This window comes from Ranitomeya variabilis, chromosome 7 (assembly GCF_051348905.1).
Source record: "Ranitomeya variabilis isolate aRanVar5 chromosome 7, aRanVar5.hap1, whole genome shotgun sequence".
NCBI classification, from domain to species: Eukaryota; Metazoa; Chordata; class Amphibia; order Anura; family Dendrobatidae; genus Ranitomeya; species Ranitomeya variabilis.
The window spans coordinates 37,321,881-37,466,059 of NC_135238.1; the positions used below are offsets into that span (position 1 = coordinate 37,321,881).

Consider the following 144,179-nt stretch of genomic DNA (forward strand, 5'->3'; position numbering starts at 1 on the left):
ACAACTCGAGACTTAGGTGCTGTACTGCTTTTACCACGACCACCTGATGCTCCACCACCACTACCATCATTACCAGCTGACAATGACTGCCCACGGCCACGACCTCTTCCACTAGACTTCCTCGTTGTTTGCAAAACGTAACCAAAGTAACGCTATTTGTTACTGTATAACAACTTATAAGTTGAACGCAAACTTCTGTAGGATTTATATATACCTTTATAGGTGCCTGACACTGAAAGGAAAATCAGGCCCAATGTTACACACTAGGTTTTCTGTGCCCCAATAATTTGAGACAGATGCTACACACAGGACTGGCACGGAGGCAGACTTGCCAATATTTATCTCCCACTAACTATTTTTTTTTTTAAAGGGAGAATTTACCCAAAAGACAAAAAGGCCCAGTATTACACAATGCTTTTCGGTGGCACACAATGAGAGACAGATGCCACACACGGGACTGGCACGGAGGCAGACTTGCCAATATTTATCTCCCACTATTTTTTTTTTTAAAAAGGGAGAATTTACTGTAAAACAACTTATAAGGTGAACTCTAACTTCTGTAGGATTTATATATACCTTTATAGGTGCCTGACACTGAAAGGAAAATCAGGCCCAATGTTACACACTAGGTTTTCTGTGGCCCAATAATTTGAGACAGATGGCACACACAGGACCAGCACTCAAGCAGAAATGCCAATCTTAATCTCCCACTATTTTATTTTTTTCTGGGAGAATTTACCCTAAAAAAAAAAAAGGCCAAGTATTACACAGTGCTTTTCAGTGGCACACAATGAGAGACAGATGCCACACACAGGACTGGCACAGAGGCAGGCTTGCCAATATTTATCTCCCACTAATTATTTATTTTTGAAAAGGGAGAATTTACCCAAAAGACAAAAAGGCCCAGTATTACACAGTGTTTTTCAGTGGCACACAATGAGAGACAGATGCCACCCACAGCAATGGCACGGAGGCAGACTTGCCAATATTTATCTCCCACTAATTTTTTTTGGGGGGAAAAGGGAGAATTTAGCCAAAAAAAAAAAAAAATGGCAAAGTATCACACAGTGATTTTCGGTGGCACACAATGAGAGAGAGATGCCACCCACAGCAATGGCACGGAGGCAGACTTGCCAATATTTATCTCCCACTAATTTTTTTTGGGGGAAAAGGGAGAATTTAGCCAAAAAAAAAAAAAAAGGCCCGGTATTACACAGTGCTTTTCGGTGGCACACAATGAGAGACAGATGCCACACACAGGACTGGCACGGAGGCAGACTTGCCAATATTTATCTCCCACTAACTTTTTTTTTTTAAAAGGGAGAATTTACCCCCCCCAAAAAAAAGGCCCAGTATTACACAGTGCTTTTCGGTGGCACACAATGAGAGACAGATGCCACACACAGGACTGGCACGGAGGCAGACTTGCCAATATTTATCTCCCACAAATAATTTTTTTTTGAAAAGGGAGAATGTACCCAAAAAAAAACAAAAAGGCCCAGTATTACACAGTGCTTTTCAGTGGCACACAATGAGAGACAGATGCCACACACAGGACTGGCACAGAGGCAGACTTGCCAATATTTATCTCCCACTAATTTTTTTTTGGGGAAAAGGGAGAATTTAGCCAAAAAAAAAAAAAAATGGCCAAGTATCACACAGTGGTTTTCGGTGGCACACAATGAGAGAGAGATGCCACCCACAGCAATGGCACGGAGGCAGACTTGCCAATATTTATCTCCCACTAATTTTTTTGGGGGAAAAGGGAGAATTTAGCCAAAAAAAAAAAAAATGGCCAAGTATCACACAGTGGTTTTTTCGGTGCCACACAATGAGAGAGAGATGCCACCCACAGCAATGGCACTGAGGCAGACTTGCCAATATTTATCTCCCACTAATTTTTTTTTTTGGAAAAGGGAGAATGTAGCCAAAAAAAAAATGGCCAAGTATCACACAGTGGTTTTCGTTTTCGGTGCCACACAATGAGAGAGAGATGCCACCCACAGCAATGGCACAGAGGCAGACTTGCCAATATTTATCTCCCTGCAGTAATCTCAGAAAAGTATGACAGGCAGCTATAAAAAGGACTGCTGCACACAAAAGTGTGGACAAACACACAAGATAGCTGTGCAGAATGGAAGGAAAAACAGGATTTGTGCTTTGAAAAAAGCAGTTGGTTTGCACAGTGGCGTACACACACAGGCACAGCAACGCAGCTATCAGGGTCAGGGAGCCTTCTAGGGCAGCCCAATGAGCGACAGCGCTGAGGAAAAAAAACGTAGCTTCCACTGTCCCTGCAAACAAAAGGTGGTGTTGGACAGTGGAAATCGCTACAGCACAAGCGGTTTGCAGCTTTATGTACCCTGCCTATCACTATCCCTGCTTCTGAAGAAGCGGCAGCAACCTCTCCCTACACTCAGATCAGCAGCAGTAAGATGGCTGTCGGCGGGAACGCCCCTTTATAGCCCCTGTGACGCTGCAGAAAGCAAGCCAATCACTGCAATGCCCTTCTCTAAGATGGTGGGGACTGAGATCTATGTCATCACGCTGCCCACACTCTGCGTCCACCTTCATTGGCTGAGAAATGGCGCTTTTAGCGTCATTGAAACGCGACTTTGGCGCGAAAGTCGCGCACCGCATGGCCGACCCCACACAGGGATCGGCTCGGTTTCATGAGACGCCGACTTTGCCAAAAGTCGGCGACTTATAAAAATGAACGATCTGTTTCGCTCAACCCTAGTCACCACTAGTGTTGAGCATTCCGATACCGCAAGTATCGGGTATCGGCCGATACTTGCGGGTATCGGAATTCCGATACCGAGATCCGATACTTTTGTGATATCGGGAATCGGTATCGGGATTACTATCAATGTGTAAAAGAAAGAATTAAAATAAAAAATAGGGATATACTCACCTCTCCGACGCAGCCTGCACCTCACCGAGGGAACCGGCAGCATTCTTTGCTTAAAATGCGCGCGTTTACTGCCTTCCGTGACGTCACGGCTTCTGATTGGTCGCGTGCCACCCATGTGACCGCGACGTGACCAATCACAACAAGCCGTGACGTAATTTTCAGGTCCTGAATGCCTAATCTAGGCATTCAGGATTTGAAAATTACGTCACGGCTTGTGATTGGTCGCATCGCGGTCACATGGGCGGCACGCGGCCAATCAGAAGCCATGACGTCACGGAAGGCAGTAAACGCGCGCATTTTAAGCAAAGAAGGCTCCCGGTTACGGCGGTAAGGTGCAGGCTTCGTTGGAGAGGTGAGTATATCAATATTTTTTTATTTTAATTCTTTATTTTACACTTTAATATGGATCCCAGGGCCTGAAGGAGAGTTTCCTCTCCTTCAGACCCTGGGAACCATCAGGGATACCGTCCGATACTTGAGTCCCATTGACTTGTATTGGTATCGGGTATCGGTATCGGATTAGATCCGATACTTTGCCGGTATCGGCCGATACTTTCCGATACCGATACTTTCAAGTATCGGACGGTATCGCTCAACACTAGTCACCACCCATCTTGAAAAGTTTTCTCCCTCCCCCTGTGCCACAAACATGAAGTTGATGTCACCGATAGTGTTGAGCGATACCGTCCGATACTTGAAAGTATCGGTATCGGAAAGTATCGGCCGATACCGGCAAAGTATCGGATCCAATCCGATACCGATACCCGATACCAATACAAGTCAATGGGACTCATGTATCGGACGGTATCCCTGATGGTTCCCAGGGTCTGAAGGAGAGGAAACTCTCCTTCAGGCCCTGGGAACCATATTAATGTGTAAAAGAAAGAATTAAAATAAAAAATATTGCTATACTCACCTCTCCGACGCAGCCTGCACCTTACCGAGGGAAGCGGCAGCGTTCTTTGTTTAAAATTCGTGCTTTTCTTTCCTTTACGTGAAGTCCCGGCTTGTGATTGGTCGCGTGCCGCCCATGTGGCCGGGACGCAACCAATCACAGCAAGCCGTGACGTAATTTCAGGTCCTTCAGGATTTTAAAATTACGTTCCGGCGTTGTGATTGGTTGCGTTGCAGTCACATGGGCGACGCAACCAATCACAGCAAGCCGTGACGTAATTTCAGGTCCTTCAGGATTTTAAAATTACGTCCCGGCTTTGTGATTGGTTGCGTCGCGGTCAACCAATCACAACCCGGGAGGCTGGACACGCGCGCATTTTAAAATGCGCGCTTGTCCAACCTCCCGTGACGTCCCGGCTTGTGATTGGTTGCTTCGCGGTCAACCAATCACAAGCCGGGAGGCTGGACACGCGCGCATTTTAAAATGCGCGCTTGTCCAACCTCCCGTGACGTCCCGGCTTGTGATTGGTTGCTTCGCGGTCAACCAATCACAAGCCGGGAGGCTGGACACGCACGCATTTTAAAATGCGCGCTTGTCCAACCTCCCGTGACGTCCCGGCTTGTGATTGGTTGCTTCGCGGTCAACCAATCACAAGCCGGGAGGCTGGACAAGCGCGCATTTTAAAATGCGCGCGTGTCCAGCCTCCCGGCTTGTGATTGGTTGATTGCGACGCAACCAATCACAAGCCGGGACGTCACGGGAGGCTGGACAAGCGCGCATTTTAAAATGCGCGCGTGTCCAGCCTCCCGTGACGTCATGGCTTGTGATTGGTTGCGTCGCCCATGTTACTGCGACGCAACCAATCACAAAGCCGGGACGTAATTTTAAAATCCTTAAGGACCTGAAATTACGTCACGGCTTGCTGTGATTGGTTGCGTCGCCCATGTGACTGCGACGCAACCAATCACAAAGCCGGGACTTCACGTAAGGAAAGAAAAGCGCAAATTTTAAACAAAGAACGCTGCCGCTTCCCTCGGTAAGGTGCAGGCTGCGTCGGAGAGGTGAGTATAGCAATATTTTTTATTTTAATTCTTTCTTTTACACATTAATGTTGTTTCGATACCGATACCCGATACCACAAAAGTATCGGATCTCGGTATCGGAATTCCGATACAGCAAATATCGGCCGATACCCGATACTTGCGGTATCGGAATGCTCAACACTAGTCACCAACCATTCCCATTTTATTTAGGTGTATCCATATAAATGGCCCACCCTGTAGATACCAGTGCATTATTTCCCTGCATGTGTGTGCAATAATAACAGCAGCAATTACAATCATTCACTATAGCTGAGGAGTACTTTCCTCAGTTTTATGTCTTATGCCATTGGATGTAATGATCGTTTTCAGGACTTCCCTCTTCTGAATAATTGCATTGTTGTCAGTCAAGGGGATGGGGAATGGCCGAAAGACCCTGATTAGCGATCTATAAGTGCCGATAAACCTAGAAAAAGGTCAGTCTCAATCGACTAATAACTATCTCTCCTGACATTCCAAAATATGTGCACTCTTAGTTTGTAAATGTTTAATGGCAAAAGTAGAGAAAGGCTTACAGCAATTAACTTGATAATGACTGAGCTTCCTTTCTGACTTCATTAGTTGGAGAAAAGTCAGGGGGCCTCTACACATTAGATGTTTGTTCAACTTTAACGTATATGGTATATGGTTCCCCACCAATCAAAAAAATCCTATCAGCATTTTCTAAAACTATAAAAAATTCCTTTAGCTTAAAGGTCAATTAAGATAATTAGAGGCAATTGCAAGATTTATTCCACAGCTTTCTAGTAAAGAGATTTGAAAATTAGATTTAAAAAATAGAAAAGTAAATATATTAAAATATAATCAAACAAAAAAAAACATCAGTCTCTGTGTTGTCTCTGTTTTTCACCCCAAACTAATAGTTTGGCTTTGCACATGTCATGTATGGTGTGGGCGTTAATGTGAATCCAACACGAGGTTTGAGATTGAGGTCTTCTCTGGAAACTCCTGGAGGCGGATAGAAAGTAAATGCTTGAAGAAGTCCAGTAAAAAACAGGAAAAGTTCCATCTTGGCCAAGGCCTCCCCAGCACAAGCTCTTCTTCCTGCAGAAATAGGATTAGTGAGTTAACAATCTCATGTTGTAAGTAGATTTTGATTCTAAGGCCGGAGTCAAACTAGCATATGGCATCGGATGCGAGATCACCGGATGCAATATGCTAATTAACCTCTGCTCCCGCTCTGCTGCGAGCTGGAGCCGAGTGTATAATAAAATATAGGAGACCTCCAGAAAGTCACAAAACTTACCTAGAACCCCCTGGAAAGCATTGTTAACTGAATTGTTCTTTTTCATGGCTTCAGGATGTTTTGTGTTATGATCCGGTGACCTTGGAGCCGCATGAGACTTTCTCAGGAGTAGGTGGAACCTGTACTGACTGCAAACCCTAAACTGACACAGCAACTAGAAGTTGCCGTGGGGTTTACCTAACACATCCTAGACACCTCGACACAGCCGGAGGACTAAATACCCCTATAGATGGAAATGGGAATTCTATCTTGCCTCAGAGCAGAACCCCAAAGGATAGGCATCCCCCCACAAATATTGACTGTGAGTATTAGAGGAAAGACACACGCAGGCAGAAATCAGGATTTAGCAAAAGAGGCCACGCTAGCTAAATAGGAAAGGATAGGACAGAATACTAAGCGGTCAGTATTAAAACCCTAAAAATATCCACAGCAGATAATACAAAAATTCCACCATCTAACTAAAGACATGGAATGTATATCTGCATCTCCTGAGAATCCAACTTGACTGAAAAAATCCAAACACAGTCTAAGGCCTCTTTCACACTTCAGTTGTTTGGCGTCAGTCTAAAACCGCCATTTTCCTCAAATAACAGATCCGTCATTTTTTGTGACGGATCCGTTATTTTCCCCATAGACTTGCATTAGCGACGGATTGTGACGGATGGCCGTCCGTTCCATCCGTCATGCGACGGATCCGTCAAAATTTGGCGGACGTCATCTAGACATTGATGGTCATTGCAACGTTTTTTTGTCTGCGTTGAAATGGCGGATCGCGACGGATCCGTCGCGTCCGTCATTCCATAGAATGGCCACCTATGGGTGATGGATCCGTCGCGACCGTCATTTTGGCGGATGCGTCACCCCAATCCGTTTTTTCAATTGCGCATGCTCCAAAAAGTATATACAACCCACAAGTAACTGATCCGTCAAAAAAACGGATCCGATAGAACCGTTTTCTCAGCAATTGTGACGGATCCGTCGATCCGTCATTATGGCGGAGCAGACTGACGCCAAACAACTGAACTGTGAAAGAAGCCTAAGCTGGACAAGAAAAAACCATGAATAGCACTGAATTGTAAAGCACACTGCATGTGTGCTGCAGAAACAAAAACCAATAATTGTAATATTAAATACACAGTTATACCACCAATATAGGGAATGCCTTATATATCCTTATCAATCCTCAAAATCAACCTATTCCTGGTATACTGTGCAAGTGAGTGACTGCCGCCACCTAGTGGAAACTAACAACCCAGACACCCCAATATGGATCACCAGAGAGCACCAAGACAAGAAAGTGTATAGAAGTTGATACTTTATTTAATACACAAACAAATAACTCAGTTTATTACATTAAAAACAAATTAAAATTAATTAAAAAATATATATATATAGCACAGGACAAAAAGATGATAATATATAGTATACAATACCGGCCACATTTATATAAAAAATCCCAGAACCTCACAACTTATATATGGACATACTCCAATAACCAAAAGTGCAAACGTGGTGCAAATAAAAATTAGCAGCAATTACAATAAAAAATAAATAATGAAAGACCCTATTTTTGGTCTAAATATTGCAGTGATATAGGGATCAAAAAAGTGCAAAAATGTGCGGAAGGATTATATGAGCAAATAAATTGCAAAGGTGCAAGGTGCTTACGGCTTTAATCAGCCGATTCAAAACCACACACTGTGTGCAAAAATATAAGGAGAGGTTTAATCAGAGATTAAACAGGTAAATACCTATGGGTGGCCGTGTCCTGTGTCTGCGTACCCCTACGCACGTTTCGGACTCTTTCCTTCGTCAGGACCCCCTGACGAAGGAAAGAGTCCGAAACGTGCGTAGGGGTACGCAGACACAGGACACGGCCACCCATAGGTATTTACCTGTTTAATCTCTGATTAAACCTCTCCTTATATTTTTGCACACAGTGTGTGGTTTTGAATCGGCTGATTAAAGCCGTAAGCACCTTGCACCTTTGCAATTTATTTGCTCATATAATCCTTCCGCACATTTTTGCACTTTTTTGATCCCTATATCACTGCAATATTTAGACCAAAAATAGGGTCTTTCATTATTTATTTTTTATTGTAATTGCTGCTAATTTTTATTTGCACCACGTTTGCACTTTTGGTTATTGGAGTATGTCCATATATAAGTTGTGAGGTTCTGGGATTTTTTATATAAATGTGGCCGGTATTGTATACTATATATTATCATCTTTTTGTCCTGTGCTATATATATATATTTTTTAATTAATTTTAATTTGTTTTTAATGTAATAAACTGAGTTATTTGTTTGTGTATTAAATAAAGTATCAACTTCTATACACTTTCTTGTCTTGGTGCACTCTGGTGATCCATATTGGGGTGTCTGGGTTGTTAGTTAGAAACAAAAACCAGAAACTTATCTTTGCTGATTTGGCAGCAGGACAGGAGGAACCAGACAGAGATGCAAAGCCTCCAAGAACAATGGACAACTGGCAAGTGCTAATGAATCCTGCACACCTAAATACCCCAGTCAGAGCTGCAATCAGCAGGGACACCTGCCCGGGATTGCAACCCAGGGACAACTGTATTACCACCAACAACCACCGGAGGGAACCCAAGAGCAGAATTCACAACAGTTTTGTATCAAGACCAACTTATACTATAGGTGCATATACGCCTGCGCATCATCCATGGACACTGACATGTGGAACATCTTTCAAGATGCCTCCACAAGAAAATTTAAATCAATATAATATATTGAATGCGCTAAATCCGCATGAGGATTTACCTGTGTTCAATAAAAGGCAGCGCTTAGAACGCAGTGAACATACGCTGATTCCAAAGTGCTGATAGTTCCAGATTGTGAGCATATAGCCTTTTTGTACAATGCTGTATAATATGTTGCCGTTGAATAAATACAATTATTATTATTGCTCTAGGCTATGTTGCAAAAAAAATATAAAGTGCTCATGCATATACTGAGCATCTTAATAAGCCCATAGCACATTTTTAAACTTTTTGGAAGATAAAATATGAGATTTAGAAAACATACATATTATTCCTTATTAAAATATAGTCATTCTGTTGGGCAGTGTTTTGTCAGTTAAGTGACATGTAAAATGATTTTATTTTTCATCTTAATGCTCCTCATTGCTTACCTACTGAGAATGGCATAAATGCATCAGGTCGGACGAATTTCCCATTTTCATCTAAGAAGTGATTAGGATTGAAATCATAGGGAGTTTTCCATTGAGTTTTGTCATAGAGAACTGATGTCAGAGATGGAATAACCTCTGTACCCTGTGAACAATAAATCAGCAAATATATTTTTTTATTATATAAATTTAAAAATTATGAGATGATTTGGATGGCTGTGAACCCCATAGCAGTCCCTTTTACTAACAGGTAAATGCTTACAGTACTTGAGCATAAGGACATTTTTATACATAAACTCACTTTTGGGATCAGGTAACCCCGCAAATAGACATCAGTTGGAGTTGAGTGTAAACCGTTCAATGGGACAATATTTCCAAACCTTTGTAGTTCATGTATTACTGCATCAGTATAAGGCATTTTCTTCCGATCTTCAACTGTCGGCAGTTGTCCAGGTTTGATATGTGTTTTAATTTCTTCCTGTACCTTCTCTATAAAGCAAAGGAAAACATATTTTATTACCTTTTGTACTTGCACAACAATACCAATGTATTTAATTAATATATTACAGGCTTTTGTTATGATTTGTATGGTCAGTCAGTGCTAGGGCATGGTTACAGCTTATGCTCACTATGTACTGACCTTTGACTGAAGCCGCATCTGCTGCGCCACTATGACTGAAAGCCAGAGGCTGCAGAGAGGAATAAATTAAATTTCCTTGCAGTAGTTGAACTTTCAGTGCAGCAGCCGGGCAGCTTTGGAATGTAATTAACCTGCGGATTAACCCTATATCTGCATGTTAATAGTGTTTGAGAACATGACAGGTTATCTTTAAATAGAGTTGAAATCAAGCATGAGCACTGCGGCTCCATTCATTCTCTATTGGACTGCTGGAGATTACATCAAGAATTCCCGGTATACTCCTTCACATAACAAAGTTCTAAAACTTGAAGAGACTAAAACTTGGATTTTTCTTGGCTATGAAAAAAGATATTTTAGGTGCAATCTAAATGTCACATTCTGCCATAAATCACATGCCCCGGTCTAGGTTGAGTGTCAGCATCATGTTAGAACATTAGAAAATATAAAACATGCAATAAATGAAAAAATATACACTAGAATTACTTCAACATAATTGATAATTTGTTCATACAATTATAGTAAAATTGCAATTAAAAATTGACTTCTACCGGGGCGGTCATCAAAAAGATGGCCATTATACAGTAAATAGAACATGATGCAAAAGTGAATAAATAACAGAAAATCTGGGTAAAGCGGTAGCCTTCAGAAAAAGGTGATTTGGTGGTCTATAGAGATTGTAGCTGTTCATTTACGGTCTTATATAGCTTTTAAAAATATATCAAGAATTACTTTGAATCTCCGGATACTTCATCATCAATAATATTCCCCACCGGATTGTTGTAGATGTAGTTTCAGTTCCAGCAGCGAAGAGATCCAGGACGGAAATAAGTAGATTTTCTTCATTAAAATGTGTCTGAGGTTTCGTTGCTTCCTAAAATTACATAACATGAATATTCCCCATGTTACTATAATCAGCTTGTTCCCAGGTAATTATCATCTGATTCTTTTTCTTATTTGGTACTCACCATCCCCTTTTTCTTAACTTTTTTTTTGCCTGAAATGCTAAGTTTGTCACAGTAATGTTCTCATGACTATAGCTTCCTGAATGGGAAGTTTTAAGGAAATGTTACAGTTACACCCCTCATTGTGTCTGGGATGCAGTTATTGACAGCTCAGCCGTCCAATTTTGTACAGGGACGTGCTGAAGAAGTCAGTACTTTGATTGACAGCTCAGTCGCCCAATCTGGTACAGGGGCGTGCTGAGCTGTCACTGTGTTGTCATCTGACGCTCCCTCCTCCATCATTGCTTTCAACTGTATTGACATCTAAGATGCAGATCTATTTGAAAGTGCAATGTCGGAAGGAGACCCGCCCAGCACTGTGGGCCAAATATACTCATCCTGTCGGTTACATTTGGCCGGCGAGACAGAGTTTGACATATGTGCTTTCGGAACTGTGTCAACAAAGCTATATCTCTTAAATGTTTTCAAATGATGAATGTATGTAAAAACTCAATTTTGATTAAATAATTGGCATGATTCCAGTAATAACTTTTAATAATATAAAAATACCAAAATAAAAATACCAAGTAAACAGATATGCCATGCAGTGGCTATGTGGTCGTTCACATAGAAGGTCCCAGCCCCAGTTAAACCCACCCCATTTGGTATTGGGAGGTTAGTACCTGTGCAAGAAAGCCATCTCTAGAGGAACCGTAATGGGAGACCAATTAGATTTCCTAGTTGTATTATATGCGAAGGCAGTGATGCGAGTACAATTACTGACTACAGGGCTGGCATGAGGAAGGGGGTCCTGGGCAACCCCCTCTCCAAAGCTGCCTAATAGTTACACAGGGTAAGAGACTTTTGGACCTAAGGGCACGGATACAGATCAAGGATGCAAAATGTCAGTGAACATAACTCTGCAGACACAAATTGTGGCTGGAAGATGTCTTCATAGCGGTCTAAGCCAGATGAAAAATATGGGAAAAGTGAACAAGTCCAATAAGAGAAGACATTGGTCTTGGATTGGATTTATAAGACACACTGAGGAGAAACACTAACAATTGCCTCCCTATTCTGCCCTGTAGGTCATTAAATAATTGTGACTTTGACCTCACATGCACTTTTTTATACTGCCAGGACAGTTTTGATTGGTAGAACTTATGTTGCCTAAACCAGTGGTGCATCTTAAAATCCAAAAATTGATCCCTAGCAGTGCCTAAACATCGGTGCCTCTGCTCTCAGCACAAGACCTTCTGTGCTGACTGAATATGATTGTGTTGTTGGTATAAATAGTTGAGCATTTACCATCTCACTTTTACTTTCAGCCACAGGGTCACACGTCACCTAAAACCAACTGTGACTCAGTAGATTGTAAAATCCTCAGATGTTCCCAGAATAATTTATATCACACCCTTTTTGATCTTATAATGGAAAATGAGGGTAACATATGCACTATTAACGCACCTGTTCCTGCTTCAGAATATATGCATCGATGTATCCTGTGATGTGATTTGCATCGAAATCCAATCGGCGATTCATCGAACATTGGGAAATAAAACTCTTCAGATCTTTTATGTTCTGCATTACTTTCTTATGTAGGCCAAGGAGTGATCCGAGGAAAGGATAATAATTATACAGCTGTGGGAATCAACAATTCCTCTTTAGATTTTCTTGCAACAAAAAGTACAGACCAGTTCAATAACGGTGTACATTGGTAGCAGCTCAGCCAGTCAGTAGCGCTCCACCCTACATCACTAGGAGCTTAGGTTAGAATCTGGCCAAGTGTATTCCATGAATTGGGCACTGTTCAGTTTTTTTTCTACATCACTTTTATCAGTATAGTGGATCCAATTGTATACATTTTTAGTCCTTGTGGATGGATTTTTTTTACCATTCATGCGTGTCATCCATTTTTCTTATATGAGAGAAAAACACAAGTTTCCCAAGCCGGAGACCATGGGACATGCAGGGGCAGCGTCAGGAGTGCCAGGAGCAGGTGAGTATGTGACCGTCATCGGTCCCCCTCACCCGCCAACCCCCCGTCGACCATGACTCGAGTATAAGCCTAGAGGGGCACTTTAAGCTCATTTTTTTTGGCTGAAAATCTCGGCTTATACTCGAGTACATACGGTAAGTCTTCTTTGCTATTAAGTGCTAATACTGATTTATATGATACCGCTATGTCTGTTTATTGTGTCATCACCAACTATCCATCATTCTACTGATATTTTATGGCTTTTTGTATTATTTAATAAAGCTATATACACTTTTTCACTATTATGTGTACCTTGAAATATATTTTTTGGGGCGTTATACTCCGGTGGTCTCCATAGGTTTAATTTATAATGGGAGTTGTCCTGCTGTCCAGAGATAACTTTGACATCCTTCTCGTATAGGGAAATAGCTGATGTCTTAATTATGTCGGTTTATGTTCAATTTATAGACTATAATAGTAGCAAATAAGAAAACACAAAACATGCATGCAAAACTTGTGTAAATGGGACTTAAGTTGGTATGTTCTCCTTGTAGGCTTGCATGGGTTTCCTCAAGGTTCTCCACTTTTTTTCCATATTCTAAAAAGCATACGGGTAGGCTCATTGTCATTGGTCCTAGTGTGTAGGTGAGTGAGAGGCAGATTTAGGTTGCGACCCTCATTCGGTCAACAACTGATAAGAGGAAAGGCGATCTCTGTGGAGCATTGTACAATATTATAGTACAAACCTATTTATCACAGAGAGGACACGTCACATCAATCAATTAATTATAGGCATTAATTAATTAATTAATTGCTCATTTTCTCTCAAAATCACACCTCACCACTTGTGCACTTGACCCCATCCCATCCCACCTCCTCCCCAACCTCACCACCACACTAATCCCATCCATAACCCATCTCTTCAACCTATCACTAACTTCTGGTACCTTTCCCACTGCTTTCAAACATGCCACAATCACACCTATCCTCAAAAATCCATCCCTAGACCCAAGCGCTATGTCCAGCTATCGCCCCATATCTTTGCTCCCATTTGCATCCAAACTCCTTGAGCAGCACGTACAGTACATGCTGAACTTTCCTCTCACTTTGCATCTAACTCTCTCTTTGACAACCTACAGTCTGGCTTCCGTCCCCACCATTCAACTGAGACTGCCCTGACCAAAATTACTAACGACTTACTTACAGCCAAAGCTAACAGACAGTTCTCTATACTGCTCCTTCTAGACCTGTCCTCTGCCTTCGACACAGTTGACCACTGCCTTCTACTACAGATCCTCTCTTCATTTGGGGTCAAATACCTTGCCCTATCTTGGATCTCCTCATACCTTACCAACCGCACATTTAGCATTTCCTACTCCCATACCACCTCTTCATCTTGCCCCCTCTCTGTTGGTGTCCCTCAAGGCTCTGTCCTTGGGCCCTTACTCTTCTCAATCTATACACTCGGCTTGGGACAACTCATAAGGTCCTATGGCTTCCAGTACCATCTATATGCTGATGACACTCAGATCTACCTCTCTGGCCCAGTTGTCACCTTTCAGCTCTCCAGAATCCTGGAGTGTCTATCAGCCATATCCTCCTTCTTCTCCTCTCACTTCCTCAAGCTCAATGTGGACAAATCTGAACTAATTATCTTTCCTCCATCTCGCATATCTTCCCTACCTGATCTATCTATCAAAATAAATGAAATCACACTTTCCCCTGTCCCCAAAATCCACTGTCTCGGAGTAACCCTGGACTCTGCCCTGTCCTTCAAACCGCACATCCAAGCTTTTAACTGCAAATCTCCCTTTGAAGACATTATTTTCTCTGGTCGGTGAAGACCTGTGGATCTGCAGCAGCCGCTATCTATATGCTCTAATCTCATCTTAACCAGGTGAGCAAATTTGGTATATATTCTCCTCTGTGTAACGTGGATAAGACCCTATTGCGCTCTTTGTCTCCCCATTGTTTTGCAATTGGTACGACATGTGCATATCAACCCAAGGGCAAAAGCAAAAGACCTTGTGAAGATGATGGCGGAAGCTGGTAAGATTGTGTCAATATCCCCAGTGAAACGAATATTGTATCAACGTGGGCTGAAAGGTCACTCTACCAGGAAGAAGCCATTACTCCAAAAGAAACATAAAAAAGGCAGATTAATGTTTGCAAATGCACACAAGAACAAAGACCTTAATCTTTGGAGACATGTCTTGTGGTCTGATGAAACTAAAATTTAACTTTTTGGAAATAATGAACATCGTTATGTTTGGAGGCAAAAGGGAGAAGCTTGGAAGCCTAAGAACACCATCCAACTCTGTAACACGGGGTGGCAGCATCGTGTTGTGGGGTTGTTTTGCTGCTGGAGGGACTGGTGCACTTCACAAAATAGATGGCATCATGAGAAAAGAAGATTATGTGTCAATACTGAAGCAACGTAAAGTAAGCTGCGGAGACACCATCACGTGTTTCTCAACGCAAGCAATGAATAGCCAGGCCTTTCTCCGGGAAGGAACAACCACGGGAAGGGCAGCATCCAATAAGGAGAATATCCAATAAAGGAAGACCACCTATGCCAAGTATGGTATCCATCCACAAACAGCTGTTTCGGGCTTTTTGCCCCTCATCAGTGTGGAGTAGGAAACTGGCTATTAGGAGCAGTGCCTGGTGAAAGGCTATGAAGGAACAGATGAATGACCTCGGGGAGACCAAAACATCCAACACTGCGACGACACCATCACGTGTTTCTCAACGCAGTGATCCAGAACACTGCCCCCATCCCTTATGGGAAATATGCAAACACATGTAAAGTAAGCTGCGGAGACACCATCACGTGTTTCTCAACGCAAGCAATTAATAGCCAGGCCTTTCTCCAGGAAGGAACAACCACGGGAAGGGCAGCATCCAATAAAGGAGAATATCCAATAAAGGAAGACCACCTATGCCAAGCATGGTATCCATCCACAAACAGCTGTTTCGGGCTTTTTGCCCCTCATCAGTGTGGAGTAGGAAACTGGCTATTAGGAGCAGTACCTGGTGAAAGGCTATGAAGGAACAGATGAATGACCTCGGGGAGACCAAAACATCCAACACTGCGGAGACACCATCACGTGTTTCTCAACGCAGTGATCCAGAACACTGCCCCCATCCCTTATGGGAAATATGCAAACACATGTAAAGTTAGCTGCGGAGACACCATCACGTGTTTCTCAACGCAAGCAATGAATAGCCAGGCCTTTCTCCGGGAAGGAACAACCACGGGAAGGGCAGCATCCAATAAAGGAGAATATCCAATAAAGGAAGACCACCTATGCCAAGCATGGTATCCATCCACAAACAGCTGTTTCGGGGTTTTTGCCCCTCATCAGTGTGGAGTAGGAAACTGGCTATTAGGAGCAGTGCCTGGTGAAAGGCTATGAAGGAACAGATGAATGACCTCGGGGAGACCAAAACATCCAACACTGCGGAGACACCATCACGTGTTTCTCAACGCAGTGATCCAGAACACTGCCCCCATCCCTTATGGGAAATATGCAAACACATGTAAAGTAAGCTGCGGAGACACCATCACGTGTTTCTCAACGCAAGCAATGAATAGCCAGGCCTTTCTCCGGGAAGGAACAACCACGGGAAGTGCAGCATCCAATAAAGGAGAATATCCAATAAAGGAAGACCACCTATGCCAAGCATGGTATCCATCCACAAACAGCTGTTGGGGCAGTGTTCTGGATCACTGCGTTGAGAGACACGTGATGGTGTCTCCGCAGTGTTGGATGTTTTGGTCTCCCCGAGGTCATTCATCTGTTCCTTCATAGCCTTTCACCAGGCACTGCTCCTAATAGCCAGTTTCCTACTCCACACTGATGAGGGGCAAAAACCCCGAAACAGCTGTTTGTGGATGGATACCATGCTTGGCATAGGTGGTCTTCCTTTATTGGATATTCTCCTTTATTGGATGCTGCCCTTCCCGTGGTTGTTCCTTCCCGGAGAAAGGCCTGGCTATTCATTGCTTGCGTTGAGAAACACGTGATGGTGTCTCCGCAGCTTACTTTACATGTGTTTGCATATTTCCCATAAGGGATGGGGGCAGTGTTCTGGATCACTGCGTTGAGAAACACGTGATGGTGTCTCCGCAGTGTTGGATGTTTTGGTCTCCCCGAGGTCATTCATCTGTTCCTTCAATACTGAAGCAACATCTCAAGACATCAGCCAGGAAGTTAAAGCTTGGGCAGAAATGGGTCTTCCAAATGGACAACGGCCTGCAGCATGCTGCCAAAATGGTAACAAAGTGGCTTAATGACAACAAACTGTCATGTCGGATGCTGTTCAGACCAGGTCATCCGACAGACAGCGGTAATTCCGCTTTTGACCACTATTTACTCATTGGCGTCTGCTAGATTTTGTCTAGCTGTTCCGGGGTTAATTTACCTGATCCTCGGATTGGAAGCTGGGTCATTTCCATGGCCCTTAAATAGTTCTCCTGATCATTGGGCGTCGCCGATTATAGCTTCTGTCTTGCGTTGTTATCTCGGTCTGGAGTGGAGAGCTGGTGGTTTGGGATTCGTGGAGGTGTATATTCCTTCATCTTATTTACTCCTTCCTATATTTGTGTTTATTTTGCCCTGCACATTTAGAGTGTATTCCTGAGTGTCTGCGGCGTGGTGTATATTTTCCTTTATCCTTGTCTGTGCTAACTGTGTGTATTTAAGTATTACCTCTTCACTGGGTGGTGGGTGGAGGTTTCAGCCTAGGGCTGAGCTCAGGAGTAAGGGTGAGGTTCGAGGCCTGAACATGCACACCATCAGTGTAAACTTCAGGTAGAGGGTCAGTCAGGCTTTCCCTAGTCTTAGGGAAATTGCAGGGGCCCGAGTTATTAGCTCTCGCTCACCTAGTCTCTCCCTGACATTATAATCGGCCCAACAACAACAAAGAAAAAATAAAAGGGGTTTCTTTTTTTTTTTTTTTTGTCATGGATCCCATGACTTCCATAACCCGCCAGTTGGAGGCGCTGTCCCTACAGGTCACTGAGTTCAGGGGGACAGTGCAGCAACAGGGATTAGCAGTGTCCAATGTGCAAGCTGGAGCGACAGGAAGAGTTACTGAGCCTAAATTTCCGTTGCCTGAAAAATTTGCTGGGGAACGCAGTGAATTTGTTTCTTTTCGTGATGCTTGCAAACTATATTTCCGTATGCGCCTGATATCTTCGGGTAATAAGGCTCAGCGTGTGGGCCTGGTGTTGTCATTGTTAAGTGGGGATCCCCAAGCATGGGCGTTTTCTTTGCCATCTGATTCTGCTGCATTTGTCTCTGGAGAGTATTTTTCTTCTCTTGGGAAAATCTACGATGAACCTGACAGAATGGCTCTGGCAGAATCTAAGATACGCTCTATTCGCCAGGGGGAGCGAGTTGCAGAGGATTACTGTTCTGAATTTCGTCGCTGGGCGATCGATACCCAATGGAATGATGCAGCATTGCGGAGTCAGTTTATACATGGGATTTCTGGAAGGGTTAAAAAAGCCCTTCTAATGTATGAGACTCCTACTTCTCTAGATTCCGCTATGAGTCTGGTTGTCCGCATTGATCGCCGTTTGCGTCAGGGGGAGCTTGAGACACCGCCTATGGGAGAGGGTTTAGGTTCACGTGAGGTTGCTGCAGGTGAGCCCACAGAGCCTATGCAAATCGCAGGGGTGTCACATGTCAAGCATTGAGCCCCTGAGCTCAGGAAGCAGGGAGCCTGTTTTTACTGTGGTAAAACTGGTCATTTTATTAACATCTGTCCTCTGCTGCCTAAGAAAAACGCAACGGCGGAAAACTTCTGAGCTCAGAGGGTGTGGAGGAGACCAGTCTGAGCTTATGTATATCCTCCATGGTGGTTTCTCAGTGCATGCTCCCTGCTAGGGTTTTTGTTGCTGGCAGTGAGCTGCCAATTACTGTTTTTGTGGATAGTGGTTCAGCCACAAATCTCATTGATGAGGGGTTTGCGCGCACAGCAGGTTTTAGGATTGAAAAACTGTTTCATCCTATCCGCGTGGTCACCAACAATGCTGCTCCTCTCTCTCAGTGGGAGATTACTGAATTTGTGGCTGAGGTGAAACTCCACATTGGAGTTCTACATTCTGAGCGGGTTACATGTAAGGTGTTCAGGAATCTTCCTGCTCAGGTGGTTTTGGGTTTTCCTTGGTTGTCTATGCACAACCCGGTAATTGACTGGAAAACTCAGGACATAATTCGGTGGAGCGAGTTCTGCCAGGAGAATTGCCTGGCCACATGTGTGGTTGCGGTGACTTCAAGCGTTCCGGAGTCACTTCAGGATTTTGTGGATGTGTTCTCTGAGAAGGGTTGTTCAGAGTTGCCGCCACATCGTCCTTATGACTGTTCTATCAGGTTTAAACCAGGGGCCAAATTACCTAAAGCAAGGATGTTTAACATCTCCGGTCCGGAGAGACAAGCGTTAAAAGATTACATTGCTGAAAGCTTGAGCAAAGGGCACATCAGGCCATCATCCTCTCCGGTGGCAGCAGGGTTTTTCTTTGTGAAGAAGAAAGATGGCGGATTACGCCCGTGTTTGGATTTCAGGGAGTTGAACCATATTACGGTTCGTGATCCATACCCTATGCCTCTGATACCAGATTTGTTCAACCAGGTGGCAGGTGCTAAGTGGTTCACCAAGCTTGACCTCAGGGGGGCGTACAACCTCATAAGAGTCCATCAAGTTGATGAGTGGAAGACGGCTTTTAATACCCCTGAGGGTCATTTTGAAAATTTGATGATGCCGTTTGGGTTGACTAACGCACCTGCAGTGTTCCAACATTTCATCAATGATGTGTTCTCGCATGTTTTGGGGAAATTCGTTATCGTGTACCTAGATGACATTCTCATATATTCTTGCGACAGTGAGGCTCATTTAGATCATGTCAGGCAGGTGTTTCAGCTTCTCAGAGAGAATAAGCTGTATGCTAAACTTGAGAAATGTGTATTTTCTGTTCAAGAGTTGCCTTTTTTGGGTTATATTGTGTCTGCTTCTGGTTTTAAAATGGACGCCGCTAAGGTGCAGGCGGTGCTGCATTGGGAACGTCCTGATAACCTGAAAGCACTTCAGTGGCTCCTTGGGTTTTCTAACTACTATAGGAAATTTATCAAGGATTTTTCCATCATTGCTAAACCGCTAACTGACATGACTAAAAAGGGTACCAATTTCTCTGTTTGGCCTGAGGCTGCTGTGCGCGCATTTGAATTTCTTAAGAACAGTTTTGTTTCAGCCCCCATTCTTGTGCAGCCAGATGTATCTAAACCATTTGTTGTGGAAGTCGATGCGTCTGAGGTTGGTGTGGGGGCGGTACTATCTCAAGGCTCATCTTTGAGTGGTTTACGTCCGTGCGCCTATTTCTCCAAGAAACTGTCGTCCGCCGAACGTAACTACGATATCGGCAACAGGGAGTTGTTGTCAATTAAGTTGGCCTTTGAGGAATGGTGACACTTCCTGGAGGGGTCGGTCCATCAGGTAACTGTTATTACCGATCATAAGAATCTGCTGTATTTGGAGTCAGCCAAGCGTCTGTCCCCTAGGCAGGCTCGCTGGGCATTGTTTTTCACGCGGTTCAATTTTGTGGTCACTTACAGACCGGGGTCTAAAAACACTAAGGCGGATGCTCTGTCCAGGTGTTTTCCGGCGGGAGAACCTCGGGAGGATCCAGTACCCATCCTCCAAAAGGGTGTTGTGGTTTCGGCTCTCACTACCGAGGTTGAGGCTGAGATTGCCAAGGCTCAGGAGGAGGTACCATCTGAGCTTCCCGTCAACAAATCTTTTGTTCCGCTTCATCTCCGCCTAAAGGTTTTGGCGGAGCATCATGATTCCGTCCTGGCTGGTCACCCAGGGGTTAGAGGTACCTTGGAGTTGGTGACACGTTGGTTTTGGTGGCCCAAGATCCGACAGGACGTGGTCTCATATGTGTCAGCTTGTACCACGTGCGCTAGGGCTAAGACGCCTCGCTCCCGTCCTGTTGGCACACTACTTCCTCTTGAGGTACCTAGTAAGCCATGGACGGAAATCTCCATGGATTTCATCACTGATTTGTCCTCATCAGCTGGAAACACGGTCATCTTGGTGATTGTTGATCGTTTTTCTAAAATGTCGCACTTTGTGTCTTTGCCTGCGTTGCCTAACGCTAAGACTCTGGCTCAGGTATTTGTGCAGGAGGTGGTCAGACTTCATGGGGTTCCATCTGACATCGTGTCTGATAGGGGGTCTCAGTTTGTGGCAAAATTTTGGAGAGCGTTTTGCTCACGGCTGGGAATCAAGTTATCTCATTCTTCGGCGTTTCATCCTCAGTCAAATGGTCAGACTGAGCGTATGAACCAAAATTTGGAACAGTACTTACGCTGCTTTGTCTCTGATAACCAGGAGGAGTGGTCTACCTTTCTTCCTTTGGCTGAGTTTGCCATCAATAATCACCGCCAGGAGTCGTCTGGGGAGTCTCCGTTTTTTTGTGTTTACGGGCTACATCCTCAATTTTGTACCTTGAGTCAGAGGGGCTCTTCCGGCGTTCCGGAGGAGAACCAGTTAGGAACACAATTGTCATCAGTCTGGAGGAGAGTTAAACAGCGCCTGTTGAGTGTGGGTGCTAGGTACAAACGTGTGGCTGACAGTAGGCGTGTGCCAGGTCCGGACCTGAGTGTGGATGACTGGGTGTGGTTATCCACAAAAAACATAAGACTCAAGATACCGTCCCTTAAATTTGGTCCACGGTTTATTGGTCCATTTGGGGTCACCGCCGTCATTAACCCAGTTGCGTACCAATTGGAGCTCCCTACGTTGTATAAGATACACAACGTGTTCCACAGGTCTCTTCTAAAGAAGGTGGTGGGTTCTGTGTACGCGGCGCCTATGCCACCTCCAGTCTTGGTGGATGGTAATTTGGAGTTTGAAGTCTCCAAGGTGGTTGACTCTCGTGTAGTGCGTCACACTTTACAGTACTTTGTACACTGGCGTGGTTATGTGCCTGAGGAGAGGTCCTGGGTACCAGCCTCAGACGTTCATGCTGACCGGCTTGTCAGGTTGTTTCACCGCCGTCATCCGGACAAGCCGGGTCCTATAAGCCGTGAGGGCCCTGGGGTCCCTCGTAGAAGGCGGATGTTGTGAACTGTGTTTCGGGGCTCCCTCTTGTGGTCACTAATGGTATTGTATGAGTCATGTTTTTCTGCAGGCCTGGACTTCAGCTGTTTCATTAATCTGTGGGTGTTCCCTATTTAGTCCTCCTTAGGACTCAGTCTCTTGCCTGGTATCGATGTATTCAGTCCTATTCTGTCTCCTCCGGATTCCTTGCCATCTGTCTCATGCAAGAAAAGCTAAGTTCTGTTTGCATACTTTGGATCATTTGTATTATCAGTGTTTTTTTGTCCAGCTTGCTCAAAATGTGATTTTCTAGCTCGCTGGAAGCTCTAGGGTGCTGATATTCTCCCCTCACACCGTCAGTCGGTGTGGGGGTTCTTGAATATTCAGCGTGGATGTTTTTGCAGGGTTTTCTGCTGACCGCATAGTTCACTTTCTATTTTCTGCCTATCTAGATTAGTGGGCCTCACATTGCTTAATCTAGTTCATCTCTATGTTTGTGTTTTCCTCTTACCTCACCGTTGTTATTCGTTGGGGGCTTTCTACATCTTTGGGGTTATTTCTCTGGAGGCAAGTGAGGTCTTATTTTCCCTCTAGGGGTAGTCAGTTCTCCGGCTGGCTCGAGACGTCTAGAATCAACGTAGGCACGTTCACCGGCTACTTCTAGTTGTGTGTTAGGATCAGATATGCGGTTAGCCCAGTTTCCACCTCCCTAGAGCAGTTCTATGTTTTTGCACACTGAGCCAGAATACCAGAGATCCTCTACCATTAGGATCATAACAGGCGGAGTACTGTCATGTCGGACGTTGTTCAGACCAGGTCGTCCGACAGACAGCGGTAATTCCGCTTTTGACCACTATTTACTCATTGGCATCTGCTAGATTTTGTCTAGCTGTTCCGGGGTTAATTTACCTGATCCTCGGATTGGAAGCTGGGCCATTTCCATGGCCTTTAAATAGTTCTCCTGATCATTGGGCGTCGCCGATTATAGCTTCTGTCTTGCGTTGTTATCTCGGTCTGGAGTGGAGAGCTGGTGGTTGGAGATTCGTTGCTGGTGGTGTATATTCCTTCATCTTATTTTCTCCTTCCTATATTTGTGTTTATTTTGCCCTGCACATTTAGAGTGTATTCCTGAGTGTCTGCGGCGTGGTGTATATTTTCCTTTATCCTTGTCTGTGCTAACTGTGGGTATTTAAGTATTACCTCTTCACTGGGTGGTGGGTGGAGGTTTCAGCCTAGGTCTGAGCTCAGGAGTTAGGGTGAGGTTCGAGGCCTGAACATGCACACCATCAGTGTAAACTTCAGGTTGAGGGTCAGTCAGGCTTTCCCTAGTCTTAGGGAAATTGCAGGGGCCCGGGTTATTAGCTCTCGCTCACCTAGTCTCTCCCTGACACAAACTCAATGTTTTGGAGTGGCCATCACAAAGCCCTGATCTCAATCCTATTGAAAATTTATGGGCAAAGCTGAAATGGGAGGTGCCAGCAAGGCGACATACAAACCTGGATCAGTTACACCAGTTTTGTCAGTAGGAATGGGCCCAAATTACGACCATCTATTGTGAGAAGCTTGTGGAAGGATATTCCAAATGTTTGACCCAAGTCATTCAGTTTTAGGGTAATGGTACCAAATACTAATGAAATATATAATGTATGTAAACTTTTGACTTTGCAGTAAGTAATAAAAATGCCCCAAAACATTCTCTCTCATTATTCTGGCATTTGGCAAATATTAATAATTATGGTAATCCTAATTGACCTAAAACGGAAAAGGTTTATTCTGATTTCATGTCAGATATTGAGAAAAACATGCATATGTTTCTTTTTATATAGTATATGGACACTTCTGGCTTTAACTCCTTCCCGACCCATGACGCCACGTAGGCGTCATGAAAGTCGGTGCCAATCCGACCCATGATGCCTATGTGGCGTCATGGAATGATCGCATCCCTGCAGATCGGGTGAAAGGGTTAACTCCAATTTCACTCGATCTGCAGGGACAGGGGGAGTGGTACTTCAGCCCAGGGGGGGTGGCTTCACCCCCCCGTGGCTACGATCGCTCTGATTGGCTGTTGAAAGTGAAACAGCCAATCAGAGCGATTTGTAATATTTCACGATGAAAACTGGTGAAATATTACAATCAAGCCATGAGCGATGCTGCAATATCATCAGCCATGGCTGGAAACCCTGATCTGTCCCCCCCCACCACCGCCACCGATCGCCTCCCCAGTCCTCCGATCTGTCCCGTAGTCCCCTCCGTCCGCCTGTCCGCTGCCCCTTCCTCCTGTCCGCTCCCCCGTGCTCCGATCCCACCCCCGTGCTCCGATCACCCCCCCGTGCTCCGTTCCCCCCCCTCATACTTACCGAGCCTCCCGGTGTCCGTCCGTCTTCTCCATGGGCGCCGCCATCTTCCAAAATGGTGGGCGCATGCGCAGTGCGCCCGCCGAATCTGCCGGCCGGCCGATTCGTTCCAGCTACATTTTGATCACTGTGATAAAAAATATCACAGTGATCAAAATAAAAAAATAGTAAATGAACCCCCCCCCTTTATCACCCCCATAGGTAGGGACAATAATAAAATAAAGAAAATATTTTTTTTCCACTAGGGTTAGAACTAGGGTTAGAACTAGGGTTAGGGGTAGGGTTAGGGTTAGGGGTAGGGTTAGGGGTAGGGTTAGGGTAGGGTTAGGGGTAGGGGTAGGGTTAGGGGTTAGGTTAGGGGTAGGGGTAGGGGTAGGGTTAGGGGTAGGGTTAGAACTAGGGTTAGCATTAGAATTAGGCTATGTGCACACGGTGCAGATTTGGCTACGGATCCGCAGAGGATTGGCCGCTGCGGATTCGTAGCAGTGTTCCATCAGGTTTACAGTACCATGTAAACCTATGGAAAACCAAATCCGCTGTGCCCATGGTGCGGAAAATACTGCGCGGAAATGCTGCATTGTATTTTCCGCAGCATGTCAATTCTTTGTGCGGATTTCGCAGCGTTTTACACCTGTTCCTCAATAGGAATCCGCAGGTGAAATCCGCATAAAAAACACTGGAAATCCGCAGTAAATCCGCAGGTAAAACGCAGTGCCTTTTACCTGCGGATTTTTCAAAAATGATGCGGAAAAATCTCACACGAATCCGTGATGTGGGCACATAGCCTTAGGGTTGGAATTAGAGTTAGGGTTGGAATTAGGGCTAGGGTTGGAAATAGGGTTAAGAATAGGCTTGTGGTTAGGGTTATGGTTAGGGTTAGGGGTGTGTTGTGGATGCCCGCAGAGCATTCCATCAAAGTCTGCATTTCAAAACGTCACTACTTCCCTTCCAAACCCCGACATGTGCCCAAACAGTGGTTTACCCCCACATATGGGGTACAACTTTTGGGGTCCAATTTCTCCTGTTACCCTTGGGAAAATAAAAAATTGTGGGCTAAAATATCATTTTTGAGAAAAGAAAAATTATTTTTTATTTTCACGGCTCTGCATTATAAACTTCTGTGAAGCACTTGGGGGTTCAAAGTGCTCAGTCACCACACATCTGGATTAGATCCTTGGGAGGTCTAGTTTCCAAAATGGGGTCACTTGTGGGGGAGCTCCAATGTTTAGGCACACAGGGGCTCTCCAAACGCGACATGGTGTCCGCTAATGATTGGAGCTAATTTTCCATTCAAAAAGCCAAATGGCGTGCCTTCCCTTCCGAGCCCTGCCATACACCCAAACAGTGGTTTACCCCCACATATGGGGTATCATCATACTCAGGACAAACTGGACAACAATATTTGCGGTCCAATTTCTCCTCTTACCCTTGGGAAAATAAAAAATTCCGGGCTAAAAATCATTTTTGAGGAAAAAAAAATATTTTTTATTTTCACGGCTCTGCGTTATAAACTTCTGTGAAGCACCTGGGGGTTTAAAGTGCTCACTATGCATCTAGATAAGTTCCTTGGGGGGTCTAATTTCCAAAATTGTGTCACTTGTAGGGGAGCTCCAATGTTTAGGCACACAGGGGCTCTCCAAACGCGACATGGTGTCCGCTAACGATTGGAGCTAATTTTCCATTCAAAAAGTCAAATGGTGCGCCTTCGCTTCCGAGCCTTGCCGTGCACCCCAACAGTGGTTTACCCCCACATATGAGGTATCGGCGTACTCAGGAGAACTTGCCCAACAAACTTGAAGATCCAATTTATCCTGTTGCCCATGTGAAAATGAAAAAATTGAGGCTAAAATAATTTTTTTGTGAAAAAAAAGTACTTTTTCATTTTTACGGATCAATTTGTGAAGCACCTGGGGGTTTAAAGTGCTCACTATGCTTCTAGATAAGTTCCTTGGGGGGTCTAGTTTCCAAAATGGGGTCACGTGTGGGGGAGCTCCAATGTTTAGGCACACGGGGGCTCTCCAAACGCAACATGGTGTCCGCTAAAGATTGGAGCCAATTTTTCATTCAAAAAGTCAAATGGCGCTCCTTCCTTTCCAAGCCCTGCCATGCGCCCAAACAGTGGTTTACCCCCACATGTGAGGTATCATTGTACTCAGGACAAATTGGACAACAATGTTCGTGGTCCAGTTTCTCCTTTTACTCTTGGAAAAATAAAAAAATTGTTGCTAAAAGATCATTTTTGTGACTAAAAAGTTAAATGTTCATTTTTTCCTTCCATGTTGCCTCTGCTGCTGTGAAACACCTGAAGGGTTAATAAACTACTTGAATGTGGTTTTGAGCACCTTGAGGGGTGCAGTTTTTAGAATCGTGTCACTTTTGGGTATTTTCTCTCATATAAACCCCTCAAAGTGAATTCAACTGTGAGGTGGTCCCTAAAAAAAATAGTTTTGTAAATTTTGTTGTAAAAATGAGAAATTGTTGGTTAAAGTTTAACCCTTATAACTTCCTAGCAAAAAAAAATTTGTTTCCAAAATTGTGCTGATGTAAAGTAGACATGTGGGAAATGTTAATTATTAACTATTTTGTGTCACATAACTCTCTGGTTTAAAGGAATAAAAATTCAAAATTTGAAAATTGCAAAATTTTCTAAATTTTCACCAAATTTCCGATTTTTTTAGAAATAAACGCAAAAATTATCGGCCTAAATTTATCACTGACATAAAGCCCAATATGTCATGAAAAAACAGTCTCAGAATTGCTAGGATCCGTTGAAGCGTTCCTGAGTTATTACCTCATAAATGGACACTGGTCAGAAAGGCAAAAAATGGCCAGGTCAATAAGGTCAAAATAGGCTGGGTCATGAAGGGGTTAACCATACATCTCAAAAACAACTCTAGAATTTGACCTTTTCTTACCTAGTGACTCAGCAAAAACTGTAACCATTACTCCTATTCATTCTTGTCAGGACTATTACAATTCTCTGCTAATCGGTCTCCCTGTTACTAAACGCTGCGCTCTCCAATCTATCCTCAATGCAGCAGCCAGGATCACATTCCCTTCCAACCACTATATCGATGCCTCTACCCTGTGCCAGCCATTGCACTGGTTGTCCATCCACTACAAAGTCCAATATAAACTTATCGCTCTCACTCACAAAATGTGGCACCATCCTAAATCTCCTCCCTCATCTCAGTCTACCACCTTATCTGTGCCCTCAATGCTTAATGACCTAAAACTTACATACTCAATAATCCAAACCTCCCACTCCCGTCTCCAAGACGTCTTACATGCTTCACCATTTGTTTGCGAATGCACTACCCCTGACAATAAGATTAGTTCACAATACCCCCAATTTTAAGTGTGGCCTAAAACACATTTCTTTAGATTGCCCTATCACCCCTCCTCACGTATCTAACTATCCCATTTTTGCCCATAAAAATTTTTCTTTGAAATCAAAATCTTTCTAGCATATATTCACTGTTGTGAATTCCGCTCTTGGGCTCCCTCCGGTGGCTGTAAGTGGCACTTTTGTGAGTTCTGCTCTTGGGCTCCCTCCGGTGGTTTTGAGTGGTATGGCTGCTTCTTGGATTTAGCATCAGCAGCTGCTTCCACTGATCATCTTTCTGGCTCGGCTATTTTAGTCTGGCCTTATCCCTCAATCAATGCCAGTTGTCAATTGTTCCTGCTTGGAGTCACAGCTCTTTTGGATTTCCCTGACACTCTGACCTGTTCAGCAAAGATAAGTCCTTGCTTGTCCTTTGCAGTCCACTTGTTGTGGACTTTATTGTTCAGCATATTCTATGTTTTTCTCATTTGTCCAGCTTATCAGTATGGATCTATTCAGCTAAGCTGGAAGCTCTGGGCAGCAGATTTTGCCCTCCACACCTTTAGTCAGGTTTGGAGATTTTGCATTCTCTGCGGTGGACTTTTTCTAGTTTTTATTACTGACCGCACAGTGTCTGTCCTGTACTATCTATCTAGCTAGAAGTGGCCTCCTTTGCTACATCTTGTTTCATTCTATGTATGTCATTTCCCTCTCCACTCACAGTCATTATTTGTGGGGGGCTGTCCTATCCTTTGGGGGTTTTCTCTGAGGCAAGATAGCTTTCCTGTTTCTACCTTTAGGGGTAGTTAGCTCTTAGGCTGTGACAAGGTGTCTAGGGAGAGACAGGAACATCCCACGGCTACTTCTAGTGTTGTGTTAAGATCAGGAACTGCGGTCAGTATAGTTACCACCTGCTCAGAGCTAGTCGCATGTCGCTCCTAAATCACCAGTCCATAACAGTACAACTGGCCAAAAATGAGTTGAATGCATCTCAAAAGAAGGAAAAGAAAAAGAGTTCTGAGCCATTTTTTTTTCTTTAGTCTGTTTTGTCTTTTTCCTTCCTCTTAATCTCTGGGTGGTTCAGGATTTGGGCGCGGGCATGGATGTCCAGGGTTTGTTTTCTCGTGTGGATCAGCTTGCTGCAAGAGTACAGAGTATCCAAGATTATGTTGTTCAGACTCCAGCTTTAGAGCCTAGAATTCCTACTCCAGATTTGTTTTAGGAGGATAGATCTAAGTTTTTGAACTTTAAAAATAACTGCAAATTGTTTTTTGCTCTGAAACCCCGTTCTTCTGGAGATCCCATTCAGCAAGATAAAATAGTTATTTCTCTGCTGCGTGGTGACCCTCAGGACTGGGCATTCTCCCTTGAGTCAGGGGATCCGGCATTGCTTAATGTAGATGCATTTTTTCAATCGCTCGGATTATTGTATGATGAACCTAACTCTGTGGATCATGCGGAAAAAACCTTGTTGGCCCTGTGTCAGGGTCAGGAAGCGGCAGAATTATACTGCCGGAAATTTAGAAAATGGTCTGTGCTCACTAAATGGAATGAGGACGCTCTGGCAGCAATTTTCAGAAAGGGTCTTTCTGAAGCCCTTAAAGATGTTATGGTGGGGTTCCCCACGCCTGTTGGTTTGAGCGAATCTATGTCTCTAGCCATTCAGATTGATCGGCGCCTGCGCGAGCGCAAAGTGGTGCACCATATGGCAGCGTCCTCTGAACAGAGTCCTGAGCCTATGCAATGTGATAGAATTTTGACTAGAGCAGAACAGCAGGGATACAGACGTCAGAATGGGCTGTGTTTTTACTGTGGTGATTCTGCTCATGCTATTTCTGATTGCCCTAAGCGTATTAAGAGGGTCGCTAGATCTGTTACCATCAGTACCGTACAGCCTAAATTTCTCCTGTCTGTGACCCTGATTTGCTCATTGTCATCCTTTTCTGTCATGGCATTTGTGGATATAGGCGCTGCCCTGAACTTAATGGACTTAGAATTCGCCAGGCGCTGTGGTTTTTCTTTGCAGCCTTTGCAGAGCCCTATTCCTTTGAGGGGTATTGATGCTACACCGTTGGCCAAGAATAAACCTCAGTATTGGACTCAGCTGACTATGTGCATGGCTCCAGCACATCAGGAAGATTGCCGTTTTCTGGTGTTGCATAATTTACATGATGTTGTTGTACTGGGTTTTCCATGGTTACAAGTACACAATCCAGTGCTGGATTGGAAATCTATGTCTGTGACTAGTTGGGGTTGTCAAGGGGTACATAGTGACGTTCCTTTGATGTCAATTTCCTCTTCCCCCTCTTCTGATGTTCCTGAATTTTTGTCAGATTTCCAGGATGTATTTGATGAGCCCAAGTCCAGTTCCCTTCCTCCACATAGGGACTGTGATTGTGCTATTGACTTGATTCCTGGCTGTAAGTTCCCTAAGGGCTGACTTTTCAATCTGTCTGTGCCAGAGCATGACGCCATGCGGAGCTATGTTAAGGAGTCTTTGGAGAAGGGGCATATTCGGCCGTCTTCGTCACCATTGGGAGCGGGATTCTTTTTTGTTGCCAAGAAGGATGGCTCCTTGAGACCCTGTATTGATTATCGCCTTCTTAATAAGATCACAGTCAAATTCCAATACCCTTTACCTTTGCTTTCTGATTTGTTTGCTCGGATTAAGGGGGCTAGTTGGTTTACCAAGATTGACCTTCGAGGGGCATATAATCTTGTTCGTATTAAACAGGGTGACGAATGGAAAATTGCATTTAATATGCCCGAAGGCCATTTTGAATACCTTGTGATGCCTTTCGGGCTTTCTAATGCTCCTTCTGTATTTCAGTCCTTCATGCATGATATTTTCCGCAATTATCTTGATAAATTCTTGATTGTGTATTTGGATGATATTTTGATTTTTTCCGATGATTGGGAGTCTCATGTGAAGCAGGTCAGGATGGTATTCCAGATCCTTCGTGATAATGCCTTATTTGTGAAGGGGTCTAAGTGCCTATTTGGAGTTCAGAAGGTCTCTTTTTGGGGTTTATTTTTTCTCCTTCGTCTATAGAAATGGATCATGTTAAGGTCCAAGCCATTCATGACTGGATTCAACCCACATCTGTGAAGAGCCTTCAGAAATTTTTGGGCTTTGCTAATTTTTATCGCCGTTTCATTGCCAACTTTTCCAGTGTTGTTAAGCCCTTGACCGATTTGACGAAGAAAGGCGCTGATGTGACGAATTGGTCCTCTGCGGCTGTTGAGGCCTTTCAGGAGCTTAAACGCCGATTTACTTCTGCCCCTGTGTTGCATCAGCCGGATGTTTCTCTTCCTTTTCAGGTTGAGGTTGACGCTTCTGAGATTGGGGCAGGGGCCGTTTTGTCACAGAGGAATTCTGATGTTTCCTTGATGAAACCGTGTGCCTTCTTTTCCCGAAAGTTTTCACCTGCGGAAAGCAATTATGATGTCGGCAATCGGGAGTTGTTGGCTATGAAGTGGGCATTTGAGGAGTGGCGACATTGGCTTGAGGGAGCCAAGCACCGCATAGTGGTCTTGACCGATCATAAGAATCTGATTTACCTCGAGTCGGCCAAGCGGCTGAACCCTAGACAGGCTCGATGGTCCCTGTTTTTCTCCCGTTTCGATTTTGTGGTCTCATATCTTCCGGGATCTAAGAATGTTAAGGCGGATGCCCTCTCTAGGAGTTTTTTGCCTGATTCTCCTGGAGTTCTTGAGCCGGTTGGCATTCTTAGGGAAGGGGTGATTCTTTCTGCCATCTCCCCTGATTTACGGCGGGTGCTTCAGGAATTTCAGGCTGATAAACCTGACCGCTGTCCTATGGGGAAGCTGTTTGTTCCTGATAGATGGACAAGTAAGGTAATTTCTGAGGTCCATTGTTCGGTGTTGGCCGGTCATCCTGGGATTTTTGGTACCAGAGATTTGGTTGCTAGGTCCTTTTGGTGGCCTTCCTTGTCGCGGGATGTGCGTTCTTTTGTGCAGTCCTGTGGGACTTGTGCCCGGGCTAAGCCTTGCTGTTCCCACGCTAGTGGGTTGCTTTTGCCTTTGCCGGTCCCTGAGAGGCCCTGGACGCATATTTCCATGGATTTTATTTCGGATCTTCCTGTGTCCCAGAAGATGTCTGTTATCTGGTTGGTTTGTGAACGGTTCTCTAAAATGGTCCATTTGGTACCTTTGCCTAAATTGCCTTCCTCCTCTGATTTGGTTCCATTGTTTTTTCAGCATGTGGTTCGTTTGCATGGCATTCCGGAGAATATTGTGTCTGACAGAGGTTCCCAGTTTGTCTCTAGGTTTTGGCGGGCCTTCTGTGCTAGGATGAGCATTAATTTGTCTTTTTCTTCGGCGTTCCATCCTCAGACAAATGGCCAAACTGAGCGAACTAATCAAACCTTGGAAACCTATTTGAGATGCTTTGTTTCTGCTGATCAGGATGATTGGGTGGCTTTCTTGCCGTTGGCCGAGTTTGCCCTTAATAATCGGGCCAGTTCGGCTACTTTGGTTTCGCCTTTTTTTTGTAATTTTGGTTTCCATCCTCGTTTTTCTTCAGGGCAGGTTGAGCCTTCTCATTGTCCTGGTGTGGATTCTGTGATGGACAGGTTACAGCAGATTTGGACTCATGTGGTAGACAATTTGACGTTGTCTCAGGAAAAGGCTCAACGTTTTGCTAACCGCCGTCGGTGTGTTGGTCCTCGGCTTCGGGTGGGGGATTTAGTCTGGTTATCTTCTCGTCATGTTCCTATGAAGGTTTCTTCCCCTAAGTTCAAGCCTCGGTTTATTGATCCTTATAAGATTTCTGAGATTATCAATCCAGTGTCTTTTCGTTTGGCCCTTCCAGCCTCTTTTGCCATCCACAATGTTTTCCATAGATCTTTGTTGCGGAGATATGTGGTACCCGTTGTTCCCTCTGTTGATCCTCCTGCCCCGGTGTTGGTTGAGGGGGAGTTGGAATATGTGGTTGAGAAAATGTTGGATTCTCGTTTTTAGAGGCGGAGGCTTCAGTATCTTGTCAATTGGAAGGGTTATGGCCAGGAGGATAATTCTTGGGTTGTTGCCTCCGATGTCCATGCTGCCGATTTGGTTCATGCTTTTCACTTGGCTCGTCCTGATCGGCCTGGGGGCTTTGGTGAGGGTTCGGTGACCCCTCCTCAAGGGGGGGGTACTGTTGTGAATTCCGCTCTTGGGCTCCCTCCGGTGGCTGTAAGTGGCACTTTTGTGAGTTCTGCTCTTGGGCTCCCTCCGGTGGTTTTGAGTGGTATGGCTGCTTCTTGGATTTAGCATCAGCAGCTGCTTCCACTGATCGTCTTTCTGGCTCGGCTATTTTAGTCTGGCCTTATCCCTCAATCAATGCCAGTTGTCAATTGTTCCTGCTTGGAGTCACGGCTCTTTTGGATTTCCCTGACACTCTGACCTGTTCAGCAAAGATAAGTCCTTGCTTGTCCTTTGCAGTCCACTTGTTGTGGACTTTATTGTTCAGCATATTCTATGTTTTTCTCATTTGTCCAGCTTATCAGTATGGATCTATTCAGCTAAGCTGGAAGCTCTGGGCAGCAGATTTTGCCCTCCACACCTTTAGTCAGGTGTGGAGATTTTGCATTCTCTGCGGTGGACTTTTTCTAGTTTTTATTACTGACCGCACAGTGTCTGTCCTGTACTATCTATCTAGCTAGAAGTGGCCTCCTTTGCTACATCTTGTTTCATTCTATGTATGTCATTTCCCTCTCCACTCACAGTCATTATTTATGGGGGGCTGTCCTATCCTTTGGGGGTTTTCTCTGAGGCAAGATAGCTTTCCTGTTTCTACCTTTAGGGGTAGTTAGCTCTTAGGCTGTGACGAGGTGTCTAGGGAGAGACAGGAACATCCCACGGCTACTTCTAGTGTTGTGTTAAGATCAGGAACTGCGGTCAGTATAGTTACCACCTGCTCAGAGCTAGTCGCATGTCGCTCCTAAATCACCAGTCCATAACAATTCACACACACACTCTATGCACTTAATAGCCCTCTGTATCAGTACTTGTACACATACTGGCTGGTGACTCGTTCATGCAGCGTTATGTGAGTATATTTATTGTATTAATAACCGGACCATACAACACAATCACTTTTTGCCATCTACCTTTCAGGGCCCTCACTCCTCTTGGTATTTTATTTTTTATTATTATTATACATTTTTATAGCGCAATTTATTCCATGAAAGGGGCAGATATATACAAGCACAATAAGCATAACCAAAACAAGGCACACACAAGTACAGAAGGAGAGAGGACCCTGCCCATGAGGACTCACAGTCTACAGGATCTGAGTTATGTGTAATTTTGTAATTGAAGAGCTGCGAAATATGTAGGTGCTATAGAAATAATAAATCAATAGAGGAACACAATCAGTATTATCTAGCCTCCATAGCAGGTTGTTTCCTTAAACTCCCTATTATGTTCATCTTATACCCACTGTATTTGGTGAAAGTCTGAGAAGGACTGTTCTGCTCCAGTACAGTGACCAACTAAATTTGAGAAAGGGTAAACAGAATATTAATTGGATATTGTACATTAATTATAAGGAACTATAGTTTGTACATCATCATCTACTATATAGGACACTTTTATTATATAACTGAAGCAACTGGAGGGTATTGGGTGAAAACCAAAAGATGAGTTTGGCTCTGTTTGTCTGAGCTCATGATTGCACTACAATTAGTCCTAAATGTGAAACTGATACTATTCTTCTGAGAATTCACTAAAAGGTTAGATATAAGATCTGAAGGTTTTCTTACCATCACTTTGGGTGTACCGATCAGATTGACATTTTCATCTAACATTTTGATTAATTTTTCAAACGCTGGGTCATCATACTCAAACCTTTTCCCAAAGATAATAGAGCAGATTACATTGGAAACTGCAGTGTTTATCAGGATGTGAGTATTGAATGGTTTGCCTAAAATAACAAAAATATACATATACAATAAAATAAAACATGAATAAAAAAATGCTCCAGGTATTGTAACCTCAGGTCAAAACGACCTTCAGTAATGATAGTAGATTACTGAAACAAGTGATAATTGAAGCAAATCTACAGCCAATTAAACTTCTAATATGTTTAGATGCTGCAGATATTTTCCACGTGCAGCAAAATATGATTCAAATATAGAGCAAAAACTTCACACTGTGGTGTACCATCTACTCTATATTAATGGGGGGTCTACAAAACCCCTCTGAGTATCGTTATAGTTTAACTGTGTTGGGGATTGACAATGTGGATTCTGTAGACCGGGATGTAGAAACCAACAGACAAGAGGGTAGAGTATATGAAAGCTATGACATAAACGTGCATGATGTATCTTACCATTGTGAGATCTAAAACTTTCTATAAGGGGCATTAATTCATCTTGAATTCTGGCTTCCACACTTTTCTTCCCCATTCCAAAGTCTCGAAGTGTTGATAGCGTGAACCTCCTCATGGATCTCCATGTTTCCCCATTAGAAAATATTATACCTAAAATATAGGTAAATATGGAAAACTTTGGCAAGTATAAATTAATCATACTGAATAGAAAACAGCCTTTAGTAATCTAAACAATCCAACAAGTGGTTTTTTTTTAAAGTTGAAGAAGTTTAATTCTGTGACTTAAAAATTTCATTTATAAGAAACACCCACAAGTAAGAAAATACATGTAAATTGACAAACAAGGGTGTCATACACAATAAAAATGTTATTAATAACTAGATGGTGGCCCGATTCTAACGCATCAGGTATTCTAGAATATGTATGTAGTTTATTTATGAAGATTTCAGAATAATGCAATGAATACACAGGATTTGGCCGGCCGGGTGTGACCAATTAGCCAAGCGTGGTTCAAATTCCAGGCCAATTCGTGGCCAGACTGCACCTGTCGCTGATTGTTCGCGACCGGCCGGGACCAATAAGTGAAGCCAGGGCCAGCTGCAGGTTTTTGAGGGCCCCGGGCGAAAGAGTCTCACAGCCCATGTAGCATATAACACAGCCCACGTAGTATATAGCACAGGCAGTTAGTATATAGCACAGCTACATAGTATATAACACAGCCATGTAGTATATAGCACAGGCATGTAGTATATAGCACAGCTACGTAATATATAGCACAGCCACGTAGTATATAGCACAGGCACATAGTATATAGCACAGCTACGTAGTATATAACACAGCCACGTAGTATATAGCACAGGCACATATTATATAGCACAGCTACGTAGTATATAACACAGCCACATATTATATAGCACAGCCACGTAGTATATAGCAGCCACGTAGTATATAGCAGTCACATAGTATATAGCCCAGTCACGTAGTATATAGCACAGGCACATAGTATATAGCACAGCCTGCGCAGTATATAACACAGCCACGTAGTATATAGCACAGCCACGTAGTATATAGCACAGCTCACATAGTATATAGCACAACTACATAGTATATAACATAGCCACGTAGTATATAGCACAGCCCATGCAGTTTATAACACAGCCATGTAGTATATTGCACAGCCATGTAGCATATAGCACAGGTATGTAGTATATAGAATAGGCACATTGTACTGTATATAGCACAGCTATGTAGTATATAACACAGCCACGTAGTATATAGCACAGCCACGTAGTATATTGCAGAGCCACATAGTATGTAGCCCAGCCCATACAGTATGTAACACAGCCCACGTAGTATATAGCACAGGCCACGTAATATATAGCACAGCCCATGCAGTATATAACACAGCCCATGCAGTATATAACAAAGCCCACGTAGTTTATAGGACAGCCCACGTAGTATATAGCACAGCCCACGCATTATATAACACAGCCCACACAGTATGTAACACAGCCCATGCAGTATATAACATAGCCCATGTAGTATACAACACAGCCCACGTAGTATATAGCACAGCTCAAGCAGTATATAACACAGCCCATGCAGTATACAGCACAGCCCATGTAGCATATAACACAGCTAGTACATAGCACAGACACGTAGTAAATAGCACAGCCCACGTAGTGTAGAGCACAGTGACGTAGTATATATAACACAGCCCACGCAGTATATAACACAGCCCACGCAGTATGTAACACAGCCCACGTAGTATATAACACAGCTCATATAGTATATAGCAATGTGGGCACCATATCCCTGTTAAAAAAATAATTAAAATAAAAAATAGTTATATACTCATCTTCTGGCGGCCCCGGGTCCAGACCAGGCCTTTAGCGATGCTCCTCGCGACGCTCCGTTCCCAGTAATGCCTTGTGGCAATAACCCGTGATGATGTTGCGGTCTCGCAAAACTGCTACGTCATCATCTCGCGAGACAGCTACGTCATCACGGCTCGTTGCTGCAATACATTCTTGGGCGTCGCAAGGAGCCAGAAAGGCTGCCGTGGACGCCGGAAGGTAAGAATATAATGGGTTTTTTTATTATTATTATTTTTAACATTATATGTTTTTACTATTGATGCTGCATAGGCAGCATCAATAGTAAAAAGTTGGTTACACAGGGTTAATGGCAGCATTAACAGACTGCGTTACACCGCGTTATGCAGCGGTGTAACGCAGTCCGTTTAACGGACTGCTAAAATGCTATGTTGGCGCTGACTGGAGGGGAGTATGGAGGGGTACTGACTGGAGGGGAATAGGGACTGGCCAATTCGCAGCCGGACTGTGCCGGTCGCTGATTGGTTGCACCCAGCCGGCCGCGACCAATCAGCGACGCAGGATTTCCACGACAGACAGACGGAAGTGGAAAACAGACAGAAGTGGACCTTAGACAATTATATATATAGAAGTGAAAGAAGAAAATGTTGCAAAAGTAAGAGGAAAGAAGAAGAGAAGAAACAGAAAAGAAAAAGATGATGGTTACAGAAAAGATGGAAAAAGGGAGGACAAAAAAAGAAAAAGATAAGAAAATAACAGGAAAAGTAAGAAAGAGAGAATGAAGAAAATTACAATAAAACTGAAGAAGAAAGTTGGAGAAGAAGAAGATGGATGATGAAGACGAAACAAAGGAAGAAATTTAAACCGTAGATAATAATAATAAAGATGGTGATGAAAAAGGTGAAGGCAGAATAGTCAATATGATGTTATGATAATTATGATGCAGGAGATGGAAAAGAAGCCAGGAAGTAGATAAGGTGAACATAAGAAAAAAAATGAAGAGAATCATGAAGTAGATGAATAATTAGATAAAGAAAGAAAAACAGAAAGAAGATGAAATCAAAGAAAAGAACAAAATGAATAAGGAAGAAGACTGAACATAATGACCATGAGGAAGATGAATGAGAAGAAGGAAACAGAAAAAGAATGGTGTACAGAAGTAGAAGGAGATGAAATAGAAAGAGAATAAGGAGAAGATAGATAAAAGTTAAAAGCAGGACTGCGGGTTACTTCCAAAGAATAACCTGAGCGCTACCTTCCCTTCCCTTTTTCTTTTCTTTCTTTTTCATGTTCACACTTGACATTATAAAAAATGTTCACCTGTTTGTTACCCTGGATTTGATCAATAAATAATAGCAGCTTCATTTTAATATATATTAATTTGTGAAAAATTCACAGAAAAATGTTGAAAATGAGAAGAAGGATGTAGAATGATGATGACAATAAGGTAGGAATAAGAAGAATGCAGAAGTATAGACACTAGCCGCTACGACTTTCTGCAGTCATTACGCAACTTCTAACAGTCGGCTTCCATGTTTAAAGTGTTCTTCATTCATAATATTTGCTCATAAATTTCCTTTGTTGAGGTTTTTAGTGAATCTTTTATTACCAGAATCAGCTATATTTACTAGACTTTATAGTATTCTTCTACCTTTACAGGTCACCATTGTGGATTTTACGATTCATAGAATGCACAATATTATAGTTCTATAAATACCGTGTCCATTAGAGAGGATATCGAAGACTGGAGTAGTCGGCCGTTCTGAAAAATCCTCAGCTCGCGTAACAAGTGCTTCCTTTATAATCCTATATCCAGCAAGTATCACCATTTTCTTGGGTCCAAAATGCAAAGTAAATATGTCACCATACTTTTCAGAAAGCTGCAAAATATTATAATTCATTGTTTTTACAAAATATTAATTTGAGTTGTACTTCTGTAAAGACAAAACATGTACAACCCTGGCAAAAATTATGGAATCACCGGCCTTGGAGGATGTTCATTCACTTGTTTAATTTTGTAGAAAAAAAGCAGATCACAGACATGGCACAAAGCTAAAGTCATTTCAAATGGCAACTTTCTGGCTTTAAGAAACACTAAAAGAAATCAAGAACAAAAAATGTGGTAGTCAGTAATGGTCACTTTTTTTAACCAAGCATAGGGGAAAAATTATGGAATCACTCAATTCTGAGGAAAAAAATCTGGAATCATGAAAAACAAACAAACAAAAAACCCTCCAACACATTACTAGTACTTTGTTGCACCGCCTCTGGCTTTTATTACAGCTTGCAGTCTCTGAGGCATCGACTCATTAATGATTGTCACACAGTACTCTTCATCAATCTGGCTCCAACTTTCTCTGATTGCTGTTGTCAGATCAGCTTTGCAGGTTTGATCTTTGTCGTCGACAATTTTCTTCAACTTCCACCAAAGATTTTCAATTAGATTGAGATCCGGACTATTTGCAGGCCATGACATTGACCTAATGTGTCTTTTTTCAAGGAATGTTTGCACAGTTTTTGCTCTATGGCAGGATGCATTATCATCTTGAAAAATGATTTAATTATCCCCAAGCATCCTTTCAATTGATGGGATAAGAAAAGTGTCCAAAATATCAATACAAACTTGTGCATTTATTGAAGATGTAATGTGTTATGATCCCAATGGCAGAGGATCTCTGATATTTCGGCAAGATAGCAAAAATATAAATACTGCTCTAGGGAGGTGGAAACTGGGCTAACCGCATACCTGATCCTGACACAAACAACTAAAAGTAGCCGGTGAACGTGCCTACGTTGGTTCTAGACGTCTCGAGCCAGCCGGAGAACTGACTACCCCTAGAGGGAAAAAAAAAAAAACCTCGCTTGCCTCCAGAGAAATTGAACCCCAAAGATATAGAAAGCCCCCAACAAATAATAACGGTGAGGCAAGAGGAAAACACAAACGTAGAGATGAACTAGATTCAGCAAAGTGAGGCCTAATAGTCTAGATAGCAGAAAATAGATAGTGGACTATGCGGTTAGCAGAAAACCCTACAAAACATCCACGCTGAACATTCAAGAACCCCCACATCGACTGACGGTGTGGAGGGAGAATATCAGCCCCCTAGAGCTTCCAGCGAGTCAAAAAATCAAATGTAAAGCAAGCTGGACAAAAACACTGAATAATGCAAACGATCCAAATTGTACAAAACAGACTTAGCTTTTCTTGCATGAGGCAGACTGAAAGGAATCCGGAGGAGACCAAATAGGTCTGGATACAACGATGCCAGGCAAGAGACTGAGTCCAGAGGAGACTCAAATAGGAAACACCCGCTGCTTAACGACACAGCTGGAGCTCAGGCCTGCAACAAGACATACCTAACACAATACCGTTAGTGACCACCAGAGGGAGCCCAGAAACACAGTTCACAACAGTACCCCCCCTTGAGGAGGGGTCACCGAACCCTCACCAAGACCCCCAGGGCGATCAGGATGAGCAGAGTGAAAGGCATGAACCAAATCAGCCGCATGAACATCAGAGGCGACAACCCAGGAATTATCCTCCTGACCATAGCCTTTCCACTTAACTAAATACTGGAGTTTCCGTCTATAGATATGAGAATCCAGAATCTTCTCCACCACGTACTCCAACTCGCCCTCAACCAAAACCGGGGCAGGAGGCTCAACAGCAGGAAACATAGGCACCACGTACCGCCGCAACAAGGACCTATGGAACACATTATGAATAGCAAAAGACGCTGGAAGGTCCAAGCGAAAAGACACCGGGTTAAGGATTTCCAAAATCTTATAAGGACCGATAAAGCGAGGCTTGAACTTAGGAGAGGAGACTTTCAAAGGAACATGCCGAGAAGACAACCAAACCAAATCCCCAACACGAAGTCGGGGACCCACACCGCGGCGGCGGTTGGCAAACCGCTGGGCCTTGTCTTGTGACAATTTCAAATTGTCCACCACATGGTTCCAAATCAGCTGCAACCTATCCACCACAGAATCAACCCCAGGACAGTCAGAAGGTTCAACCTGACCCGAGGAGAAACGAGGATGAAAACCAGAGTTGCAGAAAAAGGGTGAAACCAAGGTGGCAGAACTAGCCCGATTATTAAGGGCAAACTCGGCCAGTGGCAAAAAGGTAACCCAGTTGTCCTGATCAGCAGAAACAAAACATCTCAAATAAGTCTCTAACGTCTGATTAGTTCGCTCGGTCTGGCCATTAGTCTGAGGATGAAAAGCCGACGAAAAAGACAAATCAATACCCATCTTAGCACAAAAGGATCGCCAGAATCTGGACACAAACTGGGATCCTCTGTCAGATACAATATTCTCAGGGATGCCATGCAAACGAACCACATTCTGAAAGAACAAAGGAACCAAATCAGAGGAGGAAGGCAACTTAGGCAAGGGCACCAAATGGACCATTTTAGAAAAACGATCGCACACCACCCAGATGACAGACATCTTCCGAGACACCGGAAGATCCGAAATGAAATCCATGGAAATGTGCGTCCAAGGCCTCTTTGGGATAGGCAAGGGCAAAAGCAACCCGCTGGCACGAGAACAGCAAGGCTTAGCCCGAGCACAAATCCCACAGGACTGCACAAAAGAACGCACATCCCGCGACAAGGAAGGCCACCAAAAGGACCTGGCCACCAAATCTCTGGTACCGAAAATCCCAGGATGTCCCGCCAACACCGAAGAATGAACCTCAGAAATAACTCTGTTGGTCCATCCATCAGGGACAAACAATCTCTCTGGTGGACAACGATCAGGCCTATCAGCCGGAAATTTTTGCAGCCCTCGTCGCAAATCTGGGGAAATGGCAGACAAAATTACTCCCTCTCTGAGAATACCAGCCGGCTCAGAGACTCCCGGAGAATCAGGCACAAAACTCCTAGAAAGTGCATCAGCCTTCACGTTCTTCGAACCAGGCAGGTACGAGACCACAAAGTCAAAACGGGAGAAAAACAACAACCAACGGGCCTGTCTAGGATTCAGGCGCTTGGCAGACTCGAGGTAAATCAGATTTTTATGATCAGTCAAGACCACCACACGATGTCTAGCTCCCTCGAGCCAATGTCGCCACTCCTCAAATGCCCACTTCATGGCCAACAACTCCCGATTACCAACATCGTAGTTCCGCTCAGCAGGCGAAAATTTCCTTGAGAAGAAGGCGCATGTGTCATGATCTCTGCAGGCAGAGATCATAGCAAGCCTATAGAGGGACAAGCTCTCGGAAGATGGAACTATACTGACCATGAACTAAGCCTGCCGCGCAACTAGAAATAGCCAGGTAGCATTTCCTATTTATAGCTAGATGCCCAGCTCTGGCCTAAGACCTAAATAGCTAGCAGAGGGAAATATAAGACCTGGCTCACCTCTAGAGAAATATTCCAAAGAAGACAGTAGCCCCCCACATATAATGACGGTGAGTTCAGATGAAACAACAAACGCAGCAGGAAAATAGTCTTAGCAAATTTGAGGTCCGCTTACTAGATAGCAGAAGACAGATAGTATACTTTCATGGTCAGCAGAAAAATACTAACAAAACACCATCCAGAGATTACCTTAAACTCTGGCATTAACTCATAACGCCAGAGTAGCAATCCCTGATCGACGAGAGCTTTCCAGACACAGTAACAAAACTTCAGCTGCGAACTGGAACAAATAGGCAAAACAAAACATGGACAAAAGTCCAACTTATCAGTAGTTGTCTAGAAGCAGGAACAAGCACTGAGAGGCATCAGATAACATTGTTGACCGGCAAGAAACCACCAGAGAAATGAGCTTAAATAGCGACACCCACTACTGATGGAATCAGGTGAAACAGGAAAGAGGATGACAAGTCCAATTCCACAAGCGGCCACCGGGGGAGCCCAGAATCCAAATTCACAACAGTACCCCCCCCTCAAGGAGGGGGCACCGAACCCTCACCAGATCCACCAGGGCGACCAGGATGAGCCCTATGGAAGGCACGAACAAGATCAGAAGCATGAACATCAGATGCATTGACCCAAGAATTATCCTCCTGGCCGTAACCCTTCCAGTTGACCAGATACTGGAGTTTCCGTCTGGAAACACGAGAGTCCAAAATTTTCTCCACAACGTACTCCAACTCACCCTCAACCAACACCGGAGCAGGAGGCTCAAGAGAAGGTACAACAGGTACCTCATACCTGCGCAATAACGACCGATGAAAAACGTTATGAATGGAAAAGGACGCAGGGAGGTCCAAACGGAAAGAAACAGGATTAAGAATCTCCAATATTCTATAAGGGCCGATGAACCGAGGTTTAAACTTAGGAGAAGAGACCCTCATAGGGACAAAACGAGAAGACAACCACACTAAATCTCCAACACAAAGCCGAGAACCAACACGACGATGACGGTTGGCAAAACGCTGAGTCTTCTCCTGTGACAACTTCAAATTGTCCATAACCTGCCCCCAGATATGATGCAATCTCTCCACCACCGCATCCACTCCAGGACAATCCGAGGATTCCACCTGACCGGAGGAAAATCGAGGGTGAAACCCCGAATTACAGAAAAACGGGGACACCAAGGTGGAAGAACTGGCCCGATTATTGAGGGCGAACTCTGCCAATGGCAAAAAAGCAACCCAATCATCCTGGTCAGCAGAGACAAAACACCTCAGATATGTCTCAAGGGTCTGATTAGTCCGCTCGGTCTGGCCATTAGTCTGAGGGTGAAAAGCAGATGAAAAAGACAAATCTATGCCCATCCTAGCACAGAATGCCCGCCAAAATCTAGACACAAATTGGGTACCTCTGTCAGAAACAATATTCTCAGGAATACCGTGCAATCGGACAACATTCTGAAAAAACAGAGGAACCAACTCAGAAGAAGAAGGCAACTTGGGCAGAGGAACCAAATGGACCATTTTAGAGAAACGGTCACAGACCACCCAGATGACAGACATCTTCTGGGAAACAGGCAGATCTGAAATAAAATCCATCGAGATGTGTGTCCAAGGCCTCTTAGGAATAGGCAAGGGCAACAGCAGTCCGCTAGCCCGAGAACTACAAGACTTGGCCCGAGCACAAACGTCACATGACTGCACAAAGACTCGCACATCTCGTGACAGAGAAGGCCACCAGAAGGATCTTGCCACCAAATCCCTGGTACCAAAAATTCCGGGATGACCTGCCAATGCAGAAGAATGTACCTCAGAGATGACTCTGCTGGTCCAATCATCCGGAACAAACAGTCTATCAGGCGGACAACGATCCGGTCTATCCGCCTGAAACTCTTGCAAGGACCGCCGCAGATCAGGAGAAACGGCCGACAAAATTACTCCCTCCCTAAGGATACCTGTGGGTTCAGAATTACCAGGAGAGTCCGGGTCAAAACTCCTAGAAAGGGCATCTGCCTTAACATTCTTAGAACCCGGTAGGTATGACACCACAAAATTAAAGCGAGAAAAAAATAAAGACCAGCGCGCCTGTCTAGGATTCAGGCGTCTGGCAGTCTCAAGATAAATCAAATTTTTGTGGTCAGTCAATACCACCACCTGATGCCTAGCCCCCTCGAGCCAATGGCGCCACTCCTCAAACGCCCACTTCATGGCCAAAAGCTCCCGATTCCCAACATCATAATTCCGCTCTGCGGGCGAAAATTTGCGAGAAAAGAAGGCACAAGGCCTAATGACGGAGCAGTCGGAACCTTTCTGCGACAACACTGCCCCAGCTCCGATCTCCGAAGCGTCAACCTCAACCTGAAAAGGCAGATTCACATCAGGCTGACGCAACACAGGGGCAGAGGCAAAACGGCGCTTAAGCTCCTGAAAGGCCTCTACAGCATGAGGGGACCAATTAGCAACATCAGCGCCTTGTCTGGTCAAATCAGTCAGTGGTTTAACGACATCCGAAAAACCAGCAATAAATCGGCGGTAAAAGTTGGCAAAGCCCAAAAATCTCTGAAGACCCTTAAGAGAGGAGGGCTGAGTCCAGTCACAAATAGCTTGCACCTTGACGGGATCCATCTCAATGGAAGAGGGAGAAAAAATATACCCCAAAAAGGAAATTTTCTGGACCCCAAAAACGCACTTAGACCCCTTCACACATAAAGAATTAGACCGCAGAACCTGAAAAACTCTCCTGACCTGCTGGACATGAGAGTCCCAGTCATCAGAAAAAATCAGAATATCATCCAGATATATTATCATAAATTTATCCAGAAAATCGCGGAAAATATCATGCATAAAAGACTGGAAAACTGAAGGGGCATTAGAAAGACCAAAAGGCATGACCAAATACTCAAAGTGGCCCTCGGGCGTATTAAATGCGGTCTTCCACTCATCCCCCTGCCTGATCCGCACCAAATTATACGCCCCACGAAGATCAATTTTAGAGAACCACTTAGCACCCTCTATACGAGCAAACAAATCAGTAAGCAATGGCAATGGGTATTGATACTTAACAGTGATCTTATTCAGAAGCCGATAATCAATACATGGTCTCAAAGAGCCGTCTTTTTTTGAGACAAAGAAAAACCCAGCTCCCAAGGGAGAAGAAGATGGACGAATATGTCCCTTTTCCAAAGACTCCTTTATATATTCCCGCATAGCAGCATGTTCCGGCACAGACAAATTAAACAAACGACCCTTTGGATATTTACAACCCGGTATCAAATCTATGGCACAATCGCACTCACGGTGCGGAGGTAACGACCCAAGCTTGGGTTCGTCAAAGACGTCTTGATAATCAGAGAGGAACTCAGGGACTTCAGAGGGAATGGACGACGAAATAGAAACCAAAGGTACGTCCCCATGAATACCCTTACATCCCCAGCTCAACACAGACATAGCTCTCCAGTCCAAGACTGGGTTGTGAGACTGCAACCATGGCAATCCCAGTACCAAATCGTCATGTAAATTATACAGCACCAGGAAACGAATAATCTCCTGGTGATCCGGATTGATACGCATGGTTACTTGTGTCCAGTATTGTGGTTTATTATTAGCCAATGGGGTGGAGTCAATCCCCTTCAGAGGAATAAGAGTCTCCAAAGGCTCTAAATCAAAACCACAACGATTGGCAAAGGACCAATCCATAAGACTCAGAGCGGCGCCAGAGTCAATATAGGCGTCCGTGGCAATGGATGACAAAGAGCAAATCAGGGTTACAGACAAAATAAACTTAGACTGAAAGGTGCCAATGGAAACAGACTTATCAAGCTTCTTTGTACGCCTAGAGCATGCCGATATAACATGAGTAGAATCCCCACAATAGAAACACAATCCATTCTTCCGTCTAAAATTCTGTCGCTCACTCCTGGACAGAATTCTATCACACTGCATACTTTCTGGCGTCTTTTCCATAGACACCGCCAGATGGTGCATCGGTTTGCGCTCCCGCAGACGCCTATCAATCTGAATAGCCATTGTCATGGACTCATTCAGACCTGCAGGCAAAGGGAACCCCACCATAACATCCTTAACGGCATCAGAGAGACCTTCTCTGAAAGTTGCCGCCAAGGCGCACTCATTCCACTGAGTAAGCACAGACCATTTACGGAATTTTTGGCAGAAAACTTCAGCTTCGTCTTGCCCCTGAGATAGTGCCATCAAAGTTTTTTCTGCCTGAAGTTCCAAATGAGGTTCCTCATAAAGCAAGCCCAAGGCCAGAAAAAACGCATCCACATCGCGTAACGCAGGATCCCCTGCTGGCAATGAGAAGGCCCAATCTTGAGGGTCACCCCTGAGCAAGGAAATCACAATCCTAACCTGCTGAGCAGGGTCTCCAGCTGAACGAGACTTCAGGGACAAATAAAGCTTACAATTATTTCGGAAATTCTGGAAGCTAGCTCTATTCCCTGTGAAGAACTCCGGCAAAGGAATTCTCGGCTCAGATACCGGAGCATGTACTACAAAATCTTGTAAATTTTGTACTTTCGTGATGAGATTATTCAAACCCGCAGTTACACTCTGGAGATCCACCATTGTCAGGTGCACACAGAGCACACAGAGATTAGGAGGAGAGAGAGAAAAAAGACTGCAGCAAGGCAGACTGGAGAAAAAAAAAAAAAAATTCCAGCAGACTTCTTATAACTCTCCTTTCTCAACCTGGGTCTTTAACACTTTACTGGCCGGTCAAACTGTCATGATCTCTGCAGGCAGAGATCATAGCAAGCCTATAGAGGGACAAGCTCTCGGAAGATGGAACTATACTGACCATGAACTAAGCCTGCCGCGCAACTAGAAATAGCCAGGTAGCATTTCCTATTTATAGCTAGATGCCCAGCTCTGGCCTAAGACCTAAATAGCTAGCAGAGGGAAATATAAGACCTGGCTCACCTCTAGAGAAATATTCCAAAGAAGACAGTAGCCCCCCACATATAATGACGGTGAGTTCAGATGAAACAACAAACGCAGCAGGAAAATAGTCTTAGCAAATTTGAGGTCCGCTTACTAGATAGCAGAAGACAGATAGTATACTTTCATGGTCAGCAGAAAAATACTAACAAAACACCATCCAGAGATTACCTTAAACTCTGGCATTAACTCATAACGCCAGAGTAGCAATCCCTGATCGACGAGAGCTTTCCAGACACAGTAACAAAACTTCAGCTGCGAACTGGAACAAATAGGCAAAACAAAACATGGACAAAAGTCCAACTTATCAGTAGTTGTCTAGAAGCAGGAACAAGCACTGAGAGGCATCAGATAACATTGTTGACCGGCAAGAAACCACCAGAGAAATGAGCTTAAATAGCGACACCCACTACTGATGGAATCAGGTGAAACAGGAAAGAGGATGACAAGTCCAATTCCACAAGCGGCCACCGGGGGAGCCCAGAATCCAAATTCACAACACGCATGGCTTCATCACGGAGCCATCAGAACTTTTTTGCGACAAAACAGCCCCTGCACCAATTTCAGAAGCATCAACTTCAACCTGGAAGGGAAGAGAGACATCCGGCTGGCACAAGACTGGCGCTGAAGTAAACCGACGCTTCAGCTCCCGAAAGGCCTCCACGGCCGCAGGAGACCAATTCGCAAGATCAGAACCCTTCTTGGTCATATCCGTCAAAGGTTTAACCACGTTGGAGAAATTAGCGATAAAACGACGGTAAAAATTAGCAAAGCCCAAGAACTTCTGCAGGCTCTTAACAGACGTGGGCTGAGTCCAGTCATGAATGGCACGGACCTTAACTGGGTCCATCTCCACAGTAGAAGGGGAAAAAATAAAGCCCAAAAAAGAAACCTTCTGTACCCCAAAGATACATTTTGAGCCCTTCACAAATAGAGCATTCTCCCGCAAAACCTGAAACACCATCCTGACCTGGTTCACATGGGACTCCCAATCATCAGAAAAAAACAAAATATCATCCAGATAAATAATCATAAATTTATCCAGATATTTCCGGAAGATGTCATGCATGAAGGACTGAAACACAGAAGGAGCATTAGATAATCCGAAAGGCATCACCAGGTACTCAAAATGACCCTCAGGCGTATTAAATGCCGTTTTCCATTCATCTCCCTGCTTTATGCGCACAAGGTTATACACACCACGAAGATCTATCTTGGTGAACCAACTGGATCCCTTAATCCGAGCAAACAAATCAGACAACAATGGCAAAGGATACTGAAATTTAACAGTGATCTTATTCAGAAGACGATAATCAATACAAGGTCTCAGAGACCCGTCTTTCTTGCCCACAAAAAAGAATCCTGCACCAAGAGGGGACGAGGATGGGCGAATATGTCCCTTCTCCAAAGACTCCTTTATATAACTCCGCATCGCGGCATGCTCTGGCACAGATAAATTAAAGAGTCGTCCCTTAGGAAACTTACTACCAGGAATCAAATCTATAGCACAATCACAGTCCCTATGAGGAGGAAGGGCACTGGACCTGGCCTCATTAAATACATCCTGAAAGTCTGACAAAAACTCAGGGATCTCAGAAGGAGTAGAAGAAGCAATAGAAACCAATGGAGAATCGCCATGAATCCCCTGACACCCCCAACTAGACACAGTCATAGCTTTCCAATCTAAAACTGGATTATGGGCCTGTAACCATGGCAGACCCAAAATGACAACATCATGCATTTTATGCAGTACCAAAAAACGAATCACCTCCTGATGTACAGGAGTCATGCACATGGTCACCTGCGTCCAATACTGAGGTTTATTCTCTGCCAATGGCGTAGAATCAATTCCTCTAAGAGGAATAGGATTTTCCAAAGGCTCCAGGACAAAACCGCAGCGCTTGGCAAACGACAAATCCATCAGACTTAAAGCAGCACCAGAATCCACAAAAGCCATAACTGAGTAAGAAGATAATGAACAAATTAAAGTCACAGACAAAATAAACTTAGGCTGAAAAGTACCAATGGCGACAGGATTAACTTTTTTCTTTAAACGTTTAGAGCATGCTGAGATAACATGTGTTGAATCACCACAGTAGAAACACAACCCATTTTGACGTCTATGATTTTGTCGCTCGGCTCTGGTCAAAATTCTGTCACATTGCATAGAATCAGGTGACCGTTCAGACAGCACCGCCAAAGGATTATCAGATTTGCGCTCCCGCAAACGTCGATCAATTTGAATGGCTAGAGCCATTGAATCATTTAGACCTGTAGGGATAGGAAACCCCACCATCACATCTTTAATGGCTTTAGAAAGACCATTTCTGAAATTTGCGGCCAGTGCACACTCATTCCATTGAGTAAGCACGGACCATTTCCGAAATTTTTGGCAATATACCTCAGCTTCGTCCTGACCCTGAGAGATAACCAGCAACATTTTTTCAGCCTGATTTTCAAGATTAGGCTTCTCATAAAGCAAACCAAGTGCCAGAAAAAACGCATCAACATTCACCAATGCAGGATCTCCTGGCGCCAGAGAGAAGGCCCAATCCTGAGGGTCGCCGCGCAAGAAGGAAATAACAATCTTAACTTGCTGAGCGGAATCACCAGAGGAACGAGGTTTCAGAGACAGAAACAATTTACAATTATTCCTAAAATTCAGGAATTTAGATCTATCTCCAAAAAACGGCTCAGGAATAGGTATTTTTGGTTCAGACATAGGGCTATGGATAACAAAATCCTGAATGCTTTGCACCCTAGCAGCAAGCTGATCCACACTAGAAGTCAAAGTCTGGACATTCATATCTGCAGCAGAGTTTCAGCCACTCAGAGAAAAAGGGGATGGAAGAAGCTAGGCAAACTGCAGCAAAAAAAAAAAAAACTCAGAACTTCTTTTGGCCTGGCATTCTGTTATGATCCCAATGGCAGAGGATCTCTGATATTCCGGCAAGATAGCAAAAATATAAATACTGCTCTAGGGAGGTGGAAACTGGGCTAACCGCATACCTGATCCTGACACAAACAACTAAAAGTAGCCGGTGAACGTGCCTACGTTGGTTCTAGACGTCTCGAGCCAGCCGGAGAACTGACTACCCCTAGAGGGAAAAAATAAGACCTCGCTTGCCTCCAGAGAAATTGAACCCCAAAGATATAGAAAGCCCCCAACAAATAATAACGGTGAGGCAAGAGGAAAACACAAACGTAGAGATGAACTAGATTCAGCAAAGTGAGGCCCAATAGTCTAGATAGCAGAAAATAGATAGTGAACTATGCGGTTAGCAGAAAACCCTACAAAACATCCACGCTGAACATTCAAGAACCCCCACATCGACTGACGGCGTGGAGGGAGAATATCAGCCCCCTAGAGCTTCCAGCGAGTCAAAAATCAAATGTAAAGCAAGCTGGACAAAAACACTGAATAATGCAAACGATCCAAATTGTACAAAACAGACTTAGCTTTTCTTGCATGAGGCAGACTGAAAGGAATCCGGAGGAGACCAAATAGGTCTGGATACAACGATGCCAGGCAAGAGACTGAGTCCAGAGGAGACTCAAATAGGAAACACCCGCTGCTTAACGACACAGCTGGAGCTCAGGCCTGCAACAAGACATACCTAACACAATACCGTTAGTGACCACCAGAGGGAGCCCAGAAACACAGTTCACAACAGTAATGACAGCCATCTCCCCAGTGCCTTTACCTGACATGCAGCCCCATATCATCAATGACTGTGGAAATTTGCATGTTCTCTTCAGGCAGTCATCTTTATAAATCTCATTGGACTGGCTCCAAACAAAAGTTCCAGCATCATCACCTTGCCCAATGCAGATTCATGATTCATCACTGAATATGACTTTCATCCAATCATCCACAGTCCACGACTGCTTTTCCTTTGCCCATTGTAACCTTGTTTTTTTCTGTTTAGGTGTTAATGATGGCTTTCGTTTAGCTTTTCTGTATGTAAATCCCATTTCCTTTAGGCAGTTTCTTACAGTTCGGTCACAGATGTTAACTCCAGTTTCCTCCCATTCGTTCCTCATTTGTTTTGTTGTGCATTTCCTGTTTTGGAGACATATTGCTTTAAGTTTCTGGTCTTGACGCTTTGATGTCTTCCTTGGTCTACCAGTATGTTTGCCTTTAACAACCTTCCCATGTTGTTTCTATTTGGTCCAGATTTTAGACACAGCTGACTGAGAGCAACCAACATCTTTTGCAACATTGCGTGATTCTTTTCTCAGAATTGAGTGATTCCATAATTTTTCCCCTATGCTTAGTTAAAAAAGTAACCATTACTGACTACCACATTTTTTGTTCTTGATTTCTTTCAGTGTTTCTTAAAGTCAGAAAGTTGCCATTTGAAATGACTTTATTTTGTGCCATGTCTGTGATCTGCTTTTTTTTCTACAAAATTAAACAACTGAATAAACATCCTCCAAGGCCGGTGATTCCATAATTTTTGCAAGGGGTTGTATTTTCAAACCACAATGTCACTTAAACAGAGCGAAAAAAGATAAACTTCCAAAAAGCCACAGTTGCTGTTGATGCCATGATGCTGGGGAAATATGCAAAAATCATGATATGATCAAGGAATTTTGCCTTACCACTAATTTTAGGGAACAAGAGGCGTAAAGATCTGTTCAGAACAGCTAAAACATTAAAATTGACAGGAGAGAGTTAGAAATAGCTAGTGTGTGAAGGAAGCTAACTGAAAATATGTCCTGACCTTTAGACTGGAAATGGACTTAGAAGCTCCTGTGGTGACCTTGGGAAATGGAATACATCAGTCTGCCTGCCTTGAAATGGCTACTGCTCTCAAGACAGTACGAGAGGAGCCAAGGCCTGGACGCTAATGGGTACTATAGTTAGAGACTGTTTGAGAAACTGTGGCTGAAGGTAAGCTGTGGCCTGAAATGGAAGTCTTCTAAGACATGAGCCAGCAGTCAGTAACTGTGGCCTTCACCAGTAGACCTGAGCAAAGACACAGTGTGTGTCTCTAGAAGCAGTTGTGCCCTGCATAGGTAAGATAGTGGAAAGCATGCTGAAACAGTTGCTTGGGCACTGAATATTCTACCTGTGATTGCAAGTAATCTGATGTTAGAGTTAAAAAGAAAGCTCCTATTACTCCACAACCACTCAGCTCTGCCTCAATTTTGTAGTGTAACCACCAAGCTTAGCGCCTCAATTCCTGTCCTGAACACTAAATGGTACTATAGCCGAAAACAGTTTGAGGAACTGTGACGGGAGAAGTGATGTGGCCTGAACTGAGAGTCTCTATGACTTGAGACCGTGTTGAGAAAATTTGACCTGCACCAGAACTGGGCAAAGGGAGAGTGTGTGTCTCTGGAAGCAGTTAAGTCTTGCACAGGTAAGACAGTGCAAGGCATGTTCTCAGAGATACTTGGAAGCACTGAGTAATTGGGATATGATTGTTAGTGGTCTCATATTCACATTACTCAGTCCCATTACTCCGCAAGGTGTGGCTAATACATAGAATTCCATCAATAAAAGATAACCTTTATTTTTCATATTTAAAAGTGAAAAATTACCACTGTAGTCCCCAAATTATCCAAATATATAATAACCCAAGTGGTTTGAATATCCACTATTGCGCCAAGTGAACTACAGGACAAAATAGGTCAGACAATGCTTTCTCAATAGCCCTACCTGCCCGTGGAGGCTGGCACCCTAGATACAATATGCAAGAATGTCACCCACACTCACCATCGTCTAGCCCTTTATTAACTCATGATTAATTAACACATTAATTGACTCTGAGTTTAGACAAATTTATTTTTAGTTCAGTTTGGGTCATAACTATCAACAGTGATCCTGAAAATCAACTATTTAAAGAGCATCATAACTTTTATACTTTTTTTATATTTTAATGACACTTTACAGAGGGAGCCTGGGCCCTGAGACCCTCACCGATCGCCCCAAATATGGCAGAGAAATGTGCAGTGTGTGACCCAGGACAGCTCTTGTTCATGAGAGAACGCAAAACAGAGTATGGATATAATAGAGTCTATTACTTTCTAATGCGTCTTTATTAGTGTTGAGTAGTGTTGAGCATTCCGATACTGCAAGTATCGGGTATCGGCCGATACTTGCTGTATCGGAATTTCCGATACCGAGATCCGATACTTTTGTGGTATCGGGTATCGGGTATCGCAACAACATTAATGTAATAATGTGTAAAAAAGAGAATTAAAATAAAAAATATCGCTATACTCACCTGTCCGACGCAGCCGGGACCTCAGCGAGGGAACCGGCAGCGTTGTTTGTTTAAATTTCGCGCTTTTACTTGGTTACGTGAAGTCCCGGCTTGTGATTGGTCAGGGCGGCCATGTTGCCGGGACGCGGACCAATCACAGCAAGCCGTGACGAAATTACGTCACGGCTTGCTGTGATTGGTCCGCGTCCCGGCAACATGGCCGCCATTAACCAATCACAAGCCGTGACGTCACGGGAGGCTGGACATGCGCGTATTTTGAAAAGCGCGCGTGTCCAGCCTCCAGTGACGTCCCGGCAACATGGCCGCCATTAACCAATCACAAGCCGGGACGTCACGGGAGGCTGGACATGCGCGTATTTTGAAAAGCGCGCGTGTCCAGCCTCCAGTGACGTCCCGGCAACATGGCCGCCATTAACCAATCACAAGCCGGGACGTCACGGGAGGCTGGACATGCGCGTATTTTGAAAAGCGCACGTGTCCAGCCTCCAGTGACGTCCCGGCAACATGGCCGCCATTAACCAATCACAAGCCGGGACGTCACGGGAGGCTGGACATGCGCGTATTTTGAAAAGCGCGCGTGTCCAGCCTCCAGTGACGTCCCGGCAACATGGCCGCCATTAACCAATCACAAGCCGGGACATCACTGGAGGCTGGACACGCGCGCTTTTCAAAATACGCGCATGTCCAGCCTCCCGTGACGTCACGGCTTGTGATTGGTTAATGGCGGCCATGTTGCCGGGACGCGGACCAATCACAGCAAGCCGTGACGTAATTTCGTCACGGCTTGCTGTGATTGGTCCGCGTCCCGGCAACATGGCCGCCCTGACCAATCACAAGCCGGGACTTCACGTAACCAAGTAAAAGCGCGAATTTTAAACAAACAACGCTGCCGGTTCCCTCGCTGAGGTCCCGGCTGCGTCGGACAGGTGAGTATAGCGATATTTTTTATTTTAATTCTTTATTTTACACATTAATATGGTTCCCAGGGCCTGAAGGAGAGTTTCCTCTCCTTCAGACCCTGGGAACCATCAGGAATACCGTCCGATACTTGAGTCCCATTGACTTGTATTGGTATCGGGTATCGGTATCGGATTGGATCCGATACTTTGCCGGTATCGGCCGATACTTTCCGATACCGATACTTTCAAGTATCGGACGGTATCGCTCAACACTAGTGTTGAGCATTCCGATACTGCAAATATCGGGTATCGGCCGATATTTGCTGTATCGGAATTCCGATACCGAGTTCCGATATTTTTGCGTTATCGGAAATCAGAATCGGGATCCATCATGTAAAAAATAAAGAATAAAAATAAAAAATATGGATATACTCACCCACCGATGGCCCCTGGCTCTCACCTGTGCAACCGGCAGCCTCCGTTCCTAAGAATGCAGTGAGTGTAGGACCTGCGATGACGTTCCGGTCTTGTGATTGGTCGCATGACCGCTCATGTGACCGCGACGTCACCGAAGGTCCTTCACTCTGCATTCTTAGGAACGGAGGCAGACGCTTGCAGCGGTGACAGCCAGGGGCCATCCGAGGGTGAGTATATCCATATTTTTTAATTTTTATTCTTTATTTTTTATATGACTATGGATCCCAGGTCCTGAAGGAGAGTTTCCCCTCCTTCACACCCTGGGAACCATCCAGGATCGCTCCCTATTACGTTCCGATATTTGTGTCCCATTGACTTGTATTGGTATCGGGTATCGGTATCGGTGATATCCGATATTTTTTGGATATCGGCCAATCCAATCCGATACCGATACTTTCAAATATCGGAAGGTATCGCTCAACACTAGTCTTTACATTTGGCCATATATTAAATGCTATGTTAATGTCATCAATCCATTTTTTATTCTCTCATTGTTTTGATAAACGAACAAGAAGCTAACTTTGTAAATTACCACATAAAACCATGATAGCAGAACATGGTTGCACGTATCTCCAGTAACATGATAAGTGTACGGCTCTTCAAGAGGTTCTTGACTTTGAACAAGCCCTATTTTACATTCCTGACCTTGAGAGCCACATTCAGCTGTGCAAGAGGGTCGCAAGCCACATCCAGCTCCTGTCCCCCCTCACAGTAGTGGCAACTAAAGCCCTCCATTACGGGTATAATGATAACCAAAGCTTTTCCACACAAATCACCCTGAAGCAGTATACCAAGATCCAGGGATTCCCACCATTCAGCATTCTTCCATAACGCACTCCCAAAACAGTCACATCCAGCTTCAAGCACCTCCTGTGACAGGTAGTATCATCCTGTCTCCAGCATACCATACTTACATTATCTCTAAACCCTCCAACACCAATAGATGTGCACCCAGATCTACTCTTCTCTGCAGGGCTACTCACAAAGTTCACCATTTTGAGATGTGCTCTTCATACCAGTTTACTAAATCTGGAGCTAATGCACCAAACTGGCAGACAGCAGCAGGCTTCAATTCATGGGACTGCAAGCCACATGTGACTCCCAAGCTACAGGTTTGGGACCCCTGTATTAGATGGTCCCTTAACAATAGTTTCATCACAAAGTGTCTACCTGCCAGAAATTGGAGGAATCAGCTATTATTCCAGGGAAATCTGACAGTAAGTATTCAATCTCTCTCCCTCGCCACCACAGAGGAAATGGAGAGTTACACAATACCCATTCACATCAATGGTTAGTATATAATGCAGCAAAGGACAAGACCTCTAGACCTTTAATGCCCACCATGAATCCATTCATACCTGTCTCATTCATTAACCACCCCCAATTCCTTTGCCCCAGCTAAATAATTGCTGCATTATATATTAACCATTGATGTGAATGGGTATTGTGTAACTCTTCATTTCCTCTGTGGTGGCGAGGGAGAGAGATTGAATACTTACTGTCAGATTTCCCTGGAATAATAGCTGTTTCCTCCAATTCCTCCAATTTCTGGCAGGTAGACACTTTGTGATGAAACTACTGTTAAGGTACCATCTAATACAGGGGTCCCCAACCTGTAGCTTGGGAGTCACATGTGGCTTGCGGTCCCATGAATTGAAGCCCGCTGCTGTCTGCCAGTTTGGTGCATTAGCTCCAGATTTAGTAAACTGGTATGAAGAGCACATCTCAAAATGGTGAACTTTGTAAGTAGCCCTGCAGAGAAGAGCAGATCTGGGTGCACATATATTGGTGTTGTGGGTTTAGAGATAATGTAAGTATGGTATGCTGGAGACAGGATGATACTACCTGTCACAGGAGGTGCTTGAAGCTGGATGTGACTGTTTTGGGAGTGCGTGATGGAAGAATGCTGAATGGTGGTATTGTGGGAATCCCTGGATCTTGGTTTACTGCTTCAGGGTGATTTGTGTGGAAAAGCTTTGGTTATCATTATACCCGTAATGGAGGGCTTTAGTTGCCACTACACTTATCATGTTACTGGAGATACGTGCAACCATGTTCTGCTATCATGGTTTTATGTGGTAATTTACAAAGTTAGCTTCTTGTTCGTTTATCAAAACAATGAGAGAATAAAAAATGGATTAATGACATTAACATAGCATTTAATATATGGCCAAATGTAAAGACTAGTGTTGAGCGATACCTTCCGATATTTGAAAGTATCGGTATCGGATTGGATCGGCCGATATCCAAAAAATATCGGATATCACCGATACCGATACCCTCACCTACTGTATTCTCACCCATCCCTTGTAGATTGTGAGCCCTCGCGGGCAGGGTCCTCTCTCCTCCTGTACCAGTCGTGACCTGTATTGTTTAACATTATTGTACTTGTTTTTATTATGTACTAGATGGCAGCCCGATTCTAAAGAATCGGGAGTCTAGAATCCATATATACTTTATTTATTCAAATGTAAGAATAATACAATTAATAAATAATAGTAAGAAAGAACAAAAAATGGCTGCACTCACCAGCTCTTGACAACTCTTGTTATTTAAGGTACAGTTACACAGGATCCATGAACATGCTTATGAGGGGAGTGATGAAAGACATCAGACAACAACTTTGCGTGTTGTGGCAAATGCCACAACAACGGTTCTTTGCTTAAGAACAATAATGTAAATAATAAATAATATGTATCAATAACTATGTATATTGGTATGTTCTATGACATTTTAAAATATTTCATTATTATGTGGAAAAGCTCTTAGTACCCATACTGGCGCATACTTGTGTGCCCATCAGGTATTTTCACAGTAATTTTACATCTGATGGGTTGGTATGAAACGTTTTTAATCATCTCTTGGGCTTAGCTAAGCCTTCATTTTAAATAATTCTAATAAGTACAACAGAAATAAAAGCCTTTTTGTGTATCCAAATTTTTTGTGTGTATTTTTACAGAAGTGTAAAATTTAAGAAATCAACGTTCATAGTACACCGATGGGCTAATATAAGCATGCCCACCAACCACGTCACGGTAGCCTTTGAACTGATGGGTCCTAACTAACTGATTCCTATTTCTTAATACTCAAACCTCTTTCACATCTGCATGTTTCTGATATTTGCAGAAGTAATGTTAAAAACAATACAACTTCCACACTTGGCACCAAAGAACTTACCTACAACACACTTTCAGCAAGTGCCATGCAATGTAGATGAAGCTTGGAGTTAACTTGCAGTAAATGCAGCAAACGCGGCTTCGACAATTGCATTAAATGCAGCCACAACAAAAACACTGGTAAGTGGAGATTTTGTGGCGAAAACTGCAGAAACCACATGTGCCGCACCTGCCGCAAGTGAAGTACAAATTCCGTATACATGGCATGCAACTTACAGCAAGAGTGGCGTGGGTCAGCCCTTAGGCAGGAAGTGCAGAAATAGCCTTTTTTCCACCATAAATTCTCCAAATAGCAGAAAAATGTTGATGTGAAAGCAAAATCTCTATTCTTTCCCTATCTATCTAAATATGTACCTATCTATATATCTATTTCTATGTACAGAACACACCTGGAGATAGAGATGTGTGTGAACAGCCATCCCACCCGTCTCTTACCTGTTCACAAAAACCTCACCCTTTTTAAAAACAAAATGAAATCTCTCAGCAGCTATACTGCTGGAGCTTCAAATACAGGTTCCTATCACCAAATACAGGCATTTGGATGATACACATCTTACATCTTGTACTTAATGTGTGTTCTACTTACCTATAAAAATATGTATTGATATATCATATTTCTAAATTTATGTAGATATGATATAGAGTTATTAACCCTATATGCTAATGAGTACGTATGTTATATACGTATTTCCTACATAAGTACTTAAAATCTATATGTCTATGGCTACACTAATTTTTTTTTGTTTTTGTTTTTTTTCCTTATCTCTATACATAGAATTTGCCTATTGCTGTCTATGTTATTAGAAAAACTGAATAATGAAAAAAAAGAAAAGTAACTTTAAACTAAAATATTTTTGTAGATAATATTACGTGTGAAGACTTTAGTACTATCAGCCAATAATTGTCCTTGAAGTGGTGTATTAACCACTTTAACCCTCACATTGCAACATTGCTTCACCCTGGAAAAAGCAACATACAATTGACCATGGGCAAAAGCAGGTTCTGGTAGATAAATGCCAACTCGATGGAGGGTCTGGCCTTGAGATTTATTTATGGTCATTGCAAATGCGGGCTTGATGGGAAATTGTCTCCGTCTTAATTTAAAAGGTAATCCAGTCTCTGATGGACACAAATCAATTCGTGGAATGAATACCACATTTCCTGCTGCTGACCCACTAATTACTTTAGCCAGTATGATATTGGCATGTAAGGCAGTGACAATGAGCCGCGTACCATTGCAGAGACCTTTGTTCGTGTTCAGATTACGTAATAACATGACAATGGTGCCAATTTTAAGTTTCAGCCGATGTGAAGGCATTCCAGTTGGTGTTAGTGAATTCAAAAACTCAAGTGGGTATTGATCGATGTCATCAGCTTCATCAGGATCGATGGAATCATCACTGATATATTCAGTATAGTCACCTATCAATAAATCCATGACTTGGGAATTGACTTTCTCAACATCCTCATTTTTTGGACATAAAATTGCATGAGATGCAGCTGTATTTATGCTTTCGGTGTCATTCACATCAATACAAAGATTATCTCCAAAAATTTCAATTATTAAAGAGCCAGTGCATACCATGTCTGGAGGAATTTCAATTACATCATCTCCAAGGTTATGTTCATTAGATAGTTCACCATTTCCCAGTTGAAGCAACCAACTGCTGTAGTGAGGATCAATGGAGCGCATGTTGTTAATAAGTGGCAGGCGAGTAAAATGTTGCCAGTGTTGTGAATATTTTATACAGCTCTCTACAACATCAGTTCTTGTCCCATGAGGGATGACAGGAAGACATTGTCTAAAGTCACCTCCAAAAACAATCACTTTACCTCCAAACGGTGTTTTTTCTTTGTGAGCTACATTTGTTGTCATAACATCACGTAAAACTCTATCAATGACATGCAATGCATATTTGGATAGCATTGTGCACTCATCAATAATAAAAAGTTTAGTGCTGTGCAAATCTTTTGCTGCATCGGTATCATTCTTAATCCTGGAAACAGATGTTTCATTCACAGGAATTGGAATCCCATAAAGAGAATGAATGGTTCGTCCACCTTGTAGCAAGTTGGCGGCAATTCCAGTAGTGGCAGCAGGTGACACAATGTCTCCTTGTCCTCTTAGCTGATGTAGGAGTAGATGATATAGGTACATTTTTCCGCTGCCACCAGGACCATCAAGGAAAAAACACTTTGCTGTAGAATTAGTGTCTTCTAAAGCTTGAGTGATAGCATCAAAAGCAAAAAGTTGGTCCTCATTTAGAGTAGCTTTCATTTCAGCAGCTGCTGATAACTCAATCTTTATCATGCTGTGGGAGGAGGTGTTGTTTCTTGACTGGACGTGGCAAATTAAAATCAGTATAAGTTTTGCCATGAGCTTTAAGAACATGTTGGACATCTGTCATAGCATAGCCTTCACAATTGACACACTCCAGAGTGTCGGAGTGGTATGCATAGCAGTAGTCTTCTACAAAGTGTTCCTTAAATTCATCCCATAAGTCCCGAGGTTTAGCTGGAGGACCAAAAATACAAATGTAGGCAAACATGTCACGTAGCTGTGCTGGCATGTTGAGAATACTGGCATCAAGTAATGTATTTCTCCACAGACTATCATCAAATAGTAAGCCAAGAGCTAATGCCGCATCTTTGAAGGTTTCATGTGTGACTTCGTGTACAGTTTTTATGCTGTCAAAACTGGTTGCACCTTTGACATGTAACAATAACAATCTTAAATAGTAGCATTCTTGGTCTTTCACACTGACAGTATACATTCGTCCAATCACAGAACCACCTGCTCGCTTTCTAACTTCCCAAGAACCTTCTTTCCAAACATAGTTTTCGGGAATTTCACGGTATAAATAAATATGAGCATGATGGTCGTTCTGATTAAGCTTGAAGTAGGCCATAAGTGTAGAATTTTGATGGAGCTTTTGTTTGATGTTTCCAATAGAGTCATCCTCATGAAAATAGAGTGGCTGAGAATGCGGTAGATGTACAGCAAGGCGAATGATGCTATGAGATTGTTTATGCATTGGATATGAGAATATTCGCCAAGCTGCCTCTGGTGCACTGACATATCTTGAATCCATGAATTGGTGTGTTTCATCATGTTGGATGTTAGTCTGGCAGATTTCAAGATTGGCTTTATCATGTCCTTTGTAGACGTATTTAAATAAATATTTCACAGCCTGAATGGAACCACAAACTTCGACATTTATATGGCACTTGTATTTTAATAGCAGGAACGGATTATATGGAACCACCCACGAATTGTCAATCATGTTATAATGGTGTTGAAAAGATGGGCCAAAGTGTCTGCGATAAGTAGGATAGGCGTCCTTAGCTATGATGGTTCTTCGTTGCAAATCTTTAGGGAAACCTTTTGTACACTTCCCCAGATCCATACAGGGAGAATTTGGGTTGTGTTCTCCACACGGACCATGAATCATATGTTGGAGAACAATTTTATGGAGCTGACGGTAGTGGGTAGGATTGGGAATTTCAGCCCACACTGTATTGTCTATGTCCTCCTCAGTCCTTAATTTGGAGTTGCTGTCCAGAATAATCAAAATGTGAGCGTGTGGAAGGCCACGTTTTTGAAATTCAATTACATGAACCATAGCGCAAACTTTCCCAAATAATCCGTTGTTAATGTCTTTTAAGAGTGCTTCCAGTTTTATTTTGAAAACACGTGCCACCAAATCAGGTCTATGTTCCACACGCTGCCAAGGTTCCAAATTCTCAGTAATCTCATTCCATTTCGCATTACAGGTCATGGTGATGAATAGATCAGGACGACCATATTTAGTCACAATAGCCATGGCATCCTGGTACCGCTGCTGCATATTCCTGGAACTGTCTTCAAACGAAGATGGTAAAAAGACCGTTTTTCCAATGGGGATGCCCTTCTCAATGGATTTTTTCTGGAGATGTTCCTGGAGTACACAATAATCCTCTACTTTCAAATCCTTTTGGTGTTGACGGATATAATTTAGGCGATTTGCCTCGATTTTCACATAAGCATCCACTAAGTACTGCTGAGTGAGTTTGCCACCATTCAGGAGTGGATTAAACTGATTACGGACAGACAGCACATAGCAGTAATATTGCAGTTGTGTAACTCTGCGTGGACTTTGCCCTTGTTGCTTGAGGCCATCATGCCAGCCCTGGTCTCCGTAAGGGAAAAATAAAGGATAGAGTAAAGCATCTAAATTACTGTGTAGAATGCTGACCTGTTGTGTTCTTGGCGCCAAAGGATTTTTGGGGTCCGGTTGTAAATGTATTAAAATATCACGATTAAATGGTGGCTCTCCATTGTCATTTTCAAATACGACAGCAACTTCATTGACAGTTGGATTATTATATCGGCGAGAGTCTTGATTCCGATCTTGTTTAAGGGCCATGATGATATTTGGCATGAGAGTGCCATTAGCTTCAGCTTTAAGATGTTCTTCATGTTCCACATCTCGTAACATTTTGTAGGCAGCAACAAAGGGATTCTCATTGTCTAACTGAAGAGCAATTATACTCATCAAAGTGGGATGACATTTTTGATTTTGTTCACAGTTTAAACGTTGTTCATTCGCGGTAGCGGTATCCAAAATATACAGTTGGGCATAAGCTGGAACTTGATCATCACTGGGATGTAGGGTTCCAGTACGATGATATATTTGTCCATGTATACGGAAACAGTAAGGGCCATGTCCAGGTGGAGGGGATATATTGGCACCCATGGAGGCGAAAGCAAATGAGCTGTTAATACTACGAATATTTTCCATGAGATTCTTACTGAACTCACTCTCCCCTGTCAGCAATCGTTTAAAGACCTCGGGATATTGGGGTATAGGTATATGCACTTTACTCTTGTGACAACACAGAGTAAAATTTTTATCTGCTGGTATCTCAGCATTAAAATGTAATGCTTGACAATGTTCACATAAATAGTTCATAGGACCACAGGAGTGTTCTACTATGGTACTGTCATCATTAGTAAAACCTGTAGGATGTTGAGGTACAGGTTGTGGTAACGGAGCATTGGAATGTTTCTTTAAGCCAACATATATAAAGCGTGGACCTGGTAGAGGATCTTCACTGTCCACAGATTCAATCACTGAGGAGTTGGAAGGTGTATCGTGGTCAGGGTTTATTAATATGGAGGTGCAAGCGGTTTTTTTGCGCCGTTCACGGCGTGCACCAGCTGCATTTGGTAATGGTTTGTTTGTTGCCTTAGAAGAGACAGGTGTGAAGCATGTCTTATAAGCAGACTTAACGGTGTACAGGCGATGGCGTTTATCATTTGGAGTGTAAGTAGGACAGTGTTTGCGCTTACGTGCAGATTTACCAACGGTTAAAGGAGCTTCAGGCTGCACACATTCTATGAATGGAGACAAAGAAGCTGTATTGTGGGCAGAATCTATGACTGAGGATGTGGAAATATTATGTTTGCAACGTTGAGAGCGTGCAGCAGCAGCTTTATTACTTAATCGATTAGTTTTGTCCTCAAAAGACTCATTAGTAATGCGTTTATTGCAAGCAGCATTAACAGTGTCCAAGCGCTTCTGTCTGTCCTCTGTAGTCTCGTTAGCACGCTGTTTGCGCTTACGTGCGGCATCGGCGGCTTTTCGCTCTGCGTCATTGGTATACTTATTATCAGACCTGATGTTACGTGCGCCATCAGAAGCTTTGGGCTCTGTGTCATTAGTATACTTAACAGTGTCCAGCCGCTTGCATCTATCCTCTGTACTCTTGTTAGCACGCTGTTTGCGCTTACGTGCAGCATCGGTGTATTTTCGCTGTGCGTCATTGGTATACTTATTATCAGACCTGATGTTACGTGCGCCATCAGCAGCTTTGGGCTCTGTGTCATTAGTATACTTAACAGTGTCCAGGCGCTTGCATCTATCCTCTGTACTCTTGTTAGCACGCTGTTTACGCTTACGTGCAGCATCGGCGGCTTTTCGCTCTTTGTCATTGGTATACTTATTATCAGACCTGATGTTACGTGCGCCATCAGCAGCTTTGGGCTCTGTGTCATTAGTATACTTAACAGTGTCGAGGCGCTTGCATCTCTCCTCTGTACTCTTGTTAACACGCTGTTTGCGCTTACGTGTGGCATCGGCGGCTTTTCGCTCTGCATCATTACCATACTTTATATCAGACCTGATCTTACGTGCGCCATCAGCAGCTTTACACTCTGTGTCATTGGTATACTTAACAGTATCCAGGCGCTTGCATCTATCCTCTGTACTCTTGTTAACACGCTGTTTGCGCTTACGTGCGGCATCGGCATCTTTTTGCTTTGCATTATTAGTATACTTTATATCAGACCTAATCTTACGTGCGCCATCAGCAGCTTTGGGCTCTGTGTCATTAGTATCCTTACTATTAGAGCTCATGTTGGCTAAGCTAAACAGCTTTAAGCGTGGTGGTGGCAAACAACAGGTTAATAAGAGGCAGTGTCAGGTAGTAGGAAAATAGCCAGTTAATAATAGGCAATAGTTCTTTGCAGGAATACAGATATTAATAAATAGGCAGTTTATATTGCAGAGAAATTGCTGGGCAATAATGGACAATGTCCTTATGTGGCAAATAATAGAGCAATATACCCAGTGTGGCAAAGAAGAGGTTAATAAACGGCAGTCTCTCAGTATAACAGTCAGTGAATAATAGGCAGTATATGGAGAAAACACCAAACAAAAGTTCAAAATTGGTGTGAAAATGTCACTGAACCACTTCACAACTAAATATATATAGTTTTGGTAAATGGTATTATCATTTTTTTGACGAAATTCGGCAGGAGCTTGAAGAGCGTCGTCACTGGGACCGCCTCCACGCAGTAAAAACTTGCTGTGAGGTAAAAATTCAAAAATCACACCAAAATGGCGGGCGGAGTGTGTCACAGTACGGCACATTTCTGATCGGTCGCTCGCGGCAGGCGGCAACCAATCAGAAAAGTGCCGCGCACCACGAAGGCATATATCTTTGTCCACCCTGAGCGGGTGTAGGACGCTGGTGACGTCACTTATCTCCGGACATTATCTCCGGACAAAGCCACGGAAGTTGGCACAAATTGCCGGAAGTAGTATTCTAGGCAATTATATATTAGATTTTAATGTTATCAGTAGTGTTGAGCATTCCGATACCGCAAGTATCGGGTATCGGCCGATACTAGCGGTATCGGAATTCCGATACCGGGATTCCGATACTTGGCGCGTATCGGATACCGGAATCGGAAGTTCAATGATTCAAAATTCAGAAATTCAGCCAATGAGAAAGATTCCAAGTGTGGGCACATCCTGTTTAGCATGGAGGGCATGAAACTACTGGCAAGGCTGTGATTGGCTGCTGAAATGATGTCATGATGCAGTTTAAAAGTCGCTGGCGCCATTTTGCGATCACTCTGCTGTGAATTCAGTTAGTGACAGGACGCTGTTTGCTGACTGAGGGACAGTTTAGAGATAGCGATTTGCTTCTTTGTGCTTTCCAAAGGCTAATTTAGCAACCGCTGTGTTCACCTACTATTCACCTTCCTTTTGCCTTGTAGCGCTGTTTTCACAGCGATCTGCAAGGTCTCTCTGTGTGTGTGTGTGAGTGCAGCCCACTCTCTAGTCTGAGTGCAGCCACATAGGCCATCCATAGCTGGTTGTATTCAGTTCAGGGAGGGTGGTTCATTGCCTCATACTGTCCTTTTTTTTTTTTTTTTTTGAAGTAGTGCAGGCTGCTGCACATTTTTTCCAAAAATTCCTATTAGTGTCTTTCCACCCGTCTCCAGCTAATTTGTGGAAAAACACTACATAGGATAAAGTAGAGGAGGGTTTTTGGGCCTTGCAGCGCCGTTTACGGCTGTCTGCACGGTCTCCGTGTGACTGCAGCTCGCCCTGTAATCTGTGAGCAGCTATAGCCTGGTTGTCTCCAGCTCAGGGTTTTTCACTGCGTCATACCGCCAAATCAATTTTCTTTTTTTTCAAAGTAGTGTAGTCTGCTGCTAATTTATTTTAAAAAATCCTATTAGTGTCTTTCCACCCGTCTCCAGCTAATTTGTGGAAAAACACTACATAGGATAAAGTAGAGGAGGGTTTTTGGGCCTTGCAGCGCCGTTTACGGCTGTCTGCACGGTCTCCGTGTGACTGCAGCTCGCCCTGTAGTCTGTGAGCAGCCGTAGCCTGGTTGTCTGCAGCTCAGGGTTTTTCACTGCGTCATACCGCCAAATCAATTTTCTTTTTTTTCAAAGTAGTGTAGTCTGCTGCTAATTTATTTTAAAAAATCCTATTAGTGTCTTTCCACCCGTCTCCAGCTAATTTGTGGAAAAACACTACATAGGATAAAGTAGAGGAGGGTTTTTGGGCCTTGCAGCGCCGTTTACGGCTGTCTGCACGGTCTCCGTGTGATTGCAGCTCTATCCGTTGTCAGTTCAGCCCCAAAAAAATAAATAAATAATAAAGTTCACCAAACACACCAGTTACACCACTTTACATTTGTGTAGGCCACATTAGCTCATATTCAAGTCTAGTCCACACTTTAGAAAATTAGTGTGTCTTATACCTGTTAGGAGGAGTTGCTCAGGAATAAGCACACAAAGCCGTTAGTACTTTTCTGCTTATCTTTATCAGTCAACCAAGATGAAGAAGGCAGTGAGTAAGGCACGTGGGCGTGGGCGTGGGCGCGGAGCAGGGAGGGGACGTGGGGATTCTGTGCCTGCTGCAGGCACCGGTGAGTCATCAGCACCCACTTTCACAAGGGAACAGTCGTTCATGCGCAGCTTTGTCGCCGAGCGCCGTACACCGCTGCTGCGTGAAGACCAAATTGAAGCCGTTGTGGGATGGATGGCAGCTAATGCATCAACTTCCATTAGTGCCACATCCTCTCAGACACAGAGCACTGGAGAGCAGCCATCTGTCTCTTCACCACCTGCAAAATTGCCCAGGCAGACAGAGATCCCAGGACAGGAGCAGTCTCTACTTCTGTTCTCTGAATCATCTCTTGGCTTGGAAACAGGGGGCCAGCCAAGCAGCATTGGAGAAATGGAAGAAGAGGCAGGGTGCAGTGATGCCCAACAGCTTTTTCTGTCTTCCTCTGAAGAGGCGGGTGGGCCAGTGGCTCCGGTCACCACCTCGCAGGCCGCATCAGCTGATGATGACACTCAGGTGCCACTTACTGGTGCGTGCTCTGCTGCTGAGACTACCCAGGAGGAGCAGTTGGGGGCAGAGGGTAGTGTAGATGATGAGGTCCTTGACCCATCTTGGCGTCAGGGACAGGAAGGTGGTGGGAGCAGCTCTGAGGAAGAGATTCCCCGTACGGCCCAAAGAGGGAGAGGGAGGGGGAAGACTGCGGATCCTGCAGCCTCCGCTTTGGCACCCGTAAGGAGCATGTCTCTTCCAAAAGTCAAAAGGGGGGCTCCCAAGACTTGCAGTGCCTGGTCCTTTTTTGACACAGTTGCAGATGACATTTGCTATGTCAGATGCAAGGTGTGTCATCAAAAAATCAAAAGAGGTCAAAAAGTCGCCAACCTCAATACCTCCAACATGTGGAAACATGTGCGCAACAGGCACCCGGCGGAGTTAGACAAACACACTGAAGAGCTAGGCCAACCAACAGCGGCAGCTACCACCTCTTCAGCTCGTGTTGCCTCTTCCTCTAGCTCACACGCAGCTGGTTCGGCTTCCTCCCAGGATCGCCGTGGAAGAACCTCTGGCCCTGTTGTCCAGAGACCCGCTGTCATTCCACCCGCAGCACCACTTTCCCAGTCAACCACACACTCCCAGCCCAGTCTACAGCCATCGGTAGTACAGGCATGGGAGAAAAGGCGGCCTTTCTCGTCAAACCACCCACGAGCACAGGCTCTGACTGCAGGCATTGCCAAACTTCTGTCACTGGAAATGCTGTCATTCAGGCTGGTGGAGACTGACAGCTTCCGTGACTTGATGTCATTGGCAGTCCCACAGTACAGTGTGCCCAGCCGCTTTTACTTCAGCAGGCAAGCCGTCCCTGCCCTGCACAAGCATGTGGAGGGACACATAAAACACGCGCTACTGAACGCCATCAGTAGCAAGGTCCACCTCACCACCGATGCGTGGACCAGTCAACATGGACAGGGGCGATACCTTTCCCTCACTGCCCATTGGGTTAATGTCGTTGAGCCGGGTACAGACCGTGCGAGTGGCGCAGGACGTGTCCTGCCCACTCCAAGGATTGCAGGAATCCATTCTGTACGCATTGACTCCTCCTCTTACACCAGTTCCTCAGAATCATCGCTGCAGGAGCCGTCACAGTCCACCTCCACATGGACCCGTGATGAACGTGTACCTGTTACGACCGACATGAGCACAGCCGTGGCCAAACGTCAACAGGCCGTCTTGAAATTAATTTTTTTGGGGAATCGTAGCCACACAGCGCAGGAGCTCTGGAATGCCATCAAGCAGGAGAGCGATGTGTGGTTTGAGCCAGCGAATCTCCAGCCAGGCATGGTAGTGTGTGATAATGGCCGAAATCTGGTGGCAGCCCTGGGCCTCGGCAACCTCACTCACATCCCATGTCTGGCACATGTGCTCAATTTGGTCGTGCAGAGTTTTTTGAGGGACTATCCGGATCTTGATGCACTGCTGCACAAGGTCCGCCTAGAGTGTGCTCACTTGCGGCGTTCCAGCACGGCAAAAGCGCGCATTGCGGCTCTGCAGCGCCGACACCGCCTGCCGGAACATCGCATCATATGTGACCTACCTACCAGGTGGAATTCCACGTTACATATGTTGGAGCGGTTGTGTGAGCAGCAGCAAGCTGTAATGGAGTACCAGCTGTATCAGGCGCAAAAAAGTCGCAGTCAGCGCCGTACAGACTTCACAACCACAGAGTGGGCCACTATGAAGGATGTCTGCCAGGTTTTGCGTCCCTTTGATTATTCCACGCGGATGGCGAGTGCAGATGATGCACTAGTCAGCATGACTGTCCCCCTTATCTGCCTGCTTGAAAAATCACTGCAAGCGCTAAGGGATGATGTTGTGGAAGAGGTGGAGGATGAGGATTCACCACTTCCATCATCTTCTGGACAGTCAGCGCCACGTGGTTCCTCACAAACGCGTAGGCAGGGGACAGTTTGTGAGGAGGATGAGGAGGAGTCAATGGAGGAGGAAGACATCCGTCCAGAGGAGGGAGTTCCCGAATTGTCCAGTACTCAGTGTGTACAGCGAGGGTGGGGTGATGACGAGCGGGCAGAGATCACGCCTCCAGCTGGGGACAGCGTTTCTTGGGCAGTTGGCAGTCTGCAGCACATGGTGGATTACATGCTGCAGTGCCTGAGAAACGACCGCCGCATCGACCACATTCTCAACATGTCTGATTATTGGGTGTTCACCCTCCTCGATCCTCGCTACCGGGACAACGTAGAAAGCCTCATCACACCGTTGAACCGGGAGCGAAAAATGCGGGAGTACCAAGACACACTGGTCAGTTCCATCATCTTCTCCATTCCAACTGAGAGAAGTGCTGCTAGTGCATTCCAAAGCAGCTCAGTGCGTCCAGGCAGTGGTGGAGGCTCTGCACAAAGAGGGAGCAGAAGCAGTGCCTCTGCCCAAGGCAAGACCAGTATGGCCGAACTGTGGCACAGTTTTCTGTGCCCGCCACAAAAGTCTACACCATCACAGACGGCTCCAGTCAGCAGGAGGCAACGGTTCCGTCAGATGGTGACAGACTACATGTCTTGCCCTCTTGCTGTACTCCCAGACGGCTCTTCCCCTTTCAAGTTTTGGGTCTCAAAGCTGGATACATGGCCAGAGCTAAGCCAGTATGCATTGGAGGTGCTGTCTTGCCCTGCGGCCAGTGTATTATCGGAACGTGTCTTTAGTGCTGCAGGTGGTGTACTAACTGACCGTCGCATGCGACTATCCTCCGATAACGTTGACCGGCTTACTTTCCTGAAAATGAACAAGGCCTGGATCTCGCAGGAATTTGCCACTCCTCCTCCTGATTAAATAATTAGGTCACTGTATACGTTATCCAGGTCTCCTGTTGTGTTCATCTTTCTACCACCTGAACTTAAATTCCTGGGCTCCAACACCGCCAGTTGAGGCTCAGATGTGCCGTCTGCACAGTCAAAACATACGACCCAGTGTTATTGGGTTTCAGTAACGTCAGCTGATCCCCAGCTGTGTAGCCGGCAATGTGTCATGCGACCGCCACGCTGACACAACAACTGAAATGTAAGGGAATCTGTCCCCCCCCCCCAAGGCGTTTGTTACTGAAAGAGCCACCTTGTGCAGCAGTAATGCTGCACAAGGAAAAAGGTAGCTATTTTGGTTTTGCTCCTTGCACACGCAAAACTTAACACTTATAAAATGTGTCCACTGATACCGTAAAACCGTCCCGGAGGTGGGACTTTCCTTCGTAATATGACGCAGCACAGCCGTCATTCCTACCCCCCCGGCGCCGCGCCCCGGCTCCTCAGCGTTGTTTGATTCCGTCCCGGAGCCTGCGCTGTTATGTTATCCCGTGGCCAGGCACACTTAGCGCTGCCCGTCTTCTGGCATCATTTGGTGTCAGGCTGGCTGCGCCTGTGTGGCCACGCTGGCCGAGAGCCCGCCTCGCAGTGTCTTCTGATTTAATCCCACTGGGGGCCTGGGATCTATGGACATGCGCAGTGCATATCTGAACCTCCACCTCTCACTCATCTCCCTATGGCTTCTTCAGACTGTTCGGTGTCAGCTGGTCCCTAATAGCATGCCACGGCCGTGACACCGCACAGTCTGAAAAAGAAGCCGTAGGGAGGGGAGTGAGAGGCGAGGATATGCACTGCGCATGGCCATGGATCCCAGGCCCCCAGTGGGATTACATCAGAAGACACTGCGAGGCGGGCTCTCGGCCAGCGCGGCCGCACAGGCGCAGCCAGCCTGACACCAAATGATGCCAGAAGACGGGCAGCGCTAAGTGTGCCTGGCCACGGGATAACATAACAGCGCAGGCTCCGGGACGGAATCAAACAACGCTGAGGAGCCGGGGCACGGCGGCGGGGGGGTAGTAATGATGGCTGTGCTGCGTCATATTACGAAGGAAAGTCCCACCTCCGGGACGGTTTCACGGCTTCAGGGGACACATTTTAAAAGTGTTTAGTTCTGTGTTTGCAAGGAGCATGATGAAAAGAGCCACCTTTTCCTTTTGCATCTTTTGTGCTGCACAAGCTGGCTCTTTCAGCTACAAACGCCTTGGGGGGGGGGTTAAAGGTTCCCTTTCGACTTTCTCAGGCTTCGGCCTACATTGTGTTCCTCTGCTTTTCCACCTGCCCCTGGGCTCCAACACCGCTAGTTGCCGTCCAGAAGTGCTGTACGCACAGTCAACAGTCGCTCCTCTGTTATTGGGGTTCAGTAACGTCAGCTGTTCCCCTGCTGTGTGTGTGGCAATCCCTCCTACCTCCTCCAACCTCCTCCTCCTCCACCTGTCCCTGGGCTCCAACACCGCCAGTTGCCGTCCAGAAGTGCTGTACGCACAGTCAACAGTCCCTCCTCTGTTATTGGGGTTCAGTAACGTCAGCTGTTCCCCTGCTGTGTGTGTGGCAATCCCTCCTACCTCCTCCAACCTCCTCCTCCTCCACCTGTCCCTGGGCTCCAACACCGCCAGTTGCCGTCCAGAAGTGCTGTACGCACAGTCAACAGTCCCTCCTCTGTTATTGGGGTTCAGTAACGTCAGCTGTTCCCCTGCTGTGTGTGTGGCAATCCCTCCTACCTCCTCCAACCTCCTCCTCCTCCACCTGTCCCTGGGCTCCAACACCGCCAGTTGCCGTCCAGAAGTGCTGTACGCACAGTCAACAGTCCCTCCTCTGTTATTGGGGTTCAGTAACGTCAGCTGTTCCCCTGCTGTGTGTGTGGCAATCCCTCCTACCTCCTCCAACCTCCTCCTCCTCCACCTGTCCCTGGGCTCCAACACCGCCAGTTGCCGTCCAGAAGTGCTGTACGCACAGTCAACAGTCCCTCCTCTGTTATTGGGGTTCAGTAACGTCAGCTGTTCCCCTGCTGTGTGTGTGGCAATCCCTCCTACCTCCTCCAACCTCCTCCTCCTCCACCTGTCCCTGGGCTCCAACACCGCCAGTTGCCGTCCAGAAGTGCTGTACGCACAGTCAACAGTCCCTCCTCTGTTATTGGGGTTCAGTAACGTCAGCTGTTCCCCTGCTGTGTGTGTGGCAATCCCTCCTACCTCCTCCAACCTCCTCCTCCTCCACCTGTCCCTGGGCTCCAACACCGCCAGTTGCCGTCCAGAAGTGCTGTACGCACAGTCAACAGTCCCTCCTCTGTTATTGGGGTTCAGTAACGTCAGCTGTTCCCCTGCTGTGTGTGTGGCAATCCCTCCTACCTCCTCCAACCTCCTCCAACCTCCTCCTCCTCCACCTGTCCCTGGGCTCCAACACCGCCAGTTGCCGTCCAGAAGTGCTGTACGCACAGTCAACAGTCCCTCCTCTGTTATTGGGGTTCAGTAACGTCAGCTGTTCCCCTGCTGTGTGTGTGGCAATCCCTCCTACCTCCTCCAACCTCCTCCTCCTCCACCTGTCCCTGGGCTCCAACACCGCCAGTTGCCGTCCAGAAGTGCTGTACGCACAGTCAACAGTCCCTCCTCTGTTATTGGGGTTCAGTAACGTCAGCTGTTCCCCTGCTGTGTGTGTGGCAATCCCTCCTACCTCCTCCAACCTCCTCCTCCTCCACCTGTCCCTGGGCTCCAACACCGCCAGTTGCCGTCCAGAAGTGCTGTACGCACAGTCAACAGTCCCTCCTCTGTTATTGGGGTTCAGTAACGTCAGCTGTTCCCCTGCTGTGTGTGTGGCAATCCCTCCTACCTCCTCCAACCTCCTCCTCCTCCACCTGTCCCTGGGCTCCAACACCGCCAGTTGCCGTCCAGAAGTGCTGTACGCACAGTCAACAGTCCCTCCTCTGTTATTGGGGTTCAGTAACGTCAGCTGTTCCCCTGCTGTGTGTGTGGCAATCCCTCCTACCTCCTCCAACCTCCTCCTCCTCCACCTGTCCCTGGGCTCCAACACCGCCAGTTGCCGTCCAGAAGTGCTGTACGCACAGTCAACAGTCCCTCCTCTGTTATTGGGGTTCAGTAACGTCAGCTGTTCCCCTGCTGTGTGTGTGGCAATCCCTCCTACCTCCTCCAACCTCCTCCAACCTCCTCCTCCTCCACCTGTCCCTGGGCTCCAACACCGCCAGTTGCCGTCCAGAAGTGCTGTACGCACAGTCAACAGTCCCTCCTCTGTTATTGGGGTTCAGTAACGTCAGCTGTTCCCCTGCTGTGTGTGTGGCAATCCCTCCTACCTCCTCCAACCTCCTCCTCCTCCACCTGTCCCTGGGCTCCAACACCGCCAGTTGCCGTCCAGAAGTGCTGTACGCACAGTCAACAGTCCCTCCTCTGTTATTGGGGTTCAGTAACGTCAGCTGTTCCCCTGCTGTGTGTGTGGCAATCCCTCCTACCTCCTCCAACCTCCTCCTCCTCCACCTGTCCCTGGGCTCCAACACCGCCAGTTGCCGTCCAGAAGTGCTGTACGCACAGTCAACAGTCCCTCCTCTGTTATTGGGGTTCAGTAACGTCAGCTGTTCCCCTGCTGTGTGTGTGGCAATCCCTCCTACCTCCTCCAACCTCCTCCTCGTCCACCTGTCCCTGGGCTCCAACACCGCCAGTTGCCGTCCAGAAGTGCTGTACGCACAGTCAACAGTCCCTCCTCTGTTATTGGGGTTCAGTAACGTCAGCTGTTCCCCTGCTGTGTGTGTGGCAATCCCTCCTACCTCCTCCAACCTCCTCCTCCTCCACCTGTCCCTGGGCTCCAACACCGCCAGTTGCCGTCCAGAAGTGCTGTACGCACAGTCAACAGTCCCTCCTCTGTTATTGGGGTTCAGTAACGTCAGCTGTTCCCCTGCTGTGTGTGTGGCAATCCCTCCTACCTCCTCCAACCTCCTCCAACCTCCTCCTCCTCCACCTGTCCCTGGGCTCCAACACCGCCAGTTGCCGTCCAGAAGTGCTGTACGCACAGTCAACAGTCCCTCCTCTGTTATTGGGGTTCAGTAACGTCAGCTGTTCCCCTGCTGTGTGTGTGGCAATCCCTCCTACCTCCTCCAACCTCCTCCTCCTCCACCTGTCCCTGGGCTCCAACACCGCCAGTTGCCGTCCAGAAGTGCTGTACGCACAGTCAACAGTCCCTCCTCTGTTATTGGGGTTCAGTAACGTCAGCTGTTCCCCTGCTGTGTGTGTGGCAATCCCTCCTACCTCCTCCAACCTCCTCCTCCTCCACCTGTCCCTGGGCTCCAACACCGCCAGTTGCCGTCCAGAAGTGCTGTACGCACTGTCAACAGTCCCTCCTCTGTTATTGGGGTTCAGTAACGTCAGCTGTTCCCCTGCTGTGTGTGTGGCAATCCCTCCTACCTCCTCCAACCTCCTCCTCCTCCACCTGTCCCTGGGCTCCAACACCGCCAGTTGCCGTCCAGAAGTGCTGTACGCACAGTCAACAGTCCCTCCTCTGTTATTGGGGTTCAGTAACGTCAGCTGTTCCCCTGCTGTGTGTGTGGCAATCACTCCTACCTCCTCCAACCTCCTCCTCCTCCACCTGTCCCTGGGCTCCAACACCGCCAGTTGCCGTCCAGAAGTGCTGTACGCACAGTCAACAGTCCCTCCTCTGTTATTGGGGTTCAGTAACGTCAGCTGTTCCCCTGCTGTGTGTGTGGCAATCCCTCCTACCTCCTCCAACCTCCTCCTCCTCCACCTGTCCCTGGGCTCCAACACCGCTAGTTGCCGTCCAGAAGTGCTGTACGCACAGAGCCAAACACCTCGCCAATGTGTTAGTGGGGTTCAGCACCGCCAGCTGTTCCCCTGCTGTGTATACGGCAACGTGTACTGCGACCGCCACGCAGGCACAACAAGTTAAATGTAAGGGAACCTGACCCCCCCCCCCCCCAGGCGTTTGTTACTGAAGGAGCCACCTTGTGCAGCAGTAATGATGCAAAGGGAAAAAGTGCCTCTTTTCGTGATGCTCCTTGCACATGCTGAACCAAACACTTATGAAATGTGTCCCCACACAGCGTTAAACCGTCCGGTAGGTGGAACTTTCCTTTGTCGTGTGACGCAGCACAGCCATCATTTTTACCCCCTTGGCGCCGTGCGCCCCCTCCTCAGCGTTGTTTGAATCTGTCCCGGAGCCTGCGCTGTTAGGTTAGCCCTTGGCCATGCACACATGTTGCGCTGCCCGTCTTCTGACCTCATTTGGTGTCAGGCTGGCTGCGCCTGTGCGGGTGCGCTGGCCGAGATCCCGCCTCGCAGTGTCGTCTAATGTAATCCCACCGCGGGCCTGTGATCCGTGCCCGTGCGCAGTGCATATCCTCTCCTCTCACTCCCCTCCCTACGGCTTCTTCAGACTGTGCGATGTCAGCTGGTCCCTAATAGCATGCCACGGCCGTGACACCGCACAGTCTGAAAAAGCCGTAGGGAGGGGAGTGAGAGGAGAGGATATGCACTGCGCACGGGCACGGATCACAGGCCCGCGGTGGGATTACATTAGACGACACTGCGAGGCGGGATCTCGGCCAGCGCACCCGCACAGGCGCAGCCAGCCTGACACCAAATGAGGTCAGAAGACGGGCAGCGCAACATGTGTGCATGGCCAAGGGCTAACCTAACAGCGCAGGCTCCGGGACAGATTCAAACAACGCTGAGGAGGCGGCGCACGGCGCCAAGGGGGTAAAAATGATGGCTGTGCTGCGTCACACGACAAAGGAAAGTTCCACCTACCGGACGGTTTAACGCTGTGAGGAGACACATTTCATAAATGTTAGGTTCCGCATGTACAAGGACCATAATTAAAAGAGCTAAGTTTACCTTTTCCAGCATTAGTGCTGTACACAATGGCTCTTTCAGCTGCAAACGCCTGGGGGGGGGGGGGGGGGGTTAAAGGTTTCCTTTCAACTTGCTCGAGTGCAGGCTTCGGCCTACACTCCGCTCCCCCTGCTCCTCCTGCTGACCCTGGGCTCTAACACCGCCAGTTTTTGCCCAGATGTGCTAGCTGCACAGAGAAAAACACCAGCCAATGTGTCAGTGGGGTTCAGCACCGCCAGCTGTTCCCCTGCTGTGTAGCCGGCAACGTGTCCTGCAAAAGCCACGCAGACACAACACACCCAAAGCTGCCGCCTGTGCAGGCTTCGGCCTACACTCCCCTCCCCCTGCTCCTCCTCCTCCTGCTCCTCCTCCTGCTGTCCCTGGGCTCTAACACACCGCCAGTTGGGGCCCAGATGTGCTAGCTGCACAGAGAAAAACACCAGCCAATGTGTCAGTGGGGTCCAGCACCGCCAGCTGTTCCCCTGCTGTGCAGCCGGCAACGTGTCCTGCAAAAGCCACGCAGACACAAGAACTGAAATTGAAGGGAACCTGTCCCCCCTCCCCCAGGCGTTTTTACGTTATCCAGCCACCTTGTACAGCGGTAATGCTGCATGTGTGCAAGGTGGCTCAGAAACGTATTCTCCTCGCACATGTGGAACTGAAAACACGTCTGAAATGTGTCCTCTGTGTGACCATTTAACCGTCCCGGTGGTGTGACTTTCCTTTGTAATGACACGCTGCAACCCCCTTGGTAGCGCTGCCCGTCTTCTGGCATCATTGTTTGGCTGGCTGCGCCTCTGCGGCCGCCCTGACCCACACAACGCCCCTCGGTGTCTTATTTATTGGGACTGCGAGGGTGTGATTGATGGGCAGGATCAGTGCATCAGTTCGCCTGTCCCTCCTCTCCTTCCGCCTTCTTCGGACTGTGCGGCTTCATGGCCGTGGCATGCGATAAGGGATCAGATGACGCCGCACAGTCTGAAGCGGGTGTAAGGACCCGAGTGTGAGAGGCGAACATATGTGCTGCGCCAGGCCCTGAATCCCAGCCCCGCAGTGTTTTAACAATGTTAAGACACTGCGGGGCTGGGATTCATGGGCATCGCGAACCGCACCGGCCGACATTACATGATGCCAGAAGATGGGCAGCGCTAACGGCGCTAGGCCAGGGGATAACACGACAGCGCAGACTCCTGTACAGCAAATAACAACGCTCGGGAGGCTGCACCCAGCACCAAGGTGGGATTCTTGACACCTGTGCTGCGTCTCATTACAAAGGGAACTCTCGCCTCCATTACACAGTTTGACTGTATAAAGGGCTAAATGTTATACGTGTTCCATTCAGCGTGTGCAAGGAGAAAAATTACAAGAGCAACCTTTGACTTGCGCAGCACTGCTGCTGCATAAGCTGTGGCTCTTCTACTTTGTAACCCCTGAGGGGGGGTTAAAGGTGACTTTTGAAATCGGTTCAATTAGGCTTCGGCCTACACTCTGCTCCACCTGCAGAGCCCGGGCTCCAACAACGCTAGTTGCTGTCCGGAAGTGCTGGCTGCACAGAGCCAAACACCTCGCCAATGTGTCAGTGGGGTCCAGCACCGCCAGCTGTTCCCCTGCTGTGTAGCCGGCAACGTGTCCTGCAAAAGCCACGCAGACACAACACACCCAAAGCTGCCGCCAGTGCAGGCTTCGGCCTACACTCCCCTCCCCCTGCTCCTCCTCCTGCTGTCCCTGGGCTCTAACACACCGCCAGTTGGGGCCCTAGGAAGACAAGCTTGAATAGGTCCCCATCCGGGTTCCAGTACCGTCAGCTGGTTCTCGGCAGTGTCTTTTGCTCTTGTACCTTCTGCTCCCCATCCTGGTTCCAGTACCGTCAGCTGGTTCCGGGCAGAGCCTTTGGCTTAGGTGCCTCCCTCTGGGTATCCGAGTTCCACCAACGTCAGGTGGTCCTTGGTAGTGCTTTCAGGCACGGGTACCTCCTGCTTAGTAACCGGGTTCCAGTAACGTCAGCTGGTCCTCGGTAGTTCCATTGGCTCTTGGACCTTCGGCTACCCATCCGGGTTCCAGTACCGTCAGCTGGTTCTCGGCAGTGTCTTTTGCTCTTGTACCTTCTGCTCCCCATCCTGGTTCCAGTACCGTCAGCTGGTTCCGGGCAGAGCCTTTGGCTTAGGTGCCTCCCTCTGGGTATCCGAGTTCCACCAACGTCAGGTGGTCCTTGGTAGTGCTTTCAGGCACGGGTACCTCCTGCTTAGTAACCGGGTTCCAGTAACGTCAGCTGGTCCTCGGTAGTTCCATTGGCTCTTGGACCTTCCGGTAGCCATCCGAGTTCCAGTTCCATCAGCTGTTTCTCGGCATTTTCTCAGCCTTCTTGTACCTTCTGCTACATTTCCAAGTTCAAGACCCGAAAGACGATGACCCGGAAGACCACCCCTAAGATGATGACGACACCAGAGACGACAACCACCGAGATGACGACGACCCTGGAGACGATGACCCTGAAGACGACCCCGATGACGACGACCCCGATGACGACGACCCCGATGACGACGACCCTGGAGATGACGACCCTGGAGATGACGACGACAACCTGGAAGACCGAGAAGCAGAAGAACAAGAGGCTGCAGAACAAAGAGCAGAAGAACATTAAGCATAAGACTAAATATCAGAGCAAAAGATATTATCTAAATTATAAGCAGAAGAAGACTAAGCAGTGTATGGGGGTGAGTCCGTTCCTCCTCGTGGTGCCCCTGGATAAAGCCTGATGCTGCAGGCCAAACTGAACGCGGACAAATGTAACTGTTTTGTGACAGGCAGAACGGAAGGTGTAATCTTCAAACTTTTATAGATAACAACTACGGGAATGCCTGTCACAAATAAGAATATGATGAAGAAGTTGAATATAAAAAAGATAATAGTTAAATAAAAAAATATGAACAATGTAAAAAAAAAAATATATATATACGTAGGAAAGAAGAAGATGAATAAGGTGAAGAAGTTGATGTCACAGAAGCTGATGATGAGGATAATGAAGAAGAAAGTGTGGGAGAAATAAAAAATAGGGTGAAGGGCGTGGAAGTAGTGAAACATCAATATCTGACAAAATAAATAAAAAATTAACATAGTCAAATTCTTTCTAACGCCGAACGTAATAAAAAAATAAAAATACTGCTATTCTATTTGATTGGGATAAACCCCTGTGCCTTTAATGTCTCCGCCACCTCCCCCAATACATCCTACATTATTCTTAGTTGTTTTCCTTCATGTAGAATTAACCTACAAGGAAAGAAAGGGTTTATTTTAATTCCGATATTTTCGTCCCATTGACTTGCATTGGGATCGGGTATCGGTATCGGATTGGATTCCGATACTGTGACGGTATCGGCCGATACTTTCCGATACCGATACTTTCCGATATCGGAAAGTATCGCTCAACACTAGTTATCAGTGTTTACCTTTGAACGTTTATATTGTATTGTCCTGTCACCAGCCATGTGTACGATTATCGGCCGAAAGCCTCTCTGGAACCAATAATCACCCCATGTAAAGGTATCTTTATAAGTTAAAGATTCAGAATACTATGACTTTTATCATATCCTGAACAGTCAAGTTTTTTATGAACCGTTAAGGTTTTCTGGTTGAAGGAAAAAAAACTGAGTGTTTACAGTTTGAAACCATAAAATGTTGAAAAATTATGTCATTCTTGAGTATATCACTCAATGGTGCTCATAAACGTGTCAAATTTGATCTATAATATACTTTAATATACGTTACTTTAATCTTTAATATACTTAAGAACAGGGCCCCAGACATCACACAGGGGGTCTGAAACACCTGCACAGTGGTCCAAAATATCGCTGTGCTCTGCCTGGGGCCCCATATGCTGCCTGGGGCCCCTGTGCTCTGCCTGGGGCCCCATATGCTGCCTGGGGCCCCTGTGCTCTGCCTGGGGCCCCTGTGCTCTGCCTGGGGCCCCATGTTCTGCCTGGGGCCCCTGTGCTCTGCCTGGGGCCACTGTGCTCTGCCTGGGGCCCCATATGCTGCCTGGGGCCCCTGTGCTCTGCCTGGGGCCCCATATGCTGCCTGGGGCCCCTGTGCTCTGCCTGGGGCCCCATAGGCTGCCTGGGGCCCCTGTGCTCTACCTGGGACCACTGTGCTCTGCCTGGGGCCCCATATGCTGCCTGGGGCCCCTGTGCTCTGCCTGGGGCCCCTGTGCTCTGCCTGGGGCCCCATATGCTGCCTGGGGCCCCTGTGCTCTGCCTGGGGCCCCATGTTCTGCCTGGGGCCCCTGTGCTCTGCCTGGGGCCACTGTGCTCTGCCTGGGGCCCCATATGCTGCCTGGGGCCCCTGTGCTCTGCCTGGGGCCCCATATGCTGCCTGGGGCCCCTGTGCTCTGCCTGGGGCCCCTGTGCTCTGCCTGGGGCCCCATGTTCTGCCTGGGGCCACTGTGCTCTGCCTGGGGCCCCATAGGCTGCCTGGGGCCCCTGTGCTCTGCCTGGGACCACTGTGCTCTGCCTGGGGCCCCATAGGCTGCCTGGGGCCCCTGTGCTCTGCCTGGGGCCACTGTGCTCTGCCTGGGGCCCCATATGCTGCCTGGGGCCCCTGTGCTCTGCCTGGGGCCCCATATGCTGCCTGGGGCCCCTGTGCTCTGCCTGGGACCACGGTGCTCTGCCTGGGGCCCCATATGCTGCCTGGGGCCCCTGTGCTCTGCCTGGGGCCCCATAGGCTGCCTGGGGCCCCTGTGCTCTACCTGGGACCACTGTGCTCTGCCTGGGGCCCCATATGCTGCCTGGGGCCCCTGTGCTCCTCTGCCTGGGGCCCCATATGCTGCCTGGGGCCCCTGTGCTCTGCCTGGGGCCACTGTGCTCTGCCTGGGGCCCCATATGCTGCCTGGGGCCCCTGTGCTCTGCCTGGGGCCCCATATGCTGCCTGGGGCCCCTGTGCTCTGCCTGGGGCCCCTGTGCTCTGCCTGGGGCCCCATGTTCTGCCTGGGGCCCCTGTGCTCTGCCTGGGGCCACTGTGCTCTGCCTGGGGCCCCATATGCTGCCTGCGGCCCCTGTGCTCTGCCTGGGGCCCCATATGCTGCCTGGGGCCACTGTGCTCTGCCTGGGGCCCCATGTTCTGCCTGGGGCCACTGTGCTCTGCCTGGGGCCCCATAGGCTGCCTGGGGCTCCTCGGCCTCCGATTTGGTGGGCGGGGACCCTCGGCCTCCAATTTAGTGGCGGGGACCCTCGGCCTCCAATTTGGTGGGTGGGGACCCTCGGCCTCCGATTTGGTGGGCGGGGCCCCTCGGCCTCCGATTTGGTGGGCGGGGCCCCTCGGCCTCCGATGTGGTGGTCGGGGCCCCTCGGCCTCCGCTTTGGTGGGCGGGGCCGGGCCCCTCGGCCTCCGCTTTGGTGGGCGGGGCCGCTCGGCCTTCGATTTGTTGGGCGGGGCTCCTCGGCCTCCGATTTGGTTGGCGGGGCCCCTTATCCTCCGATTTGGTGGGCGGGGACTCTCGGCCTCCGATTTGGTGGGCGGGGACCCTCGGCCTCCGCTTTGGTGGGCGGGGCCCCTCGGCCTCCGATTTGGTGGGCGGGGCCCCTTGGCCTCCGATTTGGTGGGCGGGGACCCTCGGCCTCCGCTTTGGTGGGCGGGGCCGGGCCCCTCGGCCTCCGCTTTGGTGGGCAGGGCCGCTCGGCCTTCGATTTGGTGGGCGGGGCTCCTCGGCCTCCGATTTGGTTGGCGGGGCCCCTCGGCCTCCGATTTGGTTGGCGGAGCCCCTCGGCCTCCGATTTGGTGGGCGGGGACTCTCGGCCTCCGATTTGGTGGGCGGGGACCCTCGGCCTCCGATTTGGGGGGCGGGGACCCTCGGCCTCCGATTTGGTGGGCGGGGACCCTCGGCCTCCGATTTGGTGGGCAGGGACCCTCGGCCTCCGCTTTGGTGGGCGGGGCCCCTCGGCCTCCGATTTGGTGGGCGGGGTCCCTCTGCCTCCGATTTGGTGTGCGGGGACCCTCGGCCTCCGCTTTGGTGGGCAGGGCCCCTCGGCCTTCGATTTGGTGGGCGGGGACCCTCGGTCTCCGATTTGGTGGGCGGAGACCCTCGGCCTCCGATTTGGTGGGCGGGGACCCTCGGCCTCCGATTTGGTGGGCGGGGACCCTCGGCCTCCGATTTGGTGGGCGGGGACCCTCGGCCTCCGATTTGGTGTGTGCTCTGCCTGGGGCCACTGTGCTCTGCCTGGGGCCCCATATGCTGCCTGGGGCCCCTGTGCTCTGCCTTGGGCCCCATATGCTGCCTGGGGCCCCTGTGCTCTGCCTGGGGCCCCATATGCTGCCTGGGGCCCCTGTGCTCTGCCTGGGGCCCCATGTTCTGCCTGGGGCCCCTGTGCTCTGCCTGGGGCCACTGTGCTCTGCCTGGGGCCCCATGTTCTGCCTGGGGCCACTGTGCTCTGCCTGGGGCCCCATAAGCTGCCTGGGGCCCCTGTGCTCTGCCTGGGACCTCTGTGCTCTGCCTGGGGCCCCATATGCTGCCTGGGGCCCCTGTGCTCTGCCTGGGGCCACTGTGCTCTGCCTGGGGCCCCATATGCTGCCTGGGGCCCCTGTGCTCTGCCTGGGGCCCCATATTCTGCCTGGGGCCCCTGTGCTCTGCCTGGGGCCCCTGTGCTCTGCCTGGGGCCCCATGTTCTGCCTGGGGCCCCATGTTCTGCCTGGGGCCCCTGTGCTCTGCCTGGGGCCCCATATGCTGCCTGGGGCCCCTGTGCTCTGCCTGGGGCCCCATATGCTGCCTGGGGCCCCTGTGCTCTGCCTGGGGCCACTGTGCTCTGCCTGGGGCCCCATAGGCTGCCTGGGGCCCCTGTGCTCTGCCTGGGACCACTGTGCTCTGCCTGGGGCCCCATATGCTGCCTGGGGCCACTGTGCTCTGCCTGGGGCCATTGTGCTCTGCCTGGGGCCACTGTGCTCTGCCTGGGGCCCCATATGCTGCCTGGGGCCCCTGTGCTCTGCCTGGGTGTAGGACACTGGTGACGTCACTTATCTCCGGACATTAGCTCCGGACATTATCTCCGGACATTAGCTCCGGACAAAGCCACGGAAGTTGGCACAAATTGCAGGAAGTAGTATTCTAGGCAATTATATATTAGATACCCCTCCTCACATGTAAAGCGCCATGGAATAAATGGCGCTATAACAATAAATAATAATCTAATATATATTTGCCTAGAATACTACTTCCTGCAATTTGTGCCAACTTCCGTGGCTTTGTCCGGAGCTAATGTCCGGAGATAATGTCCGGAGCTAATGTCCGGAGCTAATGTCCGGAGCTAATGTCCGGAGCTAATGTCCGGAGATAAGTGACGTCACCAGTGTCCTACACCCAGGCAGAGCACAGTGGCCCCAGGCAGAGCACAGGGGCCCCAGGCAGAACATGGGGCCCCAGGCAGAACATGGGGCCCCAGGCAGAGCACAGGGGCCCCAGGCAGCATATGGGGCCCCAGGCAGAGCACAGGGGCCCCAGGCAGCATATGGGGCCCCAGGCAGAGCACAGTGGCCCCAGGCAGAGCACACACCAAATCGGAGGCCGAGGAGCCCCCCCCACCAAATCGAAGGCCGAGCGGCCCCGCCCACCAAAGCGGAGGCCGAGGGGCCCGGCCCCGCCCACCAAAGCGGAGGCCGAGGGGCCCCGACCACCACATCGGAGGCCGAGGGGCCCCGCCCACCAAATCGGAGGCCGAGGGTCCCCGCCCACCAAATCGGAGGCCGAGGGTCCCCGCCCACCAAATTGGAGGCCGAGGGTCCCCGCCCACCAAATCGGAGGCCGAGGGTCCCCGCCCACCAAATCGGAGGCCGACGGTCCCCGCCCACCAAATTGGAGGCCGACGGGCCCCACCAACCAAATCGGAGGCCGAGGAGCCTCGCCCACCAAATCGAAGGTCGAGGGGCCCCGCCCACGAAAGCGGAGGCCGAGGGTCCCCGCACACCAAATCGGAGGCAGGGGGGCCCGGCCCCGCCCACCAAAGCGGAGGCCGAGGGGCCCCGACCACCACATCGGAGGCCGAGGGGCCCCGCCCACCAAATCGGAGGCCGAGGGGCCCCGCCCACCAAATCGGAGGCCGAGGGTCCCCGCCCACCAAATCGGAGGCCGAGGGTCCCCGCCCACCAAATTGGAGGCCGAGGGTCCCCACCCACCAAATCGGAGGCCGAGGGGCCCCGCCTACCAAATCGGAGGCCGAGGGTCCCCGCCCACCAAATCGGAGGCCGAGGGTCCCCGCCCACCAAATCGGAGGCTGAGGGGCCCCGCCCACGAAATCGGAGGCCTGGGGTCCCCGCCCACCGAATCGGAGGCCGAGGGGCCCCGCCCACCACATCGGAGGCCGATGGGCCCCGCCCACCAAATCGGAGGCCGAGGGTCCCCGCCCACCAAATCGGAGGCCGAGGGTCCCCGCCCACCAAAGCGGAGGCCGAGGGTCCCCGCCCACCAAATCGGAGGCCGAGGGTCCACACCAACCAAATCGGAGGCCGAGGGGCCCCGCCCACCAAATCGAAGGCCGAGGGGCCCCACCCACCAAAGCGGAGGCCGAGGGTCCCCGCACACCAAATCGGAGGCAGAGGGACCCCGCCCACCAAATCGGAGGCCGAGGGTCCCCGCCCACCAAATCGGAGGCCGACGGTCCCCGCCCACCAAATTGGAGGCCGAGGGGCCCCACCAACCAAATCGGAGGCCGAGGAGCCCCGCCCACCAAATCGAAGGTCAAGGGGCCCCGCCCACGAAGGCGGAGGCCGAGGGTCCCCGCACACCAAATCGGAGGCAGAGGGGCCCGGCCCCGCCCACCAAAGCGGAGGCCGAGGGGCCCCGACCACCACATCAGAGGCCGAGGGGCCCCGCCCACCAAATCGGAGGCCGAGGGGCCCCGCCCACCAAATCGGAGGCCGAGGGTCCCCGCCCACCAAATTGGAGGCCGAGGGTCCCCACCCACCAAATCGGAGGCCGAGGGGCCCCGCCTACCAAATCGGAGGCCGAGGGTCCCCGCCCACCAAATCGGAGGCCGAGGGTCCCCGCCCACCAAATCGGAGGCCGAGTGGCCCCGCCCACGAAATCGGAGGCCTGGGGTCCCCGCCCACCAAATCGGAGGCCGAGGGGCCCCGCCCACCACATCGGAGGCCGATGGGCCCCGCCCACCAAATCGGAGGCCGAGGGTCCCCGCCCACCAAATCGGAGGCTGAGGGTCCCCGCCCACCAAATCGGAGGCCGAGGGTCCCCACCCACCAAATCGGAGGCCGAGGGTCCACACCAACCAAATCGGAGGCCGAGGGGCCCCACCCACCAAATCGAAGGCCGAGGGGCCCCGCCCACCAAAGCGGAGGCCGAGGGTCCCCGCACACCAAATCGGAGGCAGAGGGACCCCGCCCACCAAATCGGAGGCCGAGGGGCCCCGCCCACCAAAGTGGAGGCCGAGGGTCCCCAACCACCAAATCGGAGGCCGAGGGTCCCCGCCCACCAAATCAGAGACAGAGGGACCCCGCCCACCAAATCGGAGGCCGAGGGGCCCCGCCCACCAAAGCGGAGGCCGAGGGTCCCCGCCCACCAAATCGGAGGTCGAGGGTCCCCGCCCACCAAATCGGAGGCCGAGGGTCCCCGCCCACCAAATCGGAGGCCGGTCCCCGCCCACCAAATCGGAGGCTGAGGGTCCCCACCCACCAAATCGGAGGACGAGGGGCCCCACCAACCAAATCGGAGGCCGAGGAGCCCCGCCCACCAAAAGTAAGTGCGGCCGCAAAAGTAAGTGCGCCCCCGGGTGCAAAAGTAAGTGTGCCCCCGGGTGCAAAAGTAAGTGCGCCCCCGGGTGCAAAAGTAAGTGCACCCCCGGGTGCAAAAGTAAGTGCGCCCCCGGGTGCAAAAGTAAGTGCGCCCCCGGGTGCAAAAGTAAGTGCGCCTCCGGGTGCAAAAGTAAGTGCGCCCCCGGCCCCGGGTGCAAAAGTAAGCGCGCCCCCCAGTCCCGTGTGTGAAAAGTGCTGCTGTAAAGCTGGTAGCGCTGTTCAAGCACCATGTATTTCCTTCAGGAAATGCCCATCTAATATATAATTGCCTAGAATACTACTTCCTGCAATTTGTGCCAACTTCCGTGGCTTTGTCCGGAGCTAATGTCCGGAGATAATGTCCGGAGATAATGTCCGGAGATAATGTCCGGAGCTAATGTCCGGAGCTAATGTCCGGAGATAAGTGACGTCACCAGTGTCCTACACCCAGGCAGAGCACAGGGGCCCCAGGCAGCATATGGGGCCCCAGGCAGAGCACAGTGGCCCCAGGCAGAGCACAGGGGCCCCAGGCAGCATATGGGGCCCCAGGCAGAGCACAGTGGTCCCAGGCAGAGCACAGGGGCCCCAGGCAGCCTATGGGGCCCCAGGCAGAGCACAGGGGCCCCAGGCAGAGCACAGGGGCCCCAGGCAGCATATGGGGCCCCAGGCAGAGCACAGTGGCCCCAGGCAGAGCACAGGGGCCCCAGGCAGAACATGGGGCCCCAGGCAGAGCACAGGGGCCCCAGGCAGAGCACAGGGGCCCCAGGCAGCATATGGGGCCCCAGGCAGAGCACAGGGGCCCCAGGCAGAGCACAGGGGCCCCAGGCAGCATATGGGGCCCCAGGCAGAGCACAGGGGCCCCAGGCAGCATATGGGGCCCCAGGCAGAGCACAGTGGCCCCAGGCAGAACATGGGGCCCCAGGCAGAGCACAGGGGCCCCAGGCAGAGCACAGGGGCCCCAGGCAGCATATGGGGCCCCAGGCAGAGCACAGGGGCCCCAGGCAGCATATGGGGCCCCAGGCAGAGCACAGTGGCCCCAGGCAGCATATGGGGCCCCAGGCAGAGCACAGTGGCCCCAGGCAGAGCACAGGGGCCCCAGGCAGCATATGGGGCCCCAGGCAGAGCACAGTGGTCCCAGGCAGAGCACAGGGGCCCCAGGCAGCTTATGGGGCCCCAGGCAGAGCACAGTGGCCCCAGGCAGAACATGGGGCCCCAGGCAGAGCACAGGGGCCCCAGGCAGAGCACAGGGGCCCCAGGCAGCATATGGGGCCCCAGGCAGAGCACAGGGGCCCCAGGCAGAGCACAGGGGCCCCAGGCAGCATATGGAGCCCCAGGCAGAGCACAGTGGTCCCAGGCAGAGCACAGGGGCCCCAGGCAGCCTATGGGGCCCCAGGCAGAGCACAGTGGCCCCAGGCAGAACATGGGGCCCCAGGCAGAGCACAGGGGCCCCAGGCAGAGCACAGGGGCCCCAGGCAGCATATGGGGCCCCAGGCAGAGCACAGTGGTCCCAGGTAGAGCACAGGGGCCCCAGGCAGCCTATGGGGCCCCAGGCAGAGCACAGGGGCCCCAGGCAGCATATGGGGCCCCAGGCAGAGCACAGGGGCCCCAGGCAGCATATGGGGCCCCAGGCAGAGCACAGTGGCCCCAGGCAGAGCACAGGGGCCCCAGGCAGAACATGGGGCCCCAGGCAGAGCACAGGGGCCCCAGGCAGAGCACAGGGGCCCCAGGCAGCATATGGGGCCCCAGGCAGAGCACAGGGGCCCCAGGCATCATATGGGGCCCCAGGCAGAGCACAGCGATATTTTGGACCACTGTGCGGTGTTTCAGACCCCCTGTGTGATGTCTGGGGCCCTGTTCTTAAGTATATTAAAGATTAAAGTAATGTATATTAAAGTATATTATAGATCAAATTTGACACGTTTATGAGCACCATTGAGTGATATACTCAAGAATGACATAATTTTTCAACATTTTATGGTTTCAAATTGTAAACACTCAGAGTTTTTTTTACTTCAACCAGAAAACCTTAACGGTTCATAAAAAACTTGACTGTTCAGGATATGATAAAAGTCATAGTATTCTGAATCTTTAACTTATAAAGATACCTTTACATAGGGTGATTATTGGTTCCAGAGAGGCTTTCGGCCGATAATCGTACACATGGCTGGTGACAGGACAATACAATATAAACGTTCAAAGGTAAACACTGATAACATTAAAATCTAATATATAATTGCCTAGAATACTACTTCCGGCAATTTGTGCCAACTTCCGTGGCTTTGTCCGGAGATAATATCCGGAGATAAGTGACGTCACCAGCGTCCTACACCCGCTCAGGGTGGACAAAGATATATGCCTTCGTGGTGCGCGGCACTTTTCTGATTGGTTGCCGCCTGCCGCGAGCGGCCAATCAGAAATGTGCCGCACTGTCAAGAATTGTCAAGAGCTGGTGAGTGCAGCCATTTTTTGTTCTTTCTTACTATTATTTATTAATTGTATTATTCTTACATTTGAATAAATAAAGTATATATGGATTCTAGACTCCCGATTCTTTAGAATTGGGCTGCCATCTAGTAATAATAATAATAATGTTGCACCCTCCTTGACCATAAAGTAAGTTCAGTATCCCACCTGCATCAGAGATTCGTGGAGCCTGTTCAGGTCCACCATGTGGAGATTTCCAATGACCGGCAGAGGCATAGGTCCAGGGGGCATCTTTGCTGTGCTCTTCTTAATTCCATTTATCCAATAGATGAATAGTGCAATGAAAATTGCCAAAAAGTAGGCAATAAAAGCCATAACGAAGTATTGGTAAGAGTCCGTTCTGACTGTGCTCCTGTCCTTATATTTATACACAAGGGCTTATTTTTCCTCCATGTGTTAATTGTTACTAGAGCACAAATAAACTATAATTAACTGATTGGTCCATTGCCATTTACCTTGGGCAGACAATCTTGGCTTGGCTGTTCTTGTTTTTATATACATAGAATTGTGCATTTCATCCAAATAAATGTTGGCCAAGTGCATTATAATGTGATCTGTCCAGTGGGATAAAGGAATATGACTTGCAGTTTTTTATCTTATCCGTTCTGCAGCTGTACCAGCGCCAAGGTGTGAAGTTCACATACTAATGTTTGGGGACACGAATGAATCTATTTGCAGTTGTAGCAGAATGAACTTTATATCTACTGTGCTGGAGTCTATTGCACTAGATTTTGTGTATTAAAGTTTTTATAAATTACCAATGTAATCAGCTAAACAGAATTTGGTGGACAAAAGGTTGAAAAGATTTTCCAGTTTTTAGAGATGTCTGAGAATTACATCTATGGGAGCCTAGAAGTTGCGTCTCCAACATTGGTCTACATTGAAGAAAGAGAACCTCATTGAAAAAATTGTGCCAGGTTTTGCCACAAAGAACATGATCTACAGAATAAGCCCAGTACCTACAGCATTAGCTATATTTAATTCAGGAGGAACAATCAAGGTAATGCATGTTGTGAATAGTAATATATGTTTTTTTCAATTGAATCTGGATAAAATTGTATTCCCAGCAGTGGCGTCATAAAGAAATTGAAAACCTTTTCTTGCTTTCCATCACCGATTGCAGCTGATCTCTAGAAGCTCAGCAGTGATGAGATTAGATTATTATTGAAGAACGTTTCGGTCGAAACAGTGGTTAAAATGAACCTGTCAGCAGGATTGTGCTCATTAACCTACAGACACCTACACTCAGTTTGGCGCCATTACACTAATTAAAATGATACCTTGGCTGATGAAATCTGTCTTGTGGTTGTTGTTTAATCTTTATTTGCAGTCTTCAGTTAATGAGAAAAAATATATAGGCTCCATCAATGCGATAGATGCTAGTGCGCTGCCACTGGCGTCATTTCGATTAAGCCACTTTTTTTCCAGTAAAGTGGCATCGGTGGTGGCGCCTATGCATTAGCATCTATTGCATTCCAATAGATGATGCTGCACAGGCGATGCCAGCTACATCTTGATGGAGACTTTTTTTTCTCTACCAAAATGGCAGCGGTTGCTGAATGCCCACTCTCATTTTACCTTGGGCATATTATTACTAAAACAACACAGGGTGAGGGTAAAACAGTAAAACAGTGTGGAAATACTTTATTGATCCACAAAAACAGGCAAATAACACATAGAACAGTCCCAGCACAATACCCCAGATGGTTCACATTACAGAGTCTTATTATTCTGCTCACTCACCAGAAAAACAGCATCTGTGACTTCATAGCTTACTGGTCCAACTACACCACCTTTGGCATGCACAGAGAGGAGGTAACAAAAAGCTTAGGAAGATGACAGTCCATCGGGGTACAAGGTCAGTTGACCAGAGGATCAAAACCTGGCTTCTCCGAACATCTCCATGGAGCCAGGTGACCAGTGGGTCCCATTCCCCACAACCCTAAATGTATCCATGGTTCAGCGATGGCCAATGGAGCTGAATTCTTCCCGCCTGGGCCATGGTCTCTAAGCTGTCATCCTGTGGAATGTCAAATCTGTGTCCCTCGTGATGGAGCGATGATGTTCTGACTGCTGTCTTATAAAGTGCATCTGATTCTTTGGATGTCGGGATGTCTTGGCTGACTCTGTGTATGATTGTAAATTTCTCCCTTATATAGCTAAAATAGCTGCTATCCTTAAAGGCAGCATTCACAGGTAAAGGGGAAGAATTATGACAAGATCAACTCACATTCTTTAATTATTTAATTTATTTGCATAGTTTTTCTTCCTCTATATTTCAAGTAAACAAACTGGCTGGCCTGGACAATGTGTAATCAACATATCAGCAAACATCATTGTTCAATGACCCTGTATTACTAGTCATCCAGTATAACAGCACAATATGTTACAACAAATTGTCAACTTACAAGTCAATATTACAGGTTTATACAAACAAAAGTCTGTGTTTTCTTGACCAACCAAAAAGAAACACATACTTTCAAAAGTCAACTTATAGATAACAGTCTATTCCTCCTGGCTTGCTGAAAATAGACGTCTGGTTAATACAGATAAAATACTGTGTCATCACAAGGAGTTTAATCCACATCTTGAATCAACACTTAAGGTACCGTCACATTAAGCGACGCTGCAGCGATATAGACAACGATGCCTGTTGTGATCCGCTTTTTGGGCTCCCCTAGTGGTGGCTGGTGGTACTGGAGACTTGTGTGTTCTTTTCTGCCTCAGCTCACCTGCTTCCATCAGTTTTGGGAGTTCCCTATTTAGCCTTGCTCTCCAGTCACTTCCTTGCCGGTCATCATTGTAACCTGAGTCTTTCAGTTGCATGTTCCTGCTACCAGTCTGCTGATCAGCTAAGTGGACTCTTGTCCTTTTTGTTTTGTATTTTTTGTCCAGTTTACAGTTTGTCATTTCCTGTTACTGGAAGCTCTTGTGGACTGAAATTGCCACTCCTGTGTCATGAGTTGACACAGGAGTCTTAAAGTAATTTCAGGATGGGTTTTTGAAAGGGTTTTTCAGCTGACCGTGAAGTCCTCTTTTGTATCCTTCCTCTATCTAGTAAGTGGACCTCGCTTTGCTAAATCTACCTTCATACTGTGTATGTCTTTTCCTCTGAACTCACCGTTAATATATGTGGGGGCTACTATCATCTTTGGGGAATTTCACTAGAGGTAAGCCAGGTCTGTTCCTTCCTCTTCCAGGCGTAGTTAGTTCTCCGGCTGGCGTATGGCATCTAGGCAGCCGTAGGAATGCTTCCTGGCTACTGTTAGTTGTGTGGTAGATTTAGGTCACGGTCAGCTTGAGTTTCCATCACCCGAGGGCTAGTCTGTTATTTTGTGCTTCTGATGTTCCCATGCCATTGGGGAATCATGACAGTATGACCGGCCACTGTTAAAGTAATTGGCAGAAGAAAGGAGAGTAAAAGAAGTCTGTAGATTTTTTTTTTTTTTTTTTTCCTCACATGTTTGCTACTTAGTTGGCTCAGTTGTATTTCTGCTATATTTACAGCCTTGCCTTTCTCTCCTTCTAATCCTTGAATGGCTCTGATCTCTCCGGTTTAAGGATGGACTCTCAGAGTTTGGCTGCAGGTTTAAATAATCTTGCTACGAAGGTTCAGAATTTACAAGATTGTGTTATACGTACTCCTATTTCTGAACCTAAGATTCTTACACCAGAGGTATTTTCCGGAGATAGATCTCGGTTTCTGAATTTCAAATGTAATTGTAAATTATTTCTTTCTCTCAGACCTCACTCCTCTGGAGATCCTGTTCAGCAGGTTAAGATTGTGATTTCTTTGCTGCGAGGTGACCCTCAAAATTGGGCATTTTCATTGACACCAGGGGATCCTGCGTTGCTCAATGTGGATGCATTTTTTCTGGCTTTAGGGTTGCTGTATGAGGAACCTAATTTGGAGATTCAAGCTGAAAAAGCTTTAATAGCCCTGTCTCAAGGGCAAGATGAAGCTGAGATATACTGCCAAAAATTTCGTAAATGGTCTGTGCTTACTCAGTGGAATGAGTGTGCCCTAGCGGCAATTTTCAGAGAAGGCCTTTCTGATGCCGTTAAGGATGTCATGGTGGGGTTTCCTACGCCCACAGGTCTGAATGAGTCCATCACAATGGCGATTCAGATTGATCGGCGTTTGCGGGAGCGCAAACCCGTGCACCATTTGGCGGTATCTTCTGAAGGGACGCCAGAGAAAATGCAATGTGACAGAATTCTGTCAAGAAGCGAGCGGCAGAATTATAGGCGCAAAAATGGCTTGTGCTTCTACTGTGGTGATTCCGCGCATGTTATATCAGCATGCTCTAAACGTACTAGGAAGGTTGACAAGTCTGTTTCTATTGGCACTTTACAGTCTAAATTTCTTCTGTCTGTAACTCTGATTTGTTCATTATCAGTTATTACCGTGGATGCCTATGTGGACTCTGGCGCCGCTCTGAGTCTCATGGATTGGTCCTTCGCCAGGCGCTGTGGGTTTGATTTGGAGCCTCTGGAAGTTCCTATACCTCTGAAGGGTATTGATTCTACACCTCTGGCTTGTAATAGACCACAGTTCTGGACGCAAGTGACTATGCGTATGACTCCAGACCTTCAGGAGATGATTCGCTTCCTCGTGTTGCATAATTTACATGATGTGTTAGTGCTTGGATTACCATGGTTACAATCTCATAACCCAGTACTGGACTGGAAAACTATGTCTGTGTTAAGCTGGGGATGTCGGGGGGCTCATGGGGACATACCTTTGGGTTCTATCTCGTCATCTATTCCCTCTGAGATTCCGGCATTTTTGTCGGATTTTGGGGATATTTTTGAAGAGCCTAAAATTGGTTCTCTCCCTCCCCACAGAGAGTGTGATTGCGCCATAGATCTGATTCCAGGCAGTAAATTTCCAAAGGGTCGTTTGTTTAACCTATCTGTACCTGAGCATGCTGCCATGCGAGAGTATGTTAAGGAGTCCCTGGAAAAGGGACATATTCGTCCTTCTTCATCACCTTTAGGAGCTGGGTTTTTCTTTGTCTCTAAAAAGGATGGCTCGCTGAGGCCTTGTATTGATTATCGACTCCTGAATAAAATTACTGTCAAATATCAGTATCCGTTGCCGCTAGTGTTGAGCGATACCGTCCGATACTTGAAAGTATCGGTATCGGAAAGTATCGGCCGATACCGGCAAAATATCGGATCCAATCCGATACCGATACCCGATACCAATACAAGTCAATGGGACTCATGTATCGGACGGTATTCCTGATGGTTCCCAGGGTCTGAAGGAGAGGAAACTCTCCTTCAGGCCCTGGGAACCATATAAATGTGTAAAAGAAAGAATTAAAATAAAAAATATCGCTATACTCACCTGTCCGACGCAGCCGGGACTTCAGCGAGGGAACCGGCAGCGTTGTTTGTTTAAAATTCGCGCTATTACTTGGTTACGTGAATTCCCGGCTTGTGATTGGTCAGGTCGGCCATGTTGCCGGGACGCGGACCAATCACAGCAAGCCGTGACGAAATTACGTCACGGCTTGCTGTGATTGGTCCGCGTCCCGGCAATATGGCCGCCCTGACCAATCACAAGCCGTGACGTCACGGGAGGCTGGACACGCGCTCATTTTAAAATGGGCGCGTGTCCAGCCTCCCGTGACGTCACGGCTTGTGATTGGTTGCGCCGCGGTCAACCAATCACAAGCCGGGAGGCTGGACGCGCTCATTTTAAAATGGGCGCGTGTCCAGCCTCCCGTGACGTCACGGCTTGTGATTGGTTGACCGCGGCGCAACCAATCACAAGCCGGGAGGCTGGACGCGCTCATTTTAAAATGGGCGCGTGTCCAGCCTCCCGTGACGTCACGGCTTGTGATTGGTTGCGCCGCGGTCAACCAATCACAAGCCGGGAGGCTGGACGCGCTCATTTTAAAATGGGCGCGTGTCCAGCCTCCCGTGACGTCACGGCTTGTGATTGGTTGCGCCGCGGTCAACCAATCACAAGCCGGGAGGCTGGACGCGCTCATTTTAAAATGGGCGCGTGTCCAGCCTCCCGTGACGTCACGGCTTGTGATTGGTCAGGGCGGCCATATTGCCGGGACGCGGACCAATCACAGCAAGCCGTGACGTAATTTCGTCACGGCTTGCTGTGATTGGTCCGCGTCCCGGCAACGTGGCCGACCTGACCAATCACAAGCCGGGAATTCACGTAACCAAGTAATAGCGCGAATTTTAAACAAACAACGCTGCCGGTTCCCTCGCTGAAGTCCCGGCTGCGTCGGAGAGGTGAGTATAGCGATATTTTTTATTTTAATTCTCTCTTTTACACATTTTAACATTAATGTTGTTGCGATACCCGATACCCGATACCACAAGAGTATCGGAATCCCGGTATCGGAATTCCGATACAGCAAGTATCGGCCGATACCCGATACTTGCAGCATCGGAATGCTCAACACTAGTTGCCGCTGCTTACTGATTTGTTTGCTCGCATAAGGGGGGCTAAGTGGTTCTCCAAGATTGATCTCCGTGGGGCGTATAATTTGGTGCGAATTAAGCAAGGGGATGAGTGGAAAACCACATTTAATACGCCTGAGGGCCACTTTGAGTATTTAGTAATGCCTTTCGGCCTTTCTAATGCACCTTCAGTTTTTCAGTCCTTTATGCATGATATTTTCCGTGAATATCTGGATAAATTTATGATTGTTTATTTGGACGATATTTTGATTTTTTCTGAGGACTGGGAGTCTCATGTTCAGCAGGTCAGGAGGGTTTTTCAGGTCTTGCGGGAGAATTCTCTGTGTGTAAAGGGTTCTAAGTGTGTTTTTGGGGTTCAAAAGATTTCCTTTTTGGGGTACATTTTTTCCCCTTCTTCTGTTGAGATGGACCCTGTCAAGGTTCGGGCTATTTGTGACTGGACGCAGCCTACTTCTCTAAAGGGTCTTCAGAAGTTCTTAGGCTTTGCTAATTTTTATCGTCGATTTATAACTGGTTTTTCTGGTGTTGCTAAGCCTCTTACGGATTTGACTAAGAAGGGTGCTGATGTTGCCAATTGGTCCTCTGCCGCTGTGGAGGCCTTTCGGGAACTTAAGCGCCGCTTTTCGTCTGCCCCTGTGTTGCGCCAGCCTGATGTCTCTCTCCCCTTTCAGGTTGAGGTCGATGCTTCCGAGATCGGAGCGGGGGCGGTTTTGTCGCAGAAAAGTTCCGATTGCTCAGTGATGAGACCTTGTGCGTTCTTTTCTCGAAAATTTTCTGCCGCCGAAAGAAATTATGATGTCGGTAATCGGGAGCTTTTGGCCATGAAGTGGGCATTTGAGGAGTGGCGTCATTGGCTTGAGGGTGCTAGACATCAGGTGGTGGTTTTGACTGATCACAAGAATCTGATTTATCTTGAGTCTGCCAGGCGCCTGAATCCTAGACAGGCGCGCTGGTCGTTGTTTTTCTCTCGGTTTAATTTTGTGGTCTCATATCTACCAGGTTCTAAGAATGTGAAGGCAGATGCCCTTTCTAGGAGTTTTGAGCCTGATTCCCCTGGTGATTCGGAACCTACAGGTATCCTTAAGGATGGGGTGATATTATCCGCTATTTCCCCAGATCTGCGACGTGCTTTGCAAGAGTTTCAGGCGGATAGACCTGATCGCTGTCCACCTGGTAGACTGTTTGTTCCTGATGATTGGACCAGTAGAGTCATCTCGGAGGTTCATTCTTCTACGCTGGCGGGTCATCCTGGAATTTTTGTTACCAGGGATTTGGTGGCTAGATCCTTCTGGTGGCCATCTCTGTCTCGAGATGTGTGTATTTTTGTGCAGTCTTGTGATGTGTGTGCTCGGGCCAAGCCTTGTTGTTCTAGGGCTAGCGGGTTGTTGTTGAACTTGCCTATTCCGAAGAGGCCTTGGACGCACATCTCGATGGACTTTATTTCTGATCTTCCTGTCTCTCAGAGGATGTCTGTTATCTGGGTGGTGTGTGACCGTTTTTCTAAGATGGTTCATTTGGTGCCATTGCCAAAGTTGCCTTCCTCGTCTGAGTTGGTTCCTTTGTTTTTTCAAAATGTGGTTCGCTTGCATGGTATTCCTGAAAATATCGTTTCTGATAGGGGTACCCAGTTCGTTTCTAGATTTTGGCGGGCATTCTGTGCCAGGTTGGGCATTGATTTGTCTTTTTCGTCTGCCTTCCATCCTCAGACTAATGGCCAGACGGAGCGAACTAATCAGACTTTGGAGACGTATTTGAGGTGTTTTGTGTCTGCGGATCAGGATGATTGGGTTGCCTTTTTGCCGTTGGCGGAGTTTGCTCTTAATAATCGGGCTAGTTCGGCCACTTTGGTTTCCCCTTTCTTTTGCAATTCGGGGTTTCATCCCCGTTTTTCTTCTGGTCAGGCGGAGTCTTCGGATTGTCCTGGTGTAGATGCTGTGGTGGATCGGTTGTATCGGATTTGGGAACAAGTGGTGGACAATTTGAATTTGTCCCAGGAGAGGACTCAGCGGTTTGCTAACCGCCAGCGTCGGGTTGGTCCTCGCCTTCGTGTTGGGGACTTGGTGTGGTTGTCTTCCCGTTTTGTCCCAATGAGGGTTTCTTCTCCTAAATTTAAGCCTCGGTTCATCGGTCCCTATAGGATTTTGGAGATTATTAACCCTGTTTCCTTTCGTTTGGACCTCCCGGCATCTTTCGCTATCCATAATGTGTTCCATCGGGCGTTGTTGCGGAGATACGAGGTGCCGGTGGTTCCTTCTGCTGAGCCTCCTGCTCCTGTGCTGGTTGAGGGTGAATTGGAGTACGTTATAGAGAAGATCTTGGACTCCCGTATTTCCAGGCGGAGACTCCAGTATCTGGTTAAATGGAAGGGCTATGGTCAGGAAGATAATTCTTGGGTAACTGCCTCTGATGTTCATGCCTCGGATTTGGTTCGTGCCTTTCATAGGGCTCATCCAGGTCGCCCTGGCGGTTCTTGTGAGGGTTCGGTGCCCCCTCCTTAAGGGGGGGGTACTGTTGTGATCCGCTTTTTGGGCTCCCCTAGTGGTGGCTGGTGGTACTGGAGACTTGTGTGTTCTTTTCTGCCTCAGCTCACCTGCTTCCATCAGTTTTGGGAGTTCCCTATTTAGCCTTGCTCTCCAGTCACTTCCTTGCCGGTCATCATTGTAACCTGAGTCTTTCAGTTGCATGTTCCTGCTACCAGTCTGCTGATCAGCTAAGTGGACTCTTGTCCTTTTTGTTTTGTATTTTTTGTCCAGTTTACAGTTTGTCATTTCCTGTTACTGGAAGCTCTTGTGGACTGAAATTGCCACTCCTGTGTCATGAGTTGACACAGGAGTCTTAAAGTAATTTCAGGATGGGTTTTTGAAAGGGTTTTTCAGCTGACCGTGAAGTCCTCTTTTGTATCCTTCCTCTATCTAGTAAGTGGACCTCGCTTTGCTAAATCTACCTTCATACTGTGTATGTCTTTTCCTCTGAACTCACCGTTAATATATGTGGGGGCTACTATCATCTTTGGGGAATTTCACTAGAGGTAAGCCAGGTCTGTTCCTTCCTCTTCCAGGCGTAGTTAGTTCTCCGGCTGGCGCATGGCATCTAGGCAGCCGTAGGAATGCTTCCTGGCTACTGTTAGTTGTGTGGTAGATTTAGGTCACGGTCAGCTTGAGTTTCCATCACCCGAGGGCTAGTCTGTTATTTTGTGTTTCTGATGTTCCCATGCCATTGGGGAATCATGACAGATGCCGATCGCTGCAGTGTCGCTGTTTCGTCGTTGTGTGGTCGCTGGAGAGCTGTCACACAGACAGCTCTCCAGCGACCAACGATGCCGAAGTCCCCGGGTAACCATGGTAAACATCGGGTTACTAAGCGCAGGGCTGCGCTTAGTAACCCGATGTTTACCCTGGTTACCAGTGTAAATGTAAAAAAACCAAACACTACATACTTACTTTCCGGTGTCTGTCGCGTTCCCCGGCGTCTGTCACCGCTGTGCTCTGCTTTACGGCCGGCCGGCACTGACACAGTGCAGGGAAGCGGACGCCGGGGGACGCCACAGACACCGGAATGTAAGTATGTAGTGTTTGGGTTTTTTTACATTTACAGTGGTAACCAGGGTAAATATCGGGTTACTAAGCGCGGTCCTGCACTTAGTAACCCGATGTTTACCCTGGTTACCAGTGAAGACATCGCTGAATAAGCGTTACACACGCCGACTCAGCGATGTCAGCGGGTGATCCAGCGACGAAATAAGGTGCTGGCCTTCTAGCTCCGACCAGCGATATCACAGCGGGATCCAGATCGCTGCTGCGTGTCAAACACAACGATATCGCTATCCAGAACGCTGCAACTTCACGGATCGCTATCGTTATCGTTGTTAAGTTGTTCAGTGTGAAGGTACCTTAAGGCCTACTCTAAATGATAGACTTGGAGAAAATTGCTAGACATGATAAACACTTTCCCTTTTCTAATGTCACCCCTTGGTTGGTCTATTTGGTTGAGCCAAAATTTTTATGCAATTTGTCACTTTCATAGCTGACTTGCTTTTTTATAATCCTTGCCTCTAAACACATTTTTTAACTTGTCGAATGAAGCGCAAAAAAGTATTGCAAAAAACACATACATAGAAAAAGTGCCAAATAACCCGTCGAAGTGCTAGACCTTAGTGCTGAAGGTCTGTGCAGTGTTTCGGCTGAGACGGATATGGTTACCAATGCGAATTAAACTTGAACCTATCCGGAGAGTCAGGCAGTAATAGAGGCTGAGACTGTGAAGATGGTAAACCAGAGGATGGAAGTCAAGACAGAGGGTTTAAGTGGTGCTGAAAATAATTTGTCGATATACAACCTTGACTCTTTTTGCTCACATTTTTGTGGGAAGATCACATATCTCTAGTGTGCAAAATTTTGCATTATAATCGACTATGTAGGCTTGTTGTAGCTGATGTAATTCTGTGGCCATTGATAAGATTTATTAGGATGGATATTTGGAATTTCCTCATAGTATATTTGTGAATATTATATTATGATCAGTATATATATTTGTATTAAAGTGGTGGTGACTGATGGCTTGTTATATTATTTATCCTTTTATTATTTTTTTTATTATTATTATTTTTGTTATATATTTGCATTTATTCAATTGAATTTATTATTATTCATCATTTATTATTCAATTATCAATATTTTTCTATTAATCATTTATTTATTTTGTTATTATTGATTTTTTAATTAACTATTTTTCATTTTCTATAATTCTTTTATTTTTCTTTACCTATTTTGTGTGTGTACATATGCATGCATGTATGTGCTTAGCATGTATATGCACATAAGTGCATGATTTCTTCATTATCATATTGTTTTTTTCACCATTTTCAATTCACACTCTGTACAGGGTGGGCCATGTATATGGATACACATAAATAAAATGGGAATGGTTGGTGATTTCAACATCCTGTTTGTGGCACATTAGTATATGGGAGGGGAAAAACTTTTCAAGATGGGTGGTGACCATGGCAGCCATTTTGAAGTCGGACATTTTGGATCCAACTTTATTTTTTCAAAGGGAAGAGGGTCATGTGAAACATGAAACTTATTGAGAATTTCACAAGAAAAGCAATGCTGTGCTTGGTTTTAGTGTAACTTTATTCTTTCATGAGTTATTTACAAGTTTCTCTTTGTTTACAGCCATTGACATGTCGCAGAGGTTAACTCATGAGGAGCGGAAAGAAATTGTGTTGATGTCTGGTAAACGCAGTACCCGGGTCATTGCAGCAGATTTCAATGCATGCAAGACTCCCTACACAAGAAAACTGTCACCATTCCCATGTTATTTAGGTGTATCCATATAAATGGGCCACTCAAAAAAGTTTGCCTCATCACTAGTGTTGAGCGATACCGTCCGATACTTGAAAGTATCGGTATCGGAAAGTATCGGCCGATACCGGCAAAGTATCGGATCCAATCCGATACCGATACCCGATACCAATACAAGTCAATGGGACTCAGGTATCGGACGGTATTCCTGATGGTTCCCAGGGTCTGAAGGAGAGGAAACTCTCCTTCAGGCCCTGGGAACCATATTAATGTGTAAAAGAAAGAATTAAAATAAAAAATATCGCTATACTCACCTGTCCGACGCAGCCGGGACCTCAGCGAGGGAACCGGCAGCGTTGTTTGTTTAAAATTCGCGCTTTTACTTGGTTACGTGAGGTCCCGGCTTGTGATTGGTCAGGGCGGCCATGTTGCCGGGACGCGGACCAATCACAGCAAGCCGTGACGAAATTACGTCACGGCTTGCTGTGATTGGTCCGCGTCCCGGCAACATGGCCGCCATTAACCAATCACAAGCCGTGACGTCACGGGAGGCTGGACACGCGCGCTTTTCAAAATACGCGCATGTCCAGCCTCCCGTGACGTCCCGGCTTGTGATTGGTTAATGGCGGCCATGTTGCCGGGACGCGGACCAATCACAGCAAGCCGTGACGTAATTTCGTCACGGCTTGCTGTGATTGGTCCGCGTCCCGGCAACATGGCCGCCCTGACCAATCACAAGCCGGGACTTCACGTAACCAAGTAAAAGCGCGAAATTTAAACAAACAACGCTGCCGGTTCCCTCGCTGAGGTCCCGGCTGCGTCGGACAGGTGAGTATAGCGATATTTTTTATTTTAATTCTCTTTTTTACACATTATTACATTAATGTTGTTGCGATACCCGATACCCGATATCACAAAAATATCGGATCTCGGTATCGGAAATTCCGATACAGCAAGTATCGGCCGATACCCGATACTTGCAGTATCGGAATGCTCAACACTACTCATCACTGAACATAATGCTCTGTTTAAATTGAGGGTCCGGTTCCAATTTTTGTTTTGCCCATTCTGCATATTCAGCGCGCCGATTTGGCATCAGTCGAACATCTCTTCGGTGGATATTAGCTACTTACAAATTGCAGCCTTACAAAATCCGGCTGCTGCAGCATCTCAACGAGGATGACCCAGATCGGCACTCTGAATTTGCAGAATGGGCAAAACAAAAATTGGAACAGGACCCTCAGTTTAAACAGAACATTGTTAGGGCTAGCGCAACGCACCAAATAATTAGAAAGATAGTGTAAGATGCGTTCGCAACCCGGGGTCCACCGTGCAGAGATGGAACCTGCTACTAAGTAATGACAGACTATATGGCGGTATAATATGGATTCACACATGGGATAACTTCACCCAGTATGAAGAAAGCGAACCCTGTTGCACCACAGGGCCGCGGTACCGCACAAAGAGCGCAAGCAAGGAGTCACAGAACTCTACCCCAAGACTCGGGATAGAGTACAACTAGACCACTTGCGCTCCACTGCAACTGGGGTGTCAGAGTAACAGAAATAATAATTAAGATGCACGAGAGTGCATGCGGTGCCGCACATCGGACGCCACTAACCACCCAGACTTGGGTTAGGAAAGCACTGTGATAGCGCGTGGCGCTGCACTGGCGGTCTCAGCAACCAGATGCTGTTTCGTCTGTTCTAGTGCTGATAACAAGTCGGGCGCTAGATAGCAATCATCCACCTTTCGCGAGCAGTCAAACACAAGGGAGGGGATAATTAAAGAGCGACTTTCTTTCATCAACACACACACGTTCACAAGTGTACACTAGTGCATGGCCGAGCGGCCATGCAAACCTTTTATAGCGGCAGTGCTACAAGACCTTCCAGACGAACCAATAGGAGCCGCAACAGGACCTGAGCATGTGACCCCCGACCTCCAATGGGAGGTCATCCTGTGGGCATGCTCAGTATGTGAAAAGCAGGACATAGTCCAAGAAAGACCTGCTCGCTGCTGAACATTGCTGGCTACAAGGACAGAGCCTGGAAGGGCAGTAGTAACCAGTCATCCAGTATCAGCCTGAGCTAGACGCTGGGACCGACGTCTCCGCTGAGTAGACTCCACTGCGGCTGGAGAAGAATGGGAGACCGCAGCAAGATGGCTCTAGATTCAGGGGGAATCTAGAGCCATCTTGCAGAGGTGGGAACTTGACACCTAACAAACATTATGTTCAGTGATGAGGCAAACAATTTTGTGTGGCCCATTTATATGGATACACCTAAATAACATGGGAATGGTGACAGTTTTCTTGCGTAGGGTGTCTTGCATTGAAATCTGCTGCAATGACCCCTGTACTGCGTTCACCAGACATCAACACAACTTCTATCCACTCCTCACGTGTTATCCTCTGTGACATGTCAATGGCTGTAAACAAAGAGAAACTTGTAAATAACTCATAAAAGCATAAAGTTACATTAAAACCAAGCACAGCATTGTTTTTCTTGTGAAATTATCAATAAGTTTGATGTGTCATATGACCCTCTTCCCATTGGAAAAAATAAAGTTGGATCCAAAATGGTCAACTTCAAAATGGCCACCGTGGTCACCACCCATCTTGAAAAGTTCTCCTCCTCCCATATACTTTTGTGCCACAAACAGGAAGTTGATATCACCAACCATTACCATTTTATTTATGTGTATCCATATAAATGGCCCACACTGTAGATATGTATCTCTGCATATCAGAATATTATTGCCTGTAAAAAAATTAAAATACTATTAAGATCTATAACTACAGCATATTATTTTATACATAACAGTGCAACCAGCGGGTTCTAATCCTGTCTTTTTCCAAACATATCCATGGTCCACCGATGGTCAATGGAGCAGATCTGCATTATGGGTGTCAGGTACGAGCATTCCTACATGAACAATTTCCTGGAAAGTGGATTGGTTGTTGTAAGCCAGTTGAATGGCCACCAAGGTCTCCTGATCTGTCCCCCTTAGATTTTTATCTTTGGGGTCATCTGAAGGCAATTGTCTATGCTGTGAAGATACGAGATGTGCAGCAACTGAAACAGCGGATACTGGAAGCCTGTGCTAGCATTTGTTCTGCGGTGTTGCTATCAGTGTGTCAATAGTGGGAGAAGAGGGTTGCATTGACAATACAACACAATGGGCAGCACTTTGAACACATTTTATAAGTGGTCATAAACTTGTAAATAACTCATGAAAGAATACAGTTATGTTAAAATCAAGCACCCCATTGTTTTTCTTGTGAAATTCTCAATAAGTTTGATATGTTACATGACCCACTTCCCATTGGAAAAAATAACGTTGGATACAAAATGGCCGACTTCAAAATGGCCGCCATGGTCACCACCCATCTTGAAAAGTTTTTCCCCTCCCCCTGTTCCACAAACATGAAGTTGATGTCACCAACCATTCCCATTTTATTTAGGTGTATCCATATAAATGGCCCACCCTGTATATACGAGTGCATTATTTCCCTGCATGTGTGTGCAATAATAACAGCAGCAATTACAATCATTCACTATAGCTGGAAGCCCCCTAGAGTACTTTCCTCAGTTTTATGTCTTATGCCATTGGGTGTAATGATCGTTTTCAGGACTTCCCTCTTCTGAATAATTGCATTGTTGTCAGTCAAGGGGATGGGGAATGGCCGAAAGACCCTGATTAGCGATCTATAAGTGCTGATAAACCTAGAAAAAGGTCATTCTCAATCGACTAATAACTATCTCTCCTGACATTCCAAAATATGTGCACTCTTGGTTTGTAAATGTTTAATGGCAAAAGTAGAGAAAGGCTTACAGCAATTAACTTGATAATGACTGAGCTTCCTTTCTGACTTCATTAGTTGGAGAAAAGTCAGAGGGCCTCTACACATTAGATGTTTGTTCAACTTTAACGTAATGTGTATATGGTTCCCCACCAATCAAAAAAATCCTATCAGTATTTTCTAAAACTAAAAAAAAATTCCGTTAGCTTAAAGGTCAATTAAGATAATTAGAGGCAATTGCAAGATTTATTCCACAGCTTTCTAGTAAAGAGATTTGAAAAATAGATTTAAAAAATAGAAAAGTAAATATATTAAAATATAATCAAACAAAAAAACATCAGTCTCTGTGTTGTCTCTGTTTTTCACCCCAAACTAATAGTTTGGCTTTGCACATGTTATGTATGCTGTGGGCGTTAATGTGAATCCAACACGAGGTTTGAGATTGAGGTCTTCTCTGGAAACTCCTGGAGGCGGATAGAAAGTAAATGCTTGAAGAAGTCCAGTAAAAAACAGGAAAAGTTCCATCTTGGCCAAGCCCTCCCCAGCACAAGCTCTTCTTCCTGCAGAAATGGGATTAGTGAGTTAACAATCTCATGTTGAAAGTAGATTTTGACTCTAAGGCCGGAGTCAAACTAGCATATGGCATCGGATGCGAGATCACGGATGCAATATGCTAGTTAACCTCTGCTCCCGCTCTGCTGCGAGCTGGAGCCGAGTGTATAATAAAATAAAGGAGACCTCCAGAAAGTCACAAAACTTACCTAGAATCCCCTGGAAAGCATTGTTAACTGAATTGTTCTTTTTCATGGCTTCAGGATGTTTTGTATCCAGACCAACGTATACTATAGGTGCATGTACGCCTGCGCATCACCCATGGACACTGACATGGGGAACGTCTTTCAAGATGCCTCCACAAGAAAATTTAAATCAATATAATATATTGAAAGCGTTAAATCCACATGGTTCAGTGAACACATGCAGATTTACCTGTATTCAATAAAAGGCAGCGCTTAGTACGCAGTGAACATACGCTGCGTCCAAAGCGCTGATAGTTCCAGATCGTGGGCACATAAGCCTTATTGTAAAGTGCTGTAGAATATGTTGGCGTTGAATAAATACAATTATTATTATTATTACTCTAGGCTATGTTACAAAAAAATTACAAAGTGCTCATGCATATGCTGAGCATCTTAATAAGACCATAGAACATTTTTAAACTTTTTGGAAGAAAAAATATGAGATTTAGAAAAAATATATATTATTGCTTGTTAAAATATAGTCATTTTGTTGGGCATTGTTTTGTCAGTTAAGTGACATGTAAAATGATTTTATTTTTCATCTTAATGCTCCTCATTACTTACCTACTGAGAATGGCATAAATGCATCAGGTCGGACAAATTTCCCATTTTCATCTAAGAAGTGATTAGGATTGAAATCATAGGGAGTTTTCCATTGGGTCTTGTCAAAGAGAACTGATGTCAGGAATGGAATAACCTCTATACCCTGTGAACAATAAATCAGCAAATATAATTTTTATTATATACATTTAAAAAATATGAGATTATTTGGATGGCTGTGGACCCCATAGCAGTCCCTTTTACTAACAGGTAAACGCTTACAGTACTTGAGCATAAGGACATTTTTAACATAAACTCACTTTTGGGATCAGGTATCCCCGCAAATACACATCAGTTGGAGTTGAGCGCGACACGTTCAATGGGACAATATTTCCAAACCTTTGTATTTCATGTATTACTGCATCAGTATAAGGCATTTTCTTCCGATCTTCAACTGTTGGCAGCTGTCCAGGTTTAATATGTGTTTTAATTTCCTCCTGTACCTTCTCTATAAAGCAAAAGAGAACATATTTTGTTACATTTTGTACTAGCACAACATTACCAATGTATTTAATTAATATATTATATGATTTTGTCATGATTTGAATGGTCAGTTAGTGCTATGGCATGGTTACAGCTTACGCTCATAGTGTATTGACAGGTGACTGAAGCCGCGCCGGCTGCACCACTATGATTGAAAGCCAGAGGCTGCCGAGAGGAATAAAGTTAATTTCCTCCCAGTAGCTAAGCTTTCAGTGCAGTGGCCGGGCAGCTTTGGAATGTTATTAACATGCAGATTAACCTTATATCTGCAGGTTAATAGTATTTGGGAACATGACAGGTTATCTTTAAATAGAGTGGAGATCAAGCATGGGCACTGCGGCTCCATTCATTCTCTATTGGACTGCTGGAGATTGCATCAAGAATTCCTGGTATACTCCTTCATATAACAAAGTTCTAAAGCTTGAAGAGACTAAAACTTGGATTTTTATTGGCTCTGAAAAAATTATTTTAGGTGCAATCTAAATGTCACATTCTGCCAAAAATCACATGTCCCTGTCTAGGATGGGTGTCAGCATCATGCTAGGACATTAGAAAATATAAAAAATGCAATAAATGCAAAAAAATATATGCTAGAATTACTTCAACTTAATTGATAATTTGTTTTTGCAATTGTAGTAAAATTGCAATTAAAAATTGACTTCTACAGGGGCGGTCATCAAAAAGATGGCCATTATACAGTAAATAGAATATGATGCAAAAGTGAATAAATAACAGAAAATCTGAGTAAAGTGGTAGCCTTCAGAAAGAGGTGATTTGGTGCTCTATAGACATTGTATCTGTTCACCTACAGTCTTATATAACTTTTAAAAATATATCAAGAATTACTTTGAATTTCTGGATACTTCATCATCAATAAAATTCCCCAACGGATTGTTGTAGATGTAGTTTCAGTTCCAGCACCGAAGAGATCCAGGACGGAAGCAAGTAGATTTTCTTCATTAAAATGTGTCTGAGGTTTCGTTGTTTCCTAAAAATACATAACACAAATATTCCCCATATTACCGTAATGAGCTTGTTGCCTGAAATACTAAGCTAGTCACAGTAATGTTCTCATGACTGTAGTTTCCTGAATGGGAAGTTTTAAGGAAATGTTATCGTTTCACCCCTCAGTGTGCCTGGGATGCAGTTATTGACAGCTAAGCAGTCCAATCTTGTAAAGGGGCATGCTGAAGATGTCAGTACTTTGATTGACAACAAATTTAAAAAAATTGACCGTCACATGCAAACATAGACTAAGGGTACTGTCACACAGTGCCATTTTCATCGCTACGACGGTACGATTCGTGACGTTCTAGCGATATCGTTACGATATCGCAGTGTCTGACACGCAGCAGCGATCAGGGACCCTGCTGAGAATCGTACGTCGTAGCAGATCGTTTGGAACTTTCTTTTGTCGCTTGTTCACCCGCTGACATCGCTGGATCGTTGTGTGTGACACCGATCCAGCGATGTGTTCGCTTGTAACCAGGGTAAACATCGGGTAACTAAGCGCAGGGCCGCGCTTAGTAACCCGATGTTTACCCTGGTTACCAGCGTAAACGTAAAAAAAACTAACAGTACATACTCACATTCCGGTGTCTGTCCTCCGGCGTCTCAGCTTCTCTGCACTGTGAGCGCCTGCCGGCCGGAAAGCGAGCACAGCGGTGACGCGGTGACGTCACCGCTCTGCTTTCCGGCTATGGTGCTTACACAGTGGAGAGAAGCAGAACGCCGGGGGACAGACACCGGAATGTAAGTATGTACTGTTTGGTTTTTTTACGTTTATGCTGGTAACCAGGGTAAACATCGGGTTACTAAGCGTGGCCCTGCGCTTAGTAACCCGATGTTTACCCTGGTTACCCGGGGACTTCTGCATCGCTCCAGCGCCGTGATTGCAAAGTGTGACCGCAGTCTACGACGCTGGAGCGATAATCATACGACGCTGCGACGTCACGGATCGTGCCGTCGTAGCGATGAAAATGGCACTGTGTGACAGTACCCTTAGTGTGAACAGGTGCTGAACCTAGAGTCACCAACTCATATACAGTCAAATAAATAAGTGCGGACACTGTAGCACCAAAACTTGCAAACATCAAATATGAAAATTGAATTGCATTACTGCACTAGAAATATAAAAATTTAGAAAGTTTAGCGCATAAATTGGCCAATTCATGTGTACCTGATAGCCACGATAAGGCATTTCTCGTATACCAGGGCCTAGCAATGACTTTCCTCTCTGATAATAAAGTCTTCATCTGAATGGGAACCTAATGTGAGTCCTTTCTTATCCTGGCTAACAGGTACACATGAATTGGCCAATTTATGTGCTATACCAGACCTGGGCAAGATGCGGCCCTGATGATTTTAAACGGCCCACCAGCTAGCTGTCACTTCTGACAGCTGCCCCCGACACCGCTTGGCCAGACGCTGAGGTGAGGTGACGCAACGGCCTGGAATGCAATGTGAGCAGTAGAGCCGGGTTGAATATCAGTGGCGGCGGCCATCTTCCTGAGGCCACGCGTGCGCAGATGGAGTGCTCTGCTTCACGGGGCTTCAGGAAAATGGCCGCGGGAGGCCGTGCGTGTGCAGATGGAGATTGAGGCGGCCATTTTCCAGAAGCCGAGTTTGCAGATTTAGATCTCGGCTTCAGGAAAATGGCCACCGCGATCTCCATCTGCGCACGCGCGGCCTCCCGTGGCCATTTTCCTGAAGCCCCGTGAAGCAGAGCACTCCATCTGTGCACACGTGGCCTCGGGAAGATGGTTGCCGCCACTGATATTCAACCCGGCTCTGCTGCTCACATTGCATCCCGGGCCGCTGCGTCACCTCACCGGTGGAAGAGACCCTGCGCATGCCAAACTGCACCTCTGCCGCCGCCACACCATTGCTGCAACCCCCCATGGACACCAGGCCGTGGCGTCACCCACCTAAGCAGGAAGGGACCCTGCTCAGGTGCACGCCGTACCGCATCACCCAACCTCTGCCGACACCATGCCTCCTGTTGTGAAATTGGATTTTGGGCTCCCCCGGTGGCCACTGGTGGAATTGAACTTGTGTGCATCATCCCCTCTGTTCACCTGTTCCCATCAGGATGTGGGAGTCGCTATTTAACCTTGCTCCTCTGTCACTTCCATGCCGGTCAACATTGTAATCAGAAGCCTTTCTGTGCATGTTCCTGCTACCAGACAACTTCCAGCTAAGTCGGACTTTTGTCCTTGTTTGTTTTTTGCATTTTGTTCCAGTTCACAGCTGCAGTTTCGTTTCTGTGTCTGGAAAGCTCTTGTGATCTGAAATTGCCACTCTGATGTTATGAGTTAATACTAGAGTCTTAAAGTAATTTCAGGATGGTGTATTGATAGGGTTTTCAGCTGACCATGAAAGTACCCTTTCTGTCTTCCTGCTATCTAGTAAGCGGACCTCGATTTTGCTAAACCTATTTTCATACTACGTTTGTCATTTTCATCTTAAATCACCACCAATATATGTGGGGGCCTCTGTCTGCCTTTCGGGGAAATTTCTCTAGAGGTGAGCCAGGACTATATTTTCCTCTGCCAGGATTAGTTAGTCCTCCGGCCGGCGCTGGGCGTCTAGGGATAAAACGCAGGCTACGCTACCCGGCTACTGTTAGTTGTGCGGCAGGTTTAGTTCATGGTCAGTTTAAGTTTCCATCCTTCCAAGAGCTAGTTCCTATGTATGCTGGGCTATGTTCTCTTGCCATTGAGAACCATAACAGTTTGACCGGCCCACAAAGGGTTAAATTAATTGGCAGAGAAAGGAGAGAAAAAAGAAGTCTGCTGAAATTTTTTTTTTTTTTTTTCCCTTCAGTTCTGAGTGTGCTTTCAATTGAATCACTTGCAAGTCTGCCTATATTGCAGCCTTCCTCTCTCTCTCTCCTTCTAATCCTGGAATGGCTCTGTGTTCACCTGTTTAAAATGGATATTCAGAGTTTAGCTGCAGGTTTGAATAATCTCACCACGAAAGTTCAAAATTTACAAGATTTTGTTGTTCATGTTCCTATATCTGAACCTAGAATTCCTTTGCCTGAATTTTTCTCGGGGAATAGATCTTGCTTTCAAAATTTCAAAAATAATTGCAAGTTGTTTTTGTCCCTGAAATCTCGCTCTGCTGGAGATCCTGCTCAGCAGGTCAGGATTGTGATTTCCTTGCTCCGGGGCGACCCTCAAGATTGGGCTTTTGCATTGGCTCCAGGGGATCCTGCGTTGCTCAATGTGGATGCGTTTTTTCTGGCCTTGGGGTTGCTTTATGAGGAACCTCATTTAGAGCTTCAGGCGGAAAAAGCCTTGATGTCCCTATCTCAGGGGCAAGATGAAGTTGAAATATACTGCCAAAAATTCCGTAAATGGTCTGTGCTTACTCAGTGGAATGAGTGCGCCCTGGCGGCGAATTTCAGAGAGGGTCTCTCTGATGCCGTTAAGGATGTTATGGTGGGGTTCCCTGTGCCTGCGGGTCTGAATGAGTCCATGACAATGGCTATCCAGATCGATAGACGTCTGCGGGAGCGCAAACCTGTGCACCATTTGGCGGTGTCTACTGAGAAGACGCCAGAGAATATGCAATGTGATAGAATTCTGTCCAGAAGCGAACGGCAGAATTTTAGACGAAAAAATGGGTTGTGCTTTTATTGTGGTGATTCAACTCATGTTATATCAGCATGCTCTAAGCGTACTAAGAAGCTTGATAAGTCAGTTTCAATTGGCACTTTTCAGTCTAAGTTTATTCTATCTGTGACCCTGATTTGTTCTTTATCATCTATTACCGCGGATGCCTATGTCGACTCTGGCGCCGCTTTGAGTCTTATGGATTGGTCCTTTGCCAAACGCTGTGGGTATGATTTAGAGCCTCTTGAAACTCCTATACCTCTGAAGGGGATTGACTCCACCCCATTGGCTAGTAATAAACCACAATACTGGACACAAGTAACTATGCGAATTAATCCGGATCATCAGGAGATTATTCGCTTTCTTGTGCTGTATAATCTACATGATGTGTTGGTGCTTGGATTGCCATGGCTGCAATCTCATAACCCAGTCCTCGACTGGAACGCTATGTCTGTGTTAAGCTGGGGATGTAAGGGGATGCATGGGGACGTACCTTTGGTTTCCATTTCGTCATCTATTCCCTCTGAGATTCCTGAATTCTTGTCTGACTATCGTGACGTTTTTGAAGAACCTAAGCTTGGTTCATTACCTCCGCACCGGGAGTGCGATTGTGCCATAGATTTGATTCCGGGTAGTAAATACCCTAAGGGTCGTTTATTTAATCTGTCTGTGCCTGAACATGCTGCTATGCGAGAATATATAAAGGAGTCCTTGGAAAAGGGACATATTCGTCCTTCGTCATCTCCCTTAGGAGCCGGTTTTTTCTTTGTGTCTAAGAAAGATGGCTCTTTGAGGCCGTGTATTGATTATCGGCTTTTGAATAAAATCACGGTTAAATATCAATATCCGTTGCCACTGCTGACTGATTTGTTTGCTCGCATAAAGGGGGCCAAGTGGTTCTCTAAGATAGATCTCCGTGGGGCGTATAATTTGGTGCGAATTAAGCAGGGGGATGAGTGGAAAACCGCATTTAATACGCCCGAGGGCCACTTTGAGTATTTGGTGATGCCTTTTGGCCTTTCAAATGCCCCTTCAGTCTTTCAGTCCTTTATGCATGACATTTTCCGTGATTATTTGGATAAATTTATGATCGTGTATCTGGATGATATTCTGATTTTTTCGGATGACTGGGACTCTCATGTCCAGCAGGTCAGGAGGGTTTTTCAGGTTTTGCGGTCTAATTCCTTGTGTGTGAAGGGTTCTAAGTGCGTTTTTGGGGTTCAAAAGATTTCCTTCTTGGGATACATTTTTTCCCCCTCTTCCATCGAGATGGATCCTGTCAAGGTTCGGGCTATTTGTGATTGGACGCAACCCTCTTCTCTTAAGAGTCTTCAGAAATTTTTGGGCTTTGCTAACTTTTATCGTCGATTTATTGCTGGTTTTTCTGATGTTGTTAAACCATTGACTGATTTGACTAAGAAGGGTGCTGATGTTGCTGATTGGTCCCCTGCTGCTGTGGAGGTCTTTCGGGAGCTTAAGCGCCGCTTTTCTTCCGCCCCTGTGTTGCGTCAGCCTGATGTTGCTCTTCCTTTTCAGGTTGAGGTCGACGCTTCTGAAATCGGAGCTGGGGCGGTTTTGTCGCAAAGAAGTTCCGACTGCTCCGTGATGAAACCTTGTGCTTTTTTTTCTCGTAAATTTTCGCCCGCCGAGCGGAATTATGATATTGGGAATCGAGAGCTTTTGGCCATGAAGTGGGCTTTTGAGGAGTGGCGTCATTGGCTTGAGGGGGCTAGACATCAGGTGGTGGTATTGACCGACCACAAAAATTTAATTTATCTTGAGTCCGCCAGACGCCTGAATCCTAGACAGGCGCGCTGGTCGTTGTTTTTCTCTCGGTTTAATTTTGTGGTGTCATACCTACCGGGTTCTAAGAATGTTAAGGCGGATGCCCTTTCTAGGAGTTTTGAGCCTGACTCCCCTGGTAATTCTGAACCTACAGGTATCCTTAAGGATGGAGTGATATTGTCTGCCGATTCTCCAGACCTGCGGCGGGCCTTGCAGGATTTTCAGGCGGATAGACCTGATCGTTGCCCACCTGGTAGACTGTTTGTTCCTGATGATTGGACCAGTAAAGTCATTTCTGAGGTTCATTCTTCTGCGTTGGCAGGTCATCCTGGAATCTTTGGTACCAGGGATTTGGTGGCAAGGTCCTTCTGGTGGCCTTCCCTGTCACGAGATGTACGAGGCTTTGTGCAGTCTTGTGACGTTTGTGCTCGGGCCAAGCCTTGTTGTTCTCGGGCTAGTGGATTGTTGTTGCCCTTGCCTATCCCGAAGAGGCCTTGGACGCACATCTCGATGGATTTTATTTCGGATCTTCCTGTTTCTCAGAAGATGTCTGTCATCTGGGTGGTGTGTGACCGTTTCTCTAAGATGGTCCATTTGGTTCCCCTGCCTAAGTTGCCTTCTTCTTTCGAGTTGGTTCCTCTGTTTTTTCAAAATGTGGTTCGTTTGCATGGTATTCCGGAGAATATCGTTTCTGACAGAGGAACCCAATTCGTATCTAGATTTTGGCGGGCATTCTGTGCTAGGATGGGCATAGATTTGTCTTTCTCGTCTGCTTTCCATCCTCAGACTAATGGCCAGACCGAGCGGACGAATCAGACTTTGGAGACATATTTGAGGTGTTTTGTGTCTGCAGATCAGGATGATTGGGTTGCTTTTTTGCCTTTAGCGGAGTTTGCCCTCAATAATCGGGCCAGCTCTGCCACCTTGGTGTCTCCTTTTTTCTGTAATTCGGGGTTTCATCCTCGATTTTCCTCCGGTCAGGTGGAATCTTCGGATTGTCCTGGAGTGGATGCTGTGGTGGAGAGGTTGCATCAGATTTGGGGGCAGGTGGTGGACAATTTGAAGTTGTCCCAGGAGAAGACTCAGCTTTTTGCCAACCGCCGGCGTCGGGTTGGTCCTCGGCTTTGTGTCGGGGACTTGGTGTGGTTGTCTTCTCGTTTTGTCCCTATGAGGGTTTCTTCTCCTAAGTTTAAGCCTCGGTTCATCGGCCCGTACAAGATATTGGAGATTCTTAACCCTGTGTCCTTCCGTTTGGACCTCCCTGCATCTTTTTCTATTCATAATGTTTTTCATCGGTCATTGTTGCGCAGGTATGAGGTACCGGTTGTGCCTTCCGTTGAGCCTCCTGCTCCGGTGTTGGTTGAGGGCGAGTTGGAGTACGTTGTGGAAAAAATCTTGGACTCCCGTGTTTCCAGACGGAAACTCCAGTATCTGGTCAAATGGAAGGGATACGGTCAGGAGGATAATTCTTGGGTGACTGCCTCTGATGTTCATGCCTCCGATCTGGTCCGTGCCTTTCATAGGGCTCATCCTGATCGCCCTGGTGGTTCTGGTGAGGGTTCGGTGCCCCCTCCTTGAGGGGGGGTACTGTTGTGAAATTGGATTTTGGGCTCCCCCGGTGGCCACTGGTGGAATTGAACTTGTGTGCATCATCCCCTCTGTTCACCTGTTCCCATCAGGATGTGGGAGTCGCTATTTAACCTTGCTCCTCTGTCACTTCCATGCCGGTCAACATTGTAATCAGAAGCCTTTCTGTGCATGTTCCTGCTACCAGACAACTTCCAGCTAAGTCGGACTTTTGTCCTTGTTTGTTTTTTGCATTTTGTTCCAGTTCACAGCTGCAGTTTCGTTTCTGTGTCTGGAAAGCTCTTGTGATCTGAAATTGCCACTCTGATGTTATGAGTTAATACTAGAGTCTTAAAGTAATTTCAGGATGGTGTATTGATAGGGTTTTCAGCTGACCATGAAAGTACCCTTTCTGTCTTCCTGCTATCTAGTAAGCGGACCTCGATTTTGCTAAACCTATTTTCATACTACGTTTGTCATTTTCATCTTAAATCACCGCCAATATATGTGGGGGCCTCTGTCTGCCTTTCGGGGAAATTTCTCTAGAGGTGAGCCAGGACTATATTTTCCTCTGCCAGGATTAGTTAGTCCTCCGGCCGGCGCTGGGCGTCTAGGGATAAAACGCAGGCTACGCTACCCGGCTACTGTTAGTTGTGCGGCAGGTTTAGTTCATGGTCAGTTTAAGTTTCCATCCTTCCAAGAGCTAGTTCCTATGTATGCTGGGCTATGTTCTCTTGCCATTGAGAACCATAACAGCCTCCTGTGACCCTGCTCTGCCACCACCAGCCCTCAGGTAAGATACTGTAAATTCGGACAATAAGACGGACCCCCATCTTATAAAAAATCTTTTTTTCTGCAATTTTCACCCCAAATTTGGGGTGCGCCTTATGGTCCGGTGCGTCTTATAGTCAGAAAAATACGGTAATTATATTAGTCCGGCCCTCTAAAACCATCCCAATTTCTCATGCGGCCCCATGGCAAAATTAATTGCCCACCCCTGTGCTAAACTATCTCAATTTTTCATATTTCTACTGCAGTAATGCAATTCAATTTTCATATTTCATGTTTGCATGTTTTGGTGCTACAGTGTGCTGCCTTATTTATTTGACTGTATATGAGTTGGTGACTCTAAGTTCAGCACTGTTCACACTTAGTCTATGTTTGGATGTGACGGTCAATTTTTTAAAATTTGTATTCGTTAGCCTTCTGACTGAGCACTCCACCTTTTAGCCACAGGTGTTTTTAATCACAGCTGGACGACTGCCCCTCCACAGAGAGAGATTTTTGTCTAAGAGAGGACTCACATTAGGTTCACATTCAGATGAAGGCTTTATTCTCACAGAGGAAAGGCAATGCTAGGCCATGGTATACGAGAAATACCTTATCGCGGCTACCAGATACACATGAATTGGCCAATTTATGTGCTAAACTTTCTCAATTTTTGATATTTCTAGTGCAATAATGCAATTCAATTATCATATTTCATGTTTGCAAGTTTTGGCGCCACAGTGTGCTGCCTTATTTATTTGACAGTACTTTTATTGACAGCTCAGTCTCCCAATCTGGCACAGGGGTGTGCTGAGCTGTTACTGTGTACATTGACAGCTCGACAGTCCAATCTGAGACTGGGAGGCTCTGGCTGTCTCCAGGTGTTCAAAGTCCCAGGTGATTACCAGGCTACTTAACTGGGCTGTTACTCCCAGACCTCTAACTGATGTACATTCAGCTAAGTGTTGTTTGTCTCTCTGTGCCTTGAGCTCTGTTTGTAGATCTTTCATTTTAAGATCTTGTTCTTACCTGTGAAGAAACCAGATTATATCTTAATTACCTAGACAACCATGTTTAGCAAACCAAGAAGAATTGACTTTTTATCTGTATGATGGATTTTGGCTGTAAGTGTTGATTTTTGTGGGTCAAGAAAACTTTTGTTTGTTTAAACCTGGAATATTGACTAGTAAGCTGGTATGTGATATAACATAGTGTGCTTTTATCTTTGATGAATAGTGAGGTCTGCTGATATGCTAACTATGCATTGTGTTACGGAGCCAGTTTGTTGACTTCGAACAGGGAGGGAAACAATATGCAAATAGTTTAAATATTAAAGTAATGCTATTTGATCCATTCACCATTGTTCTACTTTTCACTGCTCTCGGTTAGCTCCTAAGCTTGTTGTTACCTCCTTGCTGTGGGGGCCCAAAAGTGGGGAGCCACTGGTAGGGGTATGCAACACTGGAAGCGGCTCTAATCCCAGTGAGTCAGCGGAAGGGTGAGACTCTGCAATTTGCTCCATCTTAGGTATTTGCTGGGTCTGTGCTGTTTGCTATTGTGTGTTGTGGTTCAATAAAGTATTGCCACACTGTTTAACCCTCACCCTGTGTTGTCTGAGTAGTGTTCTGCCCATTGGGAGAGAGAGCAGGCGTTCAGTGGTATGAGCCCTGGTCCATGCAGTCTTGCTAAAGACAGCTGGGCCAGCAGATGAGAGCACCCACTGACCCCCGTTCTCCACATAACCATCCTTCTGTTTAACACCTTCTGCTCTGATCTACTATCCTCCTGGTTTTCTGACCTCCAAACATCATCACAAAGCCAATTGCAGGGTCAGATAATTAATTTGTTGAAGACCTCCTACAGCCGTCCACTGCTGGCATGGACTGTGATGTCGGTACCCCCTGATGTGCAGTTGATCTCTCCCAAACCTGTAATGGCCTGACTAATTTTCAGGAGAGAAAGACCAGGGCATTCAGGGAAAGCTGTCAGTAGTGTTGAGCATTCCGAAACCGCAAGTATCGGTATCGGCCGATACTTGCGGTATCGGAATTCTGATACCAAGATCCGATACTTTGTGGTATCGGGAATCGGAATCGGAAGTTCCCATTGTATGGTTCCCAGGGTCTGAAGGAGAGGAAACTCTCCTTCAGGCCCTGGGATCCATATCCATGTAAAAAATAAAGAATTAAAATAAAAAATATTGATATACTCACCTCTCCGGAGGCCCCTGGACATCACCGCTGGTAACCGGCAGCCTGCTTTGCTTAAAATGAGCGCGTTCAGCACCTTCCATGACGTCACGGCTTCTGATTGGTTGCGTGCCGCTCATGTGACCGCCACGCGACCAATCACAAGCCGTGACGTAATTCTCAGGTCCTAAATTCCTAGAATTCGGAATTTAGGACCTGAGAATGACGTCACGGCTTGTGATTGGTCGCGTGGCGGTCACATAAGCGGCACGCAACCAATCAGAAGCCGTGATGTCATGGAAGGCCCTAAACGCGCTCATTTTAAGCAAAGAAGGCTGCCGGTTACCAGCGGTGATGTCCAGGGGCCTCCGGAGAGGTGAGTATATCAATATTTTTTATTTTAATTCTTTATTTTACACAGTAATATGGATCCCAGGGCCTGAAGGAGAGTTTCCTCTCCTTCAGACCCTGGGAACCATCAGGATACCTTCCGATACTTGGTATCCCATTGACTTGTATTGGTATCGGGTATCGGTATCGGCGATATCCGATACTTTTCGGGTATCGGCCGATACTATCCGATACCGATACTTTCAAGTATCGGATGGTATTGCTCAACACTAGCTGTCAGTTATTTTTTACCATGCACCTCTGGTCGTCAGGGGAGGAGTGGGAATAACTATGGCCCTACTAAGAAGGTGTCCTCAGGACTGGGCATTTTCCTTGTCCCCACAAGCCCCAGAATGGTTCTCTGTTGATGTTTTTTTTCACAGTTTAGGTCTGTTATATGACTAAGATCATGAACCTGACACGGGGGGGAGGTCGTACAGCTGAGGACTACGGTACCAAGTTTCGGCAGTGGTCCACAGAAATTCTGTGGAATGATGCAGGTCTCAGAAGCCAATTCCACAAATGGCTTTCCGAAACCTTTAAGGACTCTGGTTCTTCATGATGCCCCTTGTTCTCTGGAAAAGGCCATGACCCAGGCCATACAAATGGACTGTAGAATCTGTGAGAGATGTGTTGAACCGTAGGCTATCTGTTATACTTACCTGTAGCAGGTCCATTTACCGAAGGTGGAACCATTGGAGGTTAGAGTTGACAGTCTTCGTGTTGTGGAAAAAACACATAGACAAAATCTTCCTTTGGTAAAGTACTGATAAATATGGTGTTATCCTTTGAGAACCAGATGTTATCAATATTGCCATTCATTGACTTTGGGTCTGCTGCTAGCTTTATTGATTCGGGACTGGTTCTCAATTTAGGGTTAGGGACAATCAGTTTAGAAAGGCCCATTTAAATGTTCGCCCTTGACAGGACACCATTAGCCCGGAATTTTGTCAAGAGGGTAATGATGGATTTCACTCTCCAAGTGGGAGCACTCCACTCTGAATCCATCTTCTGTTTCGAGTTGGATAATTTACCTGCTGAATTGGTACTGAGGCTTCCACGGTTGCAGATTCACAATCCTGTTATTGATTAGTATCAGAAGGAGATTGTTAAATGGAGCCCCAATTGTTGCAAGATATATCTAAAAACTTTACAAATATGCTCCGCTTGTCTGAAAGGTCTGTCTGGGTAAACTGAAGGTCTTCGGAGATGTGTTCTCGGAAAAAGCACATGGCTGAATAGCCTAATAAAAATTTCTAATAGCAATGGATAGAGACCCTTGAATAATAAAGTACGATGCAAACAATAGTGCCCCCAAACACAGTACAATGCACCCACAGTGGATTCCTCAACAGTACTCACTTTTGTCCGTTCCCCCACTGCTCAGGTTTCTTCATGGTGTCATCAGATCCTCTGCATATCTCGATTCAGAGGGCGCATTGTAATGACATCATAGTGCCAGCTGTGTAGAGATGTCAGGCGCACAAGAGAAATCATTGCTTTCAACTGAATTGGCATCTAGGATGCAAATCTCGTTGAAAGATTAATGTCGGTGGGAGACCCGCCCAGCACCGTGGGCCAAATATACTCATCTTGTGGGTTACATTTGGCCCTCGAGACAGATTGTGAAATACATGTGTGTCAACAAAGTTGTATCTCTTATATGTTTTCAACCAGGGCTGCCACTAGAAATTTCAGGGCCCCATACTGGCAAAATTTTCGGGGCCCCTTGAGACTCCGCCCAGGCTCCACCCCAGCCCTGCCTACACGCTCCACCCCTCGAACTGTCCACAGTCCCACCGCTCTCTCTTGGAAAATCTCCATTTCTCACCTTTCACACATTGACAGTTCCCATCACCAGATCACACATATAGCCGGCAGCTTTTGTTTTGGCCAAAAGATTTTTTAAGCCACCAAAATGACAAGGTAGACACTTTTGGCCAGGCCCTACTCTACTGTAACCTATTAAATATTTGTTAAAATATGCAATACAATTTAGGTTTATTTTTATTTATTTTTCAATTTTTAAAATGACCTATAATACCACATACAAGGAACAAATACCACAGCACCATGACCAGACACCATATTACCACCACAGTGACCGAATAATATCAAATACAAGGAACAAATACCACAACACCATATCCAGACCACATATTACCACCACATAGTGACTGAATACTACAATACTGATCAGTAATAAAAAAAACCCACAATACTATCACCATAAGTGCGAGTATTCACAGGAGATCTGTACTTAGTATGCAGTGTCTGTGTACAGGTAATACAGTGATAACCGGTGACATTATACACAGGAGCTCTGTATATAGTGTACAGTGTATAGGTAACACTGACTCACCAGTGACGTCTCTAGGTGTAGTCCTTCATCTTTCATCCCGCACAGACCGCCATCACTTCATCCAGCCAGGACTCGTTTCTGCAGGAAATAACACAGTTATCTCGAGTTCCACTTGCAGAACACATTACTTAATTTTCCCAGCTTCTACATTACACCACATGAAGAAGGTAACTGTTGTGAATTCCGTTCTCGGACTCCCTCCTGTGGTCATGAATGGTACTTTGGTTAGTTCTGCTCTTGGACTCCCTCTGGTGGCTTTGAGCGGAACTGCTGGTCACTGAGATTGGCTTTGTCAGCTGCTCTCGTTTATTGCTTGCTGGCTTCCCTATTTAACTCCACTCAGATCGTTACTTGATGCCAGCTGTCAATGTTTCAGTATTGGTTCAGATCTCTCTTGGACTTCTCTGATGACCTGTCTACTCCAGCAGAAGCTAAGTCTTTGCTAGTTCATTTGTTGTTACTGCTTCCTGAATATATTTCTTAGTACTGCTATTTCTTGTCCAGCTTGCTATCATGATATTCCCTTGCTAGCTGGAAGCTCTGGGGTGCAGAGTGGCACCTCCACACCGTGAGTCAGTGTGGGGAGTCTTTTTGCTTACTCTGCGTGGTTTTTTGTAGGCTTTTGTGCTGACCGCATAGTTCCCTATTCTATCCTCTGTCTATTTTAGTGAAGTCTCGCCTCCTTTGCTAAAACCTGTTTCATTCCTGTGTTTGTGAATTTCCTCTTAAACTCACAGTCAATATATGTGGGGGGCTGTCTTTACCTTTGGGGAATTTCTCTGAGGCAAGGTTAGGCTTCTATTTCTATCTTTAGGGGTAGTTAGCTCTTAGGCTGTGAAGAGGCGTCTAGGGAGAGTTAGGTACGCTCCACGGCTATTTCTAGTTTGTGTGATAGGAGTAGGGTTTGCGGTCAGCAGAGTTCCCACTTTCCCAGAGCTTGTTCCGATTTCTAGTTTACTCATCAGGTCATTCTGGGTGCTCCTAACCACCAGGTCCATAACAGGTAACATAGTATCACTCTATACAGTAACAGGACTGCCCCCCCATTTAAAACAGTATACTCAAAAAATAAAATAAATACATCACTGCAGTAATAATATCCCTTAATTAGCCCCTATGGTAATAATATTCGCCATCCTAGCCCCCGTGTGTCTCATTCCTGGCATCAGCCATATGTTCTCGCATCCTGCCCTAATGAGTATCCATTCTGCCCCATATGATCTCCCCATCCTGCCCCATCTGTCTCCATCGTATCCATCCTGCCCCATGATCCTGCCCCATCTGTCTCCAATCATGCCCGTATCACCATTCTGCCCCGTCTCCAATCATGCCCCCATGTCTGCAATCATGCCCCCTGTGTCTCCATTCTGCCCCATCTGTTTCCAATCCTGCCCCATCTGTCTCCAGTCATGCCCCAGTGTCTCCAGTCATGCCGCCATGTCTTTCATCCTGCCCCCTGTGTCTCCAATCATGCCCCATATCTCCATTCTGCCCCTGTGTCCAGCCTTCTGCCCGTGTCCAGCATCTCCTCTGCCCCTGTGTCCAGCATCTCCTCTGCCCCTGTGTCCAGCATCTCCTCTGCCCCTGTGTCCAGCATCTCCTCTGCCCCTGTGTCCAGCATCTCCTCTGCCCCTGTGTCCAGCATCTCCTCTGCCCCTGTGTCCAGCATCTCCTCTGCCCCTGTGTCCAGCATCTCCTCTGCCCCTGTGTCCAGCATCTCCTCTGCCCCTGTGTCCAGTATCTCCTCTGCCCCTGTGTCCAGCATCTCCTCTGCCCCTGTGTCCAGCATCTCCTCTGCCCCTGTGTCCAGCTTTCTGCCCCTGTGTCCAGCTTTCTGCCCCTGTGTCCAGCCTTTTGCCCCTGTGTCCAGCCTTCTGCCCCTGTGTCCAGCATTCTGCCCCTGTGTTCAGCCTTCTGCCCCTGTGTCCAGCTTTCTGCCCCTGTGTCCAGCCTTCTGCCCCAGTGTGTCCAGCGTTCTGCCCCAGTGTGTCCAGCGTTCTGCCCCAGTGTGTCCAGCATTTCTGCCCCAGTGTGTCCAGCATTCTGCCCCAGTGTGTCCAGCGTTCTGCCCCAGTGTGTCCAGTGTACTGCCCCAGTGTGTCCAGCATACTGCCCCAGTGTGTCCAGCGTACTGCCCCAGTGTGTCCAGCGTACTTCCCCTGTGTCCAGCTTTCTGCCCCTGTGTCCAGCGTTCTGCCCTGGGCCCCCCAGATCGCCGCTCAAAATAAAATAAAAAAACAAGTTCTGCTTACCTGCCGCGCTCCTGCTCTCTCCGCGCAGCTGAAGCGTGCACTCGCCGGCGACTGACAATGACGTCAGACACCGGCGACATGCACTCTGGGACTGACGTCAGCTGCCAGCCTCAGATTGGCTGGCGGCTGTTAACTATTGACGTGTGGGCGCGGGCCCGCACGTCAATAGCGTTAAACAGCTGCAGAGCCGGCCGCCGCTAAGGGCCCGGTTCAGCCTGCGGCTGCCGGTAGGGGCCCGGTGAGCAGATGAGAGGGGGCCCGATGCGGGCCCCCTCTTCCCACCGGGCCCCATACGCCAGTCACGGCTGTAATGCCCTGATGGCGGCCCTGTTTTCAACTGATGAATGGATGTAAAAACTCAATTTTGATAAAATGACTGGCAAGATTTCAGCAATAACTATTAATATAAAAATACCAAAATAAAAATACCAAGTAAAGAGATATGCTATGCAGCAGCTATGTGGTCATTCACATACTAGGTCCCAGCCCCTGTTAATCCCACCCCATTTGGTATTGGTAGGTTAGCACCTGTGCAAGAAATCCATCTCTAGAGGAACTGTACGATAATGGGAGACCCAGTAGATTTCCTATGTCACCACTTATCTAATTTAATTATATGCGAAGGCAGTGATATGAGTAAAATTACTGACTACAGGGCTGGCATGAGGAAGGGGATCCTTGGTAACCCCCTCTCCAAAGCTGCCTAATAGTTTAGCAGGGTGAGAGACTTTTGGACCTAAGGGCACGGATACTGATCAAAGATGCAAAATGTCAATGAACATAACTCTGCAGACACAAATTCTGGCTGGCAGAAGTCTTCATAGCGGTCTGGGCCAGATGAAAAAGATGGGAAAAGTGAACAAGTCCAAGAAGAGAAGACATTGGTCTTGGATTGGATTTATAAGACACACTGCAAAGAAACACTAACAATAGACCTATTGCCTGCCTATTCTGCCTTGTAGGTCAGTAACAATTGTTGTGACATTGACCCCACACACATACTTTTTATACTGCCAGGACAGATTTGATTGGTAAAACATATGTTGCCTAAACCTGTGGTGCATCTTAAAATCCCAAAAATGCTGTAATTTAGTAATGTGCTCTTCATCCTGAACAACCTTAGCAGTGCCCAGAGATCGGTACTTCTGCTCTCAGCACAAGACCTTCTGTGCTGACTGAATATGATTGTATGGTTGGTATAAATAGTTCAGCATTTACCTTCTCACTTTTACTTACTGCCACAAGGTCACACGTCGCCTAAAACCAACCGCATAGATAGTAAAATCCTCAGATGTTCCCAGAATAATTGATATCACAATATTTTGATCTCATAAGTGAAAATTAAGGTAACATATGCACCATTTACGCACCTGTTCCTGCTTCAGAAGATATGCATCAATATATCCTGTGACGTCATTCGCATCTAAATCCAATCGTCGGTTCATCGAACATTTGGAAATAAAACTCTTCAGCTCTATATTGTTCTGCATTAGTTTCTTATGTAGGCCAAGGAGTGATCCGAGGAAAGGATAATAGTCATACAGCTGTGGAAATCAACAATTCCTCTTTAGATTTTCTTGAAACAAAAGGTACAGACCAGTTCAACAACAGTGTATATTGGGAGCAGCTCGGCCAGACAGTGGCGCTCCACCCTACATCGCTAGGAGCCTAGGTTAGAATCCGGCCAAGTGTATTTTCTGAATTGGGCACTGTTCTTATTTTTTCTACATCACTTTTATCAGTATAGTGGATCCAATTGTATACATTTTTGGTCCTTGTGGATGGACTTTTTTTTACCATTCATGCGTGTCATCCATTTTTCTGATATGAGAAAAAAAACACACGTTTCCAAAGCTTCTGCTAGTATTTCTCAGTGAAATACGGACACTGCACAAATTTACTGAAATCAATAAGTTTTATCCACAAAATGGATCAAAATCGGACATGACTTTGGGTATGTGAAAAGGCCATAGACTGTAATAGTAGCAAATAAGAAAACACAAAACATATACACAAAACTTGTATAAATGGGACCTAAGTTGGTATGTTCTCCTTGTAGGCTTGCATGGGTTTCCTCGAGGTTCTCCACTTTTTTCCAATATTCTAAAAAGCATACGGGTAGGCTCATAGGTCCTAGTGTGTATGTGAGTGAGAGGCAGATTTAGGTTGTGACCCTCATTGGGGACAAGAACTGATGAGAGTAATGGTGATCTCTGTGGAGCGTTGTACAACATTATAGTACAAACCTATTTATCAAAGAGAGGACACGTCACATCAATCAATGAATTATAGTCATTAACTAGGATTAGAAAAAGGGTCTCCTTTTTATGAGAGTAATGCTGTCTAGTTTTTCGCCTAAAAATAATGCACTTATAGGGAAGCTATCATCAGAAAATGACCAAAATGACCTACTATTTGTGTTACATATATTTTTTTTCTTCTTACTATTAAGATCTTTATTTAAAAACAAAAAAAACAAAAGACATTTTTCACAATGGGCACTGGGGCTTTTTTAGCCTAATACTTCCTGTGATCTCAGGAAGCATTTGCTCCATATCATCAGTGGCCGGATTACAATGACTGATCACACCTCTATACACAGCTGATAACACAGGATCCACCAATCACAATAGGCGATGTCCTTGCTGTAACACCTAAAAGCGATGTGCCCCACATATGATCACATAGTGATCCCTTCGCTTACAACCTTGAAACTATAAGGGTACTGTCACACAGTGCCATTTTAATCGCTACGACGGTACGATTCGTGACGTTCTAGCGATATCCATACGATATCGCAGTGTCTGACACGCAGCAGCGATCAGGGACCCTGCTGAGAATCGTACGTCATAGCAGATCGTATGGAACTTTCTTTCGTCGCTTGATCACCCGCTGACATCGCTGGATCGTTGTGTGTGACAGCGATCCAGCGATGTGTTCGCTTGTAACCAGGGTAAACATCGGGTAACTAAGCGCAGGGCCGCGCTTAGTAACCCGATGTTTACCCTGGTTACCAGCGTAAACGTAAAAAAAACAAACAGTACATACTCACATTCCGGTGTCTGTCCTCCGGCGTCTCAGCTTCTCTGCACTGTGAGCGCTGGCCAGCCAGAAAGCGAGCACAGCGGTGACGTCTGACGTCACCGCTCTGCTTTCCGGCCGCTGTGCTTACACAGTACACAGTAAACATCGGGTTACTAAGCGCGGCCCTGCTGTTTACCCTGGTTACCCGGGGACTTCGGCATCGCTCCAGCGCCGTGATTGCAACGTGTGACCGCAGTCTACGACGCTGGAGCGATAATCATACGATGCTGCGACGTCACAGATCGTGCCGTCACAGCGATCAAAATGGCACTGTGTGACAGTACCCTAACTCTTTACTAATCGGTCTCCCTCTTACTAAACGCTGCGCTCTACAATCTATCCTCAATGCAGCAGCCAGGATCATAATCCTTTCCAACCACTATATTGATGCCTCTACCCTGTGCCAGCCATTGCACTGGTTGTCCGTCTACTACAGAGTCCAATATAAACTTATCACTCTCACTCACAAAGTGCTCTACGGTTCAGCACCTTCCTACATCTCCTCCCTCATCTCAGTCTACCAACCTATCTGTACCCTCCATACTGCTAATGACCTAAAACTAGCATCCTCAATAATCCAAACTTCTCATTCCCATCTCCAAGACTTCTCACGTGCTTCACCAATTTTTGGGGAATTCACTACCCCTGACAATTAGATTAATTCCCAATACTCTAGTTTTAAGCCTGGCCTAAAACACATTTCTTTAAACTGTCCTATCACCTCTCCTCACTTTTATAACTATCCCCTTTTTGCCCATACAAGATTTTTTTCAAAAGCAAGACTCTCGTAGCATCTTTTCACACACACTCTTTGCGCTTAATAGCCCGCTGTGTCAGTACTTGTGCACATACTGGCTGCTGACTGGTTCATGCAGTGTTAGGTGAGTACCCTATTTATTATATTGATGGCTGGACCATACAACACAAGCTCTTTTTACCATCTACCTTTCGTGTCCCCCATATTTCATCATATATTGTAAGCTTGCGAGCAGGGCCTTCACTCATTTTGGTATCTGAGTTAAGTGTAATTCTGTAATGTCTTTATTGTCTGTACAAGTCCCCTCTAAAATGTGAAGAGCTGTGAAATATGTTGGTGATATAGAAATAATAAATCAATAGAGGAACACAATCAGTATTATCTAGCCTCCATAGCAGTCTGTTTCCTTAAACCCCCTATTATGTTCATCTTATACCCACTGTATTTGGTGAAAGTGTGAAAAGGACTGTTCTGCTCCAGTACAATAACCCACTAGATTTGAGAAAGGGGAAACAGATTACTAATCGGATATTGTACTGTAAGGAACAATGTACAGAACCAAGTTTGTACATCATCATTTACTATATAGGACACTTTTGTTTTATAACTGTAGTAAATGGAGGGTATTGGGTGAGAACCAAAAGATGAGCTTGGGTCTATTTTCCTGAGCTCATGATTGCAGTACAATTAGTCCTAAAGGTGACCCTGAAACTATTCTGACACTATTCTGAGAATTCACTAAAAAGGTTAGATATAAGATCTGAAGGTTTTCTTACCATCACTTTGGGTGTCCCGACCAGTTTGGCACTTTCATCTAACATGCTGATTAATTTTTGAAACGCTGGGTCATCATACTCAAACCTTTTCCCAAAGATAATAGAGCAGATTACGTTGGAAACTGCACTGTTTATCACCATATGAATATTGAATGGTTTGCCTAAAATAACAAAAATATATATCTATACACAGTATATATATATAATAAAATATGAATTAAAAAAAAAAAAAAAATTGCTCCAGATATTGTAAGCTCTGGTCAAAACTACCTTCAGTTATGACAGTAGATTACTGAAACAAACAAACGTGCAAGTGATAATTGGAGCAAATCTACAGCCAATTAAAATCCTAATGATATGTTTAGATGCTGCAGATGGTTCTCAGGTGCAGCAAAATGTGATGCAAATATAGAGCAAAAACTTCACACTTTGTGACCTACCCTCTACAAAACCCCTCTGAATAACATAGTAGTTTAACTGTGTTGCGGATTGACAATGTGGATTGTGTAGACCGGGTTGTAGAAAGTGACAGACAAGAGGGTAGAGTATATGAAAGCTATGAGATAAATGTGAATGATGGATCTTACCATTCTGAGATCTAAAACTTTCTATAAGGGGCATTAATTCATCTTGAATTCTGGCTTCCACACTTTTCTTCCCCATTCCAAAGTCTCGAAGTGTTGATAGCGTGAACCTCCTCATCGCTTTCCATGTTTCTCCATTAGAAAGTATTATACCTAAAATATTGTTAAACATGATAAACTTTTGTAAGTGTTAATCATACTGAATAACAAACAGCCTTTAGTAATCTAAACAATCCAACAAGTGGTGTCTTTTAAAAGTTGAAGAAGTTTACTTCTGTGATTTAAAAATTGCATTTATAAAAAAAAATCACCCACAAATAAGAAAATACATGTAAATTGACAAAAAAGGTTGTCATACACAATAATAATTTTATTAATAATGAGAAAAATGAAAATATGGCAAAAGTAAGAGGAAAGAAGAAGAGAAGAAACAGAAAAGAAAAAGATGATTGTTACAGAAAAGATGGAGAAAGTGAAGACAAAAAAGAAAAAGATAAGAAAATATCAGGAAAAGTAAGAAAGAAAGAATGAAGAACATTACGATAAAACCGAATAAGAAAGTTGTAGAAGAAGATGATGGATGAGGAAGATGAAACAGAGGAAGAAAAGTAAAATGTAGATGATAATAATAAAGATGGTGAGGAAAACGGTGAAGGCAGAATAGTCAATATGATGTTATGATAATGATGATGAAGGAGATGGAAAAGAAGCCAAGAAGGAGATAAGGTGAAGAGAAGATAACAAATGAATGGAATGATGAAGTAGATGAATAATTAGATAAAGAAAAAAACAAAAAGAAGGAAGAAGAAATCAAAGAAAAGAACAAAATGAAAAAGAAGACGACTGAACACGATGATGAGAAAGATGAATGAGCAGAAGGATACAGAAGAAGAATGGTGTATAGAAGTAGGAAATTAAATAGAAAGAGATGAAGGAGAAGGTAGAGAAAAGTTAAAAACAGGACTGCTGGCTACTTTTTAGGAATAACATGAGCGCTTCCCTCGCTTCCCTTTTTCTTTTGTGTCTTTCTTTTTCATGTTCACACTTTACAGATAAAAAATGTTCAGTTGTTTGTTCCCCTGGATTTGTTCTATAAATATCAGCAGCTTTGTTTTAATGTATATTAATTTGTTCAAAATTCACAAAAAAAGATTTAAAACATATATGAAAATGAGAAAAAGGATGTAGAATGATGATAATAAAGTAGGAATAAGAAGAATACAGAAGTATAGCCACTAGCCGCTAAAACTTTCTGCAGTCATTACGCAACTTCTAAGAGTTGGCATACATGTTCTTCAATTCATAATATTTGCTCATAAATGACCTTTGTTGATGTTTTTAGTGAATCTTTTATTACCAAAATCAGCTCTAGTATTCTTCTCCCCTAACAGGTCAACATTGTACGATTCACAGAATGCACAATATTATACAGTGTGTGCAGAATTATTAGGCAAGTTGTATTTTAGAGGATTATTTTTATTATTGATCAACAACTATGTTCTCAATCAACCCAGAAGACTCATAAATATCAAAGCTTAATATTTTTGGAAGTTGGAGTATTTTTTTTTTATTTGGTATCTTAGGAGGATATCTGTTTGTGCAGGTAAATATCACTGTGCAGAATTATTAGGCAACTTAATAAAAACCAAATATATGCCCATCTCACTTGTTTATTTTCACCAGGTAAACCAATATAACTGCACAGAATTTAGAAATTAACATTTCTGAAATGCAAAAACAAAACCCCAAAAAATTAGTGACCAATATAGCCACCTTTCTTTATGATGACACTCAACAGCTTTCCACCCATAGATTCTGTCAGTTGCTTGATCTGTTTACCTTCAACATTGCGTGCAGCAGCCACCACAGCCTCCCAGACACTGCTCCAAGAGGTGGACTGTTTTCCCTCCCTGTAGATCTCACATTTTATGAGGGACCACAGGTTCTCTATGGGGTTCAGATCAGGTGAACAAGAGGGCCATGTCATTATTTTTTTCTTCTTTGAGACCTTTTGCTGGCCAGCCATGCTGTGGAGTAGTTGGAGGCATGTGATGAAGCATTGCCCTGCATGAAAATCATGTTTTTCTTGAACAATACCGACTTCTTCCTGCCCCACTGCTTGAAGAAGTTGTCTTCCAGAAACTGGCAGTAGGTCTGGGAGTTGAGCTTCACTCCATCCTCAACCCGAAAAGGTCCCACAAGTTCATCTTAGATGATACCAGCCCATACCAGTACCCCACCTCCACCTTGCTGGCGTCTGAGTTGGAGTGGAGCTCTCTGCCCTTTACTGATCCAGCCTCTGGCTCATACATCTGGCCCATAAAGGGTCACTCTCATTTCATCAATCCATAAAACCTTTGCAAAGTCAGTCTTAAGATATTTCTTGGCCCAGGCTTGACGTTTTATCTTATGTTTCTTGTTAAAAGGTGGTCGTTTTTCAGCCTTCCTTACCTTGGCCATGTCCCTGAGTATCGCACACCTTGTGCTTTTTGTTACTCCAGTAACGTTGCAGCTCTGAAATATGGCAAAACTGGTGGCAAAAGACATCTTGGCAGCTTCATGCTTGATTTTCCTCAATTCATGGGCAGTTATTTTGCACCTTTATTGCCCAACACGCTTCTTGCGACCCTGTTGGCTATTTGCCATGAAACGCTTGATTGTTCGGTGATCACGCTTCAAAAGTTTGGCAATTTCAATTTCAATTTCAATATCATATCAGGCATATCAGTAACAGGAGACCGCAGGGCGGATGTATGTGAAAACCGCTAGGGAGTCCTGAGAAAACTGACTCTGCAGGAGGACTGTGATGACCAGCAGTATAAGCAGATGAGTATATTGGTAATGGGTGGACGTAACACGAAATCCCACTAAGTGGCCTTTGTTGGACATACACCGAGGGAAAGTTTCCCTGAGTGGAAAACGGTGTGATTGTTCGTTTAGCCACTGAGCTGGGGGATGTTCAGCCCATCCAGAACATATGGCAGTTAAGGTCCTATATTTGTATATGCATCCAGTTATATAATCTGCGCACTGTCACTTTAGGATCCATCATCACTGTACTGTATATTCCCCTAGAGGAGCCCCGTGAGAGGTATCCCCCGTCATACCCACGGGAGTATATGGCCCCCGTATTTACGGTGGAGCACGTTATCACCAATAACCATAAGAGTATGCTGGGAGGGGGAGTTCCCTCTATGTTGGCACGGTAGACTCCAATACAGGTGGATTATATATTTCTGTCTTTATAGGGACCATACTTGGCCCTTAGAGGTGATTAGAGACAGTGAAATTTTATATGGTTCGTCGGTTTGTTTTGTGTATTTTTTTAAGTCAGCACCAGCACTTTTGTGACACTGTTTGTCTATAGCACATTTTTTAACTAAGTAACATAGTAAAAGTTACGTTTTAACGTTTCTATTATTTCAAAAACCTGCTGATTTTGGTATTTGTATTCTTTGGTTTTTGACCCTAAATATTTGATAAGCCAGGCTGGTTCAAGCACAATACAACTTGCCTAATAATTCTGCACACAGTGTAGTTCTATTGTTCTATTATAGTTCTATAAATACCATGTCCATTAGAGACGAGATCGAATATTGGGCTAGTCGCCCGTTCTCCAAAATCCTCAGCTCGCGTAACTAGTGCTTCCTTTATAATCTTATATCCAGCAAGTACCACCGTTTTCTTGGGTCCAAAATGTAAAGTAAATACTTCACCATACTTCTCAGAAAGCTGCAAAATATCATAATTTTTTATTTTTATTAAACATTAATTTGAGTCCTACTTCTGTAAAGACAAAACATGTATTTTCAAAGTACAATGTCAGTTAAACAGAGATAATAAAGATAAAGTTCCAACAAGCCACAGTTGCAGTTGGGACCATTAAGCTGGGGAAATATTCAAAAATCATGATATGATGAAGGAATTCTGCCTAAGCACTAGAGTTAGGGAACAAAAGTCATAAATATCTGTTCGGGACAGCTAAAAAATTAAGCCTGGCAAGAGAGAGTTGGAAATAGCTAGTATTTGAAGGATCCAAGCTAACTGAAGGAATGTCCTGACCTTAAGATGGATACTGGACTTAGAAGCTCCTGTATTGACCTTGGGAAATTGAATACATCAGTCTGCCTGCCTTGAAATGGCTACTGCTCCCCATAGAGTAAGAGAGGAACCATGGCCTGGAGGCTAATCAGTACTATAGTTATTATTATAGTAATTGTTATTTTACATTTTTATAGTGCTATTTATTCCATGGCGCTTTACATGTGAAACGGGGGCAAGTATAAACAAATACAATAAACATGAGCCAAAAAAAAAACAAGGCACTAATAGGTACAGAAGGAGGGAGGACCCTGCACGAGAGGGCTCACTGTCTGCAGGGGATGGGTGAGGTTACACTAGGAGAGGGTAGAGCTGGTTGTGCGGCGGTTCAGTAGGTTGAGGATCACTGCAAGCTGTAGGCTTGTCGGAAGAGGTGGGTCTTCAGGTTCTTTTTAAAGGTTTCTATGGTAGGCGAGAGTCTGATTTGTTGGGGTAGAGAGTTCCAGAGTATGGAGGATGCGCGGGAGAAGTCTTGGATGCGGTTGTGGGAAGAAGAGATAAGAGGGGAGTAGAGAAGGAGATCTTGTGAGGATCGAAGGTTGCGTGTAGGTAAGTACCGGGAGACAATGTCACAGATGTATGGATAAGACTGGTTGTGGATGGCTTTGTATGTCATAGTAAGGGTTTTGAACTGGAGTCTCTGGACGATAGGAAGCCAGTGAAAGGCTTGGCATAGGGGAGAGGTTGGGGAATAGCAGGGAGACAGGTAAATTAGTCAGGCAGCAGAGTGTAGGATGGATTGGAATGGTGCCAGAGTGCTGGAGGGGAGGCCAGAGAGTAGGAGGTTGCAGTAGTTGAGGCAGGAGATGATAAGGGCGTGCACTAGTGTTTTTGTGGTTTCGTTGTCAAGGAATGCGCAGATCTGGGAAATATTTTTGAGTATGAGACGGCAGGAGGAGGCAAGGGCTTGGATATGTGGCTCGAAAGTGAGGGCAGAGTCGAGGATCACCCCAAGGCACCAAGCATGCGGGACTGGGGAAAGTGAGCAGCCATTAACCTTGATGGATAGGTCTGGTGGAGGGGTAGAGTGAGATGGGGGAAAAATTATGAATTTTGTTTTGTCCATGTTCAGTTTTAGAAAGCGAGCAGAAAAGAAGGCTGAGATAGCAGACAGACAGTGTGGGATTTTGGTGAGTAAGGAGGTGAGGTCAGGTCCAGATAGATAGATCTGTGTGTCATCGGCGTAAAGATGATACTGCAAACCGTGGGATTCTATGAGCTGTACTAGGCCGAAGGTGTAGATGGAGAAGAGTAAGGGTCCCAGAACTGAGCCTTGAGGGACACCGACAGACAAGGGGCGAGGTGAGGAGGTGGTGTGGGAGAGGGAGACACTGAATGTTCGGTCTGTTAGATATGATGAGATCCAGGATAGGGCCAAGTCTGTGATGCCAAGAGATGATAGAATCTGTAGCAGGAGGGAATGGTCCACAGTGTCAAAGGCAGAAGACAGATCCAGGAGAAGGAGGACAGAGTAGTGTCGCTTGCTCTTGGCAGTAAGAAGGTCATTGGTGACTTTAGTAGGGCAGTTTCAGTTGAGTGATGTTGATGGAGTGATAGTCAGAGACTGTTTGAGGAACTGTGGCTGAAGGTAAGCTGTGGCCTAAAATGGAAGTCTTCTAAGTCCTGAGCCAGCAGTGAGAAACTGTTGCCTCCACCTGGAGACCTCAGCAAAGACACAGTGTGCATCTCTAGAAGCAGTTGCATCCTGCATAGGTAAGATAGTGGAAAGTATGCTGCAACAGTTGCCTGAGCCCTGAGAATTCTAGCTGTGATTGTAAGTAATGGAAGAAAAGAGAACAAGAAATGCAATAATGATGTGCACACCTAACCTTATGCTATAAAAATTACACAGTTTATTAACCACAGTTGTTAAAATCTTATAAAAATGCCAAGAAAACCTGATGCACACATCCAGCCATGAAATCACAAATAATGAATCATAACATGGAAAATACATAAACAAAACTCCAGGGGATGGACTAGCATAATATGTTTAAGGGCACTAATCAAGTGTTATGACAACCTCAAGAAGGGGGGGTCACATAAAGTGATAATACAGTTGAATCACCATTAACAATATACAGATATTCAATTAACGGTTTTAAGGCATCAAAGCTAAAAGCGTATCATTTATAGCATAAACATTGTGTCAGCCAAAAAGAGACCCCTTAAACCAAGATTTGAACAGGTAAGTATATACGAGGTATATTAAGGTCCTATCCGTCCATATCACCCATGAATGATTGTATGTGATCTGATGTTAGAGTAAAAAAGAATGCTCCTATGACTCCACAACCGCTAAGCTCTCTGCCTTAATTCTGAAGTGTAACCACCAAGCTTAGCGCCTCAATTCCTGTCCTGAATGCTAAATTGAACTATAGCCTAAAACGGTTTGAGGAACTGTGACTGGAGAAGTGTTGCGGCCTGAACTGGGAGTCTCTATGACTTGAGGCAGTGGTGAGAAATTGTGAGAAATTGTGGCCTGCACCAGGAGATCTGTGCAAAGGGACAGTGTGTCTCTAGAAGGAGTTGCACCTTGCATAGGTAAGACAGTAGAAGAACCAAAGAAACCACTAGGCATGGACCTGAAAAGAATGGTAAAGGGACAATGGTAATAGAGTAAAACGACTTTATTAAACAGTAGGTGGCAAAAGTTGGCACTGTGTGCAAAAGAATGCCTGCACAAGTACAATAATTAAATTAAATGAGAAATAATAAAAAAAAGTACACAGAATTAAATTAATTTGATTTGGGAGAAAGGGGGAACCACATGGAAAGTAAGATGGTAAATAATTAATTAAAGTGCATTGTTAATTAGAGTGCAAAATAACAGTAATCCCTTTAAGAATAAGCCTATGGGTAAAAAATATGCAGATAACACATTCATTTATCCACTAGTAAATAGTTGATGCAATATATCAAATAACCACAAATACATATAAGGAGAACAATCATAGAAAGGATATATGGGGCATGTAAACTGCACAGTACATGTAAGGAAAGAGGGACTGTGGATAGCAGCAATAAGCAATACCTGATGGTGGTCAGATAGTGGTCCCCGATCCAAGTGCGGCACACACCCCGATGTGCATTTTGGAACTTAGTCCTTTCCCTGACAAAGGACTAAGTTCTGAAACGCGCGTCGGGGTGTGTGCTGCACTTGAACCGGGGACCACCATCTGACCACCATCCGGTAATGCCTATTGCTGCTATCCACATTCCCTCTTTCTTTACATGTATTGTGCAGTTTTTTGTTTTACTCTATTACCATTGTCCCTTTACCATTCTTTTCAGATCCATGCCTGCAAAATATAAGAAACGCATAAAGGTTTAGTTCTTCTTTGATCATTTTATATGTTCATGTATTTTGCACTTTCTCAAATGTTAACCATTTAAATGTACTTGCATAGTAATAACGTAGAAAAAGTTCAGAAAGATAAACTATAAAGCCCCGCCATTAGCAGAAGACATAACATCTGTGCAGAAGGCAGGGACCTTGCAACCAATGAAGACCTCCGCCAACAATACAAATTATATTTCTCACAGCTACTAGGAAATGTTAAAAATGTTTTTCGAAAAGTGTCGTGTGAAAGAACCGTACAAAACCCTGATCCCAACAATGAACAATATTAAAGAGGCTGATCGCCAATAATAATCTGTTACAGTGATCAGTTGAGCGGAGCAGATTTGGCTTATCTGATCCATGGTGATCAACGGTCAATCCCAAGGAAAGTCCAACAGCAATGCGCAACTTTACTAATGGTAGAAATGCTCCCCTGGATATTGGAAAATGTTATAGCACCAAGAGAGACAATCAACCTCATATTATAATATTAGCCAAAGTGTTCTAATGAATTGATAAACAATCTTGGAAAATGTATTGGAATTACATTTGGCCATATATTAAAGGCTATGGTATTGTCAATAATCCATTTTTACTCATCTATTGTTTTGATAAACGAACGAGAAACTAACTTTGTAAATTAACACATAAAACCATGATAGCAGAACATGGTTGCACGCATCTCTACCAACATGACAAGTCTACTGGTCTTCAAGAGGTTCTTGACTTTGAACAATCCCTATTTTATTAGATGGTCCCTGAACAATAGTTTCACCACAAAATGTCTACGTGTAGACAATTGGAGGGATCAGCTATAATTCCAAGGAATTCTGACAGTAAGTATTCAATCTCTCTCCCTCACCACCACAGAGGAAATGCAGAGTTACACAGTGACCATTCACATCAATGGCTTGTGTATAATGCAGCAAAGACCAAGACCTCCAGGACCTTTGATGCCCACCACGAATCCATTCATACTGTACCTGTCTCATTCAGCAACCACCCCCAATTCCTTAGCCCCCAGCTGAATACTGTTGCACCCTCCTTGACTATACAGTAAGTACAGTATCCTACCTGCATCAGAGATTCGTGGGGCTTTTCCAGGTCCAACAGGTTGAGGTTTCCAATGACCGGCAGAGGCATAGGTCCAGGGGGCATCTTTGCTGTGCTCTTCTTAATTCCATTTATCCAATAGACGAATAGTGCAATGAAAATTGAAAAGTATACCAACACATCGGCTCTAGCCAACAAGTAGGCAATGAAAGCCATAACGAAGTACTGGTAAGAGTCAGTTCTGATTGTGCTTGTGTCCTTATATTTATACACGGACTTATTTTTCCTACATGTGTTAATCTTTACTAGGACACAAATAACCTATAATAAACTGATTGGCCCATTGCCATTTACCTTCGTCAGACAATCCACATAAAGGTTGGTCAAGGTGTATTATAAAGTGATGTGTCCAGTGGATAAAGGAATATGATTTGTAATTTTTTATCTTATTTGTTTTTCAGCTGTACCAGCGCCATGGGGTAGAGTTCACATACTAATGTTTGGGGACACGGATGAATCTATTTGCAGTTATAGCAGGATGAACTTTATATCTATTGTGCTTGATGTCTTTTGCATTAGATTTTGTGTATTAAAGTTTTAATAAATCACCAATGTAATCAGCTAAACAGAACTTGATGGGAAAGAGGTTGAAAAGATTTTCCATTATTGGACATGTCTGACAATTACATGTACGGGAACCTAGAAGTTGCATCTCCAACAGTGGTCTACACTGAAGAAAAGGAACCTCATCGCAAAATTTGTACCAGGTTTTGCCACAAAGGACCAGACTTTAGAATAAGCCCAGTATTAGCTAAGGTTCCTCCTCACCTACAGTAGTAGCTGTATTGTCTTTCATTCAGTAGGACCAATCAAGTTAATGCATGTTTTCGGTAGTCCATATTTTTTTTCAATAGAATCTGGGTAAAATTATATTCCCAGGAGCGGCGTTGTAAAGAAATTGAAAACCTTTTGCTGCTTTCCATCATGGAGACGCTCAGCAGTGATAACATTAGATTATTATATAGGAACTTTTTGACCAAAACAATGGCTAACCAATTAAATTGGAAATTATTATTTATATATATTTTTTTAATCATTTTATATTGGAGCAGATTTATTATTGTTTCTGATTTAAACGTAGCATGAAACTAAATGAGGCAGAATGCAACAAAATAAATCCACAGTGGCCTAAACTAAGTGATGTATTTGCAGCATTTTGCTAGACATGCTAAAGGGAACCTGTCACCATCATTAACCAGTCCAGTCTGCAGGCACCATGTTATGCAGCAGGAGGCGCTGAGCAGATTGATTTTTTTGAGAACGGATTCTGTACAATTTGTGTTTTCATCATATAATCCTCTGCTCTTTCTGGGATGTTCTGGGATGGATCTTCCGACAAGCCTACAACCTGCAGTTAACCACCGATCAACCAAACCGCAGCATGACCAGCTCTACCCTCACCTACTGTATTCTCACCCATCCCTTGTAGATTGTGAGCCTTCGCGGGCAGGGTCCTCTCTCCTCCTGTACCAGTTATGACTTGTATTGTTTAAGATTATTGTACTTGTTTTTATCATGTATACCCCTCCTCACATGTAAAGCGCCATGGAATAAATGGCGCTATAACAATAAATAATAATAATAGTAATGTTTGGTCCAGTGGGCGGTCCTATCCTTGACTGAAAGCTGTCTCGGAATGCACACTTATACAAAGAAAGCTGTCAGTCACTGATTGGACCGCCCACTGGACAGAAAATCCCAAAAAAGCAGAGGATTAAATGATGAAAACACAGTTTATTCTGAGACCTTACTTTATGTGACATTGTTATTCTTAGTTTATATTTGCAGTTGCAAGGTTCAGACTTTCCACAGCGCTCCCCATGCCTCTGTAGTGGCCATTTTGGAGCTGAGGATGGGCCATTGATTTTGGAGACAAAAGCAGCAATAGCAAAATGGATCTTGTAACGTAAAGTGATGATACATAAGAAATGTATAGTTACATTTAACATGAGAGGTGGAGGATATCTTTAACAATTGTTAACCCCTTAGTGACAGAGCCAATTTGGTACTTAATGACCGAGCCAATTTTTACAATTCTGACCACTGTCATTTTTTGAGGTTATAACTCTAAAATGCTTTAACAGATCCCGCTGATTCTAAGACTGTTTTTTCGTGACATATTGTACTTCATGTTAGTGGTAACATTTCTTTGATATTGCGATTTTTTATGAAAAAAACGGAAATATGGCAAAAAAATTTAAAATTTTGCAATTTTCAAACTTTGTATTTTTATGCCCTTAAATCAGAGAGATATGTCACAAAAAATAGTTAATAAATAACATTTCCCACATGTCTACTTTACATCAGCACAATTTTGGAAACAAAATTTTTTTTTTGTTAGGGAGTTATAAGGGTTAAAAGTTGACCAGCAATTTCTCATTTTTACAACACCATTTTTTTTTAGGGATCACATCACATTTGAAGTCATTTTGAGGGGTCTATATGATAGAAAATAACCAAGTGTGACACCATTCTAAAAACTACACCCCTCAAGCTGCTCAAAACCACATTCAAGAAGTTTATTAACCCTTTACGTGCTTCACAGGAACTGAAACAATGTGGAAGGAAAAAATGAACATTTAACTTTTTATTGCAAACATTTTACTTCAGAACCATTTTTTTTTATTTTCACAAGTGTAAAAATGGAAATTTAACCATAAATTTTGTTGTGCAATTTCTCCTGAATACGCCGATACCCAATATGTGGGGGTAAACCACTGTTTGGGCGCACCGCAGAGCTTGGAAGAGAAGGAGCGCCGTTTGACTTTTTCAATGCAGAATTGGCTGGAATTGAGATCGGATGCCATGTCACGTTTAGAGAGCCCATGATGTGCCTAAACAGTGGAAACGCTCCACAAGTGACACTATTTTGGAAACTAGACCCCTTAAGGAACTTATCTAGATGTGTGGTGAGCACTTTGAGCCCCGAAGTGCTTCACAGAAGTTTATAACGTAGAGCCGTGAAAATAAAAAATCAAATTTTTTCTACAAAAATGATCTTTTTGCCCCCAAATTTTTATTTTCACAACGGCAACAGGAGAAATTAGACCACAAAATTTGTTGTGCAATTTCTCCTGAGTACGTCGATACCCCATATGTGGGGGTAAACCACTGTTTGGGCGCACTGCAGAGCTTGGAAGAGAAGGAGCGCCGTTTTACTTTTTCAATGTAGAATTGGCTGGAATTGAGATCGGACACCATGTCATGTTTAGAGAGCCACTGATGTGCCTAAACAGTGGAAACCCCCCACAAGTGACACCATTTTGGAAACTAGACCCCTTAAGGAACTTTAGTTTTATCAAATGTCCACAGACAATGATGCGCATACCTCACAGCAATCATGTCAAACCAAATTCCCCATGCGAAATGAATGAGGAAAAACGAGGTTTTAGCAAACTACACCATATAAATAAAATGTATAATTTTATTAACAAATAATTAAAACCATATTTACAACAAGAAAAACCTCTTCATAAAATAGCTGGGAACAACATCTCAGCAGGAAAATGCAAAAATGGCAATAAAATATAATATATGAAGGCTACCGGTTAGTGTTGAGCATTCCGATGCTGCAAGTATCGGGTATCGGCCGATACTTGCTGTATCGGAATTCCGATACCGGGATTCCGATACTCTTGTGGTATCGGGTATCGGGTATCGCAACAACATTAATGTTAAAATGTGTAAAAGAGAGAATTAAAATAAAAAATATCGCTATACTCACCTGTCCGACGCAGCCGGGACTTCAGCGAGGGAACCGGCAGCGTTGTTTGTTTAAAATTCGCGCTATTACTTGGTTACGTGAATTCCCGGCTTGTGATTGGTCAGGTCGGCCACGTTGCCGGGACGCGGACCAATCACAGCAAGCCGTGACGAAATTACGTCACGGCTTGCTGTGATTGGTCCGCGTCCCGGCAATATGGCCGCCCTGACCAATCACAAGCCGTGACGTCACGGGAGGCTGGACACGCGCCCATTTTAAAATGAGCGCGTCCAGCCTCCCGGCTTGTGATTGGTTGACCGCGGCGCAACCAATCACAAGCCGTGACGTCACGGGAGGCTGGACACGCGCCCATTTTAAAATGAGCGCGTCCAGCCTCCCGGCTTGTGATTGGTTGACCGCGGCGCAACCAATCACAAGCCGTGACGTCACGGGAGGCTGGACACGCGCCAATTTTAAAGTGAGCGCGTGTCCAGCCTCCCGTGACGTCACGGCTTGTGATTGGTCAGGGCGGCCATATTGCCGGGACGCGGACCAATCACAGCAAGCCGTGACGTAATTTCGTCACGGCTTGCTGTGATTGGTCCGCGTCCCGGCAACATGGCCGACCTGACCAATCACAAGCCGGGAATTCACGTAACCAAGTAATAGCGCGAATTTTAAACAAACAACGCTGCCGGTTCCCTCGCTGAAGTCCCGGCTGCGTCGGAGAGGTGAGTATAGCGATATTTTTTATTTTAATTCTTTCTTTTACACATTTATATGGTTCCCAGGGCCTGAAGGAGAGTTTCCTCTCCTTCAGACCCTGGGAACCATCAGGAATACCGTCCGATACATGAGTCCCATTGACTTGTATTGGTATCGGGTATCGGTATCGGATTGGATCCGATATTTTGCCGGTATCGGCCGATACTTTCCGATACCGATACTTTCAAGTATCGGACGGTATCGCTCAACACTACTACCGGTACCAATATGCACACCAACTGCACTAATCTGGTATAAATCCTAAGAAATTAGGAGATACAATGAATCATAAAATGATTTTTATGGAAACAAAATTCCTATAATATCTGTAGCTATATAGATCCATTAATACACTCCTAATGCTAATATAGAGCTGAAATAAGGTGCATCGTGCTATAAAAATTGGACCATGCGCATAAATAATGCCAAAAGAATCAAACTTACATAAGTGTAAACTCCAAGCAGAGAGTGCTCCACAGCAACCCCGACAGCGCTGTTTCGCCTGACTGGCTTCCTCACATAAGGGGCGTAAGTGTCTATCAATACTTACTCTGCCTTTATATACCATAGGAACAGCTGTTCTGAGCGTCGGCATAATGGGGATGGTATAGCGCATGCGCAGGTTCTCGGACGTCACTAAGTAAAAGTGACTTCCGGAACTCTGCGCCTGGAACGCAAGCGTGGAACGCTTCGCCCTCCTCTGTGCACAGAGCAGGAAGTCACCGTGACATCACTAACCGGCGCATGCGCAGCCCACAAGCAGAGGCGGAAAAGAAACGCCGGTAAATATACCGAAGGCAGAGATAGAGGAAAAATATCTAATTACTAAAACAAACGTTCTAGGTGGCTGCAACATGAATAAATATAATGGCATTTATATAAATACACACAGAACGGGGACTATAAAAGACATACAAGCCATATAAATACCCACATACAAAAATAATTAATTATATAAATATATAACTATATAATATATTACACATAAGTGATAAAGTATAATAATACAAATATAATATTGATATCTTATAAGTATACATAATACATCTATCCAATACCAGAATTAATAAGTGAACAATCTGTATATATGGTAACAAATAATTTGATAATTTACAGTATAATTATCAAAAATAATTCAATTAATTAATAAATATATCATTAATAAATACATGAATTAAATAAAACGTGTAGGTGCATATAATAAACTAGATTGTGGCCCGATTCTAACGCATCGGGTATTCTAGAATATGCATGTCCCCGTAGTATATAGACAATGATGATTCCAGAATTCGCGGCAGACTGTGCCCGTCGCTGATTGGTCAAGGCAACCTTTATGACATCATCGTCGCCATGGCAACCATTATGACATCTACGTCGATACTGTGCCCGTCGCTGATTGGTCGAGGCGAATTCGCGGCAGACTGTGCCCGTCGCTGATTGGTCGAGGCAACCTTTATGACATCATCGTCGCCATGCTGTGCCCATCGCTGGCGGCTCGACCAATCAGAGACGCGGGATTTCTACGTCGATACTGTGCCCATCGCTGATTGGTCGAGGCCCAGGCGGCCGCGACCAATTAGAGACGCGGGATTTCCAGGACAGACAGAAAAACCCTTAGACAATTACATATATACTAGATTGTGGCCCGATTCTAATGCATCGGGTATTCTAGAATATGCATGTCCCCGTAGTATATGGACAATGATGATTCCAGAATTCGCGGCAGATTGTGCCCGTCGCTGATTGGTCGAGGCAACCTTTATGACATCATCGTCGCCATGGCAACCATTATGACATCTACGTCGATACTGTGCCCGTCGCTGATTGGTCGAGGTGAATTCGCGGCAGACTGTGCCCGTCTCTGATTGGTCGATGCAACCTTTATGACATCATCGTCGCCATGCTGTGCCCGTCGCTGGCGGCCTCGACCAATCAGAGATGCGGGATTTCCAGGACAGACAGACAGACAGACAGACAGAAAAACCCTTAGACAATTATATATATAGATCGACGTAGATGTCATAATGGTTGCCATGGCGACGATGATGTCATAAACGTTGCCTCGACCAATCAGCGACGGGCACAGTCTGCCGCAAATTCTGGAATCATCATTGTCCATATACTACGGGGACATGCATATTCTAGAATACCCGATGCGTTAGAATCGGGCCACAATCTAGTCTATCTAATATATAAAGCTGAATGTGTGTATGTATGTATGTATGTCCGGGATTGGCATCTGAACTGTCGCAGCTACAGCCACAAAATTTTGCACAGTCACACGTCTGGACCCCGAGAGCATCATAGGCTATGTTGTGAGGCGAAATTTTAACCCTGCGCTTTCCAATTCACCAAACAATTTTGCCCCCATCTGCATAATGGGGAAAAAGTGAAAGGAAAAGTGTTGGAGGCAAATTGACAGCTGCCAGATGTGAACAAGGGGGACTTAAAGAATGAGAGCGATGGCGCCAAAGAGTATATACCGTACAGTTGCTAAGGTGCAGCCCCGACATGGGATACTCACCACACACGGGGATATGAACACACACACAAAATGCGCCACACACTACCATGTGCTTGAACACATATACCACCCTCAGCGCACACTTCACCACACATACACCAAACTCGCCACATAAAAGTCGAAACACAAAAGTCATCGCTCAAAACTCGCCGCGAGCAAGATTTGCCACATGCAAAACTCGCCACATGCAAAACTCGCCACATGCAAAACTAGACTCATGCAAAACTAGCCACACGTGCAAAACTCACCTCATGGAAAACTCGCCACACGCAAAACTTGCACACGCGGAAAAATTGCCACATGCACAAAACTTGCAACACATGCAAAAGTTGCCTCACACAAAACTTGCACATACTCAAAAGGCACCACACATAAAACTCGCCACGCACAAAACTCACCATGCGCAAAACTTGCTGCACACAACTTGCTACACTAACCTGTCACATACAACTCGACACACAAAAAGTTGCTACACGCATGTCAGCACACAAAACTCATCTCACAAAAGTCGCTACATGCATGTCGCCACCCCCAAATCAACACACACAACTTGACACACGAAACTCGCCCTAAAACACACACAAGGGCACAGTCAGCCGGCCTCGACCAATCAGCGATGGGCATTGTCCTCCCTTCTTGGAAGAAGGGGAGGAAAAAAAAAACACAATAATGTAAAATCCCAAGGTGGTGAAGGGGTTAACAGTAAAAAAAAATTCATTGGTCATTGTAGCATATTTATTTTATAGCACCATAATAACCTTATAATAGACATAATCTTTAGCTGATGCAACTTCTTTAACTTTATTAAAGCTTTTACCCTAAAATGCATTTTAAAGAAGCAATGCAGAAAAGTGTAGTCTCGCAATTAACATTACATTATATTATATCACATTTGTTAATGGTCATTTATTTATTTGGAAAGCCCAATACACAGGTGCTTCTCACAAAATTAGAATATCATCAAAAACAAAGACATATAAATAAACAAACATATAACAGTCTCCGAGATATTAAAGTCTGTGAACATCATCATGTGGCTTCCTGCTCCTGTATCTTCTTTCTACAACTCCATCAGAAAAAAGAGGACGCCATCATATCAGAAGGAAAAAGTGCCATAAGGTAAGTTGCTGCCAAACATATAAACTTGATCACTAAATATAAAACATACACAATTAGTATAAAACATATAGACACATACAAACACAATTAAAAGACTACAAGAAATATTCAAGATAAAAAGGAGAAAAATGCAAAAACAAAAACTAAAGGCCTCAAGAAAAGAAGCGGAACCTCAAAAGAATGAAGGACTCTGAAGCAATGCTAGATAGATGGAAGAACAAAGGGTACAACCCTAGGAGAATGGAATTTATTATAGAAATGAATTAAAGCCCAGGGTCTCATTAAGGTCATGTGGTGCCAAAGTTCCCAATAAATAAATCCATTTACTCTCTTTTTGGGCTAGAGCTTTGGCTAGGTTACCCCCTCTAATACCAAGTTGGATCTGATCAATAGCCTGGATCTTAAGTCCCCTAGGATCAGATTGGTGATGTATCTTAAAATGCCTAGGTAGAGTTTTCAAAGTACTAAGATCATTGACGATTACAGACTTCTCAATGTCTCGTACATGTTCCCTTGTTCTTACCCGTAATTCTCGCGTAGTTAGACCAATGTAAACTTTTTTACATGGGCAATGGGCATGATATATCACACCTTTAGATGTACAGGTGAGCCTCTTACGTACCTCAAAAACTCTAGATCCATCAAAATTAGTAAACAAGCTATTTCTAAACAAATTACAACATCCTTTGCACATTTTACAAGGAAAAAAGCCGTTACCTCCAAACATAGCAGGCTTGTAACCAGTTGCAGAATAGTGACTATGCACAAGAAGATCCTTTAGGTTCCTGGATCTTCTAGGAACCATTAGAGGACGACTCGGAAGAAATTTATTCAGAATAGGATCAGATAGTAAAATACTCCAATGCTTGTGCATAATCCTGGATAATTCCGGCCATTGTTTGTTAAACTTAGT

At 45.8% G+C, this 144,179-nt stretch overlaps 2 protein-coding genes across 3 annotated transcripts; both read right to left on the reverse strand.

Annotated features, from left to right (window-relative positions):
* Positions 1–5,618: 5,618 nt before the first annotated feature.
* Positions 5,619–88,451, reverse strand: LOC143785756 (cytochrome P450 2K1-like). The gene is made up of 9 exons (XM_077274851.1): positions 88,173–88,451; positions 38,547–38,709; positions 34,995–35,144; positions 34,426–34,586; positions 12,358–12,531; positions 10,679–10,820; positions 9,611–9,798; positions 9,313–9,454; positions 5,619–5,953 (listed from the first exon to the last, which is right to left on the reverse strand). Exons 1-9 carry the CDS (start codon positions 88,338–88,340, stop codon positions 5,766–5,768), a joined length of 1,476 nt encoding a protein of 491 aa, XP_077130966.1. The 5' UTR covers positions 88,341–88,451; the 3' UTR covers positions 5,619–5,765.
* Positions 88,452–102,968: 14,517 nt separating this feature from the next.
* Positions 102,969–135,517, reverse strand: LOC143785757 (cytochrome P450 2K1-like). 2 transcript variants are annotated; one of them, XM_077274853.1, is made up of 10 exons: positions 135,461–135,517; positions 135,117–135,282; positions 130,168–130,330; positions 126,602–126,751; positions 126,015–126,175; positions 122,768–122,941; positions 106,313–106,454; positions 105,244–105,431; positions 104,948–105,089; positions 103,577–104,146 (listed from the first exon to the last, which is right to left on the reverse strand). In XM_077274853.1, exons 2-10 carry the CDS (start codon positions 135,198–135,200, stop codon positions 103,959–103,961), a joined length of 1,392 nt encoding a protein of 463 aa, XP_077130968.1. In that variant the 5' UTR covers positions 135,201–135,282; positions 135,461–135,517; the 3' UTR covers positions 103,577–103,958. The 2 variants fall into 2 exon arrangements, with proteins under 2 accessions (XP_077130967.1, XP_077130968.1); XM_077274852.1 differs by lacking the exon at positions 135,461–135,517 and having other exon boundaries at positions 102,969–104,146; positions 135,117–135,329.
* Positions 135,518–144,179: the final 8,662 nt, after the last annotated feature.

Excerpts from the sequence above, each read along its gene's own strand:
- LOC143785757 (XM_077274852.1), bottom strand. The coding sequence starts at position 135,311 with ATGGCTTTCATTGCCTACTTGTTGGCTAGAGCCGATGTGTTGGTATAC. Across the intron at positions 122,942-126,014 it reads TCGGGACACCCAAAGTGATG|CTGTATGACTATTATCCTTT; the intron begins GTAAGAAAACCT and ends TGATTTCCACAG. Across the intron at positions 105,432-106,312 it reads GAAGTATCCAGAAATTCAAA|AGAAGGTACAGGAGGAAATT; the intron begins GTAATTCTTGAT and ends TTTGCTTTATAG.
- LOC143785756 (XM_077274851.1), bottom strand. The coding sequence starts at position 88,340 with ATGGCTTTTATTGCCTACTTTTTGGCAATTTTCATTGCACTATTCATC. Across the intron at positions 12,532-34,425 it reads TCGGTACACCCAAAGTGATG|CTGTATAATTATTATCCTTT; the intron begins GTAAGAAAACCT and ends TGATTCCCACAG. Across the intron at positions 5,954-9,312 it reads ATTTATGCCATTCTCAGTAG|GAAGAAGAGCTTGTGCTGGG; the intron begins GTAAGCAATGAG and ends CTATTTCTGCAG.